The 144179-nt window shown below is 43.9% G+C and overlaps 2 protein-coding genes and 1 long non-coding RNA gene across 3 annotated transcripts; all 3 read right to left on the bottom strand.

Annotated features, from left to right (window-relative positions):
* Nucleotides 1-43472: 43472 nt before the first annotated feature.
* Slc1a3 (solute carrier family 1 member 3) lies at nucleotides 43473-123025 on the bottom strand. The gene is made up of 10 exons (XM_052743158.1): nucleotides 122873-123025; nucleotides 121061-121335; nucleotides 100639-100776; nucleotides 62364-62568; nucleotides 59269-59311; nucleotides 55243-55535; nucleotides 52509-52742; nucleotides 51768-51962; nucleotides 48151-48285; nucleotides 43473-45767 (listed from the first exon to the last, which is right to left on the bottom strand). Exons 2-10 carry the CDS (start codon nucleotides 121239-121241, stop codon nucleotides 45560-45562), a joined length of 1632 nt encoding a protein of 543 aa, XP_052599118.1. The 5' UTR covers nucleotides 121242-121335; nucleotides 122873-123025; the 3' UTR covers nucleotides 43473-45559.
* Nucleotides 72062-100632, bottom strand: LOC128113445 (uncharacterized). Its single transcript, XR_008219449.1, has 2 exons — nucleotides 100145-100632; nucleotides 72062-99762 (listed from the first exon to the last, which is right to left on the bottom strand). It is a non-coding gene; the product is annotated as an uncharacterized LOC128113445 (long non-coding RNA).
* Nucleotides 123026-137519: 14494 nt separating the features above from the next.
* Nucleotides 137520-142106, bottom strand: LOC128113829 (60S ribosomal protein L32-like). Its single transcript, XM_052743763.1, is given in 3 exon segments — nucleotides 137520-138017; nucleotides 138183-138463; nucleotides 142011-142106. Coding segments are annotated over 3 exon segments (594 nt in total). The 3' UTR covers nucleotides 137520-137800.
* Nucleotides 142107-144179: the final 2073 nt, after the last annotated feature.

Here is a 144179-nt window from a genome sequence, read left to right as displayed (position 1 = left end):
TCAATTTCAACAACAAAAAGAAAGTGCAGAGCAGTGTGCACAGTGAAAGTTACATGAATTTGTGTTTTCATAGGGAAAACAACTGTTAGCTGAACAGCTTATGTTTACGAATAATATAAATGCATATGCATTTACATTTCTTCATAACAATACAATGAGTGAAAGAAGAGGCCGTGAATGTGAAGGAGAGTGGGGAGGGGTATATGTGAGTGTTTGGAAGGGGAAAAGAGAAGGGAGAAATGTTGTAATTGTATTATAATCTCAAGAAGAAAAAAAAGAGAAAAATTGTATCTAGCAAAGTGTAAGAGTGGGTGACCCGCTGCCCTGTGGGGCTGGACAGGAGGAAACTGAGTCAGAAGAAGAGGAAAGTGGGGAAGCTCCTATCTCCTACTTGTGAGATTCAGAAGTATTTGAATTTTAAAAATAATAAGCATGTGTGGATTTGGGTATAAAAAAGAAAAAAATTCTATATATTAGCTTCTGTAAGGATATTTGAAGCATTATCTGTCAGGAGTGGAGATAATATATCGCATGTCAGGTCTATTTACCAACCACACCAGGACTCCCTAGTCCAGCCATGTGTCTCAGATCCACTTTGGATCACTCCCCTCAGGTTCTCCTCAGGTAGACCCTAAACAGCATCCGTGTGGACAAGCAGCCTTCCCACCTGCTGCCCTTCATATCTCTCCCCGAAACTTTGCCATAGGTTTCCATGGAAAACCATCATTGATAGGAATTCACAGTGAATAAGGTAATGTGGACTAAGTCAGGATGTACTGTAGAAGAAAGTCCAGCCCAGCAAACCAGAAACAGTCTGCAAGGTTCTCCATATCTTGAGAGGGAATCCAAGTCCTACAGAAAGACTGATTCCTGTCGGTGGACAGATCCCTCTGGCTCTTAAGGGATTTGGCAAGGGGTCCTGGGGTCACACTGAACAATGTCAAGGCAGCATCCAAGTCCTAGAGGATCTGGGGTACCAGGACAATAGCTGCTAGATATTCAGATGCAAGGAATAAAAATGCCCAGCCAGGGATACAGGGAGAGGATGGGTCTCAGGAACCATGCGGAAGCCGTAAGGTCTCGCTGAAGGTCAGCGTCTGAGACATCTGGGGTTGATGCTTCCTGGAACAGACAGGAAAACACCAGAGACCTAGGCTCTGCAGAGAAAGAAGCATGCAGAGGCTGTAGCCGCAGATGGCTCGAGACGTTGGGGTTTTCACTCTTTCTCGTTTCTCACCACTATTTCCTTGGAAAACGGAGTTGAGTGCAGGCGTTACTCGGTGGGCACAGGAATAGCTCGATAAACTGTCACACGGATTACATTACCTTTTTTTTTTCTTTTGACTCCTGAAAACAATGGGCTGAAAGACATTAAGGTCTTAGCGGGTGTTGGGAAATCCACCACAGGACTGATCCTTCGAAAGATGGATGTACACACCACAGCCCCTAACGTCCGACCTTCTTGTTATAGTAACCGTCTGCTAACACTTCCTACCTCTGTCATTTCTGCTCATCCTAGGCTCAGTGCTGTACCGCAGGGACTTTGAGCCAGCTCTTCTTCCCGCTTAGACTGCTCTCCCTCAAGATGGCTATATACCTTGATGAAAGAACAAGTCTTCTCCTTCAAGTTGGCTCAAAAGTCGCCTTTCCAGAGAGTCTACATTTGACCCATTATATTACGATCTCCTTTGCTTCCCCCCGCCCCCCGACACTTACAGTGGTCATTATTGCTTAATACAGTTTTGAAAATTATATTAATTGCCTTCTCCTGTTTCACATTCCTTCCTGCATCCCTTAATGTCTGTTCTGTGTAGTCAGAAGTGTTCCTGTGTCCCACCTGGCCCGTGGTCGGGTCAGATCTCTCCCACTCATGTCCCCCAAGTAAACACACCGAGGCTTATAGTAATTACAACTGCTCAGCCATTAGCTCAGGCTTATTACTGACCAGCTCTTACATTTAAACTCAGCCCATTTCTGTTCATCTATATGTCGCCACGTGTTCTGTGGCTTTACCTGTGTGCCGTTACATGCTGCTCCCTGGATGACAGGCTGGTGTCTCCCGACTCTGCCTTCCCCTTGCCAGAATTCTCCTCATCCGCTTACCCCGCCTATACTTCCTGCCTGGCTACTGGCCAATCAACGTTTTATTTATCAGCCAGTCAGAGGGTTGTTGTCTTTTCTGTTTTGTCCACTGATACACACAGTGCATAAAACTGGGCCTAACCCAAGAGGTGGTTTGTGTTCATTAGATGGGAGACTGAATGGACTGTCGTAAAAGACCTGGGATGCTCTGGTCACACAGACTACCTTCACTTTTGCTCTGGTCACTCCCAAATCTCTGTGGATTTAGGGTTTTGGCCTTCCGTGAATGAGATATGGTTCCTGGCTTAAGTTAAGGGAAGCAGTGAAGAGCATGAGTTTGGAGTAAGAGCTAGGTGCCTATCTCTGCCTGTTTTCCTCACCAGTTGTGTGGCTTGGGGGAAATCATCTCCAATCTGAGGCTGGAATACACATGGGAATTCACAAGGCCTGGCATGTAGTGGCAGCTCACACTATCATTAATGGAGGTGAGTGGACGAAAGCAGCCATGAATCTGAGAAATGTAGCTTCCCCTAAGGGCGATTTGAACTATGTTCAGTGAAAATATTGAGGGAGGAAGCTCCGGGAGCCCAGTCAAAGAGAGGGAAGAGGGACTATATGAGTGTGTGTGTGGGGGGGGGTCAAAACCATGATGGAGAAATCTACAGAGACACCTGAACCAAGCTCATGGGAACTCACCACCTTTAGACCGACAGCTGTGGAGCCTGCATGGGACCAGACTAGGTCCTCTGCATATGGGAGACAGTCGTGTAACTTGGTCTGTTTGAGGCCCCCCTGGCAGTGGGATCAGGACCTATCTCTGATATAAGAGCTGGCTTTTTGGAGCCCATTCCCTATGGTGAGATGCCTTGCTTAGCCTTAATGCAGGGGGGAGGGGCTTGGTCCTGCTCAACTGAATGTACCAGGCTTTGCTGACTCCCAGTGGGAGGCCTTACCCTTTGGAGGAGGAAATGGGAGTGGGCCGGGGGTGGGAGAAGGCTGGGGGGGGAGCAGAAGGAGGGATGAGAGGGGGGTCTGTGGTTGGTATGTAAAATGAATAAAAAAAAAATTCTTAAATAAAAAAAAGAGGTTTTAGTAAGGAGTTTTTCTTCATTAAGAAGAGTTATTAAATAAGTCCAAATAATGGAGTTGGACAATGGTTTTGTACCTTAGTTCTTCTTCCCAGAAGAGACCACAGAACCCTAGGAGGTATCTCATGTCTGGGACGGGTGTTGGGAATTTTTGTGGTTTTATATGTTAAGACATTTCTGCATTTGCAGCCTCAACATCTGGAGCCAGGTTCCCCAGAAGTACAAATGGAAAATAGCAAAATGCAAATTCTGTGGGTTTAGCAGAGGGGAGCCAAGGCAGAGAGTCTGAGAAGGCGTATGGAAAGTGAGCCAGAACTAGAATCCAGGCAGGGGTCTGCAGCAGCTTTCTGTGGAGCTAGTGGCCACCAGGAGGAGCAAGGAGAGAGACTGATGTTTGCCTAAGGTCTCTGTTACTGCTCCAGGTTCAAAAATTCCAAAACAAATCAACCTCACAATTAGTTTACTACTCTAGGAAACCGTGAAGAGCAGATGGCTCCACAGCCTCGTGGTTAGAGCCCCTATCTTATCAAACTGTGACGGTTAATCTTCCCTGTTGGCTTAACCGGATCTGGAATCACCTGAGAGACAAGCCTCTGGGCACAGAGCAATCAAGGGCCGTTCTTGAGTTGATACACCTTGAATGTGAGATGCATCATTCCATGGGCTTGGGAACAAGGCTAGATAAAAGAGGAAGAAATGAAAGCCAGAGGAGGGCTGACTTTATATCTCTGCTTCCTAATCCATGGAGATCCGAGGCAGCCCAGCCACACATTCCCTCCATCAAAAACCTGAGCACGCCTTCTGCATCATGATAGACTATTTCCTCCAATTGGGAGCCGAAATAAATCCTTCCTCATACAGGTTGCCGCTTCTCAGGCATTTGTTTTGTTTTTTTTTTTTGTTTTTTTTTTTGGTTTTTTCGAGACAGGGTTTCTCTGTGTAGCTTTGTGCCTTTCCTGGAACTCGCTTTGGAGACCAGGCTGGCCTCGAACTCACAAAGATCCGCCTGCCTCTGCCTCCCGAGTGCTGGGATTAAAGGCGTGCGCCACCACCGCCCGGCCAGGCATTTGTTAACTTCAAACAAACAAACAAACAAACAAACAAGCCACAAAACCCAAACCTTCATCATCAACAACCACAACCCCAAAAGCAGCTAATGCAAAAACTTTTGGAGAAACCTAAGAAAAGCGACTGGTATCTTTTGTTCTAAAGATCTGTCCTCCTGTTTCAACAAACACATCCATCTAGCGCCATCCATCCATTTAAAATTCATCTTTATTTTAAAATCCACTCGTCCATTTTAAGTCCGCATCTATTTAAAAGTCCCAAGATTTCTTGAGGTTTTTTTTTTTTTTTTTTTTGTCTCTCTCAGCTTTTGCAAACTATTGCCTAAAACAAATGCTCACTCTGGTATTTCCCCCCTATGATTATTTCAGTGTGTGTGTGTGGGGGGGGGGTACCTACACAATAATCTGAGCTGTGAAGCCAGTACCTGGTGTTGACTCTAGGTGAGAAGCCACTTCCATGTGCTTTTCCACATATGAGTAAAACACAGCCCAGAAAGAGAAGTTCTCTCCCCGGCTCTCCGCATTGTAGTGTGGCCGCGAGTGACTACTTGCTTAGCAGTGTGACTGCTCGCCGGACACTTGGTCGTTTTTGGAGTATCATGGCTGCAAAGTGTATCAGATGCCCCCAAAAGCTTTCTGTTCTGTAGTCACAGAAAGCATAGACATTACTGGGGGCTCCACCGCTTTGGCTAACCTCGGGACCAGCCAATCAGTGAAGAGCCCGACTTCCTCCGGGAACCGTGAGGGGTCTGTCTGGGGCTGCCATGCAGGCTGAGCCTTCCTTGTTCCTAGGTAGCAGAAAGAACTAGGACACTGGGGGAAGTCCCAAGGAACTTTCATCCCCAGCCACCGCGGTGGCTGAAGACTCAGCGGACTCCAGTGCTTCAGCAATCTGTACGGGTGGTGTTCACTCTTCTTCCCTGTCAGCTGCTTCTACTCGGTCCTTCACGAAGCCATTAGCAAATGTTTACAAATTGTATTGCTGGGAACAGACATGCTGCTCTCCTGGTTTTACTTCACAGTCTTGTTTAGTGTGTTTGGATCTTCAGAGTGGCCGACACTTGGCAGCCAGCCTTGGTTGCTTCTGTGGCTGCTACGCTGCTTCTTCCACTTCCATTCTTCATTGCTCTTGGAAAACTCTCCTGCCGCCTTCCTCTTAATCCTTCTAGCTGCCCGCGCTGTCTATTTTCCCCGCTCCTTTGCCCTTCTTCCTTCTCTCCTCCCTTTCACGGTTTCCATTCTGCAGTCCTCTGTGATGGCACACCAGTCAGATCTACCCTCCACACACCCTGAGCATCGCTGTCTTTTCAGTGGGAGGGAGGCTTCCACCCAGGCTTGAGAGATGGTTGTTCTCACCGCAGGGCGGCGGTGGCGCACACCTTTAATCCCAGCACTCGGGAGGCAGAGCCAGGCGGATCTCTGTGAGTTCAAGGCCAACCTGGGCTACCAAGTGAGTTCCAGGAAAGGAGCAAAGCTACACAGAGAAACCCTGTCTCGAAAAAAACAAAACAAAAAAAGAAAGATGGTTGTTCCCGAAGTATTCCCCACAGAGGCTGACCAGGCCGACCCAGGAAACGCTACCAGTTAATTTTGGCTCGGGGGCCCATAACACTCACCAGTCATTATGCTGTATTGGAGAGTAAAACCGATTTGGCAGCCTCATTAGAGTATAATCAGTTCAATTCTTCCCTTCTGGCTTCTTAGAGCAGCGGAGGGGCGAAAACTACCTTTCCTCTCAGCTTTCTGTACTCCTTCTAGGCTCATGTCTCAAATTAAATCTTCTTTCTGCTAGAGCAAAGAATGACTCATTGGCCACCGTGCTTACTGCTTTAAATGTGGTTCTAATTAGTTTCAGAAGCTGTTAAGAGAGCCCCAGGATAGCATCTCCAGTCTCGAAGGTGCCGTTCTGGGGTGTACACTGTATGGATGCTGGGCTTAGATGTTTGGACCACATTCAGTAACAACAGTAATAAGAGCCGTCACTTACCTCACGCTCAGGAAGTGCCGGATGGGTCTGTATTAACCTGCTTAATCCTCAGACCAGTTTGGTAGGGCGTGTACTGTATTATCTGATTCTAGGATGAGGACGCTGAAGCACAGGGGAGTCCAGTAACTTGCCTAAAGTAATGGAGTTATTAAGTGGTGGAATCAAGTCGGAATGTGGGCAGACTAGCTTCGGAATCTGTGCTCGGAAGACTTCCCTGCACCAAGGCCGTAGAAAGTTGGGAAGGAAGCATGGCACAAAGACAGTGATGCTTATCGGGAGTCATTTGGAAATGAAAAGGGAGCAGTGCATGAGGACATCAAAGAATCCAGCAACAGAGTCTCTCGGAATTCTCATCTGTGAACATGAATGTCTGAATTGCAGTCGTTAGGAGAGACATAGCTGTTAGAAATGATAACAAGCTTGTATTTGACCTGATTTGAGACCCTGGCAAGTTCACCCCGAAAGAACGGTGGCGCTATTGCCGGAAGTAGGGGTACCCCTAATGTGTGTGCGTGCCTCTGAGGTATTGGGCTTATAAAGTTTCGAAGATGTAGGGACAAAGTCTTTTCTAGTGTCAAACGCTCTGCCTTCCAAAGGAGGGGCTCTTGCTTGGAGAAGGCAAGAAGAAACTGTAAAGAGACCTGTCCTATGTCCTTCATCTTCTCCAGGTGACTTTCTTCAGGGTCTGTGTTCCAGTGAGTGCCAGGGACCTTAGAGTCCCCTAACGCCCTTACAAGTCTTGGTGGGTGGAGTCAGCAAAAAGAAGTAGAGAGAAATGGTTTAGGGGAAGGATATGCCCATATTTCCCTCTGCTGGACCAAGAATGGTAAGACTGGCATTAAGGAAAAGGTGGGAGCTGAGAAGTGGGACAACTAACAGGGTATCCCACCAGCCTTTACTCTAGATCTGGGGCTAAGGGGGTAGGGGAGTCTCAGAACTCAATTCCCCAAGGTAGGGCTCAGAGCCTGAGACTAAAACACAGGTCTATGTTGAAGACTATGCATTGTCCTTTGAGCAATGTCCTCTTCTGTATCCAAAGCAGAAAGTCATTGGTGGGGTAGAATTTAAAGATTCAGAATTCACCTTTGCCCACCATGATTGTAAAGTTTATTTTGTCTATTCAGACTTCAATTCCTTTGTCTAGGTTGTCAGTATTCTAATCTTCCCACATTTTCTCATTTCAAGAAGAGGAATTACATGGTGATAAATATCCTTGAAGAGCTAATAGAAGCTATAAAAATAAAGGCACCTTTCCCCCACGCTCCCAGGAACTTCAGTGCCTGAAAAAATATGGCACTGAAGCCCTGATTATAAGAAGCTTTCATTGCCAATAAACACATTAAAAACTAAGGCTCTGTGAATATTAATAGTTTGGAGATGTAGGTGGAGGTATCAATATTCTTGAACAACATATGTTCACACTTCATCACTTTAATTAGTGAAGTTCTTTTGCTTGTGGTTTCAGCGGGAGATGTCTCAGGGTAAGAGAACAAGACCTGGATTTATGTGAATGAGATTTTTTTTTATTTCATCACTGAATCCAAATAGCATTTTCCTAGCGTGAAAGCAGATGGTAGAGACTTTATTTGTGGTCAAAGGCGCAATGTCTGAGAACAAACCTTGCTTGGCAGGCAGATTTGCACAAATCTAGGAAGTGATTTAAGACAGGACATGCCTCCCAGGACCTAATCAATTGACAGGTACTTTTATTAACAGCTTTTATACACTCAAATACAGTGACTAAGGGGAGCTAATTTTCATCCTGGCAAATCATGATTTTTTTTTTTTAAATTGGCCATTGACTATGTATGTGGCGATTAAGATCAACTTGAAAAACCCAGTCAACCTGAGAATAAGATTTTGTAAGTTTCTTACATCCTAGCAGAAGAGTGTCTCCTGACCTGGTTTTTGAGACTTCAGTATATTTGAAAAGAATCTGCGGAGGAAGTAAGTAAATCTTGGTTTGCTATTTACCTTATTAGTCTCAAAATGGTGATTTTTAGTATTTCTAAAGATGTAAACTTGCAATGATATATTGTTCTTAAAGAATGATGAAATTACAGTATAATCTCAAAAAAACGGGAGAATTCAAGAATATTTGAAATCTCAGTTTACTTTTCAAATATAAGAAAGGATTGTTATTTTTAGAGCATATAGCCAAAATTCTCCTATATTCTCAATGGAATTAAGCAACAAGGAACAAGGTTACCCTTTCATTCTTCTAGAGCTAAACTGGCTTTAGAATCTAAGTAGGACAGTGGTTCTCAACTTGGGTGTCAGATGACCCTTTCATAGGGGTCACTATGACCATCAGAAAACACAGACATTTACATTATGATTCATAACAATAGCAAAATTACAGTTAGGGAATAGCAACGAAAGTAATTTTATGATTGGGGGTCACCACAACCTGAGGAACTGAGTTGAAAGGTTGCAGCGTTAGGAAGGTTGAGAAGCATTGGTGTAGGAACACACACAAGTAGGAGAGAGCAGAAAAGTGTAGTGTGCTGGTAATGGCGTACTGTTGGGGTCAGTTTTCTTTCTTTGGTGCACTTCTTGGATTATAATTTCTTAATTTTCTTCTCAGTCTTTTTTTTTTTTTTTCACCTGCACCAAATAAATACATTGCCTGAAATCTACAGAGTAAAGGAGGGTCAGGTGATACAGTCACCTGGGCTGAGCTCCTTGAGTTGAACACAGCAGAGGTGATATACACCAGTGACATCACCTCCCGGCCACTTAAACTACCCAGGTCTCCGTTGGCCTGGCAGGCTCCCGCTTCAGTGTAATGAGCCTCTTCTAGTTAACAATTGTCTAGCTAACAATTATCTAGTTAACAATTATCTAGCAAACAAGACATATATACAAACAAAACCAGGTTCTGATCCAGTAATCTAGGCTGCAACTCCAGAACTCTCCCCAATCATTCCATGCTACTCATGTAGCTGGTTGAAGGGTCACAGTTTGAGAAATACCGCATAAGGAGTCCCAACTCCATTGTACCTTCATAGTTAAAATTTTTAATTACAGAGACTAACTACTTTTTATTATAGAGAAAACAATGCCTCGGTAAACACAAATGAATCAGTGAGAATGACATGTCTTCTCTCTGAGGATTTAACGCTTCTGGTTCCTTCTTTACCGTGATTGGAGACACAAGGTGAGAGTAGATATTGAGATGTAGTTTGGTCACAGAGAACACAGAAAGCAGCGCAAGAATGCAGACCTAAGCTTTCAATTTCTGCCTTGACTTTTAAGTCAGTAATAAACAACTCGAGTCGGGCCAATTAGTGGATAAACAGGAAACCAGGAAACGCACAGAGAACGGTGACATAAAGCAGCAGGGACCGAGCAGCAAGATAAAGAGTGACAGCTCAAAGAGCTGAGAGTGAGATTGTTTCAGGAGTACAAGGGAGTCTCCTTCTCAAAATGTTTTTTTGTTATGCATGTGTGTGTTTGTGTGTGTATGTATGTTCATGGGGGTGTGTGTGTGGGTACACATGCATGTTGCGTATACGGGTATGTGCATGTACGTGTGTGAGTATGCCAGGGAACAACCTTGAGTCTCATCCTCAGGAACCTATCTTTTGAAAAGGGTTTCTCATTGTCCTGGGGCTCACCAATTAAGCTAGACAGGCTAGCCAGAGAGCCCAAGGAACCTCCTGGCTCTACGTCTCCCAGATCTGAGATTTCAAGCCTGTGCCACCAAGCCTGGCATTATGCTGTTGTGTGGTTGTCTTGGGGTTTCTATTGCTGCGGTAAAACACCGTGACCTCGAAAGTAAGTAGGGGAGGAAAGGGTTTATTTGGCTTACACTTCCACATCGCAGTTCATCTACAAAGGAAGTCAGGACAGGAACTCATGCATGACAGGAACTCAAGCAAGACCGGAACCCGGAGGCAGGAGCTGATGCAAAAGCTGTGAAGGAGTGCTGCTTACTGGCTTGCTTCCCATGGCTTGCTCAGTCTGCTTTCTTATAGAACCCAGGACCACCAGCCCAGGGCACCACGGTACCACTCACAATGGGCGGGGCCCTTCCCTGTCAATCATTAATTAAGACAGTGCCTTATAGCTGGGTCTTATGGAGGCATTTTCTCAGTTCAGGCTCCTCTCTGATGACTTTAGATTGTAACGAGAAAACATAAAACCCGCCAGTACAGTGACTTAATAAATGTGTGGAGATGATTAGTATTTCTGTGAGGTGTCACTTATGTGTTGTGTACAAGTGGAGCCCAGAATAGGTGGTATAGACATCTGTTATTCTGCTTACGGTAGGCCTCAATGGGGGTTGGAACTTCCAGATCAAGGCTGGAATGGCTACCCACTACAACCTACAGTACACACTTAGAATAAAATGGAATTATGTCTCTCAGAGCTTCTAGGTAATTTGGACAATATTTCTTGTGTACCTTCTATGTGCTCAGCATAGGACTAGGGATATAATGACCTTGTAGAGGGTAGCTGTTCCAGCTTTAACCTGGAAGTACTACCCTCAGTGAGGCTTCTGGTAACTGTCACGCCTACCTATGGCCTGCCCCTGATGCGGGGCCTGAGACCGGAGCCCTTAAGACCCGAGATCCAGATGTACCAGCTCTCTTGGTTTCTGGTGATCCTGGATGCTGGATGGTAGACTGAGTAGAGTTCTCCAGAGAACACTGCTCGACTGCCCCTCACCTTTCCCAGATCCTGTAACCTATCCCCAAACAAACCTCCATTTTAACTATGTGGAGTTGCCTTAATAAATCTCCCATTATGACCTGACTCATATTCTGTGTTCACTACCAGCCAGATGGCTTTATCTTGTGTTTTTTAGAACCAAACTGAGGCTGACTGGGTGTAGCACACAGGGTGGAGCAGACAGGAATACACAGGACACACATTTTGTAGTGATTTGGTTTTCATTCTTGTGAAGGGGCCAACTCGGAGAGATTAAAATGCTAACTAATTGCTGCAGATCATTGAATTCTAAGCAAAAACCTGAAAACACAAAACAAACTAAAACAAACAAACAAACAAAAAACCCCAAACTACTCAAGAGAGATGCCTACCTCTGTGAGTTAAATTGTGGGTGGGAAAGAGCATTTATTGGTGCTGTGACGGGATAACCTCAGGGAGGAAGACTGATGTCAGATTATGGTTTCTGTGTGTTAGGGTGGGAAGGGCATGGCAAGGATGCTCACATCATGGTGGACAGATCACAGAGCGGAGAACTAACAGGAAGAGGCCAGGGCAGGATACAGGCCCCAAATGTTTACTGCTTTCAACCAGGCTCCTGTTGGTTTTATGCGGCACAATGTTATTCATTAAGCGGCGCTGTTTACCATTCGAGAAAACCCACTATGAGAGTTTATTAAGGGAAGGAACAGAGGGGAATGTGCTTTAGGCCTATGGAAGTTTGTGAATGGAGAGAAAGGAAGAAAAAGGAGAAGAAGGGGGGAGGAGTCTGCGACTCATTTTTTATGGATCCCCCCCCCCCCACACACATGCGCATAGATTGCGTGATCACGCAGCACACAGATTACGCAGGACCTAAGGCCCCTTGCTTGGTTACTGAACAGCACATGTGCAGTCATGTAGCAACAGGTCCACCCTCCATAGTTCCACCACCTCCTAATCGTCTATTAAAAATTTGAATCCATCAATGGACTAAACCCCACTCATCACCCCGAAACCTTCATAATCTCTGGCAATGAAATGCTGTCTGGAAAAAATGGAGTACCATGCCAGGTTCGGAGATTTGTGGAGAGGACAAAAGCCAAGTCACATACAAGACGCGGTTGGCAGAAAAGTAGACATGTGTCTCCCCTGTCAAGCCTTTTGCAAAAGTGGCCCCAAGCTGTTCCTCAATTGCTTCTGTGTGGGTTTCTGCGCTCTGACTGCACACAGTGTCAGCCATGTAGCACTGATGCCACCACCCTTTCTTCCCTGTTCTCTAATATCTACGTCTTGATTGTGCCTCCTCTGCCCACGACAGATTCCAGTCTCCCTGGCAGCTTCTGATTGTATGTTCTACTTCCTTTATACCTCCTTTGTACTTCACTGTGCTCGGCAAAAACTTGTTGAATTGAGCCTGCCTGGAGAACGATAAATCCTCTCTCTACAGGCATTATTGTTTTCCGAGGCCTGTGGAGTCGTCCATGACTCTCTAACTATATTGAGACCTCCCAATTAATGGAGCTTGGAAAGCAGCATTTTTAATGAGGGTCAGGGAGCTGGGAGGACAGTGCCAGTGCCTTGGGGTGCTGTAACTTTTCTGTCAGCAATTCATTCTCCACTCTTTGTGTTTGGTCTTATTTGGAGTGCCTCACAGCCAGTAGCACTCAGAAGGGACATATATTTAGAATAAATGTCCAGCCTTTTATTAAAGCTTTCTGTATACAAGGAAACACAAATATTCTGGGCTTTCCTCCACCTAACTTCCCCCTCTCTGGAGCAGCCTTTGCCTGTGGTAGATACTGTTGTAAGCCGTGACTAGGGTGGGCAGTGGTTCAGTAGGGGGCGGCTAGCTGGATTCCTTTTCAGATGGCAAGCTATTCCAACTTATCTTCAGTATGAATCTGGAGCCACCTCCATGACTTCCCCGTGGTGCCAGATTCAGGTAGGCAGCTTGTACATTATACAGCTGTCCAGAAGCATCCACACTGTAGCCAACGCGCCCCAAGAAGGATGATGCAGTGAATGAAGCTCACCCAGTTCTACTGAGTCAGAATCTCGAAAGAGGGAACGCTGCATTCTAACAAATTTCTCAGGTTCCTATTATTGCTAAGGTTTGTAAATCACTGCTTAGGAGATCAGTTTGAAGAGAAAAACATACCAGAAGGAAAGAAATGAGGGAACTATGGATGGCAGTGTCTATGCCATCCGTGGTCTTCTGTTTCTCAGCTTCATGGATAGCTGTGAGTTATCGCCAATCAGAACGCATTTGCCTCATTAGTGATCTATTCTTCTAAGCAGGTCTCTCTTGCTCTCTTTAATTGAGTAGCATCTCAAACACATTGTTTCCTTGGCAACATTCATGTTCCAAGCTTCCTTAGATGCACGTGCCTTTGTCTGGGGTACTCATTGTTGGTGCAATGAATGTTCTAGTTTCCTTCTCTGGCTGTGACAAACATGATGACCAAAAGCAATGTGAAAAGGAAAGAGTTCATTGGCTTATGCTTCCAAGTCATAATCCATCACTGAGGGGAACTCAGGGCAGGAACCTGGAAGCAGGAACCGCAGAAGAACGCTGTTGGCTGCCTTACTTTTGGACTCACCGGAAGGTGCATACCCAGCTACTCACACAATAGGTAAGCTGTCTTACACAGGCCAGAACTACTGCCCAGGGGTGGTACTGTTTACGGTAGTCTGGGCCCTCTATATCAATTAGTCATCAAGACAATTCCCCACAGGTATCTCTATAGGCCATTCTGATCTAGTCAATTCCTCGATAGAAACGACTCCTCTCAGATGACTCTAGGCTGTGTCAAGTTACAATTAAGGGCTATTCAGGACAAGGACCATCTAATTGGCTCTGATATCTTTTCTTTTTTTTTCTTAAAAAAATACCAAAGCCTTCTCTCTCTCATGTGTCTTGTGTGTGTGTGGGGGGGCAGTGTGTGCCATGGCATGCATGTACACATCAGTAGACGACCTTGGGCGTTACTCTTTACCTTACACCTTGTTGGAGAAGAATCTCTCGTTCCCTGTTGCATACACCAGGATAGCTGGCACATGAGCTCTGAGGACTTTCCTGTCTCCACAGTCCCTCTAACCACAGAATTGCTAGGATTACCAGCAGAGCTACCGCCTTCAGATTGTTACATAGATTCTAGGCATCCAAATTCAGGTCCTCATACTTGCTTACCTACTCTACCTACTGAACCATCTTCCCAGCTCGGCTCTGGTCTCTTAATAAAGAGTATCTCTTCTTCTAAAGAGATCTGTTACGATTTGAATCTAAAATCGTCACCTAAAGGCTCCATCGTAGGCTAGTGGGCATTTCAAAAGTGATTGGCTCATGAAGGCTCTACTTCACTAATGGATTAACCCATTGGTGATTTCATAGCTGAACGGATTATCAGGTGAGGTCTGGTTGGAGGAAGTAGGTCACTGAGGGCGACTTTCAAGGGTGTGTCTTGTCCCTGCCCTCTTTGTTTCTCTGCGTCTCTCTGCTTCTTAGCTGCTATGAGGTGAGCAGTGTTCCTTTGCCATGTCTTTGAGCCATGATGTTTCTGCCTTGACATGGCCCTAAAAGCAACGGTGTTGACTGGCTGACCATTGACTGAAAAACTCTGAACCTATGAACCAAAAGAAGTCTTTCCTTCAAAGTGTTTCCTCTTGATGGTTTGTGGTAGTGATGAAGAGTGACCCACATTGGAGCCATGAACATGGCTAGCACTTAATATTAAGACTTAATAACATAAATACCCAGAGGCATGTCCATAACAGTAAGATCTGATGTAGATTGGACCACACCTTGCTTCAGACATTCTTTTCTAAGCACTTTATTAACATTTAGCCCCTCAAAACAGCGATTTGTCATAAATGTTTGACTATTCTCATTTTACAGATTAACTAACTGGGGTCTAGAACTTTCCCAGCAGTTCAAAGATGACTCTATGACTGGACGTCACATAGTTAAGGAGCCTGAAAAGTAAACTGCTGTTTTTTATGACTGCTAGGCCATGCTAGAAATACAGTGTGTGTGTGTGTGTGTGTGTGTGTGTGTGTGTGTGTGTGTGTGTGTGTGTGTGTGAGAATGTTAAAAGGGAGAATACAAGACAGAAATTAGGTCAGAAAGACAAGAATGTTCAGAAATCGCCACTGGAGTGTGTTAGGGGAGGGAGGTGAATGACACCTCAAGGCAGCAAGCTGGGCAGCATTCCAGCAAGAAATCCCTGGTGTGTGTGTGTGTGTGTGTGTGTGTGTGTGTGTGTGCGCGCGCGTGCATTATGCGTGTGTTCTCTTATTCCTTCCTTGACGTCTTATAAAGCAGTAGGAACGGCATATAATTATCAATGGTTCTTTTTTTCCCCTTCCACATGAAATACCTTCTTTTGGAGTCACACCAGCCAGTACCAGCTGGGACCTGCCTCTATTTGACAGACAAGTAACGGATTTAGGACTAGACAGGAAAGCTGGGATCGGAGTGCATTTAAAGACATCAGAAAGACGGGGGTATACGCATACTGTGGAGAAGCATGGAGTTCACAGCAGAAATGTTGAAAGAGAAGTTGACTGTACTGTGATGACTGCTCTTAGGATCCAAGCCCAGAACAGCTACTAAACCTGTAATCCAGTTTCCACCAGTGAGAGGCAATTATTCCAATAATTCAGGTGGAGAGGGAACTATTGAATTACTGGAATAATTATCTCCATTTTCTTTCCTTTTTTGGAGAGAGGGGAGAAGGGAGGGGAGGGGAGAGAGAGAGACAGAGAGGAGAGACAGAGAGGAGAGGGAGAGGGGGGGAGAGAGAGAGAGAGAGAGAGAGAGAGAGAGAGAGAGAGAGAGAGAGAGAGACTGGGCTGAAGCTGACTCCTAAATTAACTTTTTGAGTAAATGTTTTTCTGGGCCTGTATGGGCCTTGGCAAGATCTTGCTCCTGAAACCGATCCCTTTTACCCTTCTTGGCTACCTTTCCCTTTCACTCAGTGTCTTGATAGGTAATAGGGGGAACTGACTTGAAAAGAAAATGGTTATTTAGTGTCTCCTGTCCTTTGCAAATCACAGACAGTTTCTGCTAGATCAAGAGTGGCTTTCCATCATCTCGACTGAAGGCAGAGGAATGAATAGAATGACCCCATCTTCCAAATTCCAAATTGACAGGCAGGTGATGCAGTGGGTAGGTTCTGCCTGATACTTGGTGCCCCGTGTAAAATGAATATGTATATACTCCAAATAGGTCTTGGTGTTGAGAGCGGACTTTGAAGGAGAGGACTGTTGTTGTCTGGGCCAGTTGTTCCTTTGAGAGACACTCACAAAGATCTTCACTGTTTCGGGCAGAGGGATTTCTCCAGAGACCTTGGGAGTTTCAAGACAACTGAATGCAAGATAAGAAAGAGGATATCTTGAAAAAGGTAGACTGGTCATCCCCGCTGGGACTCTTCTGTATGGCACATTATTGACTTCAAGGCAAGAGGCCATGAAAGTGCTTTTCTTCAAGACAGTAAACTCTCTGTTTTTGGAAGTGAATGGAAAAAGGGGCTGTTTTGGTTCCCCATATCAGTTTTCAGAAATGAGTAAATTGTACAATGCGTTTCAAACTATAATGTTCCCAAATATCACTTACTGGTACCCGGATGGTTTAGAAGCTCCTTGGGGATCTTAAGATGAACAGAAAATGTTCTGTGCTGCAGCAGGGTGAAGGAGTCCTTTCTCAATGCCATCAAGCAAGCAGAAACAAACAAATACTTTCCCCTGACCCACAACTGTCGAAGGATCACGCTAGATAGGTGGGTAATGTAAAAAAAAGGTTTGCGAATAGTTACCTTACATAGGATCTTTGTTATTGCTCTAGGCAAGAAGCCAGTATTTGCGATTAGTAGATCTGCCCCTAATGTCCACCTTACCTGCCCTCTGACATGCGTCCTGCACTGAAGAGCCTGGAGTTCCCAGATTCCTGGCCCTCAGGGTTTTGGATTGCATTTAAATCTAACCACGATGTTGTATGGGTACAAGGCTGGGAGGACAGACTGAAGTAGGGGCCACACTTTTGCTGCTTCTATTATTCTTTTGCTAAAAAAAAAAAAAATCAGTTATAGAGGTATTTGCATTATGGATATCAAGAGGCAGGCCATAGAGATCTCATTTTGCATTTGAGGATAAAAGCATGTCTGGACTGGTGTGAAGCCAACTTCCTGTTCGTGAGAGCTTCCACTCTGTGTGACTTTGACAGCAAGACTGTGGTTGAAGAGGTGGCAGATTCCTAATCTTGGGAGTGCTAAGACCTCCCTTGGTGACCCACTTCTACCATGTAGCTGTGGGAGCTATTTCTGGAATCTCGACCTCAGCCCATTTACTCAGCTCTTCCAATTGTTAAGTGAGCTTTTTAATGTCCTATAGCAAATCCCTTCATTCTCAAACTTGCTAGAATGGCTTATGTCCTCTTCAGTAGAGCCCCGATTATACTCCCATTTGTATGCTGAAGTTTGGGGGCAACAGACTAAAAAAAAATAGAACTCCATATTTGTTTTTTCTGATGTGCTTTGGTATGAAGGCAGCATTGATTCGGTTAGTACTGAAGCACAGAACACTGGCAATGCCTGGCAGGCCATGGCAAAATAGTTATCATCCATTGGTCACTTGGAATAAAGCATCCAGTGAAGGCAAAGCTTTGGCGGGCTGAGTACCTGACGGTAAGATCGAGGTATTCAAAAACTGTGGTGCTGAAGTTTTGTTTCTCCCTACACTGTGAGAACTTCGGAAAAAAATGTGCTGAGAACTAAATATACTGTTTTGAGGCATAATTAGGAGGGTGGAGAGAGCAGGGAGCTTTTGTGACTCCCCAGGAGAATCATTCCTTTGGTGTATCTACAAAACTGATGCCTTCTAATGCCAAATGCAGTTTGATTCTGTGGGTTGATGACTAAAAGATGAATGGAACCCACAGTGTCTCTAGGTCTCTCATACATAAGTTTAGATATTGACTGGGAAAAAGAAGGACTCGGAGAACGGCAATGGGGTCCTTTGTGTGGGTTCAGTCAAACTTGAGTTCATATATCGACAAAATCCCATCAACTCTCTCTTGCCAGTAGGAGTATTGGCTTTGTCTGATATGCCTAGTCAATCAGTTGCTTGGAGACTCTTATCTTTATAGACTTTGTAAGTAGAGTAAAACCCTAAACAGGCCCCAGAAGGATAGGTACAAAAAGCTTAGGCACAGGTTTACATATCCAAGGAACTGCAGGATTTTGCTCATTTATATCAGCAAACCCCCAAGAGACTAGATTATAAGAATATAAAATATAGAGAAAAAAGCAAAACTTTTAATCTAACTTGATTCTCTGGTGTGGGGGCATTTCAAAAGACTCTAAATTCATCTTTCTAGTTGTTACAGCTTGAAACATGGTTGTGGCTCAGCCTGTCTTATTGACTGGACCCAGAACCAAATGGTGGTATACTTGGAAGGAAATTGTGATTATACGGGGAGAATTCCAAAGACTTAGGAGCATTGTTTGTACATATATGTCGTGCATGAACCAGTAACCCACCAAAATGGTCCTTTCATCAAAGTGTTGTGAACACAAGGGTGAGGAATTCACTCTTGGGCAGTATTGCAGTAAATGTCGTACAGAAGCAGCGGTAGGAGATGCTACTGAGATTCAACGTGTCTGTTGAGATACCGGAGTAAGGAGGCAAATAAGAAATCCCTAATGCCAGAAGAGAGGGTTGAAGAAATTGAATCCTACTCCCTACGTGATGGTTTTCTGACACTTCAGTTTCTTCTAAGTCTAACACCAGTGGGTCAGACGGCTCTGGCAACAGGACAGATTGTCATTTTATCTTTGTTGGTAGTTAATTGATTATGGAAGTTCTCGAAATTAATAGATACCCAGTTTACCAGAAAGACACACTTGAAGTTCATTTATATCTATATGCATGAGTGTGTGTGTGTGTGTGTGTGTACATAGATGATTTTAAAAAAATACCATAGATCTGAAAACCATTGTCACAAGTTGAATTGCAAGGGTAAAATTGAAAAAGCTTTAATGTAATTTTCAGACCTAAGAAGTTTATAAACCTAGAGCCACTGAATGAAGGGGAAGCCAGGGTCTTGAGCCCCTGTCAAGAGGAGCTAATGTCACTTTCTCAAATAAAGTCCAAGCTGTTTGATAACTGAACTCCATCCTGTGAGAAGGGAGAACTCAAGACTTGGGAGAGTGTATTAGTATATTAACGTCCCAAGACCCACAACACCACTGAGGTTCTCTAGAGGCGGCAAACGAGATGTGGGTGACAATGTAGGTTTGTGACACCATCTTGTGATTGTGTTCTCAACTTCTGAATACGTGTTTAGAGCAGACATATATAAGCAGCAGGAGCGTGGCATTGGCTTTGGAGTGTAAAGACTTAATGATTGAGGGATGAGCGGAGCTAGAACCACTGTTACCTGTCACAATAGGAAAACAAACAAGAGCACTACAAACCCTAAGGAAATCAGAGATCAGCGCCTCGCAGAAGCCTTTTAAAAATCGAAGGGTTTGGTCATTTCTCTCGAATTTGTCTTTAGCTCATCCAGTTGGGCTTTACAGGAAAGCTATGGGTCTTAGAGACTGATAGTGAACCACTTCATCAGATGGTGACCACAATTATACTCACTGTCCCTCATGTCAAATCACTATAGCTTCTGTTCCTGGTATGCAGCTATTGAACTGGAAAATACCCTTTGTCTTAGTCAGGGTTTCTATTCATGTGAAGAGATGCCATGACTATGGTAACTCTTACACGGGAAAATATTTAATTGGAGCTGGCTTACAGTTCAGAGTTTCAGTCTATTATCATCATGGTGTGACAGACAGCACACAGGCAGACATAGTGCTGGAGAAGTAGCTCAGAGTCCTACATCCTGTAGGCAACAGGAAGTGGTCTGTCTCTCTGGGCATGACTGGAGCGTATATGAGAGTTCAAAACCCGCCTCCATAGTGACACACCTCCTCCAACAAGACCACACCTACTCCAACAAGGCCACATCTCCTAATTGTGCAACTCCCTTTGGGGGGCCTTTTTTTCCCCCAAACCACCACAACCTTTTTCTTTTTCCTGTTTCAGTTGGTATGGAATAGTAGAATCAGTTGTTTTTCACCTCACAGACACAGCAGTTCATTTCATCATATCTGGGCTGTGCCAACCATCAGGTTCTCAAGGCCATTTTACGTTATTATTTCACTTACTTTCTTTCATATTGATTGATTGATTGATTGATTGATGGGTGGGTGGCATGTGCACACCACTATGTGAGCGTGGCTCTTTGCTTCCACTATGTAGAGCCTAGGAGATCCAATTTAGGTTGCTGAGCTTGGTGGTGGATGTCTTTACCTGCTGAGCCATCTCACTGATCAGTTTGATTTTGGCTTGAAGGGACATTGTCATCACAAGCTAATGGGGTCATGGAACTAAAGGAGGAGTTGCAAACCACGAGGCAATAGTAAAACATTCCCGAACTTACAATGAACAGATGCCAATTCAAAATCCCACACATAATCCTAGCTGCTTCTGGCAGCACTTTGCCCATAGTGTATCATGTGGCTTCATGGCAGCCTTGGTTCTGAGTGCAGAGCATGTGCACTTAGCACTGTGGATGCCGTCAAGACATGGAATGCCAATGAATGTGCCTGAAACGCTGTGGTCAGAGACTGTGGTATGCTATGAACTGTAGTGTTTTTAACTGTGCTTGGAGAAACATAATGGTTAGATTATGAAAAGCAAACAAACAAAAACTGCTCCTCCACTTGTGTGATGTATTGTGTCAGAATGTTTGACTTTCAAAATTGTTGTTATGAGCTGCTGGCTTGAGTTTCCAAACAAATCATCAAACTAATTTTGGCGTGGGAATGGGACAGATTTTTTCAACAATTTTTGAAATTGCCTTAACCATATATCTTCCATTTTATACAATATTTGTGTAAAGCCATGTTCTCAGCATTGATGTTTGTCAGAACATGCTCCAAGAATGAAGTTGTGTGAGGAGAATTCTGAGTGCTTGTGAGAAAACTACCAAGAAAACAGACAAGAGTCTTGTGACCTCAGTTTCTTCAAAACATGGGATTGTTCTTGGAATGTGTTTTCATGCTCCTCCCAGCTGCAGCAAACAGGAGTGAGTTTACTTCAGATTTTTCATTATTGCTTGCTGATGTTGTTTAATTACATGTTTAAACTATCCTTTATATGCCCCTATGAAAAAACATGTTTTTGCCATGTGCAGCTCATTCTTGTGATTGTACACGTTACTCATGTGATTCTTCTTAACCCTCAGAGTATAAATTGTCTGATGCTCTGAATAAAGTTGGCTACTTCATGGGACTTTAGTCTGCCTCGTTTATTGGCTCCAATCTCCCAGGTCCCACTGCAGATCCAGAGCCATGACAGATGATCATGAAAGAAAAATACCAACCAACTCTGAAAAAAACTGAAGATGTTCTACATACTTCAGAGTAAAATATTAAGCCATGATTTCTACATAAAAATAAAGCACACCCACTCACTAGTGTTCAAATTTGCCTTTATCTCTAATAAGTTGTATGTATATCAAATAATTGTTTTAGAAATAAATTTCTTTATGATTTATTGTGGCATAGGTGTTTGACTTGTACATCTATGTTACAGGCTGATATACATGTAAGAATTTCTTGTGTGAATAGAGGTCATGAGTGGAGAAAATGTAAGCTCTGCCATAGAACAACAGATCTGCCCACTGTGTTGATGACATGTCTGAATGAACAAAGACTCATGTGCTCTTGATGACCTAGAATAACTTTTTTAATCATACAAATGTAAGGGTTTATCACATCAGTAAAGTTTATGAGAGTCTCTGGTGGTTTGAATGAGAACAGCCCCAAAGGCTCATATATTGAATGCTTAGTTACCAGGGAGTGGAACTCTTTGAGAGGATTAGAAGAATTAGGAGGTGTGGCTTTGTTGGAGGAAGTGTGTCACTGGGGGCAGGCTTTGGGGTTTCAAGAGCCCATGTGAGGTCCAGTTCTCTCTCACCCTGCAGATTAGCATGTAGCTATCAGCTACTGCCCTACACCATGTATGCACCATGCTCCCCTCCATGATGATACTGGACTAAACCTCCAAAACTGTAAGCAAGCCCCAATGAAATGTTTTTGTTTTTTTTAAGTGTTGCCTTGGTTATGGTGTCTCTTCAGAGCACTAGAACAGTAACTAAGGCACTTGGTATATTATGTTTCATGGCAAAGCGGAATTAAGGTAGGTAGAATAGAATTCTTAATCAAGACTTTGTAATGGGAAGATTATCCTCATGGATACAATATAACCATGTGATCCTTACATTCCGAATAAGAAAACATGCTTTGGGATCCTCTGACAGGCTTTAAAACACTCAGTCCTGAACCTCACATTCAGAGATTTTGGTTTAGTTGGTCCAGACAGCCCAAGAATTCCTACTTAATCTAGCATATGTTTAGGATCTGGGGACTAGGCTATGACACCTTTTTATTTACTGTGAGGAAATCAGGAACAAGGGTATGGGGAACAGAACCTGGGGATCTCTCCTCCACACTTTTTACACAAAAAAGAGCCATTTGGTATTAAAACTCCCAATGCAGATAAGTTCTCAACATGCACCCCAGGCTGGCCTCGAACACTCTCTACCTTCTGCCTCAGCTTCCAGTACTAGGATGACAGTTTTGGACCACCACACCTGGCTTAACTATTTTAAAATGAAAAATATTCTTTTTGGCAGTTGTCCTCCCAATTGCCTTACTTCACAGTTAGTCTGCTGCAGGTTAACTCATCTAGCTCCTCTGGGAGCTGTGGCACAGCTAATCCACCCAGACAGGTTCACTGGGAAGCTATTACTCATGAGGGTGTTTCTGAGACTTTTCATTTTTTTTTTTTTTTTTGCCTTGCTGCATGACTGGTAACACATGCTTTGAGCATTTTCTGTGTCAAGAGTGTTAGAGTTATGACCCCTGATATGGGACACCAGGAAGTTAGTACTTCATTGCTGACATGTTAGAAGCTGAGTGTTTCTTCACGAAATCCGTGGCTTTGCCCACAGGTAGCCTACGGTGGTTCTTTTCGTTATCTGGCTCACCCGATGTCAAAAGCATCTGGACCACCCTCCACCGGCATCTCTATCTGCACACTAAGTGGTTACACATTAGTCCTCAGTATGTGTCTGGAGCCACGTTGCAAGAGGAGTAGGCTCATCTTCAAGGACACGAGCAAACCCTACCCCACACTGCTTGTCCTGCTGCAGACTCTAGGCCTTCCAGCCTGGTCCTGTGATAGGGGCATACTGGTCGTCTTCCTGGTAAAGCTGGAGGCTCTTGATGTCCCTGGCTCTCCAGTCTGAGGTGGGTCTCCTGGGTTCAGTTCCTGGGTTGGCATTGGCTGCCTAGAAACTTCTTTCTCTACTTAAATCAAAGCATAGTTGTAGTACCTGTGACTCCCATGGGTTTTCTCCAGTTTTGACTTTCTATTTTTATGCTGTAGCTCTTTATCACAACTTACATGCTATTATGATAGTGTACATATATTGTTGTTAAGAAACTCCTTAAAGCTGGGTGGTGGTGGCGCACACCTTTAATCCCAGCACTCAGGAGGCAGAGGCAGGTGGATCTCTGTGAGTTCGAGGCCAGCCTGGCCTACAGAGTAAGTTCCAGGACAGTCAGAACTGTTACACAGAGAAGCCCTGTCTCGAAAAACCAAAACCAAACCAAAATACACACACACACACACACACACACACACACACACACACACACACACGCAAACTCTTTAAATCCTCCATAGACCAACACATGACATAATGTTTAATCCCAGCACTCAGGAGGCAGAGGCAGGAGGATCTCTGTGAGTTCGAGACCAGCCTGGTCTACAGAGTGAGTTCCAGGACAGCCAGAACTGTTACACAGAGAAACCCTGTCTTAAAGAACAAAAACAAAAACAAAACAAAACAAAACTCTTTAAATCCTCCATGGACCAACACACCACATAATAAGTTCTAGGTCATCAATGATTAACACCCAGCTCCATCCCCAGAGAAATAGTGGAGATGAACACCAGCTACTTATCTCACTCCAGCACACCAACAGGCCAGAAGGGGGTTGACTTAAATGTCACCCATTTCAGTATGGAGAGCAAGAGGTTCTTGGTTGCCTGGTGAGGAGGGAGAAGCTTTACCTGATCAACCACACTTTCCAAATATTACGGATAGGTAAATGACCCACGAAACCATAGTACCAGGATTGAATCTCAGGGGTGAGGAGACGAAACAAAATTGCCACCTGGGGCTTTCGTTTTTAATAAGGAAAGAAAATAAACAGGGCTAATTGCATTTCCAGCCTGAGACTGTGTTTTCTGACGTGAATGAAAAGTATGACAATTTTAACTCAGTTGGTGGCATCTAAAAGTCAGATCAAAGTGCTCATTCTGGATGGTGCATCCTGGGTATAAGTTCACACTGGGGAGCTTGGGAAACCCCTCTGTTGGTCTTTTTTATCTGCTACCTCTTTCTCCCCCTATCCCTCACTGTACATTTCTCCTTCTTACTTCTCCTTTTCCTAATTCTGCGTGGAGTTTCCATGTGGGCCCCACTGCTGTGCTAATAAAAGTGGTAGCTGCTATTAATCATGCCGGTACCACTTGCCAGGTGCTACGTGGATACCCTGGCTTCATCCACTCAGTCATTCTTCAATGCAGCCTTCCTGGAGTATGCCCTTATTTGTGTAATAAGACCAATCTGATGTGGTCTTTAATTGCTCCATTATGTCTTTTGTCAGCACTGCTAATAATAAAAGTACTGGTATTCTTAACGTTTTCATGCTTGACTTAAAATATATTGGTAAATATGATGCTGGCCACTGGGAAAATTAAAAGTAGCAGGCTATGGGGAATTGGGGTTTATGTTTCATTACTGTTTTAAATTTTATTTTCCTTGAGTAACAATTACTGGTGGCAAATGAAAGTTCTGGAAGCAGTTGTTTCACAGTGAAATTTAACCGATTCCTTCCCCGCGGTAAAACAGATACTGGTGAGTAAGAGCACGAGAGGCAAAAAGGCGCTGCGCTGTGAACTCAACTTCTCCTGGTAGGTTTGGAATTAGTCATCATTTTCAATGCCTGAGCACCCGAGAAAGCAAAACTACTACAGCTCTGCTCTGAATTCCCCCAGCGGAGGAGACCCTCTACACTGTATCTGGAAGATCCAGCCTTTGGGATGGAGACAATTGAATCTGGAGAGGATGCAGCCCACAAAGGCTGGGAATGTTCTCTTTTTCTCCCTCCTGGACTGCACATTACCTTGGTTTTTCCCTGTGCTTTGTACATAGGATTCTCCAGAGTTCTGCTTCACCGGTAAAGCTCTGAAGGCTGCTTGCAAAGCCAGGCCTCTGGAGACTAGTGAATGTTCCACAGGCAGGCAGACCAGTTGTCACACAGGGGCACGGAGCCAGCTTGCTCAGGCACGGGGCCCCGGGAGCCTGGCCTTGCATCAGCTGTTATGGAGCTTTCGTCAGTTGCTCTGCTTAGGAAGCCGGAGTCCCTGATGCAGCAGGACAGAAGGGGCTGGTAGGCTGGGACTTAGGAGATGCTTGCCCACGGGAAAATGAGAAGCAGTATCTGGAGGGACAGGATTTACCTGGCCAGCCAGCTCCTATACCAGCGAGCATCCCACATCTTCCAAGGTTCCCTTAAAGGGAACCAGATAAAGTCTCTTGGAGGAAAGTGATGAGGGTTATTAGGAGAGAATTGCCAGAATACATCCCTTAGCTTTGTCACCATAAAAAAGGTGTGGTCAGCACCTCTGTCATTGCTACTGCGAGTAATTGTGTATGTGTGTGTTTAATTGTAAGATGAAAGCTTCAGTGTTTCTCGGAACTTACTGTAGTGGGGCTGAGTCACAGCTCTCAAGAACACCAAGTTTCAAACCTTGGAACCTGTAAATGTCATTTGTTGTGGTGATACAGAACCACAACTCCCACCTCAGAGGGGTCTGAGACAGTTTATTCTAGAGTCAAATATGAGTGACCACGTGGCCCAGACTTAGGTTACCCCTAATTCCATGCTCCATTATGGGAGCCATCTCATGGAGTGTTTATAGTAAACAAAACAATCACTCATCAAGGCACTTTTCAAGTGTATTTTGAGGTATATTGGCAGTTATATCAAGGCAGAGAAATTTCAGCCATGGGTCTCAGATATTGTCTGATGACTCTTGGCCTTCCAATAGGTAGAAACTATGGTTTGGTTAAATTAATATACTACAAAAGATTTATATCTGTTAGTCATGAGGGCTAGGCCTGAAACATAAGTGGGCAAGGAATGCCATTTAGGGGGCTAATGATAGTCCATGTTGAAATATAATTAGGTTTTAAACCTGCAACATTTCAACCTCTCACAGTCATTGACATTATGACCAGCCTATCAGCCTTCCAGAAGCTCCAGCTGTGGGCTCTTTCTGGGAATTTTCATTCCCAGTTGGAAAAGCATCTTTGCAGATGTAGTTAAGTACTTTGAGATGGAGACCCCACCCTACCTTACCCAGTGGCCCCAACTGTAGTCAACAATGTAATTTTTATAAGAAGGAAAGAGTAAGATTTGATACACACAGAAGTAAAGGCGATGAGACCATGGAAGCAGATATTGGAGGGATGTGGCCACAAGCCAAGGAATGCTGCAACCACAAGAAACTGGAACAGGCAAGCAACAGATTCTCCAATGGGGTTTTTAGAAGGACCAGGGTCCTGCTGCCACCTGACTGTAGTCCAGTGATACTGATTTTGGAATTCTGGCCTCGGGTACAGTGAGAGGATAAATTTCCGTTGTCTTCAGCCATGTATTAAGTTTGTGGTAATTTGTTATAGCAGCCACAAGAAATTGGCCATTTAAATAACTTGAACCTCATGAGTGTGATCACCTCAGAGAAAATAGTAAATAGTTAATAGGCCTCTTGTGTAGGCTGGACAATGAAGTTAGCTGGGTAGATACTTCTGTGATCTACCCTGCTTGTTTTCCTAACATTTGATCCTTTACAAAAAGAAAATTGATGTACTACTGAAAAAAAAACTAAGACACACTATTTACTGTATCCCTTTATGATAACCCAGGCCAGGTAATGGCTGCAGAACCTTAAGGGATTTTTCTAGCATATTTCCAGGATGCAGTAGTGTGTGTGTGTGTGTGTGTGTGTGGGGTGTGTGTGTGTGTGTGTGGGTGTGTGGGTGTGTGTGTGTGTATGCGTGTGTGTGTACGTGTATCCATGTGGGTGTTCTCAGATATGCAGGTGCACGTGCCAATGGAGGTGAAAGGTCAGCCTAGGTTGGCATTCCGTTTTAACAGAGAGCAAGCTGCTCTCTGGTCTGGAAACTCACTGATGTACCTAGGCTGGCAGGTCAGTAAGCACTGGGATCTGTCTGCCTTCCCTATCCCTAGCATAGCATGCATGCACCTTTGTGCCTAGTGTTTTATGTGGGTTCTGGGTATGACACTCAGATTCTGTGCTTTCAAGGCAAGCATGTTACTGATTGAGCCTTCTCCCCACCCCCAGGATGCAGTCTGGATTGAGACTGATGCAAAGAAGGACCCAGATTATTCTACAGCAACACTAAATGTAATGTCACACTATCTGATGCCAAATGTTAGACTCTAAGGGACTTTGCATCTTACTTGAGCTGACCATTTTTTTCTGGGTAAAATTTAGATTTCTGATATGTAGAAACAAATTCTTTCTTCCTCTTACAACTAGCATAAGACTGCTCTTAATACCATATGAGTATATAGACACTTTCCCACCTCTTGCTTTCAAGAAAATTATACATTGGCTTGGGAGCTAAGATGAATGAAAAGGCAACAGATGATGTGTTATAGAAAAGATAACTCCATAATCCTAACACATATGCGATTAAATTGTAAAAGCATCAAATGCAGGAAGCGAGGCCTCCTGTGGATGCAGTTTACACAGAGCTGACCAGCGAGCGTCAACAGAAACGAACTACTCCCCTGCGCGAGTGTCCTGAGTGGTTGCTGCCTACCATTTCCAAACTGTTACTGTAAAATCAACTGGCAAATGTTTATCCTCCGTCTAAGACGTGTGAATGGGGGCCTACCAAACCACTGTGGTTCTCACTCCAGCTGCAACACTGCTATGCTCAGCTCGAGCTGTGACACATCCGCACTCCTCTGTCACAGGAGACTCCAACATATGCATGCCTCCTCACCTTGCCAGCAGCAGTCGGAGCTGAATGGGAGCTGAACTGAGCAGCCTCCTCCACTACTTTTGGGAAAGGGAGAGACCCAACACGTGCAGGGTATCTATTCTCTGCCAGGCACAGTTAAAATCGCTTCACTTAGTTCTCAAGTCATGACTCCAAAACAGCTACGACATCCCCCCGTGCTGTGGCTGAGGATGAACTTGGACACTTGGGGAAGCTAAGCAACTCATACAGCTGGTGCACGACGGTAAAGCTAGGACTCAGAACCAAGTCCTGACACCTACGTTTATCACATTCGTAATTTCAGCCAAAAGAGATAAATGAATTTTGCAACGTCATGCTAAGAAACTAATGAAAAGCAAAACATAACGGAACTGTGGCATTGGAACTCCACACCCTCGCCTGCCTTGCTCCATATTGGGCACATATTGTCTGCATTTCTGTTCTCATAGTTCCCTGCAATCCCTGCCATTTCTCTCCTGGGGTTCATTCTACCCACTGATCTTCTCCTTTCAACCTTCCACCACCCAGGGACCTCCTCTTTAATTTCCATTAATGATGCCATGAGCTCTTCCATAGCATCCCCCTGATACGTCGTGTTTCCCACTGTAAGGTGCATTAGAGTGTACGGTGTGTTTCTGGTTTGTAAAGAGTGTTTCTGTTTCTTCCATCATATTCTGAATTTATCCCTACCCATCTTTATTTCTCCGAAGTTCAGTTCAGTGTTCACAGAGTAAGTGGCCAGCAATTATTTCTCCACTTGAATTCTCTTCTGGCTGTTTTCCAACATCCACCATCCGCTGCAACTTCTCTTCCCCAGCTGCGTTTCTTTTGTAGAGTTTCACCACCAAATCCCAGCTCTTCTCTCTCCACATGTTCAGAGTGACATGATGGCTGTGTCCTATTTGCATTCTCCAATGTGGTAGCCACTGGCCACGGGTGGGGAATTGTGGCTGAAGAATCAACTTGCTTTTTTTTTTTTTTTTTTTTTTTTTTTGGTTTTTCGAGACAGGGTTTCTCTGTGTAGCTTTGCGCCTTTCCTGGAACTCACTTGGTAGCCCAAGCTGGCCTCGAACTCACAGAGATCCGCCTGGCTCTGCCTCCCCAGTGCTGGGATTAAAGGCGTGCGCCACCACCGCCCAGCCCAACTTGCTTTTTGCATGTTGGGGATTGATTCAGAATTAAGAATCAGATTATAGAAGACCGGGGATGTAGTTCAGTTGGTAAAGTGCTTGCCCATCGTGCATGAAGTTTGGGGTTTGCTTCTTCGTGCTGCCTAAACCAGGAGTGGCAAGCTGGGAATGGTGGTGCATCCCTCTAATCGCAGCACTCAAGGCCATCCTCAGTTACACAGGGAGTTCCAGGTCAGTCTAGGATCTTTCCCTCTTTCTCTTTTCTAAGAAAATAAAAGAAAAAGGGTAAAAAGAATCAACTTTAAATTAAATTTTCTTTGAAATAACATCAACAGTTCAAATAACTACTGCCCATTGGACAGCGCAGTTATCTGAACAGGGAACAAGCTAGTCCCTCAGTCTGAAGCCACACCAGGAGATTAGACACTTGTGGCCATCCCGAAGAAGTGCATTGTTGAGTTTATATGAACTATGTCTTACGGAAAGGTGTTCCATTCACTTCCAGGCGAGTCGTGGTTTGGGGCTTTCTCTCAAATTGTTTTGGGCAAGACTTCATGCAATGAATCTGGGAGCTAACTTGTAGGCACTGTCTACTGCCCACAGGGTGGCAGTGCCGATAAAATGACATTCACATCTGTAAGGGAATGTGGGGAGACGCTGAAGTGGGCTGTTACTGAATTGCCCTAAAATCTCTCCAAAGACGTTGAGATACTAACTAGAAAAAATGTCCTTCTCTTTTTCTTTCCCTTCACTTTTGTCAAATTTAATTTTCTTATTTTCTTTTTCTGAAACTGTAGTAGCTGTCAAGAATGGATTGCGGGAAGCCAAATTTGTCATTTTTATCTCCGGTGGTTGGAGAACTTTGATTTTTTTCTTTCTAGGGGTAATGCATCTCCACTTAGAGGGCAGCTAAGTGAAAGCGCTCTCCGGAAACAAGATTTGTTCTGCTGCCTTCTTTCAATTTGTCAAAAAGACAAAAACCTCGGCAGCCTCACTTGGTAATAATGCCTGGGAATTACTCAGAGCCATCTTCTACCTACTTTTCTTGTCTCTATTATCTTGCATGTGTAGTGGAGAAGAAAGTGAGCACATTTACAACGTAACATTGCTGCTTACACATGGATTGCTGAAGCTGATTGTTCTAAGTGACATGCTTGTTTATATTAAAGTGACCAGTGCCTGTGAGTATACAAGAACTAAAGACAGAATTTTACGTCTTTTCTATGACAATTAACCCTTTCATGCGCTAACATGGATAAGGGTGATACAAGGCCTTGCATAAGTAAAGGTTGTCCTTCAAACAGGCAAGCTGAATGGTAAACTCGTTACAGAAATTTCTCTGATGCAGTTGGAAAACAGGTATTAAATAAAAATCTCCATTTGCAAAGAAGGATGCTGGGACCACCCATAATTCAAGGATTTTTACTTTCTCAACATGACTGTGTATCAGTCATGTTGAATATCCATCATAACTTCTAAGCTCTCAAATCCCAGCATATAAGCAGCGCTTTAGGCTGGCCGCTTACTCCCAACCCAAACCTGATATCTGTAGCTCGCATGTCTAATGTTCACAGTGGAGGATGGAAAACTTAGAAAAAGATTTCTGCTGTTTTCCCAAGGTTGGTTAAGAGGAAAAGGGTAGCCCTCTCTGCTCTGGCCATCTGACCAACAGTTCTGGGTAGAGTTCTCTTAAAATCCCAGCCCGTCCCTGTGGTGAGCAGGCGCTTAGTGACAAAGCTATCTGGTTGGGCATGCCAAGCTCATTGACACCCAAGAGAGTCTCCAGGAACTTATGGATGAGGTGTGACTGAGAAATCAATAGTGTTAGAGACGGAGTATTAAGAACAAAACAGGACACCTTGAGTGTGCCTGACTCAAGGGAAGGTATATTCTGTCAGAACTGGAGCCACCTTTCAGTTATAGTGGTTCTTGACCTGGGGAAGATTCTTCTTCCCAGAAGGACAGCCTCCTTAATGAGTGACTTCACCCCAAATTCCAATAATACTTATGCCTAGAAACAGTGGAGGAAGGGCTTACCAAAATAGATGCTAATAATGGCCATTTATTCTCTCTCTCTATCCCTTTCATCGATCTATCTGTCATCTATCTATCTGTCATCTATCTTCCTATCTATCTAAATTTTATGCTGTACATTGAAGTACAATGTGAAATGAAATACTTTTTGGTCCCCAAAGAAAAATCTCAGCTGGGAAAGAAGAAGAAACATTTTAGTACAATAGTAGTAGCCTGGGAGGCCAAGGCATAAAAAGGAACAATTTGGAAAGACTTTCTGAGAGACCCGCTGCCCCTATTGAAGCAGATGATCAGGGAGAGGGTGGGTAGTGTTCGGGAGTGGGAGGTGTCAGCTGTAGTGGGAGGTGTCAGCTGGAGTGGGAGGTGTCAGCTGGAGTGGGAGGGGTTAGCTGTAGTGGGAGGGGTCAGCTGAAGTGGGAGGTAACACAAACATAGGTGATTAGGCCTGGGATTCAGAGAGCCCAGTACCACTGGGATGGGATAAGAAGTTCAGCATGGTATCCTTTTGACCCTGACAAGGGCAAGGGTTGGAGATAAGGATGAAGGGGGACGGGTCCAGAATGATGGCCAGGAAACTCTATAGGAATGTGAGCTCTATCCTGGAGCTGGAGAAGCCAATGAAGGGTTTAAATCAATGGCAGCAGAAACCTGTGTCAGCAGCAATGCCACAGTATTCAGAACTTTGCTAAAATCAGTATTGCCATTGCCTTTACCTGCTGGCCAGGAAATGTGCGGAGGGTCACCTGGGACAAGGCCCTTCTTTGTTTATTACTCCTTAATGTAGGGTTATGGTGTATTCATAAGAGCTGGGTGGGCCTCCCTTACCAGCGTGGCCTGGTCACAGCCAATGTCATCAACTGCCAGGCGAGGAAGGACTTTCTGTGGACAAAGACTGCTCAGTTTTCTTCATCACAGCCAGGAGACTGAAATCACAGGAAAGACCAGAAAGACTAGTTAAAGCCAAAGACTGTAACATCGGACTTTCCTGGTTGGAATTCCAAGTTCACCATCTGTTCGCTCTACAACTGAGAACATGTTAGGCTCAGTTTTCTCACCTGTAGAAGAGAGTCACGGTAATGTAACCATCTCCCAGGGCTTCATAAAGACCACACAGGAAGATACATGCAAAGTGCCCAACACTTAATAAGGGCTTTAGGAAGGCTAAAAGACATACGGAACTTGATATTGAGGGGCTATTGGAGGGTAAACAAAATAAGATACCGATTCTCGCCATAGATGGTCTTCTTCCTATGATGTCACAGGGACTCTTAGAGAGTTTGACTACCTTACTCAGGAACACATGACAGGAGGTGACCGTGACCCTGTGTGACTACAAGTGACCTTGTGGAGTACAGCTGCATGGAGAAGCAAGGTGGTCTAGGAGGAGTGAAATTCTGTTGGAGTTGGAGTTGATACCTTTTCCCCGGATCTGTGCTTTGAGTAGGGCGTTGACATGCTGGCCTCTCCACAGCCACCAGATGTCAGTGCTGACAAAGGGTTGCTCTCGGGTTCTGTCTCACGAGGTAGTTCCAGAGTGCGCTCAGGTCTTCATTGAGCAGATAAAGCAAGCCTCCTGGTGGTGGCCATCTTCAAATTTACCAGAGTGTGGGGTGCTTTTGGGGGGAGTAGACTGGAGTGAAGGGACACCAGCCCACGGAGCGTGTGGCTCTGGCAGGCCTCGCCCTTCTCCCCGTTCCTCTGCCTTGCTGAAACAGTTAGATTGCATTTCTGAAGCTCGGCGCCAAGGTCTATTCCCTTATTTGGCCAGTCCCTCCTCCTGAGGCTAACAAGGTCCAGCTATCAAAGTATTCAAGTCCAGCAATCACAAGCTGCCTTTGGCTCACCTAACGAACATGCCCAGTTAAAATTAAACACCTTGTCCTAACACGGGGTTTCCCCTTGTATCTTTATAAAGCGCCATTTTCCTATGGGCCATGTCTGTCTCCTCTATCCCGAGACAGTCCTTCGTCCCCCGGGACAATACCCCTGCCCCCTTTCTCTTGTCCCCTTCCCCTTCTCCCTCGTCCTCTATCTCTTGTCTTCATGTCTTATTCCCTGTCCTCTGTCCCCCTGGGGCCAATAAATCTTTGTGCTGAGAACTTGGTCTGAGAACTTGGCCTTGGGCGGTCCTGAGTTGATATTTTTCCTTTCACAGAGGACCACAACAACATAACTCAGAAATGAATTTGCAAAAGGTGTGGTTGGAAAGCATTTGGCTTTTTACAACATTACTCCCTGAAGTAGGACCTGTCTCTAAAAGATGAACCTTTGAAAGCCATGAGTTCTGGAAACCAAAAGGTCCTCAAACTCTTACGGTCCATAAGATGAAAAATTGTTGACCAGTTATTAGTGATTGATCAGCAAAAGCTTGGAACTAAAGCTTTAGGCTTGTGATTCATGAAATGTAACTTAGAGTAAAAGCCTATACATGTAAGTGATTGAAAATTTCTCAAAGCAGGAGGTCTTTCATATGTATGATTTTATATTCCTTCATTTAAAAGTGCTATCTAGGGCCCACTAGCCTCAAAACCTACAGAATGTTCTAGATGAAGTCCTAGGTGTACAGTGTTTAGCTGGAGTTAACCTCCAGGGTTAGCGTAGACCACACCACATGCTTTGGACACAGATATGGTTTAAATTGCAACTTGACCTTGAATAAACTACCTATCCTCCAAGCCTCCACTTTCTTACCGTCAGGTAAATGAATTAAGGCCTATTAACAAGGTTGCTGTGGGTGTTGACGTGCAGTAGGCTTTTAGGACTTGCTTCCCCCTTCTGTATGTGAAGATTTTTATACTATACACGACGAGACACTATAATTTAACTAAATCAGAGCGTTTCTGATGTGCAAGGGAGATAGAGTACTTACACCAGAGCCCAGAGACTTGTAGGCGTGGAGTAGTCCTGATGTGGTCCCTGTATCATGGTGCTTGGGACCGAACACCGGACTAACTACCCCATCGGGATTTGGAGGGTTGAAGACAAACCTGGTTCATAGTGTTGTTCCCTGGGATGCCCTGTCTCACCCTCTTCTTATCATGTGAATGTCATTGCTTGTTCGTTTTCCTTGATAGAATCAGTGCTTGTCTAGCAAGTAGTAGGCACCCCACCTATCGATGAATTAATGCATAATTATCATAAGCCTGGAACTGGTGGGTCAGATGCCTTTCTCAGAAGATGGTAATGAGGGAGTCTCCGGTGGTGGGGAAGATCTGGAGAACCGACAACAATAGGGACCTAGGATTTGTGTTATAGTTTATGTAAGTTGTGGTTTTTTTTTCCCCGTTTTGAGATTCTCTTAGTTCCCTGAGCAGGGATTTTGTTGTACTCCAGCTCCTCTGAGTCTTAATCTGTGTTACTTTTTTCTTGTGATGTGTTGATAAATAGCCCTCCTCACCGGAGCATTAATTCCCTGGACCTGTCTTATAATAATATTCCAGCTAAATAACTCACTTCAACGGACTGATCCGGCTTTAGAGCTGGGAAGCGCAATGGTGGCGATCTGCTGCCATCCTGTGGTAGCACTGTTCCCTGTGTAGACACAGTCACAGGGGACTAAGCACAGGAGAGCAGCACTTAGTGAGGACCCTGGTACTGACAACATGGGGGTGGGGGACGGGGGGGGGGGTGCGGGATGGGGAATGGGGGATGGGGGCTAGGATGGAAGGGTCTTTGGAGCTGCTGACCTTTCACAGAGCCCTTGTGGCCAGAGATGTGCAATGAGGTCCTGCTTAATTTCAGTCCTAATAAAGATAGAACTTTTTGAGCACTGTAGGTGCTGGGCATGAGCCAAGAGTGTCTTGATTAAATCTCCACCAACTTCGTTGATTCTAATGCTGCTTCCCCGGAGGAAGGGGAGACGCTGGGTACAGAGATGGGAAGTTACTAGGGCGCGGAGCTGAGTGTGTCAGAGGAGGAGGCTGGGGAGAGATGGCTTGGCGGGCTGAGGCATTTGCTCTCACGGCTGATGGCTGGAGTTGAATCCCTGGAACCTAAACAGTGGGAGGAGAGAACTGACTCTCACAAGCTGTCCTCTGACCTCCAATAATAAATAATACATAAATAATTAAAAAAGAAAAAGAGAAAGGTTCTGATGTGATCTGGAGCTTCAGGCCACAAAGCCAGTGCACAGACTTAATCAGGGGTGACTCCTGGTCTCAGGATCTCACAGCCAGCACCGGGTGGAGCCGCACAATGTGAGTAGGAGGCGAAGGACAAGGGAGTTTTTTCCTTCTGCTAAGGTGAACCCTTGATTTCCTTCTGCACAGTGGGGATTGGGTTCGAGAGGAGCTGCTGCCGACATCCCATGGCTGCTTCCCATTGGGATGAGAAGCCAGTGTCTATGGACTTCTTTCCTATATCAAAGGTTTCCTCCATCTTTTTGGGGGAAGACTTGGAGAAGATGCCCCTCAACTTGACGTGAAGTCACCTCTCCTCACTAGGACTCTTTTTATGAGGAAAGAACCAGAGAAGATCCAGACACAATCTATGCCAGGGCGGGAAGGTGAGGCCAAGCTCCTTCAGCATCTGATGTCCAGGATGGCCCACCTCCTTCTTCTGTAGGGGCTCTTAACCTTTAATCTCATGGTGCTCCAAAGTCCAGGAAGTCCAATGTGACTTGGTGGCCTGACTTGAAGTGACCTGTGATTTCAAGGGAGGGATGTGTGGAATAAATTTTGGAGGAAAAACTCAGCCTGACATAAAAGGCCCAAATAGTTTCATAAGTGAATAAATCTCCAAGGGATAACTAGGAGATGGGAGATGAGTTTTTTAAAAAAACTTGTATGAAAAAGAATCCTAGGGAAGAAATCTCTACTGCCAGCCCCCCCCCCCCCGCACCCCCTTCCCGCCGCCCCATAACAATGACATAATATTTGAGGAAGAGCTGATGCAATTTTCTCTTTTACTTCTCAGAATATACTTTCTGCCAAGCTGGCCAAGGCCACTCATTTGCCTGAAGAAATTGGGATAATTACAGGAGAGAGAGAAATCGACAGTACTCAGGTTTTGGTTCTCGAAATAGAATCTTGTTTCAAGGCAACAGGCTTGAGAGCAGGTATTATAGAAGGATCCCATTTGCTAAATTCCCTCATTTCCCGCCTTACTTACCTTGAGCCAGACCACAGGGTTCTTATGCAAAAGGAGAAGAGGGCAATGCAAAAACCCAGCCCTTTCAGCTGTGGGCATGGGTGGAAAAATAAGGATGCCACAAGGGAAGTTTCTGAGGAGAATGATGTATGCCCTGACCTCATTCCCAGACTGTGTCTTGTGCCTGACTGACAGAGGGTGACTTCCACATCTGAGTTTTTCTCATTCTTGTGAAATGGGGATGACAGGTTGAGAAACGGAGTCTCAAGGGGGCCCTGTCTTGATGGGCCAGCCAGGGCTGGTTGAAGAATGTAGAGAGGGAGCAGAAAGAACAGGAGACAGTGTTGAAGGATCCCAACCATCTCTATAGAAAGTGGCTGGCTTACCCCGAAGATGTGGGCAAACACTGGGATAGTCAAGCTGGAGGACAAACAGAAAAGTGACGTATTATCTCAGTCCCATTTGCTATAATCAAATACTCGGCACTGGGGAATTTGTAAAGAGCAAGGGTTTACCTTCCCACAATGCTAGAGGCTAGAGAACTGAAGATAAAGCCTGGTGAGGAACTCATCCTCTGGAAGCAAAGAACACTGCCCTCCCAGGTGGAAGGCTAGAATGTGAGTAACCCAAGGCCTTCAGGGAGCCTCTTTGATAGGGGCCGTTATTATCCTAGTCACTGTCCATGAAGGAGAAGCGCCCTTGGCCTGCCTACTCAGGTCTTAATGGCCTGACGTTATCGATGTGTGAATTTTGGAGGAGGCACATTTACATCTAAAGGAAGGATCTCTTAGCCTTTCATGCCCAGAGGCATCCCATCCTAGGTGGACCAATGTCCACCTCCTCCGTGTGGTTTATAAGACCCTCCCAGATGGAGCCTTGGTCCTTGTCTGACTCCATCCCCTTCATCCAGCCGCACCAGCCTCTCGTGGTACTTTACTTCCTGGGCAGCCCACACTGCACACCTGAGATGCTTACCACAAGCTTTTTCTCCCCTCCGAGGCCAAAGCTGGTGCCTTACTTCCTTAAGATCTTTTACACAAGACTTCCCCAGGAAGCCTCCTGGACCACCCTGTACTCACAGTTCTCCAGTCTGTCTCCGGGTCTCACCCTCTACTGTTGTTCTTGCTAACAGTGACTATACTTATCCCATGTTTCAGTCTGCTTGGGCTGCCATAACAGAACACCACAGACTGGGAGACCTGAAGGAAACACACTTACCGGGCACAGTCTGGAGGCTGAAAGCCCTTGGAGTGCCAGCATGGTTGACTTCTGGCGAGCGGTCCTTTCTTGGCTTTCAGATCTGTGGCCTGTGCTCTGAGCATGCATGTCTGTGGAGGTTGAATTTCAATATGCAAATGTTGGAAGTGAGACTTAGTTTAGTCCTCAGAAATCTATTTTACACCTGAATAATATAGAGCTCCACGAAGGGAGGGGGCTTTATCTATGGTGCCCATTTCTGTGCCTGGCACGTGATCGACACCCCATAAATACCTGTTGAATACACGAAGGACCTGAATTCTCCCTATGGACTGTAGTGGTACCACGAGCAAATTTATTAGCTCAGAATAGTAAGCCCTTGAACAAGATCCTTTTTTTCAAGTATGTATACACACAAGAGGGACTTTCCCTCTGTTTTGTATCTAATCTATTCCTCCACAATCCCAGAAAATAAAAATGAGCAAAGAGAGGCGTGGGATTGTTAAGCAACCTGCCCAAGGGCCGGAGCTCATCGCCAAGGAAGGAAAAGGACGCTGGTGGTCAGTTCCACAGTCTCTTCCCTCTCAGACTCGGCATCAGTGGTCCTAAAGCCTTGGTGTGCAACAGTCTTGTTAAAGCGGACCGCTGGGTACCACCTTCCAGTGTCTGACTCCAGGTCTAGGATAGCATTTCTATTAATATTCCCAAGGGATATGCATATCCATCCCGCCCTACACTTTGAGAATCACGCTGCAGACACAGACTTCTTCAAGTTCAGTTTTCATTCAGACTTCTGAGTTTTTGTTTTTTTCTCAACCCACAGCCCTCCTTGAGCCCATCCACCATGGGTTTCTAGAGAACATTCGGTATTTCTAGACGGTGTCTGCTGCTCCGGGCGGGCCTGCTGGAGGCCCTGGCCACGTGGTGGCAGCAGTATTCCAGGCTCAGAGTGGCCTTCCTCTCTGGGTAGTTTTAGCATCGCATCCCCTGGTTCCCACCAAGGGGAGGCTTGATTGGCTTTTCCATTACTTGGCTGAGAAGACAGGACGACAGTGGCAGGGGGCCGGCAGAGCCAGAGGTCACCGGCACACAGAGGGCCAGTTTTGTTCTCTGGGAGACTCTGGGAGAGGAAGCTGGGTGGTCTCTTCAGAGTGTCTGAATTATGCGCTTCACAGAACCACCATGCAGCGCCAGGCCGCTGAGAGAACCAGGCCTGACAAAGGCTTGGCAGACTCTGGCAGGGACTGTTGGTGTGCCCGGCCCCAGCCCCCCACCCCCAACCCCCGTGCAGCAGCGCCTGGGCCCCTCCTGAAGAGCTCTGGCGAATTTTGGAAATGCTGGTTTCCAGGGGTGACGGGACTCCTCCCCACAGCCTCTCTCCCAGGAGATGCTGGGTTTACAGTCTTCCCATTAAGTCCCTTCCAGTCCCCCGAGGACTCAGGTGGAGCCTCGCACCGCTGCCATTCCCCCCACACCCCCCACCATCCCACTTCAGTGTCACCCCGAGGCCTTTTCTGCCTTTACTGGCCTATTTTGTTGTAAACATTTTTAAGAGTCATCCTGAGTGCCAAGAACTGAGCTGAGAATTTGATAAACACACACAAGCATACAAATGATGAATATGTACTCCCTTTACTCTCCTTTGTCACCCCCCTGCAAAAGGAATGATTACATTCATTTCAGGTGAAGAAGCTGGACTTTATAATGTGCCAATGTTAGGGAACCATTTAACTAAGGCTCAGGTTATGAACATCCCTTCCAACATATGGTAAGCCGATGTGAAAGCTAGGTTTGGGGATACCGGGCTTTATCTGACCCCCACTTGTACAGATGGGTTCACTGAAGTATTATGGTGGAGATTAACCCATTGTTGTGTCCAGATTTGGGGTTAAACAACCTCTGAAGTTGGAGGCCTTTAAATTTTAGGAGACATGAAGCTTTCTTTTCTTTCTTCTCTCCAGTTGAGATATGATCACTGGGTAGTCCAGACTGGCCTCCATCTTGTGGTACTTTGGCCTCATTCTCCCAAGCACTGGGGTTTTATAAGAGGCATAAGCCACCACGCATGCCTGGTATGATGTGTACACTACCATGCCTGGCATTACATTTTCCTGAGGATAGCTGTGCTTTCTATTTGCTTGGTTCACAGTTCTTCTGGGCTTAAAGACAAGACTGGCTCTCTGGGCTCCTGTAGCTTCAATGCAGTGAATTGGGTGACAATTTTCAGAGGAGTATTACTGACAGAATCTTGGCCAGCCACGTTTCTCCCCAGGACAGGTCATCCGATCGGCTCACACTGAGCTAAGCGGATCCCTAAATCGTCTTTATTTTCTCTCCCAATGGCTATGTCTCAAAGCTCCTGGCTGGGCACTTCCGGGACTTTTTTATGATTTCCTGAACCTCCGGAGTCAGAGGAAGGACTCCTAAGTTGCCAGCTGACGCCATTTCCCAGGAGATCCACACTGGTCTCGAAAGCCACTGAGTGCCTGCCATCACTGGGGAGAATGTGACTCTCTTCCTTCCGCAGTCCCGGTTGGTCCCTGCTCGTCCTGGCCCCCAGGCCTGGCTTAATGTAGGGGTTTCTGCAGAGTAAGTGCCATTCACAGTCTCTGGAAAAGATTTTGAAAAAAATGCCCCATTTCCCTCTTTATGACCACTGGAAAATAGTCAGGTTTGAGTAGGACAGGATGACAGACAGGCAGGTACTTTTATAAAGCCACCCCCAAGTAAAAAGAAAAGTGCCCCGTCTCTTGAAAGCAATGTTAGTGACATGCCTGTGTTTCAATGGATTTCGGAAAGTATTCTATGTTGGAGTCGGGACAGAGAGGGAGTAGGGGGAGGGAAGGGAAGGAGAAAATGAGACGGAAGCAAAACAAAGCAAACGTGAGCCTTCAAATACTTCCAGCACGGATAAGCGAAACATCATTGAACTTATTTAAGACAGAGGTTGCAGAGCCCTGAAGGTGATCCATCAGGCTTTTAGATGGTGGCCACAAGATTTACAAGGACATGATCAGTGCTAATGATGCCAAGAGAAGTAAACAGTAGAGAGTTCTAGAAGTGGACGTTTTAAAGAGTGTTTTCCCTTTCGATGAACAATTACAAATGGAAATGGGGATAAAGAAGACCCCCTCCCCCAACACACAGACTCCTTCACATATTACATCCACTGTACTGAGGCAAATAGAAATCATTTTCTAGGGCTGGAGAGATGGCTCAGTGGTTTAAGAGCACAGGCTGCTCTTCCAGAGGACCTGGGTTCAATTCCCAGCACCCACATGTCAGCTCACAACTGTCGTAACTCTAGTTCCAGGGGATCTGACACCTTCACATCAATGCACAGAAAATAAATTTAGAAATCGTTTTCTAATTTTCTTTTCACTTGTACGTGGGCCTCCCAAGTCACCAAATAATATGGAATATCCAGTGCCTCCTTTTGCATCCTCAGTATATTATTTATTATTTAATGCTTAGACTAAAACAATATTTGTTACTTATCTGAAGTTCAAGTTTAATGGAGTGTCTTGTGTTTCATCTGACAACTCTATTTACAGGGGTAGAATTTAATGAAATGTGAATGTCCTAAAAGTCAAAGCTGGAGTAGCAGTTTTGTGGGTAGGAGGACCCTGCCCAATGGTTGGGAGGTGTTGCCAGGCTGCTTTCAGAGTACTGGTGTCTGGCTGAGAAAGTAAGAAAGAGAGAGTACCGGAGAATGAGAATCTGCTAGACTCCAGGATAGCGTTCTCAACCTTGCTAATACTGAGACCCTTTAATACAGTTCCTCATGTTGTGGTGACTCCCAAACCCTAAAATTATTTTCGTTGCTACTTCATAACTGTAATTTTGCTACTGTTATGAATCGTAATGTAAATATCGGTGTTTCCCGAGGGTCTTGGGTGACCCGTGCAAGGGTGGAGACCACAGGTTGAGAACCACCTGTGCAGGGGTTCCTGAAAAGTGATGCCTAGGAAAATGGGGCCTCTTGGAGAGATTTTGCGCAGGTAGGGGGGCAGAGGGAACCGAGAAAAAGGAGACCTTCAGGAATTTTCCGGCACTTGATGGCTTATTACAGATTAAGCCCGCTTGTTACTGCAGACTTCAAAATGAGGCGTCACTCAGGTGAATTCTCCGGCAGCAGGCCAGAGCCTTCTCCGTGGTGGTCTTGAATGGGCTTCCGTGATAGCTAGCGGGATGTTCCCCGGATTTCTCTTCACTTCCTCCCTTAGGACACTACTCGCGGTCCCTTCCCTCTCTGTTCCTTTTTTTTTTTTTTTTTGTGGGCTTATTCATTCAGAATGTGCCCTAGTCGGGACACCTCTCAGCTGCCCTGGCCGGGAGAGGAGGCCACACAGAGCTCGGCATTGTTGATCCAGATCTGGGACCACCCGCGTGGGAGCAGAGGAGACACAACCCACTAACACAGAGGCCTGATGACTGACAGCAGCTTCGGGTCAAGTGCCCAGCGGGCTGCCCGGAAAGAGGCCCTGGGTTCCGGACCCCAGCGGGGTCTTGCCCACAAAGCTCCCCTCCAGGGGGAAGCAAACCCTCCCTCCCCCCAAGCTCCGTTCAGACTCACGCAAACGGCGGTGATCCCCCTCCCCCTTAGGAAGGACTCCTGTTGCTTTGGACAGTGTGGGGTGACAGGTTTACTACAGGAAAAGGAAGACATGGACGCTATCTTCTAAAGACCTAGACATTTTTAAAAACGTTAGGAGGGGGGGGGGACCCAAAGCTAAATATATTTACTTAGAAACAGTGAAAAATGTTAGCCTGATTTTCTTTTTCATAGTTCTGTTTGTGAGCAGATTTATGACCACCCACGTGGGGCCCTCTACCCGTTTCCGTCTCGTTCTGGTTAGACTGGGACTGAGGTGCCCTGTTTCTCGGCCACAGTGGCCTCTCCACAGTCTCACCGACCAGGCTCTGGGGAGAGCCTCCACCTTAGGATGCAGAGCGAAGATAAACTGGTTAAGGAGCGAGTACTTTCTAGCAGGGGGTTGGTCTGCTGTGGCACCTCCCAGAACGCAATCCGATGTCCAGAAGACTCCGCAGGCTGGCAGATAATCGCTCTCTCCAGGGAGACCAGGTTTTGATATTTTAGATGTGAGCAATCTCCTTCCTAGTCCCAAATCGGCTAAGTGAACATCATCTATGCCTTGGAAAAAGGCTCAAATACAGTGATTTGTAAAAACTCCCATCCTAATATCCTATACAGAAACTAATGAAAATTAAGGAAAATGCAAAATGTACAAAACTTTATAATTCTCAGCGCTGTAATCCCACTGAAGCCTTCCCAAGATGGCCTAAACTCCATGGGCTCTAAGCAGGAAATTTTTCTGTAGGTGACTGCCCCCTGCTGGTAGCCGAAGAGATTAAAGAATCTACCGCTGGCACTTCAGGCTGGAGATTTCATGATACTGTCCACCAATCCTTTATTAAGAAGCTGGAGGGAAAATAGTCCTCCGTAAGTGGTTATTAGTAACTAGGACTGCTTTTGAAATACCTTTTGGGATCTAACTCTGTTCTTTTCCTAAATGGCAGCAGTAACCACAGAGATTAATCTATTTAATTCGAAGGCCAGACAGGAAATCACTGTTTCAAAGAGTGCCATGGTAGCCTTTGCTGTTCTGGTTCCCAACACAGAAATGACTCCCTTTATCTGAGAAATCGGAATCCGACCTGGGCAACTAATTGCAAGTTGTCACAGCACCATGCATTCCACCTCTCTTCCTCTTTTTGGCCTCCCGTTCTAGGAGTTGAGCTACAGAATGTCATTATGTATTGCCTCTTGGCTAACTCCCCCCAGCTGGTTCTGCTAAAATTTTACCGTCCAGAGTCGCATCTTTCTCCGGCATGCCTTATGCTCACTACAGCATTTACATAAATGGGGAAAAAGAATAATAACAACATGCAAATACGTTAATGTAAAACTATTTTTTTTTCTTTATTGAAAATACATCTACAAAGTAATGCTTTCCAGTCCATAGTGGGTGCAAGCATAGGCAGAGCCTCTGATAGACTGGCAAAGGGATCACCTTGGAGGATCTGTTTTCATAAGAAATGGTTAGTACAAAAAAACAAAAAACAAAAACAAAAACAAAAAACCTCACACTGGGTAACAGCATTAATTTGACATGATTAAGTTTTGTTCTACTAGTGTCTAAAAAAGACTGCCACATATATTAACTTCTGTAGTGTATTTCCCAAACAGAGTTTGCCGTTATTAAATGATTACTCCACCATAGCCTAGTGTTAACCTTTATATGCGTGGAATGCTCAAAATCTCTATAAAATATCTCTAATTGTAGATTGGAAGACACATTTCTAGATACTCAGTTTGTTAGCGTGATTATGTCCATTCATCATTTTCGGTCAGAAACTAATGCAGCTGGTACTATCTGATGGCTCCTAATGAGTATCTTCCACTGAATATTCCTAAGGGGGTAAAGATACTTAATCTCTTTTAAACTTGGGAGCTGCCTTGCCTGAAAGTAATGCCCCTGCTGTCTTTTCTTGTGTCCTCATTGACGTTACTTTCATGCTGACTCATCTACCATGTTTTTGTAGGGCCACAAACAAAACTAAAGCAAACTCCGTTCTAGATGAGAATTTCGAACGATTTGCCAAGTGCCATTTCTATACAAAGAAGTATCTTGTTTCTTTCATTCTAAGCACTTCTGTTTAAATTGTAAAACAAAACAAAAACAACAACAGAACTTCCCCAAAACTAGAAAACATTTTCAGAGATGAGAACATCTATCCAGTACATGGATATGTCCCAGAAATCTCATTTGTTTGACTCTGAAGTATGAAAGAAGTGGCATTATATGTCATTTCTTTGGGGACTGATTGGAAACTGAAGACCTGAAGTGTTCAGGTTAACAAAAAGGGCCGAGATGTCGCTCTCCCTTTTACTCCTCTGAAAGAAGACCAGCTGTTCTTGATCTTTATAAAGAATCCTCCCTTTGAAATGTGGGCCATGCTCTGTTCTTTCTCTGCTCCTTAGTGTTCTGTAGTAAGACCATGAGCACACTTGCTAATTGCTAGTCTTCAGTTTATTTCCTAAACATCTAGCTGTCAGTTGAGGAGTGGCGGGAAGCTTTCTTAGAGCCATCCCTTGGGTTTGGGGAGAATACCCAAGAAGTGAGTGCTTCTAATATTGGTAAACAAAACAAACCAAACAAAAACAGGCAAGGGACCCCACAAATAATCCCACTCCTGGAATGGCCTTCCACATGTCTACTTATATAACCAACATTTTGGACCCAGGACCTAGTGAGCCACACACAGCCTGCCCTTAAAGAGAAGTCTCCATTTCCATTACATGTCCTCTTTGAGATCTCCATGTCATACAGGGCAGGATCTTCCTGGTGTCACAGAAATCTCAGCTAGAGAGGCCCAGTGTGTCTAAAGGAGTCGCTCATTTTCAGGATGAAAATACTTAGGCCAAGGCATGAGATGAGTCTCACTCAAGACCACACTTTCTGCTCTTCCTCAAGACTGTGCATGTGGGCATTGCCCTGGTACTGATGAAGTCAGGAGAAATGGGGAAACATCTCTGCTACCCAAAAGACAACTGATAATCGCTCATCACGTTGTTACGTTTTTAAGACTAAAACTCAATTGTGTTCTGAAGGGTTTTTAAATTTTGAAAGTTGATTCTAAATTTTTTTTTTTTACTTATCATTTGTTTAATGCTTTTACTTACAAAACAATCACTTAGGATTGTTTGCCATCTAAATTTGTAATATCAAAACGATGTTTGAGTCCAATAACTTACTTGGTAAGAATAATATGAAGCGATTTAAAAATTCCAAATGTGGTCTGAAACCTATGTATTTTGGCTGCTGCCAAGCCCTCCCTTGTTTTTGGACATTTTTCCAATCCTATCGGAACAGGGAGGAAATGAGAAGGGGGTTCACTGCATGAGTGAACTCAATGAGATGGACACACTGCAGAATAGTTTTTCCAACACCTGGTGCTCGAGAAAGCACTCCTGTGCTGGTCTACATCTTGGTTTCACTGTCAGCCACGGGTTTCTCAGGTTCATTGTCCTGGGCAATCAGCTGATAGGGCTTCTTCATTTCATTCTCCTCAATCACGGAGTTCCCCATTTCAACATCTCGGTTCTTTAGTTCATGTCTCGACAAGTGCTCAACTATCCCTGCTCCGAGGGAGTCACCCAGCACGTTGGTGGTGGTTCGGAGGCGGTCCCTGCGGGTGGGGCAGGAAGGGAGGAAAAGAGAGGGTCCCATGAACACCCGCCAGATGCCAGCTTCTATGGTGAACTGGCTAACTGCAGGAGGCTTTAGAAGCATCTTTTAACTCTTAGAAGTGTGTACCCCTCCAACGGAGTGATTTCATACTCGACACACACCTACAACGGTCACTGTCAAAAGTTATAAGGACAAGTAGGTTGATAAGTTTTCAGCGATTAGTCTGGCTATAAACAGAAGGTGAACAGTAAGGGCTGACCCCCCCCCCCCCCACACACACACACACACGCTCCCTGTGTGTGTGTGTGTGAGCTTACCTGCACACACGCATGTGCGGAGGCCAGCAGTGTGGTCTTCAATTCTTTTCTACCTTACTTTTTGAGATAGGGTCTCTTGTTGAACCTAGAGCTCACCGATCTAGCTAGACTGGCTCGCCAGCCAATCCCAAAGGTCCTCCTGTCTCTGCCTTTCCAGTGCCGCTGCTGGAAGTATAGGGGTGTGCCAGTGCGCCCTGCTTCTTTTTAACGGGTACTGTGCTGAGGATGGAACTCAGACCCCCATGTTACACGGCAAGCTCTCATACTGACTGAGCCACTTCCCCAGTCCCCTTCTCCGTTTCCATTTAACATTTTCTCTTTCCTCCATTCACCTGCCGTTGGACTAATGGTTCTCAAAGCATGGTACAGAGGCTCCTTGGGGAGGTGTCCTGGGATACAACCCATTTCATAGGAACACTATGGTCTCATCTGCTTCCTTTACTCTTATTTTCTCAGGAATTTGTGGTAAATCTTGCATGGACTACATGATGTACAGCCTCATAGCACACTGCATGCAGAGGTAGTCAGGACAGGTGCAGTCGTCTGACGTTAAGCAGGACGTGTAGGGGGACTTACAAAATGTAACCCAGTGTCGTTCTTTTCACTAATCTTTTTGTCTACTAGTGATTATTCTTCACACAAAAAAATTGTTATTTATGTCAACCCATAATGAGTTGTTATTCTAGCTTTTAAAGGAAATGAAAACACGTGTGAGTTTTCACACTATGGTAATGGGTGTAAACCATATAGCTTTAATATACTGCCCATTTCAATCAGTTTTATGCATGAAGATTGAAAAAAACCTTGAGAGTGGAAGCTCGTATTCTACCAAAGTCCCTTTTGTTTTTGTTGAGACAAGTTTTCATTTAGCTCAGGCTGACTTTGAACTCATTGTGTGGCTTAGGAGGATGGCCTCTAACTTTTGATCCTTCTGACTTCACTCCCCACATGACTGAGATTACAGGTTTACACAGTCCTCCATCCATCCCCTCCCAGTTTATGGGGTGCTGGAGAATGAAGACAGAGTCTTGTGCACATTGGGCAAATATTCTACCAATTGAGCTACATCCCAAAGTATTGGTGTCAATTGATGTCTCAGAGGCATACTATGGACTGAGTTCTTTCTTACCTGTCATTGAATGTAATCCCTAGTCCCAACAGGAGGCAGAGAACACGGGTATCTCCACTATTAGGGAGGTGGAAGCTCTGGTGGTTAGGTAGGCTGATACTGTCACGGGGCCCGTGGTGATGACCCAAGTAACCCAGGAACTCATGCTCTGTCCCCTGGCCTGGGTGCACACTGTCGGACTCTTCCTAGCTCTAGTGAAGTAATCCCATGTGGACTCTAACATCCAATGTGTTTTCCTAGGTACTCTCTTTGGGCATCCCTTAAACAAATTTTTTTTTTCCCCAGTAGATGGGAATTTATGAGAGACTAGGGACAGACAATATCCCTGGAAGGGTGAGAGAAGAAGGCTTGAAGACAGACCCTACATGGTGGGGATCTAAGAATGTGGAGGCGACATTCCTTGGGATTTTCCTCAGAGTGCCAGATCAATTCCACTAGATGATATGAGCTCTCTGTCTGCAGGGCTATCCCTCACCTCATGTGTCTCAGACACAAACATCTGCCCTGAATTACCCCCACTGTTGTGGGAAGCACAAGGAGGAAGGGCCTGAGCTGGCATGTGGGGTCTGTAGCTCCAGCTGCTGAGGGGATGTGTTGTGCAACCCCGAGAGAGCCTGGCTGACTGATGTCAGCTTTGCAGACAGTAGGTTTCCCAACTCTGAGTGGCTTTATGGAGTGGGAGGGAGAGCAGCCAGATGTGCCCTACAGGCTGAGAGAGGAGGGAGTTTGCATGGCATGTTAGGCTGGGACTCGAGATAAGGACTGGGGACCAGGTCCTGAGGAAGATTTAATTTCCAGCCTGTGTGTCTTTCGCTCTGTTCTTCTGCAGGTCCATTAGGCTGTTGGTTATTCTAGAATTGTGGGGGTGCGAGAAGAGGGGTGGGCTTGTGGGTGGGAGCTACGGGGTGAGTCAGAACACAGTCCCCGATACTCACAGAAACCAGTCCACCGCGATGATGAGTGTGATGTCATCCGTGGGCAGGCCCACAGATGTCAGCACGATGACCATGGTGACCAGGCCCGCCTGAGGAATCCCAGCTGCCCCAATGCTTGCAGCCGTGGCTGTGATGCTGTTGACAGAAGGACCCAAACAGAGAGGTTTACAAATGCCTCATAATGGAGAGTACCTCGCAAAACTCACATTCCCACGCTCGAGTGGAAGATCTGCTTTAGAAGAATGGAAATGCGTAAATAAGAATCATCCACTGAGCTAACAGTCATACTAACTAAAATCGATCATGCACTTTTTATTACGTGTCAGCTGATAGGCCGGGCATGGTTTGCCTCATTTGATCATCACAACGACCCTTGTGAAGTGAGCTTGATTACTGTGACCGTTTTTAAGTAAAGAAATTGGTGGCTATATCCTTTTCTATGTTCTTACAATCATTTTGTAAGGTCTAAAAGGAAGCGGGGGGGGGTGGCTGTGGGGGTGGTGACTCAGTGGTAGAGCAATTGCCTAGCACGCGCTTGCGAGGCCCTGGATTTACCCCAGCACTGCCAAGGAACTCACAGGTGAATTTGCGCTTTAAAGTGCCATAGGGTTGTAGTGACAATTTATTTCTCATAATTGCCTTCCTCAAGAGGCTAAGTTTCCACGATTGTTGTAGCTACAGAATTAAATTGACTAATTCAAAAGCAGAATGATTTCTGAGCGAAATTCTATAGTGCTATAATTAAATCTCTCTCTCTCTCTCTCTCTCTCTCTCTCTCTCTCTCTCTCTCTCTCTCTCGTGTGTGTGTGTGTGTGTGTGTGTGTGTGTGTGTGTGTGTGTGTTCAGTATGGACCCAGCTACATGTGTGTTAATTGTCTAAGACTTATTTGTCTTATTGTCTAAGAGTGATGTGAGAGTGTGAAACTGTCTCCTCACGAATAATAAAGTATTGGCAAGATCTAAATAGCTTATGATTCCCCCATACTCCTTCCCTGCTGGGGCACTAGAGCGGCTAGTTTGTATGGCCACCTAGAATGAAATCAACACTTCCCAGCCTCCTAAATTCTGGATCATGACACATAGATGGAAGTGACTGGCCAGCCTCCGACTTGACTTCCCCTCTTCCTGTGGGCAAACATTTTTAGTGGTGAAAAGCCATCACGGCCCCCCCCCCCTGGCTGAAGGGGCTACCTAGAAACTTGGGAACTACAGCCTGTGTTCCTTACATTGTGGAACACTGACCAGCCTTGAGGGTTTTGTGGAGTAAACCTTAAAGAGAAATGTGTTTGTTACCTTGTTTAGGTCACTGAGACCTTTTTTTTTATTAACTCACATACAGCTGCAGCTTTATCTTAACTCAGGGCTCTTCAGCCAATATGCCAAGGTGTGTCTGAGAACAGGCTATAGGGCACTGAGACACTGATCTCCAGCCTCCTGTGTGGTTATATTGGGGCTCCTGATCCCTGGTGATCCTACAATCCCAATCGCTGGTCAGCCTATGATCACAATCACTAGTCAGCCCACGATCACAATTGCTGGTCAGCCTACGATCCCAGTGCCTGGTCAGCCTACAATCCCAATTACTGGTCAGCCTACAATCCCAATTGCTGGTCAGCCTACGATCCCAGTGCCTGGTCAGCCTACAATCCCAATTACTGGTCAGCCTACAATCCCAATCGCTGGTCAGCCTACGATCCCAGTGCCTGGTCAGCCTACAATCCCAATTGCTGGTCAGCCTATGATCCCAATCGCTGGTCAGTCTATGATCCCAATGCCTGGTCAGCCTGCGATCCCAATGCCCGGTCAGCCTACGATCCCTGATCACAGTAGCCTAACCCCATAATACACTCTAGTGTATACTGCAGCTATCACCCCTTCCTAACAACATACACCCAAATACAGAACATAACACATTTCTAAATAAACATAAGAAAAATGTGGCGAGGGTGATAGAGATGAAACTCTTTTCCAAAAAGATCCAAAAACATACTTTAAGGCATAAAATCGAGATTTGATCTTGATCTGAGAGAGAGAGAAAAAAAAAAAGCTGCAAAGGATATATGGGAGGGGCAGTTGGGGAATTCTGAAGACAGGATGGGTATTTTGGAAGTCCTTTTGAGATTATTTCTTGTGGGTCTGTAGAAGAATGTCCTTATTCTTAGGAGATGAATGATGTACAAGTGACATACTGGGGCAGGAATAGAGAGGGAAGAAAGAAGGAATGAGAGAGGGAGAGCACAGACGTGGCGAATGTTAATTTGTAGGTCTAGGTAGAGGAGATTGTAATATTGTTTCAACTTTTCTATATCTAGGGAAACTTCACTAATGAGCAACTGTGGAAACCAAGGTTTGATTTCTAATATCGTTAATATTAGCTAAGTTCAAGCCCACAGCAGTGAAGGGTGCAGCTGCTCTGAACTTGAGTCTTAGAGCCTCCTGCCCTTGGTCCTTTCGGCTCCTTGCGTTTGCTCCGGTAGTGAGAAAGGACACAGGATTAAATCCGCACCTACGCAAGGGCTGTCCTTGGCAGGTACGAGGAAAACTGCCAGGAATGACAGCTGCCCCTGCAGAAGGAAACTAAGAGATTTGAGAAAAGCACAAAAAAGGAAAAGTGCTTTCCACTGGACACCTTAGGTACGGGTTAAATGATTCTCCATAAAATTGAGTTCTCTGCCTTACTTGTGTGGTCTGTCATTTATCTTATACTGTCCAAAAACTAACTCAAGAGATAAACTAATCTAGTTTTCAAGGGTATTTTCGTTTTCCAATATTACCTATAGACATAGTTTAATGTTTTCAAATTTGGAGCATAACTTGTTGTTTCTAAAACAGAATTTTCTATACTATATATTTTGTAGATATTAAAAATGAGCTAGGTATATCTGTAAATTCTGTATTGATAAACAAACCAATCTAGGGGTGCGGGAGCCCGTTCTCGGGTTCCTCGTGACTTTACCCAGCAGGTCCGCATAGAGGATGATTGGACCACGGGCCTGAGTGCAGGTGTCTGAGATGGTCTGCACTTGGCTGTGCTGGGGGAGGAGGTCTTTTGCTCTACCCCTTGGCATTTCTATAAATGCCCTAGGGCACAGAGAGTCAGGGCCGGTTGGAATAGGTTCCAGGCCCTCTCAAGGCTAGCCTGTATTTTCTATCTGTTTATTGCCACACTCTAAATCCTTCTGTCTAATATTTCCTGCTGCTCTCACTCAAGGAAACTCTGGGGAACTGTGGGGTTGGTGGGCAGCTGCCCCACAAAGGGGTACATGGTATGTGTGGTACGGTTAATTACTAAAAAAGAAGTGTGTACATGTCCTTGCACTGGAAAAGGTCTTTGGAAATCAGTCATGGACAATGGTTACCTAACAGAAAGATTGAATATGGTAACAGGTAAGTTATACTTTCCATGTCATACACTTCTGCATTATTTGAAAGAATATTTACACCTGACGTTAAAATAGCTGAAAAATACGTAAACCCAAAACTGCTCCCTCCCACTTCAACCTCCTGTTTATGTGGGAGCCCCTTCCCAATCAAGTTCTTTGCCCAGCTTCGCACATTCACTCATTGGTTAAAACCATTCTGAAGGAAACATTGAGTAGAAAAATCTTCCCTTGTACCTTATTGTAATAATCTGTCCAAAGTTCAGGTCAAAGTTGTTAACTTGAGCGATGAAAATGGCCGCCAAAGCCTCATAGAGGGCGGTCCCGTCCATGTTAATGGTGGCCCCCACGGGGAGCACGAATCTGGTGATGCGTTTGTCCACACCGTTGTTCTCTTCTAGGCACTTGAAAGTGATGGGAAGGGTGGCAGAACTGGGGACAGCAAAACAGGGCATGTCAGCTGAGTGCCCCCGAGAGTTCCACGTTTTGTCTTTGGTCTTTGGCACAGACAGTTCCTTCCTCTCTCATGTCCTGACTAAGTCAGCACGTGTCTACATAGGGGGTTAGGAGTGGTGTGGTGGCCTCACAGGGTCACGTGGTCACTCTTCTGTGCCTGGATTCCTCTGAGGAATTACTTGTGATTATTTCCGTACCACGGATGGATGCCTGGACCACATCGTGTTCTCCCTTTTCTCTCAGGCGGACATCAGTGGAAGACAAAAAGCCAGTGGCTGGGAAAAGGGTCTTCCTTCCCCTTCTCCCCCCTCTCCCCACCCCCAAAAGGATTTACAGATAGCCGTTCCCTGGATCCCAAGGAGGTATGATCAGTGTCAGCGGTGAAAAGAGCCAATTCAATATTCCCGAAATTTAAAACCCTGAATGAAATGCCTCTACTTACCCCCAACCTAAGAAGCTCAGGTCCAAGGTAAAGGCTTAGACACACTTTCTTAGAGGTGTAAGCCCTACACGTGCACATACCTTGAGGAGGTCCCCAGAGCTGTGATGAGGGCTTGCAGCAAACCTCCAATGAAAACCCAGGGGTTCTTCCGGGTTACCAGGAAGTAGAGGAGGGGCAGGACAATGACCGCGTGAATGAGGAGGCCGACAATGACTGTCACCGTGTACATGGCGAGCTGCCCCCCAATCACGCCCATGTCTTCCATCTCGACGATTTTCCCTGCGATCAAGAAGAGGATGCCCAGAGGTGCATACCTATGGAAATCAGCACGCACTCAATTAGAAGTCTGATCCCTTAAGTTATTGCACGTAAGTTACCAAGTGGGTGGGGTTAATGAAGAGGGAAAGACAGGGCATTTCCAAAGTCCTGTAGAAACTACAGATGTCATGCTTTTCTGTTTAAAATACACAATCCCCCAGATAGTTCTAAGTTATTCTGAATTGCTCTAGGACATCCCACCCTTTCCCTGCCTTAGGAAGGAGAAGAATTTTTTGGCTCTCTTATGTCCATTTTCCTAGACACAACTGGGGCCCTGCTTGGGTCTTCAGATGCCTGCAGTTTCCCTTCCCTCTTGACTCCTGCTAGGCACCTGGAACAAGCCACTAATATCCACCCTTTCCAGAACGTTTTCCATATCACAGCCTGCTTCCCGAGCTAAAGCAGGAGGCACGCTATGCCCTGCTATGCTGTGCCATCATGTGGTCAGCTTTCTTAGTCTAAAACGGCGTTTCTCAATCTGTGGGTCACGACCCCTTTCAGGGCGACAAATAACTCTTTCACAGAGGTTTCCTGTGACCATCAGAAAACACAGATATTTGCATTACAGTTCATAACAGTAGCAAAACTGCAGTTATGAAGTATCAACACAAAGAATTTTATGGTTGGGGCGTGGTCACCACAGCGTGAGGAACTGTGTTAAAGAGTTGCAGCTTTAGGAAGGCTGAGAAGCCCCGCTGTAGGGCCACTTCATTGCTTTCTCCCATAGCTATGTTCCACTTAAAATATTACTTGGTGATTTTCTTCAAGCCACCTTTTAGACTTAAGTAAATTTCCTTTCACAGGAAATTTTATGTTACTATGCAAACTAAATACTAGTACCACTTACCATAAATAGAAGACCATAAAATAAACCCAGAGCTATTAAAATTAATAAAGTGTGTGGATGTACGACTGCAGTTGGGTTAAAGGCATTTGCATTAAGTAATTATCCACAGGCTGTTACTCACAGCGCCTACAAGAACAGGCAAATGACCCTACAATGACTCACACATACTGGACTAACCCTACTTGCTCAAAGGGGTGACTTTCAACTCCCTTTGCGTGATGTGTGCGCTAAGCTGCAACGAACCACAGGGCCAAACACAGACGCCAATCACCCTTAAGGAGAAAGGTCTGCTGGGAACTGTGGAGGACTTGCTGCAGCTCAAGCAATACAACACTCCTTTCAAAGGTCCTTAAAAAATGCAGGCCAGGAAATCACAGAAGTACCTGTTCTCAGAAATGTAATAATTCAATGTTGAGTGTGTAGGCGAATGTACAGCTTTAGAAAAGCTACATGTGAGGTTCATTCAGTGGCCTTGAATGGGCTCCTTTCACGGAAGGGGTGAAAGGTGGAGGCATTTTAATAATCTGAAGATAAATGTCCACTTTCAGCCAGGCCAGGGTTTCAAAGCGGCCTTCCAATTGAAGGCTCCTGTGGGGGACCACATTCTGACCTGTCTTTGTGCCAAGTTCATATTCGTCTTGTGCAAACTCCTAAAAAGCGGATTTCTATGGGCTTCGGGGGCATTAGAGGCAAAGGATAGTTTTAATCATGTTGGTGAGTGAATGCTCTTCTCAGCGATTGATGCCTTCCTGCTCCAGGTGCCAAGAAGGACCCTAGATATTAAAAATAAAGGATGAAAGAAAAGCAACTCCCACATAAGGCCTGTGCCAAGCAAGGGGCTCTCTCTGTGCTGGGGACAGTTTACTCTCCAAAGTCAATGCTCTCCCACTGTGGGTTTAGTTTTTCTTTTGTCCCCTGCTCTGAATTTTATTAAAGGAAGTTCTGTTGTAAGTTGTGGCTGAGCAGTCCATAATACTTCCTGTGAATCCTCTTGCAGGCCGCTACAACTCTGCGGCATAGATTTCTTTCTTAGGGTTCAGCTAGAAGGGAAAACTCATTTCCCCACGCCCCCTTCCAATGATCTAGGGACAGTGTTTGCTTTTTTCTCCTCCTGGGAATGTTCTTTTTTGTACAACTGGATGTGCCTAGCCATTCTGATCTGAGCAAAAATGTCACCCCAAGCCTTCTGTACCACCTAAAGCAAATGACACGTCTTCTCCTCCCTTTTACTTTTTTATTCACCATACTTATGACTCAGGAATATGATATTTATTTGCTTGCTCATTGTTTGTCTTCCTTAAAAGTGTGTGAGACCCAGTGTGCCCTCGTCTGCTCTCTCTGTTGCTGCGGCTGGTATGCTGGGCCTCTATTCTTATCATGGAGTAGAAACTCAATAACTGTGTGAATGAATAACTAAGCCCATGTGGAGTGGGTGGATGAGGTGAGGAAGTCGAACCTTTCCAAAACAAGGAAGTACTTTTAGGTTCAGGACCTCTGCAGTGCCAGAAACACACCAACTTTCTTGTGGTTTCCAGGAAAAGATCACTGCAACCATCTGTCTGACTCATTGGCATCTTTCTCAAAACAGAGCACCCACCCATTGCAATAGGGATCTTATACACAGCTAGCAAGCACATAGAAATACGTACCACATGATCACCGCTACCAATCTCATGATGGCTTCGTTAAGAGAATCAAAGAAATCTCTCAGGGCTTGGCCCTGCTCCTTCATGTTTCCAATCACAAACCCGAAGCACATGGAGAAGACAACTAGGCCCAGGGCATTGACCCCATTCACAGATCCAGGAACGGGTACCATCTCCTCCCGGATCCGGGTCAGGGTCTCCATGGCCTCTGACACGTTGTTGATCACAGCGCCCAGGACTGTCTCATTGGCCTGGATGGGTACTTTGAAGCTCCTCTTCTCATAGCTGGTTTTAAACTTAAAAATAAGAAGCACAACAAGAATCAAGTGATTTTTTTTTATACTTCCTTGCTGTCCAAGTTTCCTGTCATGATACATGTTATTTTGTATTCAAAGGACAGTGTTATGGACAGTATCTATACACCTACCCATCTATTATCTATCTAAATTGTGGCAAATCCCTATTTCTCAACACAGACACAGACACACTGAAATACATATGAATCACAATGCACACATATACACATATACACAATGCACACATATACACCCAAACACATGACAAATTACAATAAGGAGGGACTATTTGGCTAAAGACATCAGACTCAGCATACACACACCTTTGCTTTCTTCTGAAGTCTTCGTGAAATGACTCTAATGAGATTTTCAAACAGCCACAAATTCAAATATTCCTAAGTCCTTTTGTCTTCTATGGAGACCGTGCACAAATAACTTACCATCCTTCATTTTATATCCTACAGCTGTGAAACGGATAGCCACTGATTTTACCTCACAGGGTTGTGGCAATGGCCAAGTTAAGCACCACAAGGGACAGCATTGTGTAAAATGTAAAGTACAACATTAATGTGGACTAATGGTGTTCAGTGACAATTCCCTTCAGCATTAGACTTGGTTAGAAACTTCAGAGGACAGGGGGAAAAATCCTCAAACAACTGATCTTCAGGTCATTCCTGATTTTATAAATTCCTATTCTTTGTTGTTGTTTTTGTTTTGTTTTGTTTTTCAAGACAGGGTTTCTCTGTGTAGCTTGCAGCCTATTCTGGAACTAGCTCTGTAGACCAGGCTGGCCTCAAGTTCACAGAGATCTGCCTGCCTCTGCCTCCTGAGTGCTGGGATTAAAGGTGTGCACCACACCACCTGGCCATAAATTCCTACTCTTTTTTTTTTTTTTTTTTTTTTTTTTTTGGTTTTTTCGAGACAGGGTTTCTCTGTGTAGCTTTGCGCCTTTTCCTGGAACTCACTTGGTAGCCCAGGCTGGCCTCGAACTCACAGAGATCCGCCTGGCTCTGCCTCCCGAGTGCTGGGATTAAAGGCGTGCGCCACCACCGCCCGGCAATTCCTACTCTTAATAGCTCCCTGCTTAGTAAGTGGTAATGACAATCTTCTTGCTCCAAGACCATGTCACTTTTCTCTTAGCCAAGTCTTGCCCTTCCCCCACAACTACTGTGTAGATAATCCAGTCAGCAAGTGCTGAGAACATTGCTGTGGCCACAGTTAAGCCTATCCTGCTATGATCTCCAGAAAAGTGAAATCCCTACCCTGGCCTTGATAGCATTGGTCCTAAAGCAACAGCGAGTAACAGTGTGTGATCGTTGACTGGGTTTAGAATCTAGGGAAGAAGGCATGGCAACACATGAAGTACTTGGCTATTTTTGTACCAAGAATGAGCAGGAGACTTCCTGGTCTATTGGAAAGCTACCATCTCCAAACAAGGGCATGGTCAGCTGTCAATACGGTGGATTGCTGGTCATTTTAAAAACACATAAAATTCTATTACAGTCAACTCTCAGTCTCTTCACTGGGGTATTTGTGGATTCTGTGGATTCTCCAGGGTACATTTTCAGGCCTGGTCATCCGGTCTTAAGCCTCCTACTCTTCACCTTTAGATGTATTTTAGAGCCTCCCCAGAAACCTTATTTACACTCTAGTCTAAGCCAAATAGATCTTAGGGCAACACATTTGCTTCCCCCTCACAGTCCTGCAATTGCACCCAAACTAAACACAAGCCTGTAAAGGTCAGCACTTTTCCCGTCTAACAGATCTAGAAATCAGCATTTTTGATGTCATCCATTGCCAGCTCATGAACAGACAGACTCACGATGCTGGGTTGGTTTGCTGGATTGAAAGGGATTTATTCTTTATTGTTACTGTAGTTCTTGAAAAAAGGAAGTTAGATTTTTGGCTGCCTGAGCATTTTTTTACTTTTGTGGTCCTGGGAACTAAACTCGGGGTCTTGAATGTGCTCTCTAAGCACTCTACACCTAGCCTGTGTCCACATCCCTCTTTTTGTTATACACAGACACACACACACACACACACACACACACACACACACACACACACACACAATTAAAATTTTGTTGCGTTTATTTATCTAATGGGGTTAGGGGCACATGCCTTGGAGCACATGTGGGGGTCAGAGAGCAATTTGGGAGGGTCATTTCTCCTCCCAACACGTGGGTCCCAGGGACTGACTTCAAGTTATCAGGCTTGGTGACAAAGGCCTTTACCAGCTGAGCCACCTTGCCTGCCCATTGCTTTATGTTTTGAGACAATGCCTCATTAAATCACCAAGGGTAGGCTTGAACTCACTCTGTAGCCCAGGCTAGCCTTAGGCTTGTGATCCTCTGCGCTCTATTGGCTTTTTTTTTTTTTTTTTTAAAGAAGGGAGTGTGTTTTGATCTTGCAGTCTGCTTGTGCATTAGCTTTTACAAATAGTCTAAGGGAGGGGGAAAGATGGTGTCTCACATGTGTACAACCCAGTTCTCCATGAGGTCAGGGTTTGATTTTACTTTGTATATCCCAAGCAGAAAGGTTGGGTGAATTGAACCACAGAGAGGAAGGAGTGTTTGGGAAGTAGCGTTTAATCTACAGTATATTTCCCCTTTCACAGCTTGGGCAACAGAGCTTTTTTAATCAAGTGAGGTGAGGAAGAACTATATTTCCCAATACTAGAAGATATTTGTACCCATCATGTAGAGAGCCAAGAATTGCTAAGATAAGAGGCAGAAAGGGCTGGACCTCACCATGACCTCCAGGTAGAGTCTCTGGGTTGCTTTCTAGGAAGCAACATGGAGCGGTAGGAAGAGGATGGAAGTCACGGATCTGAATTCTGGGTCTGCCATTTACTACTTGTGAGAACCTGTGCGTATTACGTAATGCCCCATTCTCATAAATGAGCAGCCTCGTGAGTGAAGACCGTGCTACTCACCGTGTTCATGGGAGGACTAAATAGAACATTGGTGCTTGGCACACAGCAGGCATTTCGTAAATGATGATGCCATTCCTTTCCAATATGGTTCTTCTCTAGAATCCCTAGGACTCTTCATAGACTTTTAATAAGTAAGCCGGTGATTTTTAAACCAAGCCCAGAAACCAGAATAGTCTGTCTAACTTTAAAGCAAGTTGTTAGTACATTTATTTATATTTGAATTTGCTCACTTTGGTGAGTTTTTGCATGGGAACCCAAGGAGAGGAAGAAAGAGAGGGCCTCCTAATTAGTCCTCTTAAAGATAACATAGACTAAATGTGCTGTTGGTGTGTAATATGAGTGTGCCTGGCAACTAGGACATCTTTAACACAAGTAAAGGACCATGTCACCTAAGTGTCCCAGGTAGTCCTGGTGCTTTCCGTACAGTTGGCCAGAAGTATTTCTTACTGTAGAGAAGGAAAAGGGAAGAGAAGAGGGCCCTACTGGCTTGATATGTCCAAGAGGTATTTATGTTTTATTATTTTTAAACATGTGTGTGTGTGTGTGTGTGTGTGTGTGTGTGTGTGTGTGTGTGTGTGTAAGTATAGGTATGTGCATGTGAATTCAGGTGCCTGGAGAGGTTAGGGGTGTTGGATCTACTGGAGCTGAAGTTCCTCGGGTTGTGAGTCACTGGACATAGATGCTGGAATCGGAACCTGGGTCCTCTGGAAGAACAGTCAGTACTCATAACCACTGAGCCATCTTTCCAGTCCCCAAAGAAGAATTTAAAAGGTGACTTGGCAGCTGGAGAGCGTTTACCTGTTTAAAGCAGGCTTCCACCAGATTGGGAGGGAACATGTTCCTGCAAAGAAAGCAGCAGTCATTTGCAAAACTTCCCCAATAGGAACTTTGTTTCTTAAATACTGCACCACTGTGTCTAAGGTAATGAATGAAATAGCAAACAGAAAAAGAGACATTGTGACTTGAAACTGGATACATGGTTGTTCCTAGGTATGGCCCAAGCAATTCATGTTTTTCAAGGAAGTCCCAAATTCAACCCAAATATCCTCCTCTTAGCCCATGGGAGTTTTTCATTCAGCCATTACATTATTTAAACCTCCCTCCTTGGAAGAAACAGAGATGACTTCTCCATCAGCAGGGTGGCTGACTCTGTACATATCCAAAAGTGGTTATGTTGTGGTGGTGCTATGGGTCTAGGGATCAAAAGATATGATTCGAAAGACATGATTAGTTGCACCATGGACTATTTTCCTCTGCAGGCTTTCAGGGAGATAGAGACAGCATCCCAGAGAGTCCCAGCTCTTTGGGAGTCAGGGGAGAGTTTGACCCAATATGTGAACTTGAGGCCTCTGTGGCAAGGTTTGTCACTTCCTCAGAGATTGTGTCAGAGTGATGAGTTGAGGAGGAGAAACAGTCTTGCTCAGGAATGTAACACTGGCCAAGTCAACGGCAACCACTTGTGTCTCAGTCGATTCATCTACAAAGGAGGAGAGTGGATTGAACCACCATTAGGACTCTACGATGGGAGACTGGGAGGAGACAGGACTCTAGAACTGGAGATTCTAGAGATTGTGTGCTGTCAAACTCATACTTCAAGGCTATAATTGTTTGACTCTTTCTTGTTGCTATCTGGACCCTCCAGTGTTCTTTTCCTTCCAATCTTCGCTCTGTGGGTTTTTTTCTATGACACAAGTATACATTCAAAGAACTTCTAAGATAAATGCCCAAGTGAAGGAAGGGGCAGGAGAGCCACACACTTTTTACGGGGCCAAGGATAGAAACTTACGATACTCTGATGGGCCAACAGATATAGGCCGTGGATAACAAGATCTCAATTTTCAAAGGCAAAAATGACACAAAAAGGACAATATAATATTCCTAACCCAAACTAACCATTTGTTCATGGAAACATAGTAAAAGTTGTAATTAGTTCCATGAACTTAATAAAAACATAGTCATCAGTTACTAATTTGCAGGGATCTTTTTATAATACTTCTTAATTTTTTGAAATTATAATATAATTATATCATTTGCCCTTCCCTATCCTCTCTCCACCTCCCCCCAGGGACATGTATCTTTGTTATTGCTCTCACCGGGCAGGGAATACAAGGCAGTTAGAGCATTGGGCTGTACTCTATGAAAAGGCTTTCAAGAATCAGTCCCTCGAAGAAGCTTCTCTCAGACCAACCATTGGGAACCCTTGGGAGTGGCTACCTAGCATAGGCGACTTCGGGTCTTCGCAGGTAAGATGTAAAGAGGAAGAAAAGGTTAAGATTGATGGGAAAGATTAGGGCCACAGAGTTAGAGAATGCAAAGCCGTCACGAATCTAGAGGCCTGTGTTAGGACATCCTCCATTTGCCCTGCTAGATCCATCCAGCATTCTGTGCAGAGCCCTAGGATCTAACCCTTAGGGAACACAGCATATGGATTTGCTGGCTTTCTGACTCCTTTTGGCTTTGTTTAGTGGCATTTGCTGACAGCTTCCAGGGTAATAAGAGAAAAAAAAGTAATTATCATATGCCATTAGTCCCTTGCCCTGTTCAGCTTCCTACTTGTCTCATTTTACCTTAGGGTCTCCCTGAATCTGTTCAGAGACAGGGTCTTGCTATGTAGCCCAGGTGAGGCAGGCTTCAAATTCATGATTCTCCTGTTACAGTCACCCAGGGCAGAGATTATAGCTTGTACTATTGTAGAATATTATTTTAAGGTGTGTTACTTTTGTTTATGTTGCATTTGTTGAACTCTGTGAAGCTGTGTTACTGTGCCTGCCTAAAACACCTGATGGTCTAATAAAGAGTTGAACAGCCAATGGCGAGGCAGGAGAAAGGATGGGCTGGGCTGACAGGCAGAGAGATTGATAGAAGGAGAAATCTGGAAAGAGGGAAGGAGAAGGAACAAGAAAGGAAGGTGGAGGACTTCAGGGGCCAGCTACTCAGCCACCCAGCTCCACAACCTTAATAGAGTAAGAAAGGAAGGTATACAGGAATAGAGAAAGATAAAAGTCCAGAGGCAAAAGATAGATGGGATAATTTAAGGAAAGCTGGCTAGAAACAAGCCAAGCTAAGACTGGGCATTTATAATTAAGAATAAGCCTCCATGTGTGATTTATTTGGGAGATGTGTGGCAGGCCCCCTAAAAGAGCAAAAACAAACAAAAGCATTGCACAGCCATGCTGACTTTCAGAGTTACTTTTGAATATATAGAGTGCTTGTTGTTAAGATCTGACTGATCCAAGGTCAGGTGTGTAGAGAGAAAGAAAGAAAATGTCAGGCTCAAACTTTGTCTTGCTCTGATGATCACCAACTCTACTTCAAGTGTTGGGTAAGACTCAATTGTGATCAGCATCTTGTTTGTTTATAATACACTACTGAAGAGCCTCCTCAGCCTTTTTATACTGATCTGCCAAATCCTTTCTTTGCAAATAGTATAAAAGAGGGAACATTAGTCAGGAATGGTCAGATGAACACGAAAGTCCCTGCTGAACCACGCTGTGGCTTGTACTGGACAATGATACAGACCAGGGAATCTAAGGACCAGGCCATACTTTGCTAAAAACTATCTTACAGAGCAAGACTTGGGGAAAGAACATCAAGAATTATGTAGTTAGTCCAGGTTGAACTGCACAGTGGAGACAACTCAGAGATGAGATTTTTGAATCCCACAGCAGGACTCTCCAGATCATCTCCTTCTTTTTCATCTCACCTCTTCTGCATGAGATAAGAAGATAGAGCCTCAATATCAACTTCCGTTAGCAGGAGGGAGAGATGTGACTTCCATTTCAAGCCTGACAGGGCTGGTCCTGTCAGATAACCTCTTTGAGAGTTTGGTTGGCTTCCCGAAATAAGAAGCGTGTGGTCAGTGTATACCCTAGGGACGGGTTACAAGGACATACCTGATTAAATCCAGGAAGGCATCTGCGGCAGTCACTTGTACAATTTTACCTTCTCTGTACATGTTTTCCTTTGTGCCCTTTCCAGGATGGATGATGATGACAATGATTATGCCAATCACCACAGCAATGATGGTGGTAGTCATGTAATAGACTACAGCTCGCATGCCCATCTTCCCTGATGCCTTACTATCTAGGGCCGCCATTCCTGGGGAAGGCAAACAGAAGATTTTCAGGAAGTCAGTTTGAGGAATTCTCCAGTGGAAGACAATGGGAACCTCATTTCCTTCTACACCTGCTTCCCTTCATCCCTCCCAGAAATACCAACTGTGAGAATTTGTCAGTGAACATGTGATCACCCATGTTCTACTCCAGATTGATTTCATGGGCCAAGTGACACCAGTTTCCTAAAAGCTTGAGGTGTGATTAATTTCTTCCCTTAGTTATTATAAGTTGGGAGAACCTACGTGTGTAAGTAGTGTGTGTTTGTGTATGAGAGTATGAGTATAAATTTCCATCAGGATAGTGTAAGTTTACCCAAGTCTAAGCACTGTGTTGAGTCACATACAAAGGCTTCCATTGAGTTATTATTTTGTATGTGTGTTATGGAGTCTTTTGGGTGTCTTTTATGTAACATTTGTTTTTAATACAAGCACTTGCCAATCTATCTTCAATTTGTATTTCAGGCAAACATTGGGTTCTAAAGGCCAAAGTTCTCATACTACATCTCTGCTGTTTTATTTCATCTCATTTAATAAAGTTGAAAAAAAAATTCTTTGTGGATGTCTCCTTATTCTTGTACACCACCTCCCTCTTCCTTGTCCCATAGGACACCTCATGACATGTTAAAAATACCCCTTCTTCTTGTTTTCAAGACATAATCAGTGTCTACTTAAGGGGAAGTCCAGTGTTAGTCCAGGTGGAAAAGGACATATGGCTTTTAAGGGCTCCCAGTGGTACAAGCTAAGCTGCCCAGTATGGGTGGTGGGAACTGAACTTGGGTCCCCTGGAAGATCAGAAAGCACTCTTAACTACTAATCCATCTGTCCAGTCCCACTATTTACTATTTGTGTTTTTATAAATGTATTAAAAGGTAATAGTGTATTTCTTTTTCTTTTAGTGATTTATTTGCTTTTATTTTATGTGCATTGGTTATTGGGTACATGTATGTCTGTGTGAGGGTGTTGAATTCCCTGGAACTGGAGTTACACAGTTGTGAGCTGCCATGTGGGTGCTGGGAATTGAACTTGGGTCCTCTGGAAGGGCAGTCATGGCTTTTAACTTCTGAGCCATCTCTCCAGACCCATTAGTGTATTTCAATAATAGATATCAGTGCCCACATTTATACAAACATATTTAGGGTAAGTATTGAAAAAAGTATCCATGATTGTTAAGTAACTGGTTAAACTTGTCTAAAAATGTTGACACAAAGGTACTGAAGGAGGGATTGAAATTATGACTTTCCATTTATAATTCCAATCACATTTGAATTGTATCACTTATAATTTTCATAAGCATTTACTTAATAATCACCAAAAGTCTAAGGTTCTAGTGAATAGCAAGTAGAGTGTAATGGAAAGTCAAACTTAGACCTTATGTAGCTAAGTTTTGTAAATGTGATGCCCCTGAGACAACCAGCCACAGCTCTCACAGATGAGGAGGCTGACTGACTTTAGTGCATGACCTTGACCTCTTATCCTTGAAACCCAGGGTTAAGTGTCCATTTACTGAGATGGCACCACTCAGGGCTTCAGTGACATGATAACCGGGCTAATATGTTCTCAGCAGACCTGTTCATCTCCCATTTTCATTCTCAGGTCTGCTTCATGTGCCAAAGTATCTTTATGTTGCTATTATTGCAATGATATTTCCTCTAAGGGGCCCACTCTCTTGCAGGCTTGCCTGACTAGACATCACTGGACTACATCATCCTCCCGGCTCTTTCTCTGTCTACTTAGGGAGTGGCATAAGTGCAATGGCTGGTATCTCTGCTAGGAGGTACCAGGCGGCAGTATTTTCTTCCTCTCAGAGGAGGTTTTCTTTTCCTCTGCCTCCTATCCTGTAGTCCTTCTTAGACGTCTTCTCTGATCCTTCTGCCCATGACTGCCAACCTATAGCTATTTAAAGAAGACACTGGTGGTCAAGATAGCATTGGGTCCAAAGTTGCAGACAGAGGAGGAGGTTTCCGTACCCCCCACCCCCACCCCGGCCAGAGGGATGGGAGCATTATCATAGTACCCACAGCTATAGGGACAGTACCTTTAGGAAATGGTTTATAGGTTTCTTAACATGCTTTGAATGAAAACCAACATGGAAGTATTTTTTCATACTTTCTAATTCTGAAATAACAAAGACAACCATCAGAAGGTGTTTTCTTAGCAATAAGCACAAAATGAGAATCATTAATCAAAGAAGAGGTCTTGCCCACATCTGCATATTGGCCCTTTAGTTTTGAGAGAAAATAGGCTGTTATTGTCTCAACCAAAGAAGATCCCATCACTAACCAATTCTCCATGGAAGTCCTTCTCCTAAAGGGAGTCTGATGTCCCACACAGGACCACTTGCTCATTCCTGCTCCTGGAATACTTCGGCTTCTAAAACTAAAGACCCTACCGAGAACAAGGCCATATGTTGTTGTCAGGGAAACAGCAGGACAGATGTGTACAACTTGTTCCTCACACAATGGCCTTGAAACTAGTAGGGCCAGGAAAATGATAGGAGAATTCTGGAAGACAAACCTCAAGCAAGCAGGACATTGTTCTTCCTCTCCCACACCTGAACTCTAACCACCCTCCCCTGCCCTCATGATGAAATATGAGAGACCAAGTTCTATGGCAGAGACTAAACACACATGAAGAGAGTCTGGGGCAAGGGAAGATAGACTACTAAATCACTTTGTAGAAAAGGAAACTTTGGCAGGAATGTCCCAAATGTTTAGAGAGGGAAAGTTTGCATAGATCCGTGTCATTTAGTTTAAAATATAGGGGAGAAGAGGGCACTGAGGTGATGGGAGACGAGAAGTCACTTGGGTAGGGGAGTGTGTTACGATAGCCGGGTATTCGTCTAACATGTCTGAAAAACGCATTCCAGAGTGAGTTGTAAAGATAGTGATCTCACCAGCCTCTTTTTTTTCTCACTTGACATCTCAACATCTGTATTAGGAAAAAACCTGCCACCAGAATCCTGAAATCCAAAAGAAATCCTATATTGTGTTCTTGTAAAGTACCATGATGGCTCTCCCAGGTACAACAATATGCCCATATGGTTTGTATACTTTGAATTAACCTCTACGTTAATCCGTAGGCTCATTCATAAAGTCCTGAGGCTGTATACTCATTTAATTCCATGGCGTGGCATAACGCTGATATCATTGATACAGTTTTGTAGGTAAAGAAACAAGAGCCCAGAGAAGTGAATGACTTTCCCAGTGTTTCACAGCTAATAACCGCAGTGGCAACATCCAAGCCACGCCTCTGAAAGACCACCTTGCTGATTGCATCCTCTCAGGAGTTGCCCACACAACACTTCTTGTTCTCCATGTGGACTCTCCCTAGCTTTCATGTGCCGAGTTGAGACAAAGCACTTGATTTGAGGAGGACACTATTATAGGGATGTAATTGTGGAAAGTCTCTGCTCAGTTCCTCTCCATGCCTTAGAGCTACCCAAGGGCCAGGCTGAGTAGTCCTCGTCATGGGAAGGGATAGCTAGAGAGCTGACCTGGTAGTGCGAACCCTCCCTCCACTCCCGGAAAAGTGGTCCAGAGCAGACAGGCAGGTAGTAATGGAGGGTGGAAGGCCATCGATTTTTCTGGCTTCTGAAAAATCTATTCATCAATAAGCAATTATCATGCAAGTAACCGTTCCCGAAATCCTTCAATATATGTAAGAGTTAAGCACTGAAAAGAGATTAAACAGGATGCTTTCTAGACTCTCAAAGATTAAAAAATTGCTACAAATACTTGTGTGTCTTAGGTGGCAGGCACTTGAAGATAATAAGAAGCAAATAGAGAATAACTTTTTTACTTATGAAGAAAGCCTTTAGGTAATCAGTTTAGTACAGCAAATATGCACCAAAAAATTCATGGGATATTTTGGAGGGGGAAGAGAGGAGCATTTCCTGCATACTATGTGGACCTCTGAATTGTAAATTAAATTTCCTTTTGATACAATGTTTTGTATGACTTGGATAAATGAAATATGTCTTCAGCCAAGTTTTAAAGGGGAACATAAATAACGCCAAGCTCCCGAGGTTCTGTCATTTTCATGGATTCCACTCTCCCATCTGCTAAAAAATCTATGCCTTACAAACGGACGTGTTTCGGTCTGCTTCCCTCACAATTCCAGTCTCTGGTTTTGGCACAAGAAATGCAAAGCAGCCTTCTGTTTTGAATTGTCTCTCCACGTATTCTCATGACACTTCATTACTCTTCCAAGGCCCCTGGACCAGGCCCAGGAGGAACAGAAGAGGGCAGTGGCAGCTGCTGATTCAAGATGATTGCTCTGCTTCGGTTCCGAGTTCTTCTTAGACGTGTTCCTTCTTCACAATGCACTCTCAAACCCTCATCTAATGAAAGCCGCCTGTTTCCAGTCCTCCTAGAATTTCAAGATGGGCAAGCTTACAGCAGAGGACTCAAGGATGAACATGTACCGTATTCATGGGAATACAAGGTGATGTGGCTTTTAAAGATGGGAGAATTAAACTCTAAAAGTACCATTTATTTCATGTGCGTATGGTAGATTGAGAAACGAGTCCTGGTGTCTTGAGCAGCTGTCTCCTGCTGAGTGTTGGGCAAACAGTCATCTACAAAGGTGTTGGAACCAGAGGGTCAAAAGGTCACAGAGGGAGGGGCAGTGGAGTTAGGGTGTGAGCACCCAGCAAGTCATTTTAAATCCCTGACTAAAACTATGTGGACATCTTTTGTATTGCAATATTTTCTTCTGGCTCTTTACAGATTAGACAGCAAAGAACACGAAAGTTCTACGATTCTATTCACCTTTGAGCCAATCTTTAAAAGTCAGCTTTCAAAGTGTTGGTAAAGAATGATGTGTTGTCACACTGGGCCTGGTGGTATATAGACCTGTAGATTCTAGTTACTCAGGAGTTTAGGATTGCAAGTTCAAGGTCAGCCTGGGCATCTTAATGGTATTCTAGCTCTAAAGGGAAAGTATGAGGCAGGCAGGGGCTGTAGCTCTGTGGCAGAACATTTGCACACTCCCGTCTTAGTTTCTCTGCTTGCTGATCTAGTTCATTCTTTCAGGCGAGCACACAGGAGAGATTGCTACTGTTCTATCTTTCCGTACTTTGATGGAAGAGTGAGTGAGTTAACAAACAGACAACAAAAGAAAAGTAGACAGAGAAAGGTGAGGACAAAAGGTGAGTGCTTACTTCTCAGGTTGTGAAATTGGTTTAGTTGGTCATGACCGCATTTTTTCTTAATCAACTAACAGAAAAGAATAGCACAGGAAATACTAGAAGGTATTGAATGAGGTAAAGACGAGCAGTGTTTGGTGATGTTTTTCACCTTCCTGCCTATCGATATGAATGTGCCAGGCCACACTGTGAGATGCATTTCTCATTCTGGGTTTGGATTTACCAACACTGGTTATATCCCCACTCAGCTGGCAACAGGGGCTTTAAAAAGGAACCACAACTGTTGTGTTACCCTTCTCTTCATTGTCATTACCAGGGACTCTGGGCTACTCCTCAGACCTCGGAGCTAGTGTCTTTTCATGAGCGGAGGTCAAAGGAGTAAGGGTGCTGGCTTCCAGCGTCTGCTCCTGGTCAGTTCATCGGAACAGAAATCTTTCAGGCATTATTGTTAGAATTCTGCCCTCACTCCAGCTGCATGGCTGCACATGTGCAGTTCAGGAGTTAAGCAAAGGGTCTTGTATCTCACGTCATTAGTGTGCACTAGTGACTATGTGCATGTGGTGTGGTCATGCAATCAGCGCATGCGTGGTGTGGATCTGTAAGCCTGCTTGCGCATGTTCATGGGGAAGCCTTAAAAAGCCGGACACAGACACTACACTCTCTCTCTATTCTGTTCTCCCCCCCCCCCCCCCCCCCCCCGCAACTTTCTTTCTGCTCTCTTCATGTGCATCCCCCCACCCCCAGGCCTGGTTCTTCTGCCTCCACCCCTCTTCCTCCTAATAAAGTTCTGATACTGGGTAGTCGAGGCTCATGACCTCTCCGTGTGGTAACCAGCGCAGTTTATCATTCTTACAATTATGATAAGGGAAAAGCTTCATTTCATAGAATTTCTTCTGTAAAGAAGGCAAGTTCCTCTGTGTGTGATGTGTGTGTGTGTATGTGTGTGTGAGGGGTGCCTGAGTTTGTGGGGTCTGAAGGAGGTACTCAAGTGTCTTCCTTTGTTGCCCTTTGCCTTAACCCCTTGAGAGAGGGTCTCTCATTAAACCTGGAGCTTGTGAGTTTTTTTCCTGGGCGAGGCTGGTCCAGCAAACCCCAGCACTCCTCTTACTTTTGTTCCTTGTCCTCATGGCCCTTAAGTTATAAGTACATATAACTATAGTAACTTTTTTCTTTTAAAATCTAATTTCCATGCAATATGTTTTGATCACATTCCTTCCCTTCCCCAACTCCTCCCACATCCTTCCCACCACCTCCCTACCCACCCAGCTTCACATTTATTCTTTCTGTCTGTCTCTTTCTTTCTCAGCAAAAACAAAACTTTGAAAATCAAAACTATCTTAAAAAAAAAAAGCAAGAAACCAGTAAGACAAAAACAAATCAAAATAACCAGGTACTTTTTGATTGGATTTAAGGCCCATCCCAAAGAGATAGAATCCATACCCAGCAACATTAAAGTGGCCGAGAACCTGAGACTAGATAGGTCATGGGCAAAGGGGAAAACCTACTACTACTGTTCTGCTAGATGAGCACAGCAATAAAATGAGTCCTAATGACACATTGTTATACCATAAATCAGTGCCTTGATCAACCCTCATAGGAGAAGCTTTCACAGCAGATGGGAATTAATACAGAGGCCCACAACTGGACAATGTGCGGAGAGGTAGAGTCTTTGGAGCACTCTGCCCTTCCCCTCAAGGTTCAGAGACTGATGTGAAAGAGAAGGCAGAAAGATTGTAAGAGCTAGAGGGAATAAATGACCCCAAGGAAACAGTATCTTCCGGATGTAACAGGACTGATGCTCGTAGGAACTTGTAGAGACTGTGACCCCATGCACTATACCTATAAAAGTGCAAACCAGACAAAATCCCAGCACTGAGAAAAGGAAGTACACATGCTTAACCAAGAAGCCATTTGCAATTGGTACCTCTTGGCCGGGGAAAATCAGCTTTGTCAAGTGGAGCATCACTAGGTACACAACCACAGTCCAGAACAGGCCTCACGCCCAGGATTAGTCGGCCAACACAGAATGGACCCCAGGGCCAATTTTTAACGTGAGTGCTGGGCATCCAAATCTAGGTCCTTATCCTCATGCTTGTACCTCAAACTTTCTTAGTAAGTCATTTCCCCAGATTTTTTTTTTTCTTTTTGGCACAGGGTCTCACTATGTAGCCAGAGCAAGCCCAGAACATACTATGTAGCCCAAGTAATCATGACAACCCTTCCCTCTCAGCCTCCTGAGATTGTAGGCTTGAGCCACCCTGAACATTAAGTTGTCTTCACAAAGGCTCAGAGAGATATTACAGCTTTCTCTTCAAGTTCAATTATAAATATTTTCAGGTGTTTTTTTTCTTTTTTTTAACCTCAGCCAAAGTTTCCTTCCTGGTGATGGCTGATCATATCGAGGAACCTTTCTTTTTGTTATCCTGAATGACATTTAGCTTTAGAAGTTCGTATACATGAAAGCAACCGGCCCTAACACTTGATGGCATATATGACGGATATAATTTGTCAGGAAAATTGATTTTTTAATTTGACCTCTAAAACTTGTTAACCACATCTTTGAGCTCCAGTGTTCCCTAGAAAAATGAAGCATAGGAAAGTAAACAAGGAACTCTCTTTTTGAAAGATTGGTCAATGGGAAAAAAAAATCAGTGGAGTGGACAATATTATTGATGGCAGAAAAAGCCAAATAAATCACTTTTCTCCTCAGATTTCGAGGACTAAACAGACGGTCTTTTTTCTTTTTCTCTGGCCATAGCTGTGGTGCAATTGTTTTGCTTTGTTTTTCGACTCACATAGACAGAAGCAGAGAGGGGAAACTGAGGTCCATTATTGCTACCTCCGATACCAGCGCCAAAGTGTCTGTTGGCGTAACCTTAGCCTGGAAGCTCCCTCTCTGAGCCTGAATGGCAATGAGATCCCTGAGTGCCCACGCTTTCACTCTCTTAGTTCTGGTCCTAATCCAGCCCTGTAATTCTGGTGGTGCTGTTTACTCTGGACCCTACCCCAGGGACTTCCTGTCAGTCTCAGAGAGGTCACCGGAAATGGTCGTAGGGGGCAACTCTGAAACTCTTGTCTCAGAGGCTCCCAGCTGCGGGTGCGAGACCCCCTGTGAGGTGGTTTAGATGCCCATTTACCCTTCACATTAGCCCATCCTTTACTCACAGTGTTGGAATGTGTCACACAATATGCTTTTTTGAAGAGGAACCAGAGAGTAATTCATCTTCTTTATGTGTGCTAAGCAGGGCAAGAGGGAGAGGCGAGTGGACCCGCGACAGGCAGGGGAAGAGTGATTAGTAACAGCTGACAGCCTCAGACCAAGACCTTTTCTTCGGTTACCTCATTGTAACAGCCCAGCACAAAGGAATCACTGTCTTCCTGCCAAGATTTAGAAACCCCAGGACCATGGAAAAAAGCAGGAAAAAGACAAGTGTGTGCTGGGTAGAGGGGACATCAGGGTGGTCAGAGACTCCTGATCATACCTGGAGAGCTGACTTTGAAAATAATCCCCTTGCTTGTGGGAAGACGTGCCTTCCTCTGCGTGGTAGGCCTCTTGTGGCACCCACCAGGAGCCCTAACAGTGGGAAAGTAGGTGAATTCACTAATAGAACGGGCCTGCGGAGGCGGTCAATGGCTTTGGGTTAATGAGGGGAAGTTCTTTGAGGGCCAGAGCCCCAGCTGAGGGCCCCCTTCTGTCTTTCCTCCCTCCCAAATCACAACTAGCAACCAACCACTGGATGAGTGGTTTGTGATTTCCAAAAACAGCCCTTTTTACAGTTGGGTTATGTTTCCTGCCATGGAATAGACCTTCCTGCAGGCCTTTTTTTATGAAGATGACCACGACAGTGTGTCTCCTAACTGCCGGAATGCTGAATGGCCATGAACGGATTTTACAACTGGGCTCCACTTGTCCAAAGTTAGCCAGAGGATATGTGTAGTTGAGAGCTGAACATGGCAGATGTCAAGGGGGGTGGGTTGCTTTTTTCTTCCCACGCAAGGCTCTTGTCCCTCATAGAAGAAAAGGAAGTGTAGTGAAAGCCCCAGAGAAGTTGAAAACAGCATGGATGCTGAAAACCAATTCAACCTGGCCCAGCTTCCCCAAAGAACAGCTGAGGCATGACAATGGCTCCAGCCCAGGGTGCATCCTCCTACGGTCAAAAGAGCCACACACGCCCACACAAACCCATATCCATCCATCTTCCACCCTCACCCCATTCCTTGGCACGCTACGATTCTGGAACCAGAACCTAATTTGGAATGGGATTGGGGTTCAAGTTCACGACCAGAGCCTGAAATGAGGAATTTTAAAGAAGATGCATTTTTTTTTTAAATCAGTCAGAGCAAACTTTGATCATCTATTTCCTAAATTAAATGTGAATCTTATTTACTCTTTAAAAGAATATATTTAAAAGCCAAATTCAGTCGCACTTTCTGATCAGGTAGAGTGTGCCAAATTCAGTCTTTGGGGATGGCGTTTGGGCTGGGAGGGGAGGAAAGAAGGGTGTGTGGGGAGAAGGGAGTTGACGGGCTGACAGGAAGAGAGAAAAGACAAAAAACAGAGATTGGGAAACTGAAAAGCAGAGGAAAAGGGAAGGTAGAGGAGGCAAGTTCAGTAGGTGCCTTTCTCTCGGTGTTATTTCTTGGCTGTGACTCCCTTTCGGTTCTGATTAGCTTTCTCAGCATTTAAAAGCTCATCGATTGTTCTTATCTAATCTATGAAGGAATGGACACACCCAGGGAGTCAGAGATTATATTTGCCCAGCTACCTGAGCCAAACAATAAAGCAATATCAGTCATGGAGTGAAACAGTCCTCAGGGCTGGAGCGAGTCAGCCTTTCCCATCTCTGTCCTTGGCGGGAGCACGACCGTTTCCCACCTTGTAACAGGAAAAGCTGTGTTTCTGCCCCAGGCACAGGGGCAACAATGGACTGGAGGTTTTCTGATACGTTCCACCAGCAGTGGCCAACACTTTCCCAACTGGCTGCTTTCTAGAGAAAGGGGCTGCGGGCTGGAGAGATGGCTCAGCCGTTAAAGGCTGGGCTCACAACCAAAAATATAAGAGAAAGGAGCTGGTTCTGTGACTGCTGCTTGAGTTCTGTAGCGCTCATTTCTTCCTGTCGCCCATCACTTTCCTATTTTAAAGGTTTTTTTTTCAAGGAGGTGATCAAGATTCTTAAAAAATATTCTCCAAAGAAAATTGGACAGTTTCCTACATCCAACTACACTTATTACCAATGGACCAGGGATCCTAGGAGTGATCTAGGATGGCCATGTAGCCCCAGCTGCCCTGAACTCACTGTGTAGCATAGGCTGGCCTAAAATGTGCCTCAATAAACTACATTCATTATCAATGGTCCAGGGATCTAGGAGTGTGAAGAAAAGAAAGGGGACAGAGGTGACATTTGGTTGACTTGAGAGTGACGAGGTGTGGGGCTGGCTGGTAGAAAAAGTTTAATTTAACTCAGAGTGCGGGAACAGGGTGGAGGGTGATGCAGCCAGTGGGGATGCATGGGGGATATTGCTAAGAAGGAATACGGTGCTCACAGCAAGGAAGAGGGAAAAACAAGACGCAAACATGGGCTTTAAATGAACGATTCAGGGCTATGGTTGGCCCGCTATAACAATGAACGAGTCGGAGGAGTTGCAAAGTTGTATTAACAATTTCTTGCTCTTTCTAAAGGGGCGTTCATTGCTGAAACGATTTTTTTCACTTGTTCATGCACTACATCATGATGAAGATTCTCCTCAGCGTTCGGGCCAGAGACCTGAGTCTATCCGGGGTGTTATTCACAAGCGCTGAAGTATTCCCTGCTTCACTTGGGCAGTTTTGATTAAAAAACAAAAACCAAACAGCATCAAACCCATACTCAGGAACATTGGAAACCCTCCGAGACACATTTTTACTTCTGGAAGTACCCAGAGTAAATCTGACCCACAGCCACCAGGGCGATTTGGCCATCTTTCCTCTTGACTAAATACCCTTCCCCAGGAGTTGTCCTGTGTCATTATTTCCCAAGGCTCGTTAACTGGAGCGTCTTTTCCACCCCCAACCACTGTCCTCATGCTCTGTCCCCAAGCTTTTCTCAGGTCGGTTCCCTCCTCTCAGCCTTACCCGGCCCTTCCAGCCAACCTAGACTGCTCAGTATTCCTCAGCGGTACCCGAGTTTTCCTGTCTCTACATCTTCGCATTCAAGCCTTCCTCATTTCCTGTACAAATCCTACAGTCGGCCCCACCCCCAGATTCCCACAGCACATTCTTTGTGCTTCTGGCTTTCCGAGTCTGCTTTGTTGTACAGTCATGTACCTACCTGTCTGGCTCTCCGTTTATGTGTCCAAGTCCTTGAGGCTAGAGACCAACAATGTCTCTTCCTCGCTTTATGGCCGGCCCTAGTTTGCACACTGCCTGCTCGAAACAGGAGCCCCATAAATGTATCTTGGACTGGATTCAACACCCTCTTAATAGCTAGTCTGCTTTGTTAAAGTCCCTCCTGAATGTGCTTGGAACCCAGCACGTTACTCCCAACTCAGTGTGACCACTGCAGAGTAAAGCGAGCCATTAATATGTCTACCATGGAAGCACACAGCTACATTCGTTCTGTTTAGCCGTCCCTTCCTACCGTTGGTTCTTATTAAGCTTTTAGTCACAGGAACTGCTGCCAAGCTCAGTTGCTCCCATCCTGTAATTGCGCAACTGCCTTTTGAATCTAAAAGTAGAAGTGTACATCGCTTGCCCGCTCCAGTTCATCTTGCTGGTTTCCATCCAGCACTGTAGCCTATTGAAGTGATTCTCATTGTGAGTGCAGGCATTTGCAGCGATGGTGGTGGTGGGGTGGGGGCCTTTACACCATCTGAAAACACCAGTGAGTGCTTTCCATGGCTTTGAGCTGTTGATAAGATATGAAACAGAATAGGTATTTCTGGGGAAAGTACACCAGAATATTTTTTATGAGGGATGTTCCCAGGTTAATGTGGAACCTGAAATACTCGAGATATAAATGTTCAGTAGGGTTACAATCTAGCTGATTACCTTTTGTTACTGTTTGTTTCTTTGTTGGAGACAGGGTCTCAGTGTGTAGCCTCGGCTGGCCTTCAATGTGCCTCAATCTTTCTGTGTCTACCTCTTGAGTGCTGGGATTACATGTATATGCCACCACATCTGGACACCTCACTGTTTTTTATCAAATTCTGTCTTACTGATAAAGGGATTAAGGGAGATTCTACATTTTTTCTGAATAACTGAGATAAATTGTATCAGAAATCCCACAACCAAAAAGTCATTATAGTAAAAGAGCAATTTTTTTAAATGATAGAATCCTTAGTACACGGAGCAATTGCAAGATATTTTGTGAAAAAACTTTGAGGCTGAGCTTGTAACTTTAGGAAATACATTTTATAAAGTATCACACAGTGTATATGCTAAGTATTTACGTTCAGTAGCTGGTATGCCATTTATACTCAATAACTGATGGCAGTTGCGCTGGGTTAAGTCATGATGCCATCCATCAATCAGAAAATCATTTAACCAGATTAAGGTGGACAGCTGAGTGATCTGAGCGACAATAACACATGGTTCAACATTCATAGCTTCAGCTGCAAGCTGCACATCACATAATTACTAAGAGCTGCTAATGTCCAGACTGGTTCCAGTTTAAGTAAACCATACAGTATGACTTTTAACTTGCCTGAAACCCATTTATCTATCTATCTATCTATCTATCTATCTATCTATCTATCTATCCATCCATCCAATCACCCATCCATCCATCCATCCATCCTTCCATCTATCTATCTGTCTATCTGATACTGGGTTGAACTCAGAGCCGAGAACAAGTTGAAGCAAGCACCCCCATAGAGTCACATTCCCAATCCTGCCCTCATTTTTATGCAAAGGAAACAGAGTGGCAGAGAACATAAATCCACAGGGAATCCACAAACACCCTTGGAAACCAAGTCTGTCATCAGAAAGTCAAAATTAGCCCCGGCCCTCCTGGTTTGGCAAGCAGTACCAATGACCCCAAAAGGCTCACTGATGTACAAAATGACACCATTTGTTATGGGTGTAACCAGGACTGAATGAACGTTTCACGGCCTTTGCTAACACAAGTCAGCTCAAGGCTGCGTTTCAGAGTACTAACGTGAAACCTAGTACACTAACAAAACCTGAAATCTTCCCGATCTCACCAAGTCACGTGCTTTCTTGGCAAACTCCTTTTTCTTTCCCTTTCCTTCTCTCTCTCTTTTCTTCTTCTTAAAAAAAAAATCTACTGTAGAAATACAAAGGTGTCGCTTGCTTACTTGGGGGGGGAAAGGGTCACAAGAAGTAGCTTTTCAGTGAGCAACCTTCACAGCTGTAGTGAACAAGACTCAGAAGGCATGTCAGCTGAAAGCAACGGAGAAACACACACACTGTCATCTCTGAAACTGGCCAGCAATGGCCAGTGGGGATGCCAGGGGGACCTGGGCCATGGCTAAAGAAATATTGCACTCTGGGCTGTCTCCACATGTAAGACCTTAGGTCTGACACGCTCCACCAAGGAAGATGGAAAGTTTCTAAAGTTCATGTTCATGATGCTAAACAGAATCTAAGAGTTGTGATTATCACTGCTACTAGTTCAGACTCAGGTTAGGTGGCTTACAGCTGAGGTCTCCACTCAGCCCACCACCCGGTGCAAAGAGTCTTTACTTTTTTTTTTACTATTATTTTTTTATTTTTTTGGTTTTTCGAGACAGGGTTTCTCTGTGTAGCTTTGCGCCTCTCCTGGAACTCACTTGGTAGCCCAGGCTGGCCTCGAACTCACAGAGATCCGCCTGGCTCTGCCTCCCGAGTGCTGGGATTAAAGGCGTGCGTCACCACCGCCCGGCGCAAAGAGTCTTTATTATTCTCACTGCTACTACAATTCCCACTGCACAAATGAGCCCCAAATGTAAAAAGGACTTTCACAGTCAGTCAGGGCTGAGTCTAGTATAGAAACTAGTCTGGTAGCCCTTAAGTTTTATTTTCTTAAAAACCAAGCAGGAATAACCAAAAATAAGCCCACGGTAGCCTGACTATTCTCTGTACCTTTCAATGGGCCCCAGTTTAACTTTTCAGGTGTAAACATCTTGCTGCAGAGGAGAGACATGAAGGGGCTGGAGGTCAAGGTTAGCAGCACTGAGCTTTCCCTCATCAACGTCTTGCCAGAGGAGCTCAATACTGAATGAATGAATCACCTAAGCTGGGCAGTTTGGTGCTGGGCAAAACTCGGAGCACAAATGCAACGCAGCCCGAAAAAGGAATGAAGCACGAACGCGTTTGCTGTCCGGACTGTTTACAGCACGTTCAGTGATAGCTCAGAGCTATACAGGGTTTGACAGGGAGATAAAGGAAAGGCTGTAATCGATGCCTCCAAGAGGCATATCAACTGTCCTTGGGAAGCCACAGTACTTTGCAAAACACCTCCTGGATGCTGTGGAATATCTTTCAAAAGAGGACAAATAGGCAAACTATTTTAAATTGAGAGGTGGGGGAAAGATGAGTGGGATAGTAATGAGTGAGGATTCGGAACATAAGACAGGCAGATGAACCTTAAGTTCTGTTTTGAATCGAAGTTTGAAAGAACATCCTCACTGGCGTGGACAACGCATGCTACATTTTCAATGCACCTGAAAAAACTGGGGTGTACTTCTCAGCAGCGGAGGGACCTCACAGCCCACCCCCAAGTGGATTCCAGGTCTTCTGAGGTTAAGTGGATGAAGAAGAAAGCATGAACATTCTCCATCTTCTTATCTAACCATCCTTGGCTTATTTGAGATACATGTATTGACCACATACTGTATGCTAGCTGTAGGAGAGATGGACAGAAATGCAGCACAGCATGTGTTCTCAAAGCCTGACCACCCAGGGGAGTACAGTGTCTCGCCAGATCTGTCTCACAGCATGTGACGTTGAGAAATAAGGACCTGTATGTGGCAGACGAAAAGAGGCGACCCAGAGAGGGGGACCTGGAACCAATAGTGTGTAAGTTGGTGTTCTGGCAACGCCCCTGCAGTTGGCTGGAGAAGCTTATCTCAAGAGAAGGAGTGATTTAACTGCCGCGTCAGATCTGTTCATGCATGTTTACCAGATCTGACCAGGAGCCAAGGATTTAGCAGTGATCTTGTCAGAATCAATGAGTAGGTTGGGAGAGCTGGTGAGGGGAGAAACATGGAGCCAGCAATTGAGAGTTTTTGTGACCATGCGAACATGTGAACACATGGAAAGCCTAAAGGCTCCTGAAATTCTAAATAGGAGACATGAAATAACCCAACTCTTGAGGGCTAGCATCTCTCATGATGTCTAGCACCTGTTCACGCCTCTGGTATGAGCCATCTCCTTGGGGAGGAACATGAAGGAATGGAAAGCAGCTGCTGAGAAGCGTGCTGCTTGGGGAAGCTGCTTCCATACTGCAGACGTGCAGGACTGTTACGGGAAACCTCTCCTGAGCATGCGTGTTCAGTCAGGATCCAGGTCTCTGGGAGGTATGGGGAAACGTAAGGAGTCCATCTCAGAAAACGCTTCAAGAAGCAAATGAAACTTCTGCTGTGGGATGGTCTGTATGTCAAATATGTTGCTGATTGGTCAATAAATAAATCACTGATTGGCCCGTGGCCAGGCAGGAAGTATAGGCGGGACAAGGAGGAGAATAAAGCTGGGAAGTGGAAGGCTGAGAGGGAGAGACACTGCCAGCCGCCATGATGAGAAACAGCATGTGAAGATGCCGGTAAGCCACGAGTCACATGGCAAGGTATAGATTAATGGAAATGGATTAATTTAAGCTATAAGAACAGTTAGCAAGAAGCCTGCCATGGCCATACAGTTTGTAACCAATATAAGTCTCTGTGTTTACTTGGTCGGGTCTGAGAGGCTGTGGGACTGGCGGGTGAGAGAGATTTGTCCTGACTGTGGGCCAGGCAGGAAAACTCTAGCAACAAACTTCAATCTGAGTTCTCACACGGCTTTTCAAAGCTGTGCCTATGTTCTCTGGCAGAGGAACCGTAGTTTTCTGCACTTTAACCTAGAGCATTTCACAGGACTTTCGGTGGCCCTATTAATTTCTCCAGTTCAACTTTTGGAGGTATTAACTTTATTCTTGATCTGGAAACCGTATGTGTACACATTACCTGAGCTTCTTGCACGGTGCGTTTCCGTCTTATGGTGACTCTGGAAGGAGCCACTTGTGATACAGCAGTGTTGGTAACATGTAGCCAGGTTGGGGTACTTCCCACTGGCCCAGTTCTTGCTCTGTGGGTAACTATGGGAATTCTCTGGAGGCCTCCAGAAGACGTGAATCTAGCCCTTTGTCTCAGTAACTGTATACCTGTTATTGATGCAGAGGATGAATAGAGCACACTAATCACACGTTGTTCTGTTTTTGAGCGATGGTACTCAGCTCTGGGAGAGGGAGAGCTAGCCTTTCCCCCTTGAAAGTTTCTGAGAGCCAGCTATTATATTGTAGTATAAATGAAGCTTCCGAACTTTGAAGACATGTAGTCCTAGGTACTGAGGGTGAGCAAACTGTGTGTGTGTGTGTGTGTGTGTGTGTGTGTGTGTGTGTGTACATGCCCACTCTAGTTGGAGCTGGGATGCCAAAACATATCTTTCTTCACATCCAGAAATGCCTGTCAGAGAAGCAAGCTAGCTGGCAAACAGAAAACTCCCGTGTCATGCTTACTGTTTTCATGGCAGACTGGCACACTCCCATATCCTAGGGCGGATTGCATGCCACAGCGTTAAGTAGGCATTCCACCGATGTTAACTAAAAGATTGAGTCAGTGAATCTTTCCAGGAAAAGCATGACAAAGCTCTCTGTCTGGGAGGGAAGGAAGGAAGGAAGCAAGGAAGGAAGGAAGGAAGGAAGGAAGGAAGGAAGGAAGGAAGGAAGGAAGGAAGGAAGGAGGGAGGGAGGGAGGGAGGGAAGGAGGGAGGGAGGAAGGAAGGATGGAAGGAAAAAATCCAACTGCATAAATTGGCAGTAGAAAACAAAATATCTCTTAGGTCAATCTCTCTCTCTCTCTCTCTCTCTCTCTCTCTCTCTCTCTCTCTCTCTCTCTCTCTCTCTCTCTCTCCTGGTCTAATACTGCCCAAGGAAGCAGTTCTGAGCAGACCTTGGAGCATCCCAAAGGAACCTCTGTCAACTGCTGTGCAGTATAGACTGCTTTCGAAAGTGAAAGCAGAGACATTCACAACACTGTAAAAGAACTTAAGGCTCTCAGGAATCTCCAAAAACTACAGTGGCCAATTCTTAGGGATGCAAATGTTGAACAAAGTGGTCCTGGCATTGGGGTCACAGTTGGGTGGAGGAGGTGAAGGCAGACGGACAGTGGGACTACCTACTTACAATGCAAAGGTAGAAGAAGATTCCTGGAGTGAGTGGCTGGTAAGACCTGAGAGTGAGGCAGGATGTCAGGTGAAGAAGCAGAGAAAAGAGTCCAGGTAGACGCGTTGGCAGGAGTGCGGGGAGTGGCTGGCTGGAATGAGAACTGAGATGGAACACAGACAGGACCCACACCAAACCTGTTAAGAAGTTTGGACTTCATTCCAAAAGCAGTGTGGGAATAAGCTCAGAGCTGAGCTTTGGAAAGCTTGTCCTGGCTTCATGTAACAGAGAAAAGTGTGCAAGAGAAGAGCCAGACCCTGGAGAGAGGGATTGGGGGAAAACCAGGGAGACCAGAAGGGAGCTCACTGTGGAGGATCGGGATTGACATGGTGTTTTCAGAAAGTGAAGGAGGGGGCCATAGACAGAAGTCAACAGTAAAGGAGGTAGACTTAGCCAGCACGGCCAATCGGGGAGCAACCCAAGGATGGACCCACTTCCTAGCTTAACCTTAGTTTCTGTGTTATCTGTGACTTCTTTTAAACAGACTTTTCAACTCTTTTTTTTTTCCTTTCAAAATCTAAAATAGATGACTTCTTCCCCAGGTTTATGTTCTTTTTCAACTCCCCCACACACACACGAGAGAGAGAGAGAGAGAGAGAGAGAGAGAGAGAGAGAGAGAGAGAGAGAGAGAGAGAGAAATACTGGGCATGGTGGCTTTTGCCTTTAATCCAGGTACTCAGGAGGCAGAGGCAGACATACCTCTGTGAGTTCAAGGCCAGCCTGGTCTACATAGTGAATTCCAGATCAACCAGAGCTATAAAGTAAGAGGTAAGAGCTGTTTAATAAAATAAATTTTTTTTTTTTTTTAGGTTTTTCGAGACAGGGTTTCTCTGTGCAGCTTTGCGCCTTTCCTGGATCTCGCTCTCTAGACCAGGCTGGCCTCGAACTCACAAAGATCCGCCTGCCTCTGCCTCCCAAGTGCTGGGATTAAAGGCATGCGCCACCACCGCCTGGCTAATAAAATAAATTTTTTAAAAAAAAGAAAGGAAGGAAAGAAAAGGAAATGGAGGGCTATTTTATTCTTCTTTTTCATTTTCTGGACAGGGTTTTACAATGTAGGTCATGCTGGCCTCACTCACTATGTAGACCAGGCTGGTCCTGAACTCAAGATTTCTTTGTGTGTGAGGCCTAGAGATGGAGATTTTTGAAACTGGACTGGCCGATGATAATAAAGGGCTCTTGGTGAATTTTAAAGAACGATATGGTTATTATAATTACATTTAGGGGAAAAGGAAACTTCCTTTAAAAAAAAAAAGCTATCCTTTCGTTTTAGAGGCAGATAAATGATTCCAGCAAAAAGTGATCTTTCTATTTTGCCAGATCTTTCAGATTCTGGCAGTATTGTCCTACATTCAGGAGAGAAGGCTTCTGCCCCCACCCCAGACTTGATGTGTATGCATTTACCCACATATTTATTCTTGTTCCTCCACAGGCCTATAGTGAGGACGCCATTGGCTTTCCAACTGTAAAATAGACAGACATCTCCGAGCTCAGCTTTCACATTTGCTCAGCAATATATTCCTCAAGGTAGACTACTGATGCTTCTTAAACTTAGAGCCAAAAATCTAAATGCATTAAAGTTATCTGTGGAGGAACGGAAAAAAGGTTATTATCCTGTGAAAACTAACACCGAGATCTCCAATTGCTGAGGCAGACTTCACTCAAGTGTTGAGAGAAGGAAATGAGTTGTCGGGGATATTAGAGTAACTTTCAATGTCTCTGCAAACCTAAGTTCGCATAGCTCACTCTGCTTCTTCCACCCCAGCACTAAAAACAGAGTAAGTGGTTCCATTACTACCCATTACTGAGAAGGCGGAGGGTGCTTTTGTTCTATCCTGCTGGGACTGGCACATTTTCGAGGTGCTCTGATCTGGACTTTTCTTTAGGGTTTTTTCCTCAAAGTGGATTATTTCTTATCCTTTCAGCATAGTTGGGGGTTGTTTTAGAATGAATCTATTGAAATGGAGCTCCCAAAGAAGATAGAAATACTTAAAAACAAAAAAACATCAGGTAACAAATTACAGAAAGGCTTTTGTAATTTGCAGCCCTGCTCTTTATGCCTCTCTCTTTTTTTTTTTTTATCCTAAGTGCCTCTATCACACTGTGTTGGGATTATAGGCATATGATCTGACACACCTGGCTTTATGTTATGCTGAGGATAGAACCCATGGCTCTGTGCATGCTAAGCAAGCGCCATGCTACCACTGAACTACTTTCCCAGCCCCCAGGAGACAGAGGAGTGCTATGGAACAATCTTTTTGTACACTATGAATATGTATTACTCTCATTGGTTAATAAAGAGCTGATTTGCCAATAGCTGGGCAGGATTTTGGGGGCAGAGGAATGCTAGGAGGAAGAAAGGTGGAGTCAGAGGAGGCGCCATGAGATGCAGAGCAAGCAGGATGGGAAGTATGTAGATGAGGTAAATGAGCCTTGGAGCAGCACATAGATGAATAGAAATGGGTTAATATTAAGTTATAAGAGCTAGCTAAGAACAAGCTTAAGCTATTGGCTGAACATTTATAATTAATATTAAGTCCCTGTGTGGTTATTTGGGGAGTGGCTGGCAGGACAGAAAAGTCCACCTACTATGAAGCTTAAGGAACTTAATGTGTAAGTATGTAGAAGAACAAAACATGATTCCCTGCATCTCTCTATGTGATTGGTCCTCAAAAATCAAACCCACACAAACCAAGCAGTCAGCTTAATGCCAGTGGGTGCTTTCGCCAAATGAGACAATTAAAAGGCCACACATGGCATTCTAACTCCAATGCTGTAGGAAAGTACTGATGATTCAAATAACAGGGCTCCATAGCCCTTTCCAAATCAAGGTTTCGATTAAGAAAAACTAGAAACAAAAAAGCCATGGAGTTACCATGATAAACTGAGATGAAAGAGCTGCTATAGATGATAATAATTGTGGCAACTGCTGCCCTTTCTCAAAAACTGATTCTAGTTATAAAATTGTTGTAGAATATTATTTTAAGGTGTGCTACTTCTGTTTATGTTACATTTGTTTAACTCTGTGAAGCTGTGTTACTTTGCCTGTCTAAAACATCTGATGGTCTAATAAAGAGTTGAATGGCCAATAGCAAGGCAGGAGAAAGGATAGGCAGGGCTGGCGGGCAGAGAGAATATATAGAAGGAGGAATCTGGGAGGGAAGAGAAGTAACCAGAGAAGGAGGAGGACTCCAGGGGCCAGCCACCCAGCTACATAAGAAGCCACAGAGTAAGAGTAAGATTTACAGAAGAGAACAGGAAAAGCCCCGAGGCTAAAGATAGACTGAATCATTTAAGCTAAGGAAAGCTGGCTAGCAACAAGCCAAGCTAAGGCCGAACATTTATAATTAAGAATAAGCCTCTGTGTGTGATTTATTTGGGAGCTGGGTGGCAGGCCCCACAAAAGAGCAAAACCAAGCAACAATACAGAATAAAACAGATCTCTGAAGTCTGGATTCTTATTAAAGAAACATCTTTCAGTTGAATATACATCTCCCTTCTTCTAGAGCTAACAAATCACCATCACTGGAAGGGTCACTGACTTTTTAAAATTTTGTTTGTTGTTTGTTTTAAAGATGGTTTCATGTCATCCAAGCTGTCCTTGAACTCCTGATCCTCTTGCCTTCCTCCTCCAAGTACTGGGAGTATAGGCATGGTCACCACACCAGGGTCTGTCCTAAGTTTACAATGGATAGAAAGGCAGAAATCACTTGCCAAGGAAGATTTTACTCTCACTGATGCATTTGTTCTTTGGGCCCCCTTCTTTCGTTTGGCCAATGTTTGGAGTGATTTTTGAATGCCAGAGGAAATACTCCCCTTAGCGAACAGTCCATTTGAAATTGAGTATATCTTGATGGGATGTCAAAAGTGAAAACATTTGTTTGGAACGATCAAGGATGCTTTGTTCCAGTGAAATTCATGGCAGCTAATGTTGCCCTTTGTAAATAGAAAATGGGCAATTTATTTCATTTAACTTATCTTAATACATTTCATTGTGAATGGTATGAGGCTGAAAATGGAAACTGACCAACAATGTGTGTTTGCTGAGAACTTGCAGGGCCCAGAGGGTATTCCAAGAGGAAAATGATCAAATTTGACTCATTTGAAATGAGAGAGAGAGAGAGAGAACACATTTCCAATAGAGTAATTAAAGAAAAACAAATGAAACCATATTGAAACCACATTTCACAATAGATAGTGTCCCCTAGCCCCTGTATTTTATTAGAACAGATACATAAAGGGTGCTTGACTAATGACATGAGGGCCTTAGAATGGAGATCATTTCAACCAGAAACATGCTATGGACACAGTACTATCCCTTGGTACTCCAATAGCACAATTAATGTGGGTGAGTATAATGTGCTTTTAAATTCTTGCCAGTACCTCTGCTCCCCTCACACCAACCACACTCTGTCCTCCACTAAGGCAGGGGGTTCCAAGTTTTTCATTTTCTCAGAAATAGCCCTTTCAATATTACTTTTAGGCACTGTTGAAACAGAAAAATTCCGAAGACTTAGGGGTAATGTCGGATTTTCTCCTGTATAAACCGCATTATGAAACTGTCAAGTATTTCCCCCTTCTTACTAGGAGGATGAGGCATCTTCACGACCCTTTACATAGGCTTGCAGAGCGCCCGGCCGTGGGTGCAAGTTGCAGGGCCAGGCTTGACTGCAAAGTTCAAAGCAGAGCCACTTCTCTGCCCTCATGTAGCTGGTGCTTGGAGAGGAACTGGTGCTGAGTCACCGAAAGCAAAGCTTGTGGCGGAAGAACAAAGCCCATACACATACCAGAGTGTGGTTCTGTTCAACCACAGCAAGCGGGCAGTGTGCAACAATGTCTAACATTCAGATTTCTGAGAAGCTTGCGATAGTTTGTTTACTTTTTTTTTTTTGAGGGTTTGTATTTTATTATGCCCTCGTATAGATTTCAACACAGAAAAGATAATCTGCAGAAGCAAAATAAACAGAGGAAACCAATTGTTAGTGGAGAACAGATATCCTTTGTCATCAAGGACAGCATGCAAGGTACAGCCAGTGTGCCCTTGGTCTGACTAATAATCCATTTCATTTCCGACAATCACACCAACCAGTGTTTAAGGGTGACAATGTGGCCCTCCTTGGCACCAACTTTGAAAGACATGACCATCTTTCATTTCCCCTTACTGGCATAGCTCTGGTTCCTTAAAGATCACTTAGTAGCTCCCATTTTGATTGTACTAGGGATTCTTCTGGGGGTGTTTTCTTGAATGAACATAATGGAATGACCTGTAATCAACACATGCATTAGTCTGGCTTCCACGTCTATGGATGTCACACCTGTGGAGTCAACCAACCACACACAGAAAATATTTGGGAAGCACTTTCATTTGTCCTGAACACGTGCAAATTAAAAAAAAAGTCTCTAGGCCTTAAAGTGCTTAGATAGAAAGTCCATCACGGGTATTATAAGTTATCTATAAGGGGGAGGGATTATGTAGGTTACACATAAACACTACACTATCTTACGATAGACTTGAGTACACACACAGTTTGAAATTTAAGGGGGACCCTGTTACCAGCTAAAGTGAATACTGACTTTGTGAGGCAGGGTAGAAAAATAGAAAAATTGATAAGGCGTGAGAAGGGAGGGCTTCTCACCCTAGAGTCTGGTTGAAGGCTCTTGGTAGCTCAGAATCAAGAATTCTAACACAGTTCATGGCGTATGCTTAAGGCCTTTCTCCCTTTCAGCTATTAACCTACACTTTTCTAAGAGTCATATAAGAAACACCATACACACACACACACATACACACACACACACACACACACACACACACACACACACACACACACACACACATATATGGGGTTGGAGAGATGGCTCAGCGGTTACAAGCACTGGCTGCTCTTCCAGAAGTCCTGAGTTCAATTCCAAGTACCCACAAGGTGGCTCACAACCATCTATAATGAGATCTGATTCTCTCTTCTGGTATCCCTGAAGATAGGTCCCTCATATACATTAAATAAATAAATATTAAAAAGAAAGAAAAACAACAACAACAAAAGGACATGTCCCTAACCCTTCTTGCAATCCTAGTGGCTCCTGGTTTTACCTTATCAGATTATTATCCCATTCAAGGCATCTTTAGAGCCACCTTATAATCCTACTCATCAGAAAAAGAGAGAAACTGAACTGGAGAAATTTTTCAGTGGTTAAGAACACTTGTTCTTGCAGAGGACCTGGGTTTGGTTTCCAGCACCCACACCATGGGTCACAACTATCCATAACTCCAGTTTCAGGGGATCTGACACCCTCTTCTCGCTTCTGGGGTCACCAGGCATGCAGATGATGTCCCTGCAGCCAATCAAAGGCAGAGTTGTGGAGCGCAGTCCCCATGGACACATCTGCAAAGCAACTCTCAAAGGGATCGTTTTGTAAGAGGGGGTGGAAAAATTGTCAGAGCCAGAAGGTCAGGGAGTGTGCTGTGAGACTCTGTCTGCTGGTAACGTCAGAAGCTACACTGTAAATTCTCACCAACAGGACTGCCCAAACATGACCTGGTCAAGGGACAACAACCAAAAACATGTTAAAATGGATAGGAGAGGGCCTACAGAAGGCCTCAACCCTACACAAAGAAGTGCGGGCAACTCCGGAATGCTGACAGTAGGAAAAACAGTCTTCCCTCAGGGATGAGCACACCAGTTGGCTATCTAATGCCAATGGTCAGTCCTGAAAACACATGAACAATATTATGCAGACTGAGCAGGTTGCATTTACGTATTTAGGAATATATGTGTATATACATACATGTATGTAACAACCAATGAAAAAAGAGGTCATGAATTTGAAAGAGCAAGGAGGAATATAGGAGAGGGTTTGGAGGGGGGAAAGGGAGAAATGATGCAATTATGTCATAACCTCAAAACAATAAAATATATAATTAAAAAAGGAGGAAGATGCCTGACGTTGACACCTGGCCTCCACAGGCACACAGGCACACATGCACATGTGCACACACGTGTATTTGCACCCATACCTGGACACACACAATTTGGGGGGGTCACCCTTCTAAGATGCACTGCATAGATTTGCGTTTGAGGTCTTATTTATGCTTTCAAAAGAGAAAGATACTAGAAGAACACTAGTAGAGGATCCTTTCTGGAAGACACTTAAAATGGAGACCTAGGGAAGACAAATGCTTACTTTCTGAATTGAAAACAACAGGCTTTGAGTTGTAACTCATCAGAAACAGAATTATAAAGAGTATTAATCCAATCTACTTTCAAAGACCCAAACAGAACTTACAGCAGCAGCAGCAGCAGCATTCTGTAAGTTGAGCTGTACCAGGGAACGAGGTAGCCTGTAAAATCCACTTCATACCAATGAGATTTGTGTCAACATTCTGGTCTTAGATCCACATTCCTTAGTGGGAACTCCTGCAAAATCCAGTAGGTTTTATGCTGAAGTTTGTGCCTTTCCCTACACCTTCTCTGACCCCCAACCACCTCCTTCCGCTGAAGAATGTCTTAACTAGGAGACAGCTAGCTGACCACTGCCCCCAACATTTCTTATTCTGGATAACTCAAGTATTTGAAAGACTCATCTCAGAAAGTATAACCAGACAGGGGGAAAGCTATCTAACGCAAAGTAGCAACTGATGAGCTTTGAAAGCTTTTTTGAAAAACTGAAAACTAAACAAGACACAGAAACAGCAGTAACAAAATTAACTGAAGTAGGTTAAATTGGTAGGCTAGTACTAAACACTTAGAATGCTTGTAGGGTTTTGCTCAGCCGCAAAAAAATAAAATTGCCAAGTATGATGGTGTACGCCTTTACTCCCAGGACTTGGGAGGCAGAAGCAGGCTGATATCTCTGAGTACTGAGGCCAGCCTTATCCACACAGTGACTTCCAGGCCAGCTGGGACTACATAGTGAGACCTTGTCATTAAGAAAGAAAGAAAGGAAAGGAAAACGGGGGAAAAAAGAAATGAAGAAGAGTTAAATTATATTGTTTGTTGGAAAACAGATGTAACTGGATGAAGATCATCATATTAAGTGAAACAAGCCAGACTCAGAAATACAAACACCATTTTTTCTCCTCCTTTGTGGATCCTAGATTGCCTATAGCTACATAACACACACACACACACATCTGCACACATAGTAATTGCCATGTAATCTAGTGTATTTTTTTTTTCAAGACAGGGTTTCTGTGTAGCTTTGGAGTCTGTCCTGGAACTCGCTCTGTAGACCAGGCTGGTCTCGAACTCACAGAGCTCCACCTGCCCCTGCCTCCCGAGTGCTGGGATTAAAGGTATGTGCCACCACCGTGTATTTGATTTTTAAAGTACAACTTTAACATAGAAAGAAATGATTAGAGTTCAAAAATAGGAAGACAATATGACTAAAAATGGATAATAAATCTGAACAGACATCCTTCCAATGAAGATCTAAAAGGCCCACACAGATGTGCGTATGTATACATATGACATGGGGGTAAAGCAAGACTGTGGGGATCAATGTAAGTAGCTAGGAGAGAGTAAGGGAAGGGTGGGGAGGTATGGTTAGAGAATGCAATATATTTGTATGAAAAATGTGTTTATGAAACAGGGGCCTTTTCCCTGGGAAAGGCTGTTTTTCCTTTTCTCAGCATTCCTTAGTTGTCCACAGTTGTCTGGGGTTGGGGCTTTTAAGTTTTAATTGTATAAAGTCATATAACACAATTGTCCACCTCAACCTTTTTAAAGCACATAGCTCAGTAGAGGTAAATAAATGCGTTCAAACTGCTGTTATGTGCATCATTTTCTAATTAACTTCATTTTTATTAAATGTAACTAAAGACGTTAATGCATACTGTATTCAATTCTATTGCATAAAAATATGCAATTGACAAATTCAGAATCTATACTTCAAAGGAGTTCAGCCAAGTGTACATGCACCAAGACCACTGTCTCACAGGTGTCTAGGTTTTAGCTAAAACACAACATACATGACAGCAAGAGTCTCCCTGTGCGTTAGAGGAACAAAATGTCGTTTAAATCACATATCGCCATATTAGACAAAGCCATCAGTAGTTACTTTCTAAAGGAAGGGATACATTTTATTTCAAAAGTGCTTATTAGTTTAGAACTACCAGCTTTTGCTAGTGTTTTCTTCTTTGCATTATGTTTTGCCTTCAGTATTTGTGAGTGCTTACATACAGCACTAACTAAAGGATCCTTCTCAAGAATAATCATGATCGTCTTATGACAAATTATGCACATAGCAACTGCTGTCATTATTTTGTGTATGAAGGGTTTTTTTAAAGTATAATTTTAGCACAGAAAGAGCAATTATAATTCAGTACTAAACAGAAAGTATCTGAAGAGCCATCCCTCCAAGTTAATGGACAATAGCACATGAAAAGATATTCAATATCACCATCTGAAAAATCCAAATTAAATCACAAGGAGGTAGTGTTTTGTACTGGCTTTGACAAAAATATATGTCAACAAAATGACAGTTCCTAGCAAGGATTGGCAATAAAGTGGCAAACACAGAACTTTCCTACTGTTGGTGGATAAAATAGTGCAGCCATTAAAAAAAAAATACACTGAATTTTTTAAAGGCAAAAGAAAACTACTATAAAGCCCAGTAATTCTAATTGTACATACAAGAGAAATGAAAAGATATGCCTATAAATATTAATAGCATCCTTCTTTATAATAGTTAGAAGCAAAATAACACAAAATAAAAATGAGGACAATTCAAATGTCCACTCATGAATTGAAAGACAAATGTGAAAAAAGTCAATGGAATATCAATCAGCTATAAAAAGGAACAAAATTTTGATGTGCGGAAAAACTTCAAATGAACCTTGAAAACATGCTACCGTGAAAGAATGAGTCACAAAGGAACATGTACTGCAGAGTGTTCTCTTTCCATGAGATGTCTAGAATGTTGTGTGATACGGAGATGCGTGAAGAATTGAACATTGACTGTGTGTCTAGCACTGAGACGAATGGAGGGATTTGGAGATGATGGCCAAATAATATGGTTTCTTTCTGACGTGATGAAAATTCTTCTAAAATTGATTGTGATTATGACTATGCAAGTTTATGAATATGGTAAAGGCCATTGCATTGTAGACTTTCACTTGTATGTATAAATAAATTGTATGCATGTGAATCATTCTCAAAAAACCTATTAAAATATGTGCAATCAAAATAAATCTAAGTCTACCAATAACAAGCAATAATTTTAGAGAACTCATAGAAATGAAGTAATCTGTTTTTCAACTGTGAAGTAAGTTTCTGTCATTTAATGAATAGGGCCAAGCCACAGAGGTGACAACTCTGGCCACAAAGTATGTTCTAATAATAGAAGGTATGACACACCTTGATGCAATCACATCTGTTTCAGAAGTTCTCACTGGATGGACACAGCACTTCCCAAGAAGTTGATCTCATTCGCTGAAGTTCGAATGTTTGTTTAATGGTAAATTATATAGTGACTGCAAGACATGTCCCTACAGAACACCTGTGGTCTATAAGCTACAAGCAAATGCTTTCTGGTAAAATAAAATAATGATGCCCTGTGCTCATTTCAGGAGAAAAATAATGGATTCAAGGTAATAGATCAAATTGTCTCAAGCTTAAAGAGTTTTTTTTTTTTCACCATAAGATTTTCTTCACCCCTTCTATCCTTCTAATTTTTTTGAATACTAACAGAAACGGACTTGACAGCTCCGAAGCAATACACATAAATGATGTTGGAAAATTTGAAATTTTCAATATACTTAGATTTAATAGCTTTACATTCATGGAAATACAGCTTTGTTACTGTACCTCATAGGAGTTACATGTTCCCATGGTAAATACTTCTTCATATAGAACTTAATATATAAACATTTTTAATTGTTTTCACAACAATGTTATGAAATTTTATTTTGCTTAGGTATTACTACATTAAAGTCTGGCTTCTGGGGGTCCAAGTCAAAGGAATGAATATGATGAATATGATAAGTCAAGTATTTGGTCCCAAGACATGGCTCAAATTCTAGTCTCAAGTGAAAAGAAGCCAAGTTATAAATATAATATAGAAGTGGCTGATGCTTCCATTTTTCATAAATACTCAGTGTGTGGTGTAGGAATGCTGCTACTAAGGATTTGTTTTTTATATTGATCCTTATATTTCAATTTTGGAAATTTCTGCAATATAGTTTGAGAAAGTTAGCTTTAAGATAACGACAGACCAGCTCTTAGCACACCCTTAAATCAAAGTGTTCAAGCCAGGCGGTGGTGACGCACGCCTTTAATCCCAGCACTTGGGAAGCAGAGACAGGAGGATCTCTGTGAGTTCGAAGCCAGCCTGGTCTACAGATCAAGTTCCAGGACAGGCTCCAAAGCTACAAGCAAGCAAGAACAACTTCATGCATGGTCTGAAGGCTAAGCTGGATCTTGGAGAAGTCCAAGAGCCTCAGTAGGGCTGTGGAAGAAGTTGTGCCAAGAGACAAAACACACAAGGAGGAAGGATGGAGTGCTGAGGGCTAAAACATCGAAAGAGGAAACTGTCAGGGAAGCTGCGGGCCACAAAGCTGGCACAGCGGCTCGTGAAGTCTGTCAAAGGTCTTGCTTGCCTTGCCAAGAACTTTCTTTAGGCAATGCAAAGGATAGATGAGGCAAAGACACAGCACTCTCCCGAGGCCTCTGTGTGGAGACAGATGGTGTTGTAGTAACCGTGAAAAAGAAACAAACCCATGCCTTTAGGAACTAGGAACTCTGCTAGAGCAGAGGTAGGGGAAAGCCAGGAAGAGGCTTCCTGGAAGAGGGAGCAGCTGAATTAATTAGAGTTGTTTGTAACTAAAGGGCAACCCTGGGGACCCTAGCACTGGAAACCAGAGGACAATCCTAGAGAAACTGTAACACGGTAGTTCTCAACCCTGAGTCCACAGTAGAACCACCTTGAGAACTATTAAGAAAACAGCCATTTCCAGGCTCCTTTTTGAACCAGTTAATTGAAGAACTCTTATGGGAAGAGAGATTTGGGGCCCAAGTGCTACCTCCAAATGGTCTGATGAATCTGAATGGGACAGTAATTCTCAGATCACAAGCTCTGGTCATTAGGAGGGCCTAAAGCAGTTCTGATAGTTACTTTAAATCAACAACTTGGTATAACCTAGAGTCATCTGGTAAGAGAGCCCCGATCAAGGACTGTGTACAACAGTTTGACTTGTGGACGTGCATGTGGGGGATTGTCTTGATTGCCATAACTGATAGAGGAAGACCTGCCCTAAATGTGGGTGGCCGCTTGGTGGCTGCCCAGATAAAAGGACACAGAAGAAGAGTCATTTGCTTTTTGCTTGCTTGGCCTTCATTCTTGTGGTCCAGTCCATCCACTCTATTCCTGACACTTCTGATTCCTTTGCTAGTATCAGAATCAGCTTCATCATGCTTTCAAATGGACTGAAGACCACTGGTTCTCCAGGAATGTTCCAGATCGGGACTACTGAAACACTCAAATTTATGTACTGACCAACTGCTGGGTTCTTGGCCTTTCAAGTATGAGATAGCCGTTGTTGGACTACTTGGACCCTGTTGTATAAGCCAACCTAATACATTTGTTTTAATGCATATTCACTCTAATGGTGTTCCTGTTAGAGAATCCGCACTGACACTATGATGTCTCATTTTAGGATCGTCCTGCCCCCTTTGGCCACCTGCTGTCCTCAAGCACAGACCTCCATGACAGGATTCATCCTGATCTTACTGTTACGGTATCAAGAGCACAAGGTCTTCTATTTTTCCCAAGACACCCAGAGACCTGTGTGGATTGCAGGTCTCGAGGAGACCACCACATAGATAACGAAGGTGAGAAACATCTGGTTTTCCTTAGCGGAAAACAGGAGGCTTTGACATTTTCGACAGTGTTTTCTAAACCCGAAATGACCTGAACCACCGGCTAACTTGAAGTTACTGAAGTTCACAGGTGAGAATTTCGAACTAACACAGCATCCCACCCTGAGCCTTGAGCCTGTGACCTCGAGGCTTTCAAACGAAGAATTGTCTCACTTTCATCACAAAAATCTCTCCCCAGCATCCAGTTCTGTGGGACTGACTGTTCTTTTGTAGCTGGGCCACATCACTGTCCCACCCTGTCACCTGGCAACTGGGGCAGGGTCAGTCCTGGGTACATGCCTGGGTGTGGGCGGTGGTCCGGATGGTGGATGACTTGAGGAGCAGGCCCATTAGAAGCACCGGGACACCTTTCGGGGGTTCAGATACCCAAGAGACACCAAGTGAACCCTGATCTCCCTACTCTCCACATGGCATAATTAGGGCCAGCAGGCCGCACTTGAAGAAAGCAGCTGCAGCTAGGGACCTGGTGTAGCTGGATAGCACCTTCTGAGGTGCTGGGTTTGGGGGCGGGGAGTGCCTCTCTGAGCCAGACAATACAACATTGCCTCTACTTCCTTTTTAGCTCAAGGGCTCCCATCTCCTACCTCCCCTATGAAAGGGACAGTTTCTGTCACTGAAACCTCATCAGGCACCCACCCCTCTCCCGGACTTTCTGTGAGGCCACATTTCCCACAGTGACTTTTGCTGGGACTCCAAACTCCTGTTTTTCAGGACTCACGGGGCCCCACCTCCAGCTCACGTTGCATTTAATAGTGAATGACTCAGGTAACCAACCAAACAAGACCTTTTCCCTGCTCAGGATTATTTGCTCATGTGGAAATCTGAATGCTGGTGAGGAAAGAGAGAGATGGTAGCACTATGGCTCTTCCACAACGTCCCCCACTAGGGTTATTCTACCTGTCACTGCTACCCTCCGTACCCCAACTGTGGATTAATCTCCACAAACCAGACTAAGAACTCTTGGATGACAGGGACCTTGTCTTCTTCATTTAAGAATCCTTAGACCCTGGTAACATAATAGTTGGCATATATGAAGCTTCAGTAACTGCTTATTGAGTGAAGCAGTCATTTCGGAAAAATAACCATTTCTGTGACAACCAGATTTCAATGGCTTTGTCTATACCTTACCTCTACCCAAACTCACGGGCATAAACATTGCTCTTATTTCCTTTATACCTGATGTAAAAAGTCAGGAGGTTGACTTGCCCCTTGGGCAGGCTTCTCTCACTATATCCTAGGAATTCCTTTTTCAGGTAGGCGTTGCTCAGCCTTCTTTTACACATTTGTGAACAACAGTAGACGACATAGGAACAGCCCGCAGGCTTCAAATGAGGCACCTTTATGGCCGACTCCTTCCAGGTCTCTGTAAGTTGGGTTTGGATGTTAAGGTAGGTGATGAGTTTGCCCAAAGCTTGGTGACCTAAAGCTCTGCTCCTAGAAGCGGCGTTCAGTTCCCAGTGAAATCGACGGTGCGCTACATGGCTGAATCTTTCAGGAAAGACTGGGAAGTTACATAACCAACGATAATATTTAAAATGATGCAGCTGTGATCAAGGAAATGGAATCTCACGCTGCAGGGCAGAAACCAATGGCCCCCAGTGGTGAGGGAGGAATTCTCTTTGGCTCCACGCTGTTTCTGGATTAACTTCACGGGTTCTTTAATTTACTTTAATAGGAAAGTGGTACTGCAAGGATCGTAGACAAAGGAGGCTTGTGGAAGCAGCAGACTTAATGACAGGCCCACCCACTCAAGTTCTCTGTCCTTACCGCTGAGTTTTCATGTGTGCAAGGAGAGGACAGTGCTTGCCGTTCTTACTGTCAACAGCTACTACGAGTTCTCATCCAGGGGCCAGACTGAACCCTCCCACCTAGCCTACAGCACACATTCCATCATGTTACTGAAAAAAACGAGAGCGAAGCCTACAGACACTCCTCTCTCCAGAGAGCTGCCTTTTATTCTAACTAATAGACATGAGTAGCCTGCCTCGAGTTCTTGTCCGTCAGTGCCCAGAGTGTTCAAATTGGCCTTAGATGCACGTTAGACGCTTGGCAACTAATAGTTCAAAATATTAAATTTCCCTCAGCTGACCCCTGCTCCCATTTTTGCAAGCACTTAACATATGTTTCGAAAGCCCGAGAACTACGAGTTGTCGAGCTCACGCTCTTGTTTTGATCACTTGTGTTAAATGACAAAACCTTAGTTTGCTTTCGTTGTGACTTTTATTTTCCTGAAGCTGAAGTGCCCCACTCTGAGGTTCATTTACTGCTTTCATTTTCACTCTGTTCTCAGTCAGAAGAATCCTTTGCTGGCGATTCGAGCTTGTCGGCTTCGAATGTTGTCAGCTCTCCCCTCCCACAGGATTCACTCACTGGTGTGTGTATTTGAAAGGAAAATGTCTAAGTAATATTTGATCACAAGAGAGCCTGTCATGTGGAGAGGGAATTACAGGCAAGTAGGTATTCTGTTTTCCTGGTTCTTTCAATTTTTTTTTTTTTGTTTTGGGTACAAAAAGAACCCTTAGTTTTACAAGGGCAAATGAGTTCCAAGGATCTCCTGTTCCTGGAAATGTCTGGGCAGAATCTGGACAGTCATTTGGAAAAGAAACTGTAGGCATGGGTGAACACCACCAGTATTTCCCAACCAGGGGTAAATATAGGGTTCTGGAGGAAGAGAAACTTTCCTCATTTGTATGAAATCACATAGAAAGTGAACAATTACCTTTCTGCTCTTTGGGTTAGAGGAAAGAGAAAGCCCCCAGGGCTAAGGTATACTTAACATCTTATAGACATTTGCTAATTATTTCTCTTTTCCTTCTTAAAACATGATAGTGAGGGTCTTGGGCCCTCGGAGTCTATGTCAGGCAGTGGTGTCACTTCAGAGTGTTGTAACACAATAATTCATGTCCCAAGGCAATGGACAGGAGGTTTCCATTGCTAGCAGTGATTTGAAGCTGTGTAAAAACAATGTTAACTTGAAGAAATGTTTATGGGGAAATGCGGATGACATCTATGCTGGTCTAAATTCTGGAGTAGTTGACATCAGGTGGGAGATGCCACAGCTGTAGAAAATCTGGTTTGGAATCAAGTTCTAAAAAGTGAGCCAGCCCAGCAGTGGTGGTGCATGCCTTTAATCCCAGCACTCAGGAGGCAGAGGCAGGTGGATCTCTGTGAGTTCGAGGCCAACCTGGCCTACAGAGTGAGTTCCAGGACAGTCACAGCTGTTACATAAAGAAACCCTATCTCAGAAAAAAATAAAATAAAATAAAATATGAACCAAGAGGAAGGTGAGGGTGGATATGATCTAAATACGTTGTATACATACATAAAATTACCAAGAAGTTAAAACAAAAACAAAAACAAAAAACCCACCAAAACCAAACTGCCTTTCTTTTGGGGCATACAGAGAAGCAGTGAACTTGGAACAGGAATTTGCTCACGTATGTTGTGACTGTATGCGGTGAGGAATTTGGGGTGCCTCTCTCTTCCTACCCAATGTACATCTACTTGGGGACTTTTCCTTTGTATTCAGGTACCTCCGATGTCTAGCACGGTGTCTGACACAGACTACAGCTGCAAGTGAATGAATGAATGGCAGTCCCAAGATGAATTTCATCGATGTTGTGATCTAACCTCCGCTATGCCCCCAACGTAGGCTTCAAACTGCCGTTTTTCATAACTGTGCCCAACGTTCCTCTATCACCTCTTTCACTTGCAGTATGCTCCACTCCGAAGAGACTGTCTGCCAACCGCTTTTCCCTTCCTTCCAAAAAGCTGGGCTTGACAGTGAAGTTTTCCCGTGTGGTGAGGGATTGCAGGAAAATGCACACTTAGAGTGAAAACACAAGAAAGCACCAATCCTTGAAAAAAATTCGGCTATGTTCACTCAGTATAACCAGACATGGCATTTAATTATTACCCTGTGCATTAAATCAGGCCGAGCCAGCCAAACCAACTCATATTTCTGGCATGAAATAGCTAGTTTGGCTGCTTATCCTGACCAAATCAATAGAGATCGGTGCCAAATCCTTGTTTTATTGTGTGATATGCTGGCACAGGCGTATTCTTCTTGTTCAAGAAAAGAAAAGAAAAAAAAAAAGGTACTTGAGTACAAATGTAGCCATTGGGCTTCCTCCCAGCTTCTCCCTGGAGCTTCTGGAATTGCTAACACAGACCAGGGATGTTTGGGAAGCCTGGATTTCAGCTCAGGACAAGAATGTGGCTTATGAAGCGTTAATGCCTCCGCTCACAAACACTAGTGTTTCAAATATGAAAATCTGTTGCAGATCTCTCCAGGTTAGTCTGGGAACATAGCTTAGTGGTAGGTAGAGTGCTCGGTAAACTAGCTTTGTTTACTAGCACCACAGTAAACACACACACAAACAAATAAAATTTTAAGAAACAAAATAAAATGTGACTTTGGTGGCTCTAACCGTTATGGTGTATTCTCTAGAATCTTCCAGAACTAAATGCAATGATGATTTTTATTCAACTTCATTTCCATCTGCACAGACCCCCAAGGCCTTTGAATGTAAGTTTCTTATAAGGCAGTGTGAGCTTTGATTTCTTACTCTGATGTTCATGTTTGATACAGACAGAACAGCAATGATCCAATATGACCACATTCAGAAGATGGAGAGGAGAACCTTCCCATTTGCTGCTCCTTTAACAGCCAAGAACGTGGTGTTTAGCAGCTTATTCCCCACGGAGTAAGCTCTGTTTAGTTTAGGATTACCCTCGAGTGAGTCAGGTAACACCAGCAAAAGCCTGATGGAGGTTTGGAAATAGTGGGGCATTTCTCAGGCAGTAGCACTGATACGCAAGCAAGGGTTTTGAATATTAGTAGGGTTGACTGAATCAGTTGATGTACTTTGCTTGGCCACATTGTCCTGTTTTGTGAACTGTACCAAAACTGAAAACTTGAGAAGGTCCCTTAAAACTTTGTAGAATTAAATTCTCCTCAAAACATGGTCCTATTTTGCTCTTGTGGACACAGAGCAGCAACTGGCTGGAGCCGATTAATTATTATCTTATAATATCTTATATTTCTCAGGTCTCAACCGCCTCCTTGCCCGACTTGTGCCCACATTATTCTGCAATGCAGTCACTCTCTATTTAATCATCTCTCTTAGCCCTGCTCTTTCTCCTGGTGAAGAAAATATTTCTCTGTATCCATGACTATCAAAGTAGGAAAACAGAAAAGTAGCCTGAAAGGGCATCTTCATATGTACACGTCACCCACTTGACGACTGCGAGCCTTTGAGACTGCTTTTCATTCTTGAATAACGGAGCTTCACTTTGTTACCTCCCAGGGCAACATCCTTCCCCAGGAACGGCTCCCAGTAAAGCCCAGGGGATCCTCCAGGGAGTCTGTGCAATTTGCAAACATTTCCTCTCTACATTCCCACTTTTAGAATGTTTTGTATTTAAAACCACAAAGGAACGTCTCATTGAATCAATCATTCATTTTAATTGATTGCAAGTATCTAGATTACTGTGTAGCTCAGGGATTACTCCTTGGAAAAGAGCTCTGTAAAAACATCTTTGACTGAACTCTGCCGCAGGCCCCTTTCCTTGACCCAGTCCTGGATAAGAGATAAAACTCTTAATGATCCCATGTGATAGCACTCTCAACTTGCACGTAGGTTATGAGTTCATTTTATATTGACTCCTTTCAACTTGCCGTTCTGTTGTTTTTTAACAGTCATATTATAAGGGCTGCTAATTTCCCCAATGTTTGACCAAAAATTTCTTTTGAAGCGCTGAAAGGGATTAGATCAGAGTAATTTTTTTTTTTTGCTGCAAAATTATTGAACCAAAGCTCTTGTTCCTTTAATAAAGTTGATTATTAAGTATTTAAAACACCAGGGAATTCCTCTTCAGGGGAGAGGGCGACTGTTTCTAGGGGAAGCAATGTTTTTTCTAACTGTGTTGTAAAAGAGTTTCTGTGTCTCAAAAAAAAAAAGCACAGTTGTGAGAAAGCTGAAACATGGGCTCCACTCTAGAAGAGACAGTAGAAAGGAATCCAGACTCATCAGAGTGTGTCCAGAGGAACAGCAGGTTCAGCCTAGAAAGTCAGCTGCTAGAAACGACGCAGAGGGATTCACTGTTTCACTCAATAAAACGTTGGAGATGGGCTCTGACCTCTAAGTCATTTCTACAAAGATTTCCTTTCTTTTTTTAGAAAAAATGGTTAGTACATGAACATGTGCCCCAGGCCAACATTTAATACAGCTTCTGTGATAAGAATTGTAGCTGCCGTAATTACCCCTAGTCTGCAACTGACCAGTCCAGTTTCATAAACAGGCCCCCCAAAGGTGACAAGACTGGTTTGTGGGCCGTTTATCCTCCGCTCTGAGCTTGGGTACATGCAACTACTTGTTTAAGGCCCCGGACAAGTGGTAGCCAGCACAGATCTGCAAGGCACCGAGGAGTAATCGGACATAGTTTCTGTGCATGTAATGGCCAGCCCTCTAAGGCATGCAGTAGTCAGAATGCTGCCCCATGACCTTTGAGTTGCTCTACGAAGTTCTTGTTACACAGAAAGCTTGCAGGAGTATAACTCTCTTTGAACACTCATGGGAAGAGGCGGGGAGAGGCAGCCCACACAGAGGTAAACGTGCCTGCCCAAGAAGGACAGTGACCACAGGTAGAAAAAGAAGCCAGGGTCAGTAGTACCTGAGGTCTGGAGCTTTAGCTACAACCCCAGACACCATCCCGTTGGGGCAGTGTTTACGGAAGCTCTTTCTCCAAGTCAGAGATGTGCTGTGGGGAAAGAGAAGAGTGGGCGGGAAGGAATGTATAGTAACATTTTTTTCTTTCTGCACCTTCTTGCCCCATCTGTATTTGTCAAGCACACGGCTAAATGACTCTCCTTCCACCTGCACCCGTGTAGGCGGAAGCTGCAATCTCACGGTCACGGTAAAGAGATCCTATCCTGTGAAGCTCCCACTGCTTGAAAATCCAAGTGTCCGTGGACGGCGTAGCCCGTGGGGACACCTCCCACCCCCTCCCCATTCTCCCGCCAGCATAAAAGGCAATGGGGGTGGGCGGGGGAAACCGGAGAAGGAAATGAAATCATGCGGGTACACCAGGAAAAGACAAGTGTTGGTGGCAGCGGAGTTGGCGAGCGTGTGGTGGGCATTACCTCTTGATGAGGCTTCCAGGAAGGCTCCCGCTCATGTCCTGGTGGCTCTGAGAACAAGCATTCTTGCATCAATAGCTAATAGGCTGTCCAACCAGATGTTATCTGGGTGGGATAAGAGGGTGAGAAAACAGACCTGTTGTACGCTGTTGTCAACTACATCACTGTGGTCAGAGAAGGCGGATTGTGTGGTGTTTAGCAGGGTACCTCGTTCATGGGGAGGCAGACCAGATTACGTGGCTGTTTAAATCCATTTCCTCTTGTGATTGGTAAAAATACGAGAGTCATAATCATTCATGCATTACTAAAGCCTTCCTTTCCATCATTTCGAAGGGATTTGTTTTATTTTTTTTTCTAGAACAGAGCATGCATCCAGCAGAAACCTAAAGCGTTGACTTTTCTAAGCATTCCTTTGCAATAAGCACACTTAAAAAAACAAAAACAAACAAACAAAAAACCAAAAAACCCACACAGCAAAAACTGTCTGTGACGAGTACCTGTGACGAGGCTGGAGATGATGAGGGGTAAGACCAACATCTGCAACATCCGCATCAGAAGCTCTCCAGGAAATGAGAAGTATTTGACTTCCCTGTAGCTCATTTTATATGGTCGGAGGGCAAAGCCAAGGATTGTACCTGAAGGGGGGAAAAAAGACAGAGAAAGGAAAATTGAGTTTTCAAACTAAGGCAACAATCTCTAAAAATGAGCAACTATCTGGCTGGTGGTTACTCAAATCTGACATGAGTCATTTATTTTAAGTAGCAAATATTTATACAGTATTGGGAGCGAGGGATGGATCTGTCTTAGCAGTCATTACGTGGAAGTCCTTTAAGTGGCATTCACAGAAAAAGCGATTCTGAGCTGAGCAAATGAAAAATGCCTTTTGTCTAACCCAAAGGCAGTGGAACCCGTTTTGACACAGACCCCGTTTGGACAAGCCTCGGTGTCGGAATGAAGACTAGAGTATAATCAGGAGACCAATCACATAGTCCCCAGCAAGGTGATATGGAAAGGGAAGGCCTCCAGAGAAAGCTGCAGAGGAACAGATGGTACAGCTTCGAGTATAAGCACTCATAAAAAACAACGCAACTTTCCAATTGCAAAAAGCCCTGGCGCCCCCATTGTTAATCTGTCCCACCACCTCCCTGTCTGTACACACCACATTTTCCCTCTCACTCGCTACATGGTCTTGACATTGCCTTGGCAACCCTATCGTACAGACTTGCTATTTGCTGGCAAGAGATGACTTCAAAATGAGCAAAAAAACTTTCCCAAAGATTTCCTGTTGAAAACTCAGTGAATGATGGGTACAAAGAAAAGACAGTAGCTCCCTCCTTAGCTTTCCTTCTGTCTTGAAATTTTAAAATATTCTTTTAGAATAATACATTTCGACATAAGCATGAGACCTGCTGACTTTGAGAAATTAATACAGCTATCAAATACATTTACTCCCTCTCCTCTTTCTCCAACTTATTTTCTTTGCCCAGGAAAATTTAGTCATTCCAATATTGTAAACACTTTCAAATATTTGCCTTGCATTGCAATTTCACATTTAAAAAAGACCAAATAAATTATCGGGAAAATAAAATACCTAATATTGAGGTAACCAGAAGCCAGAGGTCAAGGGTAGGAATGGGGAGGGGTGAACCCAAGGTTTTCCTAGGAATGCAAGAAGTTCTTACTGAAACTGAACTTTCCCAGTTTCTTATGAAGTGGCTTTTCTGCCTTATGAAACGGAACACGAAGTTCACGTCAGTCACCACTGCAGCTCCAATGCCAGTTCTTGGGTCTCAGTAAACCACGACTACTCATTCTCCAACTGTGACCTTGTAATAAAAAGCACCTCGATGTATGTGACTAGAAAATCCAGCGGACCCAGGTCTCGGGTCTTCAGGAAAATACTTAACAGTTTGCTGAAATGCAAGAGTAATAGGCAAGACAGAAAAACAGATTCTGGAAATGCAGAGAGCTGGGAGTGAAAGTGTTCGCTCCATGTTTAATAAAAAGGAAATCATTGATGGCCCCTGAGCTCTTACTACAGCTTAAATAAAAAGGAACTCATTGACTCTCCCTGAGTTCTCACTACAACTTAAATAAAAAGGAAATCATTGACACCCCCCAAGCTCTTACTACATGCCAGACATCGTAGTCAGGACTTTCACCCTGTTAGCAACAACCCCAGCATGCAGATGCTGTTTCAGCAACTTATAGGTGGAGAAACCTGATCATGGTGAATGTAAAATTTGTCCAAAGTCAAATATACTCTGGTGGCAGAGCTGGGATTTAGGACCAAGCCATTTCTACTCAGACCTCATGTTTTCCCACCACCTCTGACACTTCCTGTCTCTCCTGGCAAACACTGTTGGTGGTTCATAGTGAGTTTATTTCTGGAATGCTCTGGAACATAATTTCATATATGGGCAGCGTGTAGCCAACAAAGTCCCTTCGTTCTGACTGTCAAATGGATATTCAACAGTGCACACGAAGAACAGTCAGGGAGGCAACGTCTCAGGAGGTGGTGACATTCTGTGTGTCTCCTTACAGTCAACAAACTGGTCCTGCTGGACAGTACAGCCCACACTGCTCCTCTAGAACGTGCCTCAGTTTCTCTGTGGGTTAGCATACAAGGCAATGGGTGCAGTTTGGCACTTTCACGCACATTATCATTTCCCTCTCTACCTGCTCTGCGCTCCCATCCCTGCTCTGGCCAGTTTCCTGTTTCCCGAGATGTCACCACCTTCTGTTTTCTTATATGTATATTCCATTTTCCTCTCCTCTTCCTTCCCCTCCCTGAAGATCGAGCTCTTCCTCCCCTCTCCTTTTCTAGTTTCGTGACTTATAGAGCCACACTGTAAACACACACACACACACACACACACACACACACACACACACACAGAGAGAGAGAGAGAGAGAGCAATAAATATGGATGTATGGATCTCTATGATAGGAGGCCCTTTAAAATATCTCATTTTAAAAATCCTCCTCCTCCTCCTCCTCTTCCTCCTCCTCCTCCTTCTCCTCCTCCTCTAGTGCTGGGGATTGAAGTGGGGCCTCATGCTTGCTAGGTATGCACTGTGAACTACAGCCGTAGCCCTACAAGCTGCATCTAAAAGCTCTTCTTTGTGGTGGGAACAGCAGAGACGAAGAAGCATTTATTTGTAAGGTATCGTTTTAGGACCAATGCTTGGAAGAGTGAAGGCGTGTAGGATGGAAGCAGATTGTAGATGCACAGTGAATCAGTTTGGTCCTGGATTGTATTTTGGTATGTTTACTATCCCTTTTTTGCCAAGTGAGTCATTTGTACTCTTGGGAAAGAGAGGCTTATGCTGGGGAAGGGGATATTTATTGGGACCTTATTATGTGTTAATGGCAGGGTTTGGCCCTCATCATAACTTTACTGGACAGATATTATCACATCTACTTTAAAAATTAATAAACCGACGCTAAGTCAGATAACTTGCTCGAGCTTAAAAAGCTGGTAAGTGGCTGACCTGGAAGGGTCTAAACACAAGCCAGTACTTTTTCTACCACGTCGGTTAAGTGTCTTAAATACAAATGCGTCTCTGTAGCCTGGGCCTGAGGGTAGTTTTCCGGCAAATTTAGTCCCTGGGTTCTCAGCATGTGTCATGTTGCTCACAGCCTTCGGTAATGTTGGATTGCCCAGAGCTGCCACAGGGGCACCTGGCACATTGTGGAACGTCTACAGATCTTCTCAACTGCTTTGCTTGCTTTTCTTTCTTTCTTTCTTTCTTTCTTTCTTTCTTTCTTTCTTTCTTTCTTTCTTTCTTTCTTTCTTTCTTTCTTTCTTTCTTTCTTTCTTTCTTTCTTTCTTCTTTCTTCTTTCTTTCCTTCCTTCCTTCCTTCCTTCCTTCTTTCCTTCCTTCCTTCCTTCTCTCTCTCTCTCTCTCTCTCTCTCTCTCTCTCTCTCTCTCTCTCTCTCTCTTTCTATCTCTCTCTCTCCTCTTTTTCTCTCTAGACCAATGTTGCTATGTAGCTCTGGCTGGTCTGGAATTATGTAGCCCAGGCTGGCCCCGAAGTTGTCATCCTCCTGTCTCAACCTCCCAAGTGCTAAGATCACAGGCATGTGCCACCATGTCCATCTTAACAAATCCTCCTCTTAAGGAATAGCTTAATTAGCTAAATGATTTTATTAAATAAAACAGCCTGTCTTTTTTTTTCCCTCTCCAGTGTGCTCTTTCTAATCACTGGGAAGCATCAAAGGTGGGGGCATCAAATTCATTCACATTAAATGAATACAATGTTTCAGAGTTCATAGTCCTTCTCCCTCTCTCCCTCTCCCTCTCCCTCTCCCTCTCCCTCTCCCTCTCTCTCTCTCTCTCTCTCTCTCTCTCTCTCTCTCTCTCCCTCTCCCCCGCCTCTCTCTCGCCTCTCTCTCTTCCTTTTTTCTTTCAATTTTTGCTCTTGTGTTGAAAATAGATTCTTTTCTCATACAATACATGCTGGTTACAGTTTCTCCTCTCTCTACTCCTCCCCATCTCCCTCCCCTCCAGTCTCTCATTAGAAAAGAACAGGCTGCGGGAGTAGGGCAGGCGGCGGCGGTGGTGGTGGTGGTGGTGGTGGCGGCGGCGGTGGCAGAGGTGGCGGCATGCTTTTAATCCCAGCACTTGGGAGGCAGAGGCACGACCTCTGTGAGTTCCAGGACACCCAGGGCTACACAGAGAAACCTTGTCTCAAAAAACCAAAAAGGAAGGAAGGAAGGAAGGAAGGAAGGAAGGAAGGAAGGAAGGAAGGAAGGAAGGGAGGGAGGGAGGGAGGGAGGGAGGGAGGGAGGGAGGGAGGGAGGAAGGGGCTTCTAAGAGATAACAACCAATTATAACAATAAAATATAAGATAAAACAAAAACCATCACATTGAGGTTGGACAAGGCAACCCAAAAGAAAGAAAAGAGCCAAAGAGCAGGCACAGGAACCAGAGACGCACTCATTCACACACCCAGGAGTCCCATAAAAATACTGAGCTGAAAGCTGTAATAAATACACAGAGGACCTGCTGCAGACTCTTGTAGGCTCTGAGCATGCTGCTTCAGTCTCTGTGAGGTCATACGAGCCTAGCTCAGTTGTTTCAGAGGGCTGAGCATTCTCCTGATGTCCTCCACGCCCTCTGGCTCTTACATCTTTCAGAGCTCAGTCTTAACAAAAGCAAATCATCTCTGGGCGAACGGTGGGTGACAAGGCCTCGCAAGCATCTTGCATCACAAATACTGTTGAGGCCAGAACTATTATTATACACATCTCAAAGAACAAGGGCCATGAGAAGGCAGGTCAAGCCCCAACACCACACAGCTGGTAAACAGTGCAGCTTCGGTGGGGTTAGAGTCAGTCAAGCTGTCTGCCTAAGGCACACAGTGACCAGCAGAAGGGCCCCGGCACCCAGGCTGTCCACTACACAGCTTCATCCTCTCACTGTCCTTGGCCTCTCGAAGTCACACTGCTGACTTAAGGAGCCAAAGTTATCACATCACATCTGACCAGCTTTTTGTTCTCTTTTAGAGCAGAACACTTTACATGTGAAACAGACTGTTTGGGTCAACTAATTCTGGCACTTAAGTGGGAGAAAAGGGCTGTCAGTTTTACCCAAGGAAGCTTTCACCCTCATATGCTGAGTGAGTAAACAAAAGACATTTTTCTTCAGTTTCTGTTCCAAGCCAGTGGTTCTGCTCCAAGCTATCAGCACCAAATCAAGAGGAAATACTCTCAATGGGAAAACTGCCCCCCCACCCCCTGCCCTTTTGTGAGCAGTTAAGGTTTTCTGTTTTCTGATTGCTTTTACCCCAGCAATGAAAACAAACAAACAAAACAAAAACCAACAAGCCAAACAACAACAATAAAAACCTCTGAAATCCAGTGTGCCCCAGACGTCTGAGAACCCTTATCGCTCTGCCCTTCCTACCAGTGAGGGGCAGCAAGGTGAGGTCTTTGGATGAGCTCTGATAAGCTGGCTTCCCTTTAGTCCAGCAGCTGAGTCCCTGAGAAGCTGATCCCCATCAGTGGACACTTTAAACCCTGCCTGATGGTCCCAGAGCCAACACAAAGCCTTTTGATGGTCACCAGAATGTCAGTGTGAAAAGACAGATCTTCATTGTTGATTAGTCTGTAAAAATCAGAATAATTCTGTAAGAGCCAAAACATACTTAGCCAAATTTGTAGCTCGGTGACATATAAACATGGATGTCATGCTGCTCGCGTTCAGTCTGTGATCTTCCAGGATTGTTAAGTATTTTAAAAAGAAGCCTAGAGTCTAATAAGGGTCCTAACTGAGATGTTTAAGGTGGTGAAAATTCTGTGTGGCTGGATCCTAAGGACACTGGTGTGTTTTTGCCTAAAGACTTATATAACTCTCCAGCAGGGACTCCAACAGGCATTTGGTGTTTCCCTGCAGAGGGCACACAAGCATTTCTTCAGAAGACTGATATCATCTCACTTTCTAAACCAAGACAAAGTGGGCTTGTTTTTTAAGGCTCAATATGCACAACAAATTAAGAGCATTAAGAACTTGCTAACATGTCAACTGTCAAAATCACGGAAAACTTGAAAATGACAAAAAAGAAGAATGAGAACGTGAGACACAGTTGAAGTTAGATGTGGATCAAATCACTCCAGTTAGCTTTTGGTGAATGTCGGTGTTTGGAATAGCAACATTTTCCTAAAGATCTTTTTTACCCACAAACTCTTGGACTGAGTGGATTGGCAGACTGAAGCCTTCTAGCATTATTCCCCACAATGCAATATGCTTCGAAGCAGGAGCTGGAGAGGACAGGTGGAGTGCGAAGGCACAAAGGAACTCTGCTTTGCTGTGTTCTGTTGCTTAGAAACAAGTCTCAAGCCCCGGGCAGCTACATGTCAGCGTCTCTCAAAGCTGAGAAATCTATGGGCCTCCTTGCTGCTATGCTTCTAGTATGGGAGCACTCACTGAGAATGCTTTATAGGTAGTGATGCTTTACTGATGGTTAGTGATTGATGCTGGGATGCTAGGCCCAGCCATGCATCACTTTTTACCTTCCTCCATGACCCTGGGCATGCCCTTAACCTCCTACGCTTTGATTACAATGTGTGTGTGTGTGTGTGTGTGTGTGTGTGTGTGTGTGTACACATACATACATACATACATGTCTATATCCATCTATCTATCTATCTATCTATCTATCTATCTATCTATCTATCTATCTATCTATCTATCTATCTATCTAAGTGAAGGCTTCAGCTATCAACACTCCTCTTTGCCTGGATTGCTATAGTAAGTAACCTTCCAGCTGGTTTTCCTGCTTCTACTTAGCCTCCCTAGTAACTTGATGTCCAAAGGGACCCCTTTAATATCTAAAGTAGGATGTCACTGATACCTCCCTCTGGTGGCATCAGACCCTTTTGATTGATGGCTCTGCAGAATCAGGAAACTTCCTCCTACCCCACCCTCCCTTGATTCTGTTTCCGCCTTTGCCCCTCCATCGCTCACGTTGGATTAATCCCATCATATGCTCTTTGTGAAGAAGTTTAGAAACTGGGAAATTTATGGGGATGTGGGAAGGGAGAAGATTCCCTTACCCTGGAGTTTGGCTGAAGCCTCCAAGAATCAAGCTAAGAATCAAGAATTCCAGCACAATTAGCATTTACTTAAGGCCCCCCTCCCTTTCCTAGGTTATAAACCTACAATCTTCTAGACATCTCACTAGAGATTCCATTTACAAAGCCGTCTCCTGAACCCCTTGTGCAAATCTAGTGGTTCCTGGCTTTACTCTACCAAATTACAATCCCATCCAAGACAGCCCTGGAACCACCCTGTGATCTCACTCATCAAAGAGCAAAAAAGGAGAGGTTCTTAGCAACCCTTTGAGATATGACTTGAAAGTCACCAAAACAGAATATATGGCTAATGCTAAAACATGCAACAAGGGGCTGGAGAGATGGCTCAGAGGTTAAGAGCACTGACTGCTCTTCCAGTGGTCCTGAGTTCAATTCCCAGCACCCACATGGTGGCTCACAACCATCTGTAATGAGATCTGGTGCCCTCTTCCGTATACATAATAAATAAATAAATCTTTAAAAAAAAAATGCAACAAAGCAGCCTGCCACCATCTCAGGCTTAAAAGCCATCTTCTAGTAAAGACAAGCTAGGTTCATTCCTCTTTATCACTAAACCTCTGTTTTTCAAGCACTGGGCTATGGCCCACCTGTAATCTTAACTACAAATGGTTCTGTACTGCCTGTTCCAGGAATGGCAATCCTGTTTTTACTTCAAAATGTTGTTTATAGCCATCTTGCATCCCTACCTTTGCTTCAAAAGGTTGTATGAGAACCTATGACTGCCTTGTGTTGTCCACATTACAACCACGTCTTTGTTTCAGGAGGGACTAACTTGTTATACCTATGTTCTGCTCCTGTAACCCCACCTATTTTGCCCACCAAATCCCCCATTTGGAAACCTCCTACCCCTGAGCTATAAAAGCCTTGTCTTCCTCACATCCAATGCTGACCTCTCAAACCCCACCTTACAGGGAAGCAGTCTGTGTACATGAATAAAAAAGCTTGTTTCAATTAATTGTTTGTTTTAATTAATCTGGCCATGATGATTTGGGTCGGTGTGGTCTTTCTCCTCCCATCTTTGGGATTAACACGTGTAATGGGGACTCTCCTTAAGAAGTTCATATTCACACTTTGTGCTTACAAATCTATGTTAAAACATCTTTAATAAGTGGCAATTCTTCTTTGAGAAGCTTGCCCCATGCCACAGTGTGCTGTGTTCTTTCCTTGGCAACTTTCTTTCTATTTTAAATGAACTCTAGCTCTGCTTCAGGCTGACTTGCAGGTAGACTTTTCTTTCCCACCCACCATTCTCAAATAACCGACACGGAGACTCAATATTAATTATAAATGCTCGGCCGATAGCTCAGGCATGTTACTAGCTAACCCATTTATATTAATCTACATTCTGCCACATGGCATTACCTCTCTTTCATCTTGCATCTCCTGTTTCTTCTCTGTGCCTCACTGGCGACTCCCCTGACTCTGCCATTCTTCGTCCCAGTGTCCTTAGCCTGGTTTTCCCACCTAACCTTACTTATCCTGTCCAGCTATTGACCAGTCAGCTCTTTTATTAAACCAATCAGAAGATGCCTTGGCAAAAACACATGGAGTACAAAAGGATCAATGAAGCCCTGAATCTTGGGTTTAACCTGAGTTGAAATTAGGTGAACTCCACAGTCTCCTACTGGTGACAGTGTGGAAATGCACCTCCATCCTCCTGCTGTGGACACTCACTGGGATCCTCCATCTCCTAATACACTGTTCCCAGGTAGTTAAGGGCTGTATTTCCATTAAGGATAATCTCGCCATGAAACCTACAGGGTTTATCACTTCGCTCTGATGAGGAGACTGGGTGTGGAAGAATGAACTATTTGTATTGTAGTAAGCAATGTTGCAAAATGAGCTTCCAAACTGTTTCCCTGGAAGTCTTCAAATCATACAATCTCACCAGAGTTTTTTTTTTTTTTTTTTTTTTTACCTGCAAAATGGGACAGGGGTAGGTAGATTGGAACAGGTGGTATCTAAGATTCTTTTGAGCTTTAAGATTCTCAGCTAAGTGTTCCAGAGTTTAAAAGAACCATGCAAGTCCAAATGTAAATCTTAGATATTTCATTTGAACTCAGCTTATTTCTTCTAATGAATTCTAATATCTTTCATAGTACATTCATGCAAAAAAAAGTTTCATCAATTTCACTACTACATTTAATTTTAATTTTTAATTTTACATGTACAGGTATTTTGCCTGCATGTATGTCTATGTACCACTTGAATGTCTGGTACTCATGGAGGGCAGAAGAGAGCATCAGATCTCCCGAAACTGGGGATACATATAGCTATGAACTGCCTTGTGGGTGCTGAGAACCGAACCCAGGTCCTCTTGAAGAGCAGTTAGTGCTCTTAACCACTAAGCCATCTGTCTAGTTCCCTATTATAGTTTTTATGGTAAGAATGCAATAAATAATTATTTGAATGGTCAAATAAATGTTTCTATTTCAGGGTTTGTCTCTCAATTTGGAGAAGTCATAGGCCAAGTTCAGGCCAATCTGGTGAATTTGGTGGACATAAGGTCCCATTAGCTTGTTTTTACAAACGGGTCAAGGGCATCATGGTGAATTTACCTGGCCAAGAGTTCTGCTGGGCCCTTGTTCCTGATCTTCGTTTCAATTCAAACTTTCAGGCATTTCCTGCTAAGAGGCTTCTCTGTGTTGGAGGCAACCTCTCAGCTCCCCCCGCCCCCCACATCCTTCAGAGGTTTGGGACCTGGCCTGGGTCACTCTTTGTCCTTTGGTATTTCCTGTTGCTGAGGTGCTCCACCGTTAGTGCTCAGAGGAAACAGCTCAGGATGACTGAGGGATGACCAGGGTGCAGACCCAGGTCTGGATGGGGGACTGAGAGCAGTCGCAAAACCTTTCAGTTCTGAGAAAAGCCGGGGAGAGCTCTCTTCCTAAAAGCATACCAACAATCCTACTTGAGGTTAGGGGTGTAGCTCTCTGTGAATGGAAGCACATGCTTACTCTGGGTTCAAGTCCCAACATCATGCCCTCCCCCCAAGCCACCCCAAAAAACCAACTCAGTATGAAATGAAAATTTAATTTTCAAATAATCAGAAGGGCCTTTTACATATTCAACACATTGCTGTTTAAAAAAACCCAAAAACTAAAATTTACTCTAAAAAGCACAGCCAACATCATCAGAGTCTGTTGACTTCCTTGAAAAAGGTATTGTTATGAGTGAGAAGAAACTCAAAACGAGATTCAGGCAAAAGTTGCCGGTTCCTCATTGTGCCTTCTGCTCCCATGTCCTAAGCTTGCACAGTCAGTGAGTCATTTCTACCCACTTCTGCTCCTTCAGAGTCTCCACTCATTCAAGTACATGTGTCTCTGGTGCTACACATATTACAGCTTACTCCTTCTTCTCTGACATTCAGTGAGACCTTCCAATACGAGATTCTCAGGCTCCTGGCACAAGGATCCTGAGAGTTTGTTTATGGGCCGGATGCCCCATCTAAGAGCCAGGGCTGGCCTGGGAGGCAGTGGCTCTCATTTTTTTTTTTTTTAAGAGTCCGAATCCCAGCTGCCTCTACCAAAGCCTCTGCTGCTTAACACGCCACCATCTGAACTTCTGTTAAACTGAAGGAGAGGTTTGAGGCCAGAAAGATTAAACACCGAAACCTTGCTCCATCCCTTTGGGTTTGATGTGAGGGTTGTAGATGGTATGGGATAAGAACATGCTTTGAAAGTTGAATGGCTCATACAAATAAAAGCTTTGGGTATTTCATCTGAAATAAATCCAAATTGTGAAAGGAGACAGAATACCTGAGTCTGCTTAATTCTAGCCCCCAAATTATGTTTTCTTTATATGGGTTTCTTTCTTTCTTTTTTTTTTTTTTTTTTTTTTTTTTTTGCCCAACAGGCCCACACCTAAAGCTTACCCCCTCTTAAATCTTGCAGTAATATCAGGAAGGAACTTAAAAACAAAACAAAAACATACAGTTCAGAGAAGCAAATTGATATAACCTTTATGGGACAGAAATTATACAGACTTATCAGAACTTCTTCAGACTCAGTAAGTCTAAGGACATAATCTACACATCTAATTTACCAGCATGAAATAATAACACAATATTTACCCAATACAATATTATCCACCACATTGTTTTTACAATGATATATAAAGGTTAAAACAATCCAAATGTCCATCAACTAGGGATCCTTAAAAAATTATGGTACCCACATACTCCACAGCTCAGAGAGAATGAGGAACTTCTACGTGTCAGTAAGGAATAACATCCAAGATATAGGAGAAAATAGAAAGACAGAAAGCAAAATTTTTATACCATGCTATTATTTGTGTATAAGAGGAAAAAAAACTCCAGAATTATAAAAAAGAATAAATATATTCTTATTTTTGTGTTCCCTAAATTTCTCTAAAGACATACGAGAAAGGTCTAAACCATGAAGACTCTCAACTTTGAAAACACTTACTGAATTTGTTCCTACATTACCTCTTTATTTCTAAGAAGCTGCTTTTTCATTCTGAGTTGGTTTCTCCTGAGTTCTGCTTTAAATGGGTTCAATGAGGACTTTCCTTAGTTTGAACAGTAGAGAGAAAGGCTCTAGCTGGAGCTTGGTAAGTGGATGATCACTTGGACCAACATCTCTCTTTTTCTAGAGGTCAGGAACGGAATCTAGAACAACCCTGGACTCAGCTGCGGTTGCTGGCTCATGGGTTGCTTCATCACTGAGCCCTTCAACTAGAGGTATCACACGTGCCAACTTAAATTACAGTACCTCACCCAGCAAGGGCGGGATGCTCCGCCACCACCCGTCGACTTGTGAAAAGCACCGTAGTGGTGGAACTGACAGCATAATAGGAGCTTTACTGAATAAAGAAGTAGTAGTGTGCTGGCAGTATTGCTCATTTTCTCTAAACTTAAAAATGAAAGTCTAAGAAAGCAAAGATGAATCAGCAGCAGCAGAAAGGGCAACTGTGATCACAGGCCTCTGAAAAGTTCCGTCTTGACACCTTCACTTTCGAATTCACCAACAAGAACTATTGGTGAAATTACTACCCACTACAAGAACAAAGGCGATGCGGGTCACAGGCCATCTCTGAAGAGACTCCGAAATCTTGATGCTTTTCCTTTCGCATTCATCAATAAGCTGGAAACCTCAGCCAGCTTGTCAAACACAGGATCCCTGGAGTCTGTCCTTCTTGCAGTAACGATGGGCTTAAGGGATGCGACGTGAACAACATGGGCCACCCTTTCGGAGTGAGAACTGCCCATCTCTACCCTCATTAGGGATAATTGCGCCTCTTCTTACAAGGTTCTCTCGCTAACAAAGCCCTGTCCTTAGTTGGCGGCCTGGAGGCCTAAGAAGGGGAACCTAAGAAGTCTCTTGGGGAGAGGAAGAATGGAGCGTGGCTTCTCTGGAGACAAGAACTCAGCCTTGAAATTTGAAACTCAAAACTCGATTGTGCTTCTCAATCTGCTGCTTCTAATTTCCTCTTGGATCCTTGATATGGTACACCAAGAAAAGAGGGAGCGCCTTCCCCTCCCTGCCTCAACCTATCTCTGGGTGTATCTTTCTCATCTAAACCTTCCTACTTGGCACTTTTATCCTTCTCTTTTTTTATTTCAAAACTTTTTGAGTATCTCCCTTTCATTCTTTAGTATGTGAATAGTTCTTTAGGATATTTAACATTTTTAGAACTGCAAGAACTAAAAATTACATTTTTTAGTTTACATATATGAACGGAAGGCATTTTTGCTGTATAAATCTACTGAGTGACTCTGTGGTCTTCCTTGAGCTGAGCAATTAAGCATGAAGAGCATACCTTTTGATTGGTCATAGCCATGTGACTACTCTTGGCCTAGAAAACAAGTTCCAGGCAATTTTGATAGCCCTAAACCTTGACATAAAACTCATATTTCTTACACTTAATGAGGCTAACTTGCTGCTCTGAATGCTTGCTGTGTTTCCTCATCTCCTGGCAATAATACCGCATCGCAGCTGCCAGACCGAATACCTGATGAGTGATAACATCCCAGTGCTCTGTAAATACAGTGTACTCTCACACCTGGAATGTACAACTTGGAAAAGATGGTGCTTAAACTCTGGTTGCCTCCCCTACACAACGTGGACTCTTTACAATCTTATTTATATGAGTCCAAAAACAAAGACTCCCTGTGTTCCATTGCTGAACCTTGATGGATGCGTACAGGTGGCTTTTGCAGTATGCTTCCCCCCATGTCCTTAAACCCTGGATAGGAAACATCTATCATCAGACACATGGCCAGATACATGATGACCTTCTAGAAGTCACAAGGAGATAAGGCTTGTTTCAATGGAGAAACTGGCTCCATGGAGTAGGAAATCATCCGGCCCAGGAAAAGGGTTCTGCTGTGGTCAGTGTTGGTACAGAAATAAACACTGTTCCATACGTCCTAATAATTTAGAGAAAGCTAAAGCATGCTTCAAATATTGCAACGTAAGTGTTGGAAGTGGACATTAGTTCACGTTTAAGTGTTGAGGAGAAATGAGGCCAAGAGATTGGTATTCAATTATCAAGTAAGTGTGTGGAGAGCAGGGGCTGTAACCAGGACCTTAAGGTTCTCAGTGTTTCTCAGCTGCATGCTAGAGATCTGCCAAAAGGAAGCAGACTGTGGGTGGGCTGGCTGTGGCTTACCTACTACAGAGCATAAATACGCACTTCGTAAACTGTAACCTGCTGAAAGTGGAAGGCATTGTTATTGCAGGTAATTGTTCTGAACAATCTGATCACCCAGTCAAAAGGAAAATTCGAAACTACATGCTCAGTTTCCTCTATATCTGAATTAACAACAAGGAAAACAGAGCAAAGTAAAACCCCCGAGATAATCTAAGGACATCAAGTCTTCAGCCTCCACTTCAAAATAACCTGACCCAACTCTCTGGGGAAGCAGTAACATTTCTCTCGCCAGCCCCAACTCTGATGAGCGGTAGACACAAAAATACTAGAGAAAAGAAAGCGTGGGATGTGCGAGAGGGAGCTAGCTCTCCTGCAGGCCTCAAGCGGTGTGAGCCAAACCCAAACGCTTGACTACGGCACATTTACTAAAAGCACCATTCCCAGTAGTGACCAGCTTTCCTGAGCCAGTCACCTCCTGCCAGGAGCTCCCTCCACTGGGTAGGCTGTGCTCTGATAATGGCTGCCTGGGAATTCTCTCTGGTTCTGCTCAAGAGGCCATGGTAGAAAGGGTCAGATTGTGACTGGGTCACTCTCTGGCTTTCATTTCTGCCTCTCAAAGCCCTTCACAACTATCAATTCTCTTTCTACTCTCTTGGCTCTCTTCTCCAGCCAAGGAAATCCGAACCACATCTCTTAAGCCTAAACCAGGTTAAGTGTCTTCTCTCATCCCCACGCTTCGTTTTCCTAAAGCCCGGGGTCTGGCTTTTCTAGCCCATGAGACCTACCAAATCAGTGCATAATATGGATCTCTGCCATGGTAACAAGCAAGCAGAACACAGCTTTGCATTTCCCATGGATACACTTTGGTCAAGCACATAGCAGAACCATTTAAGGTTTCATGACTTGCATGAGGCTGAACTTGCAAGATACAGAACCAGGAAGAGAGCTTTTATATGTAAAGAAACGGAGGCTTAGATCCAGAAACTGGGCTATAGAGCTAGGTTGTCTGAGTCCAGAAGCCAGAGCTCTGATCTCCATTATTCCTCTCACGGGACCATCAGTGCAAAGCTGGTGTTTTCCTGGAACACTCTGTGGGACTGCGGGACACAGAGACAGGTTCTGAGTGCAGACATTTGCAACTGTCAACCCTGATCATCTTTCTGCAGTTTGGCTTCTGAGTGCGTTTGTGCGTGCGTGTGTGTGTGCGCGCGCGCGCGCATGCGGGTGGACTCAGTCCTTCCTCCTAATCCCTGTGTTACTTCACTAGAGCAAGGACTGTAAATCATGGCTTCCTTTCCTTCCTAGTCCTCAGCTCCAAGAGCCTCCGATAAATGGCAGCATGGGTGCCTCCGGCAATGCCAGGGGAGGGCTGGCCAGGGTTATCATCCCTCCCAGCTTTCTGAAGTTCTGTTCGCACCTTCCAGAAGTGTTGAAGAGATCAGGGAACCTAAAACCTGTCTACTCTTCTTTGGATTCCTTGTTGTGCAGCCTGGCTGGAGATGCCGATTGCCAGGGCCTTCAGGAAACAGAGTGACATCAGTATGGGTATCAATCTGTGCCCACTCCCTGACTCAAGCAGGTGACAAGTGTGGTCTCACTAGCAGTCTCCTCGGGCCTCTAGCTGATGGTAAACAATGTTATATCCATATGGCTTACTCTGTTTGGCTAACCAGCCAACTTGAGCAGGGCCAGTGTCTGAGGCTCAGAATCCATGGCAGCATTTCTGAAAGATGACCACTTTCGGGCCCGAATGAAGGACCAAGCTTACACAGGATGATGGCCTGATGCACTAATTACTCATAATCCAACGCCATCCCCATCCTCCACAAGATGATAGGAATACCCTCCAAAAGTGAATCCCGTCCACTGTAGGATCCAGGAGGTGCATTCTGACTCAGACTCAATGGGAGCCCAAACAGCTTATTAGTGGAACACACTCTGATTCCTGGATCTTTCTCCTGTTTTCTAACCCTTGTATTCAACCACTTGGTCATCTAAGAATAAGGCCACCATCCTTTTTCATCTAGTCATCAAGTCTCATGAATGACCTTTCTAATGACCTGTTTCTCCTCATTTCTCACATGGAGAACTCAACGCAGGTCTTTAGCTAATCGACAGCAAAACAAGGATGAGCAATCCCTGAGAGCAGGGACCAGAATCAGGACACAGAATGGTGTGAATGCCAATATGAAGCTGGAGCGAGTGTGTGTGTGTGTGTGTGTGCACACGCGCATGAGCGCGTGCGAGTGAGCTCACACATGTGTGTGATGGGCTCTCTGATTCTTGAACCGAAGTGATCCTTTGGCTCCAGCATCCTGAATGCTGTGACCACAGGTGTGTGTCACTATGTCTGCCTAGAATCCTCAATAGGCATGGACACTGAGTGTCTGTGCTTTCGTTTCCTCGTCTACAGAACAAGAGTAAGAATGGTGCTTCCCTCCCTGGGTTAGTGTGACATTGAAGTAAAGTTAATCCAGAGGAGGGTGTGGCAACCACCATGAGAGGTGGCTGACATTGTTAGCTGAATCTGACTGTGATGAAAGCTGAGGACACCAAGCCTCGGAGAGATAATTAAGTACTTTGTTTAGGATTACATAGATGTAGAATAATACAACTACTGTAGGAATCCAGGTACATTTTTTTTTATCAAAAGCTCAAACTCAGTTATTATTAATTTGGTACATTGAAGGGTTCCCAAAGGAGGTGTTATGAGAAAATGGAACCTCTGGGGTACCAGCAGGCAAAGAGGGCATCTACTATAACAAACTGTGCATGCTATCTTGTTTTAGAGGTTCAGATTACAAACTTCTCTATTATAACCTTTGGCTCTGCTATATTCCCCATTCATCTGACTTTTATCCATCCTTCCCAGTAAACTACCCAAGATCTGGAAACCCACTGCAAAGCACAGGACCAATACACAACCTTCAGCAATGATTAAATTGGTGAATAGCATTGAATTCTTAAATAAGTAATTTAACTTATTACTTTAGTGGAGAGAAGGTAACAGTTCATAGTATATGTATAAATGAGATACAAAATTCAAACTATACCAAAACTTAATCAGGGGAAAGTAATATCCCTTCCACCTAAGTCGCAGATACCCATCTTCCATTCCAAGAGACATCCACAATGGCCACTTTCTGGAGATGTTATTGAATTACACTGAATTTTTGTTTACTTAAGTTTATTGTCAAAAGAAGTTAGAGAATGGGAGGAAATGATTTATAAAAATGTAGTCAACATATTTTCTTTTCTGAGAAGTCAATTTCTTTCAAACTCAGGTGAAGGCTAGGCTGATGTCAACTTACTCTGTGTGTGTGTGTGTGTGTGTGTGTGTGTGTGTGTGTGTGTGTGTGTGCGCACACGCGCGTATCTGCAGCAAGATCAGCATTAAGTGAAGATGCTACTTGTACAAGCTCCTTCAGGCAAAAGAGCTGTGTTGATCTAGGCATCACTATATTCAGGTTCCCATCCCTTAATCTCATGTGTTGCTCGAATCATGTGTTGAGGATCAGGCAAGTTTATTAGGGTACATGATATATCACCACACTTATGACCCTTCACTCCTGGTTATTTTGTTGTGAAAACACATTCCCTTGACACGGTCACATTCTGTGCCTTTCATAAGACAAAGAACTTTCCCTTTCTTTTAGCAAGATGCAAGGTCACTCTAACATAATCAACCACAGTTGGGAATGACAAAGTGCTTTCTAGAGGAAGGGAAACAGCGACCCCTCTTTTTAGTGTGTTCTTTCTCTCAAACAAATGTGTGCAGTAGCCCAGGAAAATACACACCGTCAAAGGCTTTCCACACAAACTCTTCCGAAGGGACTCGGAGCTTGGTGCCATCTTCTACCACCCTGCCAATTCCCCCAGGTTATATGAGGTTTTGTCACAGCACAGCGCACTCACATCTTGCTGCTGCTTAGAGATGACACCCAACTGCACGTGTTCATACTTGCAGATAGGATGATGAATTAACTACACTTCTCTGCTTTATTCTGGAGTCATGGATTCCCACGTCTCTATCCCTAGTCCATGATATTTTTGTCTAGTTTTCATTTTCACATCAAATGCATATTCAACTTATTAAAAAAAAGGCAAAACAAAATGAATTGGATAAACTTTTGAGCACCTTTTCCTGAGAACTGACAATGCCTAAGAATTTGGAAACTAAAACCTATGGTTCTCAGTCAGGTTTTGGGGAAATGACTTCTTTTTCACTTGCTAGCAACTGTCTTGACTCCTTTCCCCGTAAGAACTGATGTCCAGACATATTCCTTCCCCATTATTTTGTTTAGGGCTTATATAGACTTGGACTCCAATGACAAGGGGAGCCCTTGTTTCGGCTGGGTCCTCCGAGGAAGACACACCAAAAGATAACCAAAAGGCTTCTTCCTTTTCTCCTAGATCTGTTTGCTTATAAGCTGTGTGTTTGCTATTCAGGACCTTTGGTGGAAGCTTGGTGGTCCCTCTGACTGTCAATGAGCTTTTTGTGTTTCTTTGTCAGTGCCTTCTTGCGGCTTCTAACTCCTCAGTTTCCACTAGCAAAGCCAACCATGAGGGCATCCAGCCAACTTATCTACCCCAGCCCCGCCAAGTCAGACTGCAGTTCTCACAAATCTGAGGAAAGGCCCCACTGGGCTAGGAAGTGAGCGCGCTGGAGAAAACAGACCCTTAATTCCTGGCATTTTCTTCTTGTTAGGAGTGATGCTATTTCTCTGTATTTAACAACTTCCTTCTCTATTATTCTGCCTTCCATGCTCATGTTCTACTCCTTTCCATTCCTTTATTCTTTAATGGAAATCTTTTTTCATACGGATTGAAGTCTTGTTGTTCAGAACACCATTTTGAATAGCTCCTTCTGTCTCTCTTCCAACCATACTGAGCTCCATACATATTATAGTCTTGCCAAGCAAGTGGTTATTTAATAATTGGGTGTGAGGGATGAGACTTAATTGTAGAAGCATGGTCATTCTTTTCCTTGAGTTTAACTGAATCAGTCAAATGGTAGAGTGCTAATGCTCAATGGTTGCATCTAGCATGTGGCCTCACTGGCCCCCATACCATATGACATTTTCCTTCTTAGCATTTCTCATACAAGTTAGTAGCCAGCAGAGCAAGGGCAAGATGGCTCTTCCCTTATGAGGACAGTGTCTGGCGCTAGATTGACTTTGCTTCTCTTCTCTAGCATAGTGACTTTGGGCCAGCTGCTTGATCTCTTTGTGACCAGTTTCATCTGTAATATGAGGATGTCTGTAGTATTATACCCGTCATCATAAGTGAGAGCACACGAAACCCTCCCTGGCGAGACTAGTCTCATGTAAAGACTCTATTATGCTGTCTCTTGGCTTGACAACAGCTGAGATTCAGAGCATAAAATAAGGCAAGAGTATTGCAGTTTGCATTGACTCCTGGGACCAGGACACAGTGTTGACTCTTCTTCCTGGAATGGACTCATAGCTGGGAGCCTACTAGGAAAAGTCATTACTTCTCTGGCTCCATCAGGACATGTCACCTGCAGTATTTCTATAACGAATCAGAAACTCACTAATCAGCCATCACTGAAAAGGGCCAGAGGTGCTAAAATGGGATAAATCTAAAGTTTATGACAAACTTTTCTCTCTGGCTGTATTTCTCTTTGTCTGCCATTATAAAGTCAACTTCCTTGACAAAGTTATGTCTATATGTTATACAAGTTTCTCAATTTTTATGAAGTCAGTCATTCTTTAAAATTTATGGATTTCTTGGCTAGTTACAAAGCAGCAATTAAAATTTGTCATGAATGCCTTTTGGTGGCAAATTGGTAGAAACTTACTATAGGACTTAGTATGCTGGTTTATATGTTTCCAGCCTAAGGATGTCTACACTGGTTTGGACAAAAATTCCAGAAACCTAGTTTTTTGTTTTTTTTTTTTTTTTTAATCTGTATTTTAAGGTACGATCTGTGTTGTCTATAAGTAATAAACTAAAACTTCAAATAGCCATAAACCAAACAAACCGAAGTTTTATTAATACAGATTGCTGTCAACCATTCTAAATTAGTAAGGGACTGAAATATTTAAAAAGTGATGTTGCTAGCTATGGCAGGCGCTATGAGGTCATGAATGAAAGAGACCTGTGTTAACGTTTTCCCAATTTACCTTCCCAAGACACTGAATGAGAGCGTGCAAACACAGGCCGACTTGACTTCCATTTTTAAGCACGGGACACTCAGCTTCAAGTCTGCACTAGCTAGGGTATAATTACTACTAGAGGTTCACGATTCATCTTGGGTTCACTAATTGTATAAATCAGTTCTAAGTAAAAGTGGCATTGTATAAGGATTCTATTTTGGCCAGGTCTAGCCTGCTTATTTGTTTTTGTTAGTATTTAACTACTCATGCTGAATGATTCAGTTATCACTCCTTTATCCTCACATGACTTGGGAAAGCATTTATTTCTCTTATCTTATCCACACAATCAATGGATGCGCACAATGCTTACCGACAATTCTTTCTGATTAGCATATATATGACTCCCAGCAAACTGTTTTTTCTTGTGTGGGAGGAGGGCAGGGAACTTCTTCAAATGCAGAGGAGATCCTGAACTATCAATTTGAATACCTACAATTAGTCTATCTGATAACACTCCCCAGCATTCAGGTGTCCCACAGAAACAGGATACAGGCTTTTGTAATTTGGGTTTTGGTCAGATGACTCACCCACAATGACCGCGGTGACAGTGAGCAGCACAAAAGCATTCCGAAACAGGTAACTTTTAACATCCTCCTTGGTGATGTTCTGGACTTTCTTCTTGGCCAAAAGTGTGCGCTTGCGGACTCCTTGCTGGAATCTCTCCATCCTGCCCCCCATCCTGGGCTCTTCTCCGTTGCTTTTTGTCATGTTTTATCTTTCTAGGAATACCGTATCCTTTACTTCAGGGTCTTGAAATTGTCCCCAGAAAGTGAAATCTCCTCTTTGGTGTTAGAGAATACCACTAGAACGGGAGAGAAAGAGATAAAAGTTACAGCTTCCTGGGCTGAGAAATCAATGTTGGCTCATGCCAAGGTGGGCACTGGGTTAAACTGAACTAGAAATCGAAGATTGGAGAGCTACAGTATCAGGCTAGATTGTATTTATTTTATTGGACTATGTGCACAAAAATGGACATACAATTAGAATAGATGGGCAAAAAATTGTGTTCCGATTTCCAATTTGCTCTTTCCCCTCAATGAGTGAGGGGTTCTTCAGAGTTGAACATGACCGAGCACCCACGTTTCCACTCTGTTCCTCAGCGCCTAGCCGAGTGCTTTGCACAACCCACGTACTCAATAAGTGCCCAACTGAGCTGAACACACAGAAAATTCCACTTGACAAGCACCTGTCTTGTATGTGGTTGAAAATATAACTATATCAATAAAAATAATTGAGATAATTGAGATATTGACATGTGGCTATTGATAGATGTAGTGAATCATTGGTTTTATTTATTAATTTCACTAAGAAAGAAATAGGAACAGATTAACTTGTAAATATGGTCATAAAAAGAACATACGTGCCCAGGGGACAGCAGAACTGCATTTGAGGCTTTTACAGGGTAACTTTTTCCATGAAATAAGCACAGTGCCCTAGGCACATCTACAAATTATCAGAAATCATAATCCATTTCCATATTAGTAGAAGCAAGAGCATAAAGCAACATTTGTGTTTATGGCAAACCCGCAAGTCACGCGAGTCTTCTGGGGAGACCATCACTGCCGTCTCCGTATTTTGAAATTCAGGATTTCTCGAACAGATGAGGAGAGAATCCAATTTTCATTCCAAACATTACAGCGTGTGGTTTCTGGTTTCTTTAAAGTGCTCTTAGGTTATTCAAATACAAACGTCTAAACCACTTTCCTTGCTGGAAATCATGGGCTTCCTCCTGCTGCTGTGCAAGATTCTTAATCCCTAGTCTTTGGCGGTGATCAGTTTTGCCTGTGGACGTGTGTATCTGGCAAAGCCAGAGCCAGCGTGTGCGTCTGTGGGGGAGGCAGCTGCAATCCAGACACTCGCTGGCTTTCGGCAAATCCAAGGGTGCAAAAAAAGATTTAACAGTTTGACTTTTAAATAAAATTGCAGGTTGAGGTCATTGATAGTAAGACCTGCAATGTGTTTAAGACTTTACACTAGATTAAAAGCTTAGAGAATGTGGAAGAAAGGGAGAGAGGAGAGCCCGGATTTTTTTAAACTAACAGTTCTGATGTCCTTAAACCGTCAGTTCCCCTTAAAATACACCAGCTCAATCTTGATTTCACTTCTAGAGCTCGGACCTCCATTTACCCCCCCCCCCCCCCGCGCCCCCCAGTCCACCTTGAACCACTGGATTTCAAATCAAGAGCGGACTGGGCTTGGCTAGTTAGCACACGCTGGCGGCACTCAGTCCTAACAGGATCTTACCTACCACCATGGCTAGCTTTGCTCCGCCGCTCGGCGGCGGACAGAAAAGTGGGACACGAAGCTGAGCCCCGCGGGGTACCGGAGGCTGCGCTTACCTTTTCTGAGTCTGTGGCGGGTGGAAGACACCCCAGGCAATGTCAAGGTGAGTTCCCCCGCAGGTAGCTCGGAGTAACAGCTGAGCGAGCGAGCGAGCGGCGGGGCAGGCTGGCCCTGACAACATGCATGTGCTCTGAAACCGCCACTTACTATCAGGCAACTTAAGAAAAGAGGCGGAGCCTGGGCTGGGGAAAGGGGGAGTGGGGAAATGGAAGCAGCAGGGGGAGGAGGGGAAGCCGGAGCTCTCCGGAATATTGATTAATCTTGGCACACCAGAAGCATGCTCGCTCGCTTTGTTTTGCTCCTTAGACCTCTTTCACGCTTTGTCAGTTCACTTTTATTAGAAATGCAAAATCAGAACCTGGAGAAAAATCGAAAACTAAAGCGCACACACACTTAGACGCTCGGAGTCCCGATTAGAACGTTTGGAAGACCTCTCCAAGGCCATATTTAATTACCTCACTTTATTTCAGGTTTCCTCCCCTTCAGGAGACGTCAGAGGGTGTTCTTTTGCCTGCTCATACAACTATTGTGTATCTCCCCCCCCCCCAACCCCACCCGCAGCATTGGGGACATAATTGACATTTCTTGGGAGGATCCTGAATACAATTAAGTATAGTGAGGAGAAGAAGGCTTACTGCCGCTGCCTTCTCAACTTGTATAAAATTACTCAAAACACAAGGTGAGACATGCCCTTGTTTGAGCAGTTTAAAACTCCAATACTACAAATCTAATTGAGCTCTGGCTGCCTGCTCTGCAGACAGAAAGGTAAGAATCACAACAGTACCAGGAGAGCCGCAAACTATAAAGTAAACGGCATCCTAAGACCAAGAGTCACGATTTCCAAAGGCAAATTGCTGTTCAGTTGCTCCCTCCGTCTCAAAGGATGCTGGATGTCCCCGTCCCCATTTTTACAAGTTAGAAAGTTCTGGTTTTGGTATTATAACTGGTACTCCCCCCCCCCTCTCTCTCTCTCTCTCTTCTTTTCTGTTTGTTTTTGGGGCTTTTGAGACAAGGTTTCTTGCTCAGTAGACCAGGCTGGCCTTGAACTCAGAGCTCTGCCTGCTTCTGCCTCCCAGGTGCTGGAATTAAAGGCGTGCGCCACTACACCTGGCTGGGCCGTTTTTCTTCAAAGGAAAATGGACTGCACAAATAAACAACCTATACATTAAAAATGAATTGTTGAGAGTGACTTGCCCCCCCCCCTTAAAACCTTTTTTAGGTGAAAGGAAACAGCTCCTTAGAAACCTAAAGATCACAGCCAGTGTTCTGTTTGCGTGTTTGCTAAATTCCCCAAGCAAAGGCTGCTCAGCTTTTGTGTCTGTCATCCAACACCAAAGTATGTATTTTTGTTCCTCATTAGCAAATCCAGGGAGCTAGAAAAAAAAAAAAATGTTCCCTGCCAGCCTTAATCGGTCATGTATGTGCTTTGGACCGGCTACCAGTTGGACAGCAATGGTGAACTCTAGGCGTGCCCCAGATGACAAATTAGCAGCAATTATAACAACTTTTTAATTTGACACCCCTTTAATAATTTAATGAAAATACAGTCTCCTGTCAGTCTCAGCCCGTGGTGATCTTTCCTTTTCTCTGATCCCTCAGATCTCATAATATCCACACCCTGTTGCTTAACACTTAAATTACACCTTGCTTTGCCCTGCGACCTTCGTTTTAAGATCATGTTGAGTCTGGGCTTCTCAACTGAAGGCAAGAGCCTGATGCACAGGGAGCATTAAGCAATTCTTATGAATGGCTGATATAATCTGAGAGGTTATAGCACTGCTCTACCACTTTCTGCTTGTTTTTCTGTTGGGAGCTTGGGCGCATAACGTAGAACATAGACAGTCATCTTCTCCTGAGTCATGCATTTGGAACTATGCTCACTTTTTTGTTGTTGTTGTTGTTTCTTTGTTTTGCTGTACATGATTTGTATTTTAAGGGAACTTGAAAGAGAAATAGGACACTTTTAAGTGGAGTTTCAAATCAAAAGCATTTCTGCTCACACTGCCCACCTCTCAAGGCCAGCAAGCAGAGGGCCCGGAAAACCACGCTGGATAGCATAGAGGAAAGCCTGGTTCGCCTCCCTTTCCTCTTTTTTTTCCACCCTTTCCAAATCCCTAAAGCTCAGCTAAAACAGTTTTATTATTTCAATTTGTGCAAACAGCAAAGGGGTCTGGTGTTCATAGAGAAAGGAAGTAATTCACCCTTGAAGGTTTTGTTGGTTGTAATAAAAGCTAATGAGAAAATGAGATGCAAAGAGCCTCAGTTCAGAGTTCATATGAACCGCAAGGTTTGGGTTTGGGCCAGATATTGGGAATTACTTCTTCTGGGCACTACTTTTTTGGAGAACTGTAACAATAATGTCCCAGGGGCAGCCTGGGTTTGCTCTGAGTATTTCTCCCACTGCTCCCTCCACTTTATAAGCAGGACCATTGTTGAATTTTAAAATGATTCCCCTGCTTCACAGAAGCATCAAATAAACAAAAGATCAAGACATCACGAACAAATCTCTGCCTGGTGTATTACGTTTAAAGCTACTTGGACACTGGACACAGAACCCAGGAAGCATTAGCGTTAGAGTCCCAGATGAAAGCAAATAAAACCCTCTAACAAACACACCCAGGGAGCAAATGCGGATCGTTTTGAGAAAAATTGACCAAGTTTTTCTTTCGGGCTTGCAAGGACAACCTGGGAAAAATAGGCTAATGTAACAACAGAGCAATGCATTTGCAAATGAAGCACCCTGTCCCCTGGCTTGCAGTATGAGTGATGACGACCATAAGGACTGACCTTGCCACCTACAGGACTGTCAGAGCCTGTAATCTAACTCTAGGGAAGTGGTAAGTTTGTGCCCCAATCCCCAGAAGGAAGTTAATTAAGAAAATTTAAGCTTTGTTGACTATCTCCTACTTTGATCGCTTAGTTTTAGGAGGAATTTTTGGTTTTGTTTTCTTTTTCAAGACAGGGTTTCTCTGTGTATAGCTCTTGCTCTGGCTGTCCTGGAACTCACTCTGTAGACCAGGCTGGCTTTGAACTCACAGAGATCCACCTGCCTCTGCCTCCGGAGTGCTGGGATTAAAGGTGTGCAGCACCACCACCACCCAGCTCAGGAGGAATTTGTGTTATTCCTTCTTCAGACAACTAACACTTCAGGATCTCCTAAGAAGTATCTATTCTTCTTACAGTTTGGAAATCAGGACTGTTAGGATAATGAGAAGAACCTGACAGGCCCTTAGTGTGCAAGTGTAGATGAGCTAGAGAGAGCAGGAGTAGATGCATGGCTGGAGGCAGTTTTTCGTTTTGTCATATATATTTGTCTCACACACACACACACACACACACACACACACACACACACACCCTAGAAATATCTGTGGTGAACCCCAGGCTGTTGTTTTTAACTGACTGGATTTCATTTTAAAACTCACATGAGGACGGAAAAACGCAACTCTTCGCACTGTAGAGGTTAATTAGTTTATCAATCTTATTCATTCATGACTTCATTCAGTCAACATGAAACAATCACTGGGCTTCAAAGGTTGGTTTCTTTCCTAACCACACATTCATAAACACTATGCAGCAGACCAGAGAATGTTATAGAAATCTCAGGGGAGCCCTATTAGCCAGTTAGTTTGATAATAAGATTGAGAACAAGATGAGTGTGAGAGCTATGTGGACTCCTGCAGGATATTCAGTCATGGGGCTGGCACTGGCCGAGAAAGTGTAGCATTGTGGGTAGGGTGGGGATTCCTGCTGGAGAAGAGGTAAGGACGGCTCAAAGCATCACATTGAAGACCTTACACTGAACCATATGCCATGTCTCAGGCCTGTAGTCCTGACACTAGGGAGACTGAGGCAGGGCAATAGCCCAGAGTTTAGGCTGTCCTAGGCCTTAGCATAAGACCTAGTCTCGCTGGGCGGTGGTGGCGCATGCCTTTAATCCCAGCACTTGGGAGGCAGAGCTAGGCGGATCTCTGTGAGTTCGAGGCCAGCCTCGTCTCCAAAGCAAGTTCCAGGAAAGGCGCAAAGCTACACAGAGAAACCTTGTCTCAAAAAACCAAAAAGAAAAAGAAAAAAAAGACCTAGTCTCAACCCCACTCTCTCAGAAGACCTTGAACTATACTTTCAAGTAGTGGAAACAGTAAAATATAAGCACATGGCTAATTTTAATTTTAGATAGGATGTAAAGCCTTTAATGGGCACCCCCTGAGTTAGGAAGCCAAGAAGAGAAAAGAAAAGAGGGTTTACATACACACGAAAACTTGTATTCTACTGAGGAATGGGAGAAATCTCACGACATCAAAGGCTTTGAAGGCCTCAACAGTGAGGAGTCAAGGGCACTTCTTAGGGATACTTTCTCTCCAGGCCGGTTGGCCAGCCCACTTCACTCTTTTCTATTACCAACATGAGTCTCTAACATAGTTGAATGGTTTGACCTTTTATGGGGTTTAAGATAAGGTCAGAGCAAAGGGAGGGGCCCAGAGAACTCCTGTATAAAGGAGAAAATGAAAATGATGAGCCCCTCAAACAGATACCCAAATCGCTAGAAGTTAGGCCAATCATTTTTATTAAAAATTAGTTCATAGTTGGACATAATCATGACTTTAATAGATTTCCTTTATATGAAAGCTACTTTGTAGTACAGATTACATTACTGCTATTAATATTACTTATATTGTAAAGTACATTTTCCCCAGTTGCTTAATACAAGCTAAACTTCTATAGTTCTAAAGTCTTGATTTACTGGGAAAGAGCAAAAAGCAGCCAATGATAACCACAGGGTTTTCTAGCTTTGTTAGTAGTTTAAAAAGAAAACTGGTTTATTTTATTTTTGTTTTATGTGTATGTGGCCAGGCAGCATCAGCTCCCTGGAGTTGGAGTTACAGGCAGTTGTGCATCACTTAATATGGGTACTAGGAACCCAACTCTGGTCCTCTGAAGGTATAGCAAGCGCTCTTAGCCACTGAGCCATCCCTCCTGCCCTTTTATTAGTTTTTTTTAAAGATTTATTAATTTATTATGTATACAGTATTCTGCCTGCATGTGTCCCTGCAGGCAAGAAGAGGGCACCAGATCTCATTACAAGTGGTTGTGAGCCACCATATGGTCGCTGGGAATTGAACTCAGGACCTCTGGAAGAACAGTCGGTGCTCTTAACCACTGAGCCATCTATCCAGCCCTTATTAGTATTTTTATACACACTATCTGTGTGTGTGTATGAAAATGGCCCCTCGGGCGGTGGTGGCACACGCTTTTAATCCCAGCACTCGGGAGGCAGAGGCAGGCGGATCTCTGTGAGTTCGAGGCCAGCCTGGTCTACAGAGTGAGTTCCAGGAAAGGCACAAAGCTACACAGAGAAACCCTGTCTCAAAAAAACCAAAAAAAAAAAAGAAAGAAAGAAAGAAAGAAAGGAAGGAAGGAAGGAAGGAAGGAAGAAGAAGAAAGAAAGAAAGAAAGAAAGAAAGAAAGAAAGAAAGAAAGAAAGAAAATGGCCCCTATAGGCTCATAGAGAGTGGCACTATTAGGAAGTGTGGCCTTGTTGGAGGAAGTGTGTGTGTCACGGGGGTGGGGGGGTGGGGGGGGGGCTTTGAGGTTTCAGATGCTTAAGTCAGGCCTAGTTTCTCTCTCTTTCCCCGTTGCCTGCTGATTGAGATATAGAACTGTCAGCTCCTTCTCCAGCACTGTGTCTGCCTGGGCACCACCATACTTCCCACCACGAAAATAATGGACTAAACCTCTGAACTGTAAGCCAGTCCAATTAAATCGTTTCCTTTATAAGAGATGTGTTGGTCATGGTGTCTCTTCACAGCAATAAAACCCTAAGACACCATCTAATTTGACCTTCATGATTACACTTTTGAGACAATTTCTGTTAATCCTAGTCCCGTGGGCCCAGATGTTGAAATGGAGATTTGTAGAGATTAAGCAATTTCCCCAGGATTATAGTAAAAGAGGGGTTCTGCTTAAATAATTCTTGGAACTTCAATTTCTTATCTTTTCTAATCTCCTTTTAAAAGATGTTTTCAGTAGCTTTTATTAAAGACAGATAGGAAAGAAAGTTAACCAAAAAACCAAAAAAAAAAAAACTAAAATGAAGGTCCTTTATCTGTGTTTTCTTCTGGAAAGTCAACTCTAAGCCCCTCCCACCCCCACCATGTCCCCAAATCCAGCAGAGCTGCTGTCCCTCTTTGTGCTCTCTAGACCCTTGGGAGTACATTTCTGAAGTCATTACCACTCAGCGCTTTAGAACTCCCTCTCAGTCCATCCATGATGCTAATACCTGTGGAAAGCGTAACAGTAAACACCAAACTTCAAAAGGAAAAAGGCCAAGTGTTCCCCTCTTCTTAATCATCGCCATATAAAATACACACAGGTGGGCTGCTCTCACTGAATGGGTCACGTGTTCGCTTCAAGTCTCCCTCCTGTTAGCTCCTTCACTTTCTCTGGAGTACCTCCCGAGTCTGTGGGTTGATACTGTGCTTCACAGTTTGGAAACAGATGACAAGGAAGTCAAGTCAACATTTGCCATAGTTCTTGACGTGTCAAGTTGAGGTTTAGAATTCGGGTCCCTTGACTCCTGGTCCCACGATGTTTTCAATCACAAAACTGCATGCTCTCTCTTCCAATTTTGAGTCATCCATAAAGTTAGATTCTACCAGATTTTTTTGTCTCAAGTCGCTTTTACCATTCTAAATTGCATCATGCTAATAATGGCCTTGCTGTCTCCTCTTTGGTCTGTTTTGTTAAGGACACACATTTTTATATATGCTCAGTGATTAATAGCTTCTCATTAGGTTCCTCGGCTGCAAATTAAACACAAACATAATACAGCCACCAGAGAAAGCTTGTTGAAAGGCAAGGGTTTCATGAGGCAGAGCGATGACATGAGTCTTTTATAACTGTTTGCGGGTAGAGAATCATAATTACAGCAATCAAGACAGATACACATCTTTTGTAAGGAAAAAAAAGTAATTATAATTTAAAAGCACACAGCTCAAAGTTGCCATCACAAAAACGACTATTATAGCAACTATTTCGCATTTGGACATTTTTTTGGCAGGAGGTCTGAGCATTGTTTATTGTGAATCAGAAACAGGCACTGAGAAAATATGCAAATTTTTAAGCAACAGAAAATGCAGCTTTGAGCTGAGAAAGCAGGGAGATGGTAGAAACTGTCTGGGCCTTGATCACAAATCAATCTCAGTGGCTAAAATCATTTTTGATCATTTGATGTTATTATAGCAATCTGGCGGGAAGGTTGGAATACAGTTAGTTTATGTGTTAAAACATACATTTAAGATTTATGTTGTGCTCCTTAGCAAAAGTTCCACCTTCTTCCAAGTCTAGATGGATGCTAAACTGAAAGATTAGGGAAGAAAGGATACTCTAGGTTGGCTGCATAAGGGAAATGTTACCTTCATGAGACAATTCACTTCCGGGTTATTGAAGATGCAAAGGAAAGCCCCATCCAGCTGCCTTCCAATCAAAGAAAGATCATAAGTTGCTGAAGTAAAATTAATACAGGTGACCAGTCACTCAAACAGTAGGAAAAATGGGTTGTATTAAAATGGAGCAGTTTGAGAGGTTGATCATATGTTTTATGGCCCTGTGATCTCATTAAATCCCAGGATGAAGGTGAGAAATGTAACAAAAAAAATGAGTTTGCCCAAAGTCAACTAAGTGAATGGCAGCACCAAGAACAGAATCTAAGTTTGGTGGCCCAGTGCTAATCATTTTCAGAAAAACATATCATTCTATGATACCAGTTACATTGTGCAGATGTCTGGTACCACAGGATTTCTGTATGAGGCAGGAGTTTTGTGTGTAATGCTATGAAGTCATGGTGCTCAATCTGATAGCTGCCGGTCACTTGGAAACTGAATTCAGCTGGTAACTGGGATACTCCATTTAGGTGTAAAGCACACATTGGGTTTTGAAATACAACCCTCTCCCAAATGCATAATGTCTCATTAAGAACCATTTATATTAATTTCGTAGTATAATGATACTATTTTATTGTGCTGGACTAACCAGAACGTGTCACCCTTTCCTTTTACAGCCATTGTTGGAGCAGCAGTTGCCAAAGTGAAGAAAAGATGTCCTGGGCTGGCTGCATCAGGGAGATGTCAATCTCCTGGTAACTCTTGGCTAAAGTGAGAGTCCTGAAAGGCATTTCAGCACACCATCCACAGCCGCAGGAAGGTTGTGTCTTACTCTCTTAACAAAGACTTGTGACGAAATGTCCGATCTACACCCATCCAAAAGAATGAAATTCTGGGGGGCTGGAGAGATGGCTCAGAGGTTAAGAGCACTGGCTGCTCTTCCAGAGGTCCTGAGTTCAATTCCCAGCAACCACATGGTGGCTCACAACCACCTGTAATGAGATCTGGTGCCCTCTTCTGGCCTGCAGTCACATATGCTGTACACATAATAAATAGATAAATAAATCTTTAAAAAAAAAATGAAATTCTGGGTATGTGAGGACAGGATAGGTCAGCAGGATAGCAACGCCGGGTTTCTAGGAAGAAAACTGTCCTTTCCATTTAACAAGAACAACAGGAAAAGGCTAATGGTGCAACTGTCCACGTGGGCATTCACCCTGGCAAGGTGCCTATCGCCAGGTAAAACTGGACAAAGGTAGGAAAAAGCAATAGAGAGCCAATCTTGCCAAATAGGAAAGGAAGAGATCACTGAGACTATGCAGGGATGGAATGATCTTGAACATGACTCTCATTGAAAACAGGTGAAATAAATAAATAAATAAATGCATGTTGAAATTAATCTCGCCTGTTTCCTTTGCTCCTGTTAAAATAACTAGTGGAAATTTTAAGCCACACACGAGACTCACATTCTATTTCTATTCAGTAGCTCGCCTACAAAATGATTGCTCCTTACAGAGCAGTGTTAGAAGATGGAATTGGCAGGACCAGTGAAATTTCCTCTCCAGACCAATTTACTTAAATAGATTAACACGTGGTAAGAATGTTTTGGTTTCTGTACAGAGATTCAATGTTAAGAATACTGTAATAACCATAAAAATATCGACTACTCATTAAGTCTCTTCTATGCCGGGCACTGTGTCAAATCCTTTATATTTGCCTCACTTGCTTGCCACAACAATCTTATTGTTAGCGGAAGTTCTATTATCCCCACTTTACCAGTGAAGGAACCGGGATTCCTAGAATCAGCAACTGCCCGAGGCCAGAACCTGGTTGAGGGATGGTGCAGCTGGGACCCACCCCGAGCCTCTCAAAGCTCAGGCGCGTTGGTGCCCTGCAATTGTACTTCATTGAGATAAAATTCTCAGTGAAAATACCACCCTCGGGGTTCCGAAAATTCTCAGGACTCTGGAAAGCAGTGCAGGGAAGACGGTCAAAATATCTGCAGGCCTTAAGGATCTTACAGCGGAGCAGGGAAAACAGGCACGATGAGATAAAGACCAAGGACGTCCTGATGGGGGAGATTAGGTGATAAATCCCCTGGGGTGCGTTGCACAGGAGGGTGGTCCCAGGTAACGACAAGGCTGCACATTTCACAAGCCCAGAAGAAAGGATTTTGAAAGTTTTCACCATCAAGAAACAACCTATGTTTGAGGAATAAATATATCTAACCCGATGTAAACATTATACACTGTATAGAGACATTACATGGCACCCAATTAACACGCACACTTGTATTTTCATAAATGAGTCAACAAAGTAAATATTGATTGATTAAATTAAAATTCCCTAGGAGACAGGTTTCATAGAAAAGGCAGAATTTAGGATGGAACTCAAAAGAGGATGGTTTTTTTTTTTTTTTTCGTCTCCCCCTCTCATAGTGAGGAACATCAAAGAAAGGCATTCCTGATTGGGGGAAAAAATGTCAGGAGCAAAAACAGAGTTGAGGGGCACCCAGCAGAAGGCCTAGGATGTGCTCTGTTTGCATACCACAAAAAGAGAGAAAAGGTGTGTGTGTGTGTGTGTGTGTGTGTGTGTGTGTGTGTGTGTGTGTGTGTGAGATATGGGGGCGGAGAAGGACACCATACTATTTATGATAATACAAGCTGGAAAGCAACAAAAAGGAAACAAATATATCAAATACACCTCACATCTCCAGTGGACGATCACAGCATTTAGAAGATCCAGGGTAGGTTTGTATCGATGCACGCTGTAGAAAGCTGTAATTTCCCCAGCATTTGCCATAACACACAGCAATGGTCTAAGAGCTGTCCCACTTCCACGAGGCACAATGAACAGTGACAGACAGCAAGTGGGGATTGCTCAGCCCCACCCACCAGACTCTATCCCCTTCTCCCACCCTTTTCTACCCAGGCTTTGGGCAGAGAGCCCTGGTTTTTCTTCTGATTCATTAGAAGAAGCCCTGTCGTGAGAATGATAGATTTACCAAGGAATAACCATCACTAACATTTCAGACTCAGGCAGAAAAGACTACAGAGAGAGCCTTTTGCTACCTAGAGCAGTGATTTTGTTGTCTGCAACCCGTTTTAGACGTGATGCTTGATTTAAACTGAACTTACCCCTCACAGCCTGGATACAGTGAGTACCATCTGCCCTTTAGAGAGATGACTGCAGGGACATTTATCTTTCCAAAAATCTGGAGTTAGAGCTTTCCCTTCTATCTGGTTTCAGATTCCTCCAGGGCTTTCTCCTGCATCTTTAGAGAAGTGTAATACTTGAAGGCTGTTATCAGTGGGATCCTAGCCTGGGGCGTGCTCTTGCTAACTTGCATGGGATGGTGTATGAACTAGAGGCCCGCAGAGGGTAACTTCCTGTTGTTTGTCTTTTTCCAGGCAGAGCCTAGCCCGTCCATCAAGAGGCCATTCACTGAGGGACATGGTGGTGCCACACTTGAGAGGCAGAGACTAGAGGATTGCCACAAGTTCGAGGATAGCCTGGCCTGTCTCAGGCCAACCAGGTCTGCAAAAAGCGAGGCCAACAACAAAAACTACAAATAAACAAAACCCCAAACAAACAATTACAAAAGTAGGACTTTACAGTCAATCCTGCAGTTCTGGGGCTGCCATAAACATTTCATTTAGCCACTAGAAATAGAAAACAAAACGAAATCCACCACAAATCCTTAAGTGCCTGGATGCTGGCACAGAATTCGTTGCCTCTGTGGTGGACGGTGGGTATAAAGGGGAATCTTGAAGGGCGAAGCTGGGGTTTTAAGCCGGGGTTTAACTGAAGCGAACAGAATCAGAAGGCTCAGGCTGTGAAGAGTCTTGTTTTGGGTCCTTTCAAATCTCCAGATGGAGATGCCCAGGTGGCACGACATTCTAGAGAGAGGAGGCTTGGCACTCCGCATTTGGGACTTGTCACTCACATGGAATTTGAAGCTCTGGGTAGATGTGCCAAGAAAGCATGAGAATGTCTGGCATTTGAGACAATTTGTAAATACATGGGTTGGAAAAAATGGGAAGTGAAATGGACTTATTTTAACAATGTGCTTTCGAGCTCACCAGGAAACTACAAAACCTGGTGGAATACCTTGTCAAGCTCGGCTAGTCTGCTTCGTATTGTGGACAAATGATCTTAAGCATTCACCGGCTCTCAAAGGACGACATCCAGGATTTTTGGCCTGAGCACCTAGAGGAATGTAGTTGTAATGTGCTGACTGGGGGAAGACGGGGAATAGGTTGTGTAGGGCGCGGTCAGGAAGCTCCAACAAGTCAATCAAACAGGGAAGTTGGGAAGGCTGTAGAAGAAAGAATTCAGGGGAGAGGCAGGGCTAGAGATTAGATTTGGTTTTATTAGTACATCCATAGTGCTTGAATGGGATGTGAACAGAGCCGAAGAGATCATCAGGGGTCATGTCCTCACTTGGGTGTACAAAGGAGATTTGAGGGCAGTGGAAGAGGGCAGCGAAGTCATGAAGGAAAGAGCTGAAGTGGTGTCTAAAATGCCAATTATCTTAACTATAAAAGAACTTAAAATGCCAAAGACTCTCACATGCTTCCTAAGCTCACACCATCCATAGAATGTAGTCGGTTTGATTTCTGTCATGTCTGCATTTAAGCTGAAATCTCTCTAGTATTTTAGACACACACCTGATGAGAATGTAATTACACCATCCAAGCCATCTTTGAGTGGCTTTCCCAAAGCAGACTCTTGGAGATCATGTGTTCACTTACAGTGTTGCCCATTGTTTAGGGTCTTTGGTCATGTGGTAGGAAGTTGGACTCTGAGGGACTGCCACGCTCAAGCACTCTTTAGAGTTTCTTCATCCTGTATTTGAGGGAGAAGGGCTGGATGATCACATAAGTGAATGCCTAGGGGTTTTGTTTCTTTGCTAACTTTAAGCAACTTGAGTGATAACAACTTGATTGGAGTTTGAATTTTGTAATTTACCATTCCTAGTCCTTCTAGATTATGTCAAGGTCTTTCTCTGGAATACTGAACCTTGTATCACAGAAAATTTCCAAACTGTATGTCTAGAACCCATGGGTCCGTGAACTTGGGTAGGAAAAGCATTGCATATTTATTTGTGAACTTTCTAATAAAACCCAGCATATTTTTTCCTTCATGGATGGAGGCAGCATATCACATCACCTTCTGGACTTTGTCACCAGCTGAAAACCACAGCTATCTTCGCATTATTTTCCAATTGTTCCAGGAATCTCCAAGGCTTTAAGAGAGTCGCAGTATTTCACAGACTTGGTGCTATCTCCTACTGGCTTACAACAAAGCACCAGACAGATGGCTCAGTGGTGAAGAGCACTCGCTGCTTTTCCAGAAGACCCAAACTCAGTTCCTAGGATTCACATCATGTGGATCACACACCTCTAATTCCAGTTACAGGGGATCTGATGTGCTCCCTGGGGTACCCACATGCAGACACACACACACACACACACACACACACACACACACACACACACACAAAGCACACATCTGTGGGTCCCTCTGTGATCTTTTGGATTTGGCTTTGTCCTAATAGGCATTTTATTGTGGTCTGAGAAGGGACTTCACTGGTCTTGCTGGAGCGATGAGGCAGACAGGCTAAGTCCTTGCTGCCTATGAACTTACATCCTTTATGCATTTGCTTCTTATCCAAGGTGTCTCACCTTGATGTGGTATTCGTACTAACAAGGACATCAACTTCATTCATGAGTTTTTTTTTCTTGCCAGAAGTTTGATGTATTATAAGATGAATCTCTTATTCTTCCTTGTTTATTTATGGCTTCTGGGTTTTGAGTATTTCTTGGCAAGGCTTCCTCCATTCACAAGTTACAAAAGTATTCTGTACTCCCCATTTTTTTTTTTTTTTCTGAGACAGGGTTTCTCTGTGTAGCTTTGCGCCTTTCCTGGATCTCACTCTGTAGCCCAGGCTGGCCTCGAACTCACAGAGATCCGCCTGGCTCTGCCTCCCGAGTGCTGGGATTAAAGGCGTGCGCCACCACCGCCCGGCCCTGTACTCTCCATTTTATTTCAATTTTTTGTTCATTTATTTGTTTGTTTCTTTGTTTTTAAGACAGGATTTCTGTGTAGTTCTGTGCAACACAAATCTTAAAAGGTCTTATTAACAAAAACAAACCTGGTGCCAGTTATTGGGGTGAATGCTGGAAGATCAGAGAAGCATTACAAGCCACAACTACCTCACCTGGCCAATTTCTCAGCTGATTCTATTTCCTCAGACTGGAAGCCTCTGAGTCCTCATCCGAATGGATCTCAGCTGAACTGTGCTACTCAAAAGCCTAAAAGCTTAACCAGGCTCTAGTTCCTGGTCCTCATGCCTTATATACCTTTCTGTTTCCTGCCATCACTTCCTGGGATTAAAGGTGTGTGTCACCATGCCTGGCTGTTTCCAGTGCGACATTGAACTCACAGAGATTCCGATGGATCTCTGCCTCTGGAATGCTAGGATTAAAGGTGTGTGTGCCACCATTTTCTGGCCTCTATATCTAGTAGCTGTTCTGTTCTCTGACCCCAGATAAGTTTATTAGTGTTCACAATATATTGGGGGACACAATATCACCACCATTCTGGCTGTCCTGGAACTCACTCCATAGACCAGTCTGGCCTGGAAGTTAGAGAGCCCCCTGTCTCTGCCTCCTGAGTGCTGGGATTAAAGGCCTAGGCCACCACACCTGGCTTAATTTTTGTTTTTTTGAGACATTGTTTCCTATATAGCCCTTGCTGGTCTGGAAGTGGCTTTGTACGCCAGACTGGCTTGCACTTGAAGTAATGCTTCTGCCCCTGTTTCCATAGTGGAGTGTTAGACACTGGTCCAGCTTCTTCCAACATTTTAATAGGGCTTTTGTTTTCAACCAGTATATTAATCCAACTGGAATTTGTTATAATGTAAGAAATTAACTTTTTATTTGTTTTTCTAAAATGGTAGCAAAATATTCCATTGATTGAATAGTTAATCTTTTCCTAGCTCACCTTATTTTTAAGAATCTTTATAGTATATTTTATTATATACTATATATGTATACTCCATAGTATATTGATATACAGTTAACATGTATAATTTGGTAAGTCTTAACTTACTTTTTTTAAGTTTTAACTTACATATAGACAAGTGAAACCATCACTATGATAGAGATAGTGAGTCATTTTTATTTATAAATGACTTACTTGCATTTATTTATTTATTAATATATATATATTTGTACAATCCATGATTCAAAGACACATTGTTACGTATTGAAATGTTTCTGTGTTACTACACACCTAACCCCAGCTCCAACTCTTTAGTTCCTTCTCTGGGCGTAACGGATGTTCTTTGTTTCTTTTGTGTTTTAGTGCAAGTATTTTATATATAAATAAGGAAACATATAAACATCATACATATACACAAAATAGTATAAATGTTGTTTTTTCACGTTTCTGTTTTTTCTTATCAATTTTTTTTAAACCAAGAAGGCAGTTGTGGTTTTGTTTAAACACAAATAAAACACGCGCGCACACACACACACTCTACTCATTTTCTTCACTGCGAAGCCTGGCGTTGGGCTTGGTGACTCTGACGGCCAGCTGTGCTGCTCTTTCCATGATGGCTTTTTGGTTCTTGAAGGAAACGTTGTGAGCATTCTCAGCACAGTAAGATTTGTTGCACATCAGCCCCACTTCCGGCTCCTTGACATTGTGGACCAGAAACTTCCGGAAGCCGCTAGGCAGCATGTGCTTGGTTTTTCTTTCTTTCTTTTCCTTTTTTTTTTTTTTTTGTTGTTTTTGGTTTTTTTCAAGACAGGGTTTCTCTGTGTAGCTTTACACCTTTCCTGGAACTCACTCTGTAGCCCAGGCTGGCCTCGAACTCACAGAGATCCTCCTGGCTCTGCCTCCCGAGTGCTGGGAGTGCTCGGTTTTCTTGTCGCTCCCGTAACCAATGCTAGACATTAGAATCTGGCCCTTGAATCTTCTCCGCACCCTGTTGGCAATACCTCTGGGTTTCCACCAGTTTCGCTTAATTTTGACCTATCATTCTGACTGGTGCCAGTTGAACTTGGTCCTCTTTTTGACAATCTTGGGTTTCACCAGAGGGCAGAGGTGATGCCATGATGCCACTAAAGAGATGGCAGCCTCTTCGCAGGCAGCGCCGGGGAAGAAGCCCCTTATTAATATTTGAATCTCATTTTGTGTCTATATTTGAAAAGATTCTGCACTCTTTTTTATTTCTGCTTAGAACAGCCTTTTCTGAATAAGTATTTATTGAAATTGTACCAGGCGTGAAGCCCTTCTTTCGCCTTTGATACATCAGTGAACAAAACAATCAGGAATCTCTTGCCATATGTCATAGTCTTAGTGATAGCTACCATAAAGCAATCAGCTCCCTAATAAGACCTTCAGATGACTCCAGTCTTTTGAGACTATTCTAATTGCTGGAGACAATACTTGGTGCTTATAATGTTCTGGACACATGCACATATGTTAGCAGGAAGCAGTTCTAGAAGTGGAATTCTGTGGTCCCAAGATATGTGCCCATGAGAAGTTTGACTGATGTGGTCCAGTTATTCTCAGTAGAAGAATAACTATTGATTTATATTCTTACAATTATATACTGATATTGCTGGTTTCTCTGTGAGTGTTTTGTGTAGGTTTAGCTTTGCAAACTTAATAGGCAGAAAAGAAAACCTGTTAGTTTAGTTTACTTATCTTCCTAATGAATGACACTAAACATTTTATGCTAGCTTTAGAAGTCATTCTGTGTTGTATCTTGTTTAAAAATTATTTTTGACATTTCATGCATATATACACTATGTTGCAATCTATTAATCCTCCATTTCCCTCTGTCAGCGCTCTTTCACTCCTTCAGACACCCTCCTTTGCAGCTGGTCCCTCCCCTGCTTTGTATGTGTGTACGCGTGAGCACACTCACACCTCGATGAGTTTAATCATATCATTGCATATATGAGCACGAGTGTTGATCTATTTCCCGGAGCAGTGGCCATGTCACTGAAGAAAACGACTCTCCTGCCAATAGCTTCTCAGAGAGAGGTGAGCTTCACAAGCCCCGCCCATTCATGACAAAAACGTGGAAGGGCCCAGCCTTCTGCAGTTCTTGTGGACATAATCACAGCAGGTGTGTGCTCAGGATCCTCACAGCCCTATCATATCCAGAACATAGACTCTCACAGCACCTCTCTTCATCCTTTACCTTTAAAATCTTTCCTCTGTTTTCTATCATTGTGGTGGTTTGGTTGAGAATGGCCCCCGTAGGCTCATATGTCTGAATTCTTGGTTCCCTAGTTGGTGGAATTGTTTGGGAAAGGTTAGGAGGTATGGCTTTGTTGGAGGACATCTGTCACTGGGGGGAAGGGGGTGGGTAGGCAGGCTTTGAGGTTTCAAAAGCCCAGGGCTCGCTCTCTCTCTCTCTCTCTCTCTCTCTCTCTCTCTCTCTCTCTCTCTCTCTCTCTCTCTCTCTCTCTCTCTCTCCTCTGTCTCATGCTTCTGGATCAGATGTAAGCTTTCAGTTTCTGCTTCAGTGCTATGCCTGCCTGCCAGCCAGTTGCTGTGAACCTCATGGACTCACCCTCTGAAGCTGCAAGGCTCCTGTAAATCCTTTTTTTCCATACGTTTCCTTGGACGTGGTGCTCTGTCACAGCAATAGTGAAAGTAACCAAGACAATGATAGTCCCTGACCCTTGGCAGGAGTGATACAGATGTCTCCTTGATATAGGTGATGTAGGGTTCACCAGGCAGCAGCCACTTATTTTCAACACTTTGATCTGTTAAGAATCCCTTCATTAACTCTCACTACAAGAAGAAGCCTTTCTGACTGAGGCAGAGAACAGCATTGTTCTATGGATATATTCTATGTAGACATTAGAAAGCAGTTTGGATACATGTCAACTTGGTGAAGTAGTAGATTCTGCCAAGAGCCTGTGACCTCCCCAGCCCTAGGATTTGACCAGGTTCATAATAGCAGGCATGACTTCCCTCCTGTGGAATGGGCCTCAAAATCTAACCAGAAAGCAGTTAGTTGTGGTGATATTGTGTTCCCCAAAATATTGTGCACCCTAATAAACTTATCTGGGGTCAGAGAACAGAACATCCATAATATTAAACATAGAAGTCAGGCAGTGGTAGCATACGCCTTTAATCCTAGCATTCTGGAGGCAGAGATCCGTCTGGATCTCTGTGAGTTCAAAGCCACACTGGAAGCAGCCAGGTGTGGCAACAAGAGCCTTTAATCCCAGGAAGTGATGGCAGAAAGCAGAAAGGTATTTAAGGCGTGAGGACCAGGAACTAGAGCTGGTTAAGCTTTTAGGCTTTTGAGCAGCCCAGTTCAGTTGAGAGGCATCCAGTCTGAGGAAACAGGATCAGCTGAGGAATTGACAAGGTGAGGTAGCTGTTGCTTGTTCTGCTTCTCTGATCTTCTAGTATTCACCCCAATACCTGGCTCCAGGTTTGTTTTTATTAATAAGACCTTCTAAGATTCATGTGACAGTTAGTTACACCCTCTCCCCCAAATTTGTGCCGTTATTACAGCCGTGGGAACATCTTGTCAGGTACATGAGTGCTGTAGCACACAGTTCTGGGTTGGTAAGGTTGTTGACGGAAAGACCAAGAGCAGGCACAGCACCTTCTGACTTTATAAATACCTGCCACATGTCTTTTGTCTGTTTACCTATTGAGTTATTGGTCTTATTTTACTGGTTTCTAGAAACTTCAGGTAATAAGAAATTTTTTGTGTTTCATCTGTGGTTTAAGCTTCCAGTGTTTATTCACTTTGTCATTTATTTTTGGTTGCGATTTCTGTGGGTTTTTCTGTTCTTAGTTTTCATTTTTATGTAGGCAAAATGATCAGTCTTTACCTTTATAATTTCTGGGGATTTTTGTAGTACTCTGAAAAACGTTTCCCACTCCTCTATAAGAAGACATCAATGATTTTTTTTCTTTGAATTTCATTTTTAAAATTTTTTATTTACATGCTTACCGTAATTGGAATTATCTCACCATAAAGTATAATTTAATCAATGGGCTTCACGTTTTTTTAACCAATTTAATTAGTATATTTCTGCAATATATGGACCTATTTTTGGACATTCTAATCCAACCCACTTGTTTGTATGCACATCCACTGTGTGAATACTATTACAGTTTTAATCATTTTAGCTTTATTATAGTTCTTCACAGCTCTCTTTGCTATTCTTTTGCTTTTTAAAAAATGTATATATATATATATATATATATATATATATATATATATATATATATATATATATATGGACTGGAGAGATGGCTCATTGGTGAAGAGCATTTTCTTTACAATCACAAGGATTACAGTCTAGATCCTAGAACTAACCTAAGGGGGACTTTCCCACAAACATCTGTAACCAGAACTCTGAGTGGGTAGAAACAGGAAGGTGGCTAGGATTTGCTGGCTTCTGACAGAGATGACAAAATGTGGGCCTCGGGTTCAGGATCAGACCCTGCTTCGAAGGAAAGGGTGGAGAATGACAGAAGTGGACACCCAACTCCCTCTGTGGCTTCCATATATACCTGGACACACATGTGCAAATATGCTCACACAAACACAAATACATCTCAAAAATAAATATGTATTTATGATGAGCTGATATATCCTAATATTTGGTAAGGATTTCCAAGGTTGCCTAATAAACACACAGTTATCAATTTACATTGTTTTTCTTCCTTGAAGTGATTTACAAATAATGATTTTTACAGTGTCATGGACATGGAATTCTTGTCTTCTCTTTTGGAATTTGGACATGGAGTTCAGCTCTTCCACTGGTCCATGTTTCAAAATAGCATCATCCATCTTTCTTGGAATCTAGTCCATGATCTGTTTTTACTGAGTGATATTGAGCTGGCTACATAGTGTTCCCTTCATCTTCTTAATGTTATCCATGAGATCATAAATATGAACCTTGAGTCTAGAAGAAAAGACTAATGTTCACTGTGGCTTGGTGAACTTGAAACTAAAATTACCCAGAACTTACCACTCAACATCCACTTACTCCACTCCTCTCCCATTGGATTTGGTTGTATCCAAACTGACCATAGTCTCTCCTAACTCACTCGTTCCTCTGGGTGGTCAGTCCTTTTTACCTCTGTCTATTATCCTGAGCCATATGGTTCTGTGGAGTCCTAAAACTTAGACATTGTCCCTTAATTTTTATTTTGAAACAAAATAATGCTTGCTTTTGAATTAATCTTAAACTGTATATCAGCACAGGGTTGAAAAAGAAGAATGGGCTGGGCGGTGGTGGTGCATGCCTTTAATCCCAGCACTCGGGAGGCAGAGCCAGGCGGATCTCTGTGAGTTCAAGGCCAGCCTGGGCTACAGAGTGAGTTCCAGGACAGGCACTAAAACTGCACAGAGAAACCCTGTCTCAAAGAAAAATAAAAACAAAAACAATAATAATAAAAGAATAAAGAAAGAGAAGAATTGGTTTATTTTGACTTTACAGATGAGAAAAAATTATGCTTTATTGCATAACTTTCTGGAGAATTACATCACATTTTTATGGTCTTTCTCTGTGTTTGGTTTGGTTTTAAAATTTTCAGTTTTAAAAATCGTGCTCTAATTGCCACTGTGTACAAGTGCTTTCAACTGAAGAGCCTGTTAATTCTCATCACAGCATCTGTGTTGTATTTTGGGAGGTCCGTGGAACTTAATTAGAAAGAAAGTTGGCTCCAATTTCTTCTTTTTGTCTCCCCACTTGAAGAAATAAAGCCTGGCTGTTTGACGACCCTTTAACAAAATAATTCTTCAGCTTCCTCTTGATTTGTGTTTGTAGCAAGGTTTTCCCAGGGGAAGGCCAAAGGCGACCCTAAAACAGTTCAGGCAGGCTGCTCTATCCCTATTCTATCTTGGGGCTCCAGATAAGAGCCCCAAGGACCAGAACACATTCAACCCTCACTGCAGGACATCGATACTTTATAATAACCTCTCCCACAGCCCTGAGTCCTTAGCATTATTCATTTTGTACCAGTACCCTTAACACAAAGGAAGACTTTGAAAGTCCCTGGATACCACATCCCTGCTGAGAGCCAGGCTGCAGGATCCCACACAGCAGTCATCAAAAAGCCCCCTAATTTTATTTCCATCTCTGGTTTCTGGGCCACAGTCTTCTGCTTGAGCAAGGGAAAGTACAGCTGTGTAAATAAATACAGATGACTGCCACAGGTTACACGTTTCCCCAATCGCTGCATGTCGAGTCTCTGCTGGTTGTATTTTAGAATGGACAGAGACATAGACAGTAAGTGCTCTCTTACACAGTATTCTCCGGTGAGAAACTTGTCAGTTATTAGGCAACTAGAAGAGTGTTCTGTATGAAATAGGGCTATAATGCTGCTGGTAGAGAGAATTGCGTCATGTTGTAGTTAGGAACTTAAAAAAAAAAACCACAAAGCAATTTTTCTAATGTAAAACCAACCAAACACTCATCCAACAAGTGATTATTGAGCATTCTTACAACTCACAGAGTGTGTGAAGACTTTCAACAAGCTTAAATATGGTATGTCTATTTTAGCTAAGGAACAAAACAAAGATACAGGAAGTCATTAACAGTTTAGTCTCTAAATCATTTGACATAATCTAACTCCTTTGCTTATTAGCTCTGTGGCCTTGGGCAAGTTGCAAAGCCTATCTGTGTCTAGTTCTTCCTGTCTAACATTATTTTTCCCATAATATCATTACTGGGATTAAATGATGATGTACAGTGTCTATTCAATAGTTATTCCTCAATATAAAGGTTATTGTATTCAGTTTAATCCCAGTACCAACCATAGAGACCCAGAGGTCTGTATAGACAGGCAGTGATGAGGAAGTGATGTTGCTGGGTTTAGAGCCAATAAGAAGGCAGAACAGCAAGGCAATAAAGGCACA

This window comes from Peromyscus californicus, unplaced genomic scaffold (genome assembly GCF_007827085.1).
Source record: "Peromyscus californicus insignis strain IS unplaced genomic scaffold, ASM782708v3 Scaffold_18__1_contigs__length_77618521, whole genome shotgun sequence".
Taxonomy (NCBI): domain Eukaryota; kingdom Metazoa; phylum Chordata; class Mammalia; order Rodentia; family Cricetidae; genus Peromyscus; species Peromyscus californicus.
The sequence above is the reverse complement of the archived record's forward strand: the minus strand, read 5'-3'. Positions and strand labels throughout refer to the sequence as shown.

Excerpts from the sequence above, each read along its gene's own strand:
- Slc1a3 (XM_052743158.1), bottom strand. The coding sequence starts at position 121,241 with ATGACAAAAAGCAACGGAGAAGAGCCCAGGATGGGGGGCAGGATGGAG. Across the intron at positions 55,536-59,268 it reads TGGAAGCCTGCTTTAAACAG|TTTAAAACCAGCTATGAGAA; the intron begins GTAAACGCTCTC and ends CTTATTTTTAAG. Across the intron at positions 48,286-51,767 it reads GGACAGATTATTACAATAAG|CATCACAGCCACGGCTGCAA; the intron begins GTACAAGGGAAG and ends TTCTGTCAACAG.